The sequence below is a fragment of the Aegilops tauschii genome, chromosome 7 (assembly GCF_002575655.3).
Source record: "Aegilops tauschii subsp. strangulata cultivar AL8/78 chromosome 7, Aet v6.0, whole genome shotgun sequence".
Taxonomy (NCBI): domain Eukaryota; kingdom Viridiplantae; phylum Streptophyta; class Magnoliopsida; order Poales; family Poaceae; genus Aegilops; species Aegilops tauschii.
Window position 1 is genome coordinate 303,331,867 of NC_053041.3, and position 144,179 is coordinate 303,476,045.

Consider the following 144,179-nt stretch of genomic DNA (forward strand, 5'->3'; position numbering starts at 1 on the left):
GGCCCCACTGACTAATTAAACATAGATTAGTTTCTATTTAGTTTTAACTAATCACAGTGGCCCCACGCGTCAGCGTTGACCATGCTGACGTGGCCATTGACTGGGTCCACATGTCAGTGACCCTAACTAGCACCGTGACACCGACCAGTGGGACCCCACTGGTCAGGTTTGACCCTGGCCAGCCCGTTGACTCGCTGACGCAGTGATGACGTCAGGCTGACGCAGTATTACATTTTCTGGATTTATTTTTAATCAGGAAATTCCAGAAAATAGTATAAACTTCTAAAAATCATATAAAATCAACCGTAGCTCAGAATGAAATAATTTATATATGAAAAATGATCAGAAAAATGCAATCTATCCATCTGTATCATTTCCATGCATGTCAAACTAAGTTATACCTGCTGTATAGGTGAAAACATGATAATGCACTATTTGAATTCATAGTTTGAATTTGAATTTGAACCTTGAGTTCAAATCAACCCAAACCTTTCTGTTGCTAGTTACATTAGGCCAAATCACGTCATATTGCCATGTCATGATCATGCATCATATTGTGCATTGCATTGATTGTGTTCTTCTTTGTTTGCCGGTGATTGTCCCCTCTCGATAGCCGTGATTCCGACGATGAGTTCGATGACACCGATGAAGAACTATAATATCTTCAGAAGTGCCAGGCAAGCAAACCCCCTTGTTCATTCCGATACAATCCCATTCTCTCGCTCCTGCTCTCTTCTACTGCATTAGGACAACATCGATTCAACTGTTACATGTTGCGGTAGTTGAACCCCTTTTCCTCTGCATGACCTGTCATTGCCACAGTAAATAGATGAAACCCACTAGCATGAGTAGGAGTTGTTTGAGCCCTGATGTGCCTACTCATTCATGCTTGTTTGTCATGCCTGCTACTGCTTAGAGTTGAGTCGGGTCTGATTCATCGGGGATGAATTGGAATGGTGATGAACATGTCCTACTGTGTGTGAGCTAAGTGTGTGAACACGATTTGGTAAAGGTAGCGGTGAGAGGCCATGTAGGAGTACATGGTGGGTTGTCTCATTGAAGCCGTCCTCAGGAACTGAGTTCTGTGTTTGTGATCCATGATACAGTTACTACCACGCATTGGGCCCGAAACCAATGGACCCTCTCGGCTTCTTAATCACCCTTGTCCTCTGTCCAGGAGTTGCAAGTAGTTTCTGGTGTTTGTAGTATGCTGGAGGCCGTGGACAGCGCTGACCGAGGGGTGGGCTGTGATGCGGTAGGCACGTGGCACGGTGTACCGGGCGCCCGTTTGGTGTCTCGGGAACCCTGCACACATCGTTCGGGGCCGTATGTGGAAACCTCGGCCGGACTCCCTGCAGATGGAACCTGAATAGGCGATAAACCTGGACTAGAGACTTGAGTGTTTAGGTAGGCTGTGGCCGACTCCCTCGCCAGGCTTCCGCTTGATGGTTGCCGAGGTACACGACGTGTACATGGTGGTAAGTGGCGAGAGCGTGTGTGACGAAGTACACCCCTGCAGGGTTAATATGATCTATTCGAATAGCCGTGTCCGCGGAAATGGACTTCTGGGTTGCCTATAACAGTTCATAGACAAGTGAAAGTGGATACTTTAAAATGCGCAAGATAAGCGTGAGTGCTATGGATGGCGTTCTCGTAGGGAGACGGGAGCGGATCCATAGTGGAGTATTGATATGGTGAACATGTGGACTCGTGTGCGCCACCTCAAAAGAGTTACTTGCAGTCGTAGTCAGGATAGCCACCGAGTCAAAGCTGGCTTGCTGCAGTTAAACTCCACCACCCCCTTTGTTGATACCGATGCATATGTAGATAGTTCTGATGTAAGTCTTGCTGAGTACATTTGTACTCACGTTTGCTTATTTTATGTTTTGCAGAGAGACGTCAGTCTCGCTAGTAGTTCCGTGTGGACTTCGACGTTTAGCTTGATACCTCAGCTACGATCTTGTGCCCTCGGCAGGATCTAGTAAATAGTCAGGCTTCTCAGCCTTTTTCATTTGTAGATGTCTGTACTCAGACATGTTAAGCTTCCGCATGTGCTCTGACTTGTATGCTCTGAATGTTGGGTCATGAGACCCATGTTTGTAATATCTGGCTCTTCGGAGCCTAATGAATAAATACTCTGAGTCGTAGAGTCTTGTTGTGATGCCATGTTGTATTTGCACATATCGAGCATATTGTGTGTATGATTGAAATGCTTGGTATGTGTGGGATTCGAAAACCTAGTTGTTTATCCTTGGTAGCCTCTCTTATGGGGAAATGTAGTCTAGTGCCTCCTCGAGCCATAGTAGTCCGCTACAGCCCGGTTCACCGGAGTCCTGCTAGCCCAGCACTACTGCTCCGGAACACTTGACTGGCCGGCATGTGATTCACTTCGTTCCTGTGTCTGTCCCTTCGGGGAAATGTCACGCGGTGACATCCGGAGTCCTGCCTAGCCTGCTACAGCCCGGGTTCCCGGAGTCCTGTTAGCCAGTGCTACAGCCCGGATTCGCACGCTGCTGACCGACATGTTCGATGTTGATTCATGTATGCCTGTCCCCATACGTTAGTGCCGCTCTGGGTTCACGACTAGCCATGTCGGCCCGGGTTCTCTGTCATATGGATGCTAGCGACATTATCATATACGTGAGCCAAAAGGCGCAAACGGTCCCGGCCATGGTAAGGCGACACCCGTGGGGATACCATGCGTGAGGCCGCAAAGTGATATGAGGTGTTACAGGCTAGATCGGTGTGACCTAGAATCGGGGTCCCGACAGAGGGCCCTTTGATTGATCTGGATCTAGTGATGAGGCGGCCGCCGGCTCTGACAGCGAGTCGTCCACCGATGAGTCAAAGTTGTTGTATCAACTTCAAGATGGCAGGCTCATGGGTTGTTCCAATGGTGACAGTATTCCGGACCCGTTTGAGCCGCCAAGTCAGGTTGGAGTCTTTATGGCCGGTGCACAGCCTGTTCAGAACCCTGCTGCTGGAGCAGGAAACCCGGTGCCCTCGCTGGCTCAGGTCTTAATGGATCTCACGGACAAGATGACGGCCCTGTTAACCGCCACGGTTGACCCGGCGGATCAAGCTCAGCATGATGCGGAGGTGGCGCAGTTAAAGTTGGATCTAGTGAAAGCTAAGGAGGATCTGGCAGCAGAAGGGATCAGGATGGCTGCGGAAAGGGCGGCTCTCGACGCCCAAACCCAGTTGATTCAAGCGCAGTCCTTCCGGCTCACGATGGATCAAAACGCGTCCAATGAGGTCCTGAGAAGGAGGCATCAAAAGGCCCAATCTCGACTCCCTCCGGTTTACGATCCACGAAACCTCTTCAACACGCCAGGGGCAGGGTCTAGTAACCCGCCAGAGGTCGTAGTGCCCGGGTCGGGGACCCCTATTCAGCCACAAGTGATGGGGCCTCCCCAGATGCCCCCTGCCCCGCCTTAGTACGTGCCAATACCACCGGGTCATTATGCCAATCCGCTGGAGAACATGGTCGCCGCAGCAGCACGGCTGGCGGCTCTCCCAATTGATGGCGATACTCCGACGGCTATTGAAACTCGCCGGGTCAGGGAACTCCTTCAGACGGCACTGGTGCAGCAAGAGGCGTACTCCTACAGCAGGGACAGGATCCACTCGACCCCTCGTCCAGGCTGGAGCCCGAGTTACATTTGACACATGATCTCAGCGACCGGCTCAAGTAACGTCTGACGCCATGACCCGCCCCCTAGCCATGGCCCGGCTCATAACGGAGCCTTTCACGCAGCAGGCCAAGACAGAGCGCGGCAAGAGGCAGAACAGGTGCCTCAGTTGACGGCTTACCAGACTCCCCCGGCTTATCCGACGACTTCCGTCGACGTGGGTATCCCTACAAGGACTGGGGGTGTCCCTTGTTTAGTGCCAGCTATCCACAATGAACGTCTACCCAAGGACTTCAAAGGCCCTAGGAAGGTGCCTAATTACACGACAGACTTACAACCCGTGGCCTTGATCGAGAGTTATGAGATGGCTATGGAACTGCTGGAGGTCAGTGAAGCGGCCATTGCTAAGTACTTCACCATGATGTTAGATGGGACTACCCGCACTTGGTTGCAAGGGCTGCCACCGAATTCCATTGGGTCTTGGGCTGAGCTGAAGGCCCGGTTCATCCAAAACTTCAAGGATACCTATAGGCAGTCTATGTCAATTGTGGATTTGACTAATTGCAAGCAGCAGGAGGGTGAGTCTACGACACATTGGGTTCGCCGGGTTAAGGAGATAATACATTCCTCGGATAAGATGGATGCCGGCTTTGCAGTCTTAATGTTCGAGCAGAAATGTCGTTTTGTGCCCCTGAAGATGAAACTCGGGCGGCTTAAGCGCGACTGCAATGATATGGGTACATTGATGGCGGCTCTTGTCAAGTACGCCGATTCTGATGGTACCAAGGACCCCGCTTCAGATGATGAAAGGACAGGGAAGGGAAAGAAGAACGGCAATGGAAAGGGTCCTCAGCATAACCCGGGAAACCAAGGAGGAGGCAAGCGCAAGGCCGATGGCAGCCTGGAGTTTGTAGCCAACGCCAGCTCACAAGGTAATAACCAGCGACGCAAGGGGAGGCCCCCTCCCCGAGGCGGCGGGTCAGGCCCGACGCTGGAGCAACTGTTGAATGAGCCTTGTCCAAGGCATGGCTCTAGAGAGAAGCCAGCAACTCATCTATGGAAGGATTGTGCAATCATGAAGGCCTTTAAGAATTACAATGGCCCAGGCGGCGGCTCAGGCGCCGGCGGCTTTCATGGCCCGTGCGGCGGCTCAAATTCTAACCCTCAGAACGGTCAAGGGGGCTTTAATCAGCAGTCTGGCCAGGGTCATCAACAGCAGCAGGGAGGTTATCAGACCAATCCAAAGCAGCTTAGCGGTGGACAGTATCATGTGTTTACCACCAGTCTGTGTAAGAGAGATCAGAAGCTTCATAAGAGGGATGTGAACGCTGTTGAGCCGGCGGTTCCACGCTACTTGCGGTGGTCTGAGCAGCCTATAGTGTGGAGTAGAGAGGATCACCCTCCCCGGGTGGATAATCCGGGTCACTGGGCCTTGTTGGTGGCTCCTCAGGTGGGAGGATATAAGTTCACTAAGGTGCTCATGGATGGAGGCAAGAGCATCAACATCCTCTATTATGAGATGTTCCGTCGTATGGGGTTGATTGATAAGAACCTCAGCCAGTCAAACACTATCTTCCATGGTGTGGTACCTGGTAAGTCGGCTTATCCAGTCGGCAAGATCGAGTTGGAAGTGGCCTTTGGAGATGAGAACAACTACATGGTGGAAAAATTGACCTTTGAGGTGGTCAAGATAAGAAGTCCGTACCATGCCATATTCGGCTGGCCGGCTTACGCCAAGTTCATGGCACGGCCGTGTTATGTATATTTACAGCTCAAGATGCCGGGTCATAATGGGACCATTACGGTTCACGGCAGCCGGAAGGTGGCCTTGGAATGTGAGGAAGGCGATGCAGCTTATGCAGAATCTGTTTGTGCAACAGAGGAGTTGAAGTTTTACAAAGACAACGTTGACCCAACAGATATGACCTCTCTGAAAAAGCCGACTACGGAGCATGAGCCGGCAATGAAATTTAAGTCGGCTGATGAGACTAAACTTGTTGATTTCGTTCCAGGAGATTCATCTCAGCAGTTTAGCATCAGTGCCAATCTGGATCCAAAATAGGAAAGCGCGCTCATCGAGTTCATCCGTGAGAATAGGGACATCTTCGCATGGAAACCTTCTGACATGCCAGGTGTACCTAGAGAACTCGCTGAGCACACTCTCAATGTTGATCCGAAATTTAAGCCGGTCAGGCAGTTCCTTCGGCGGTTCAGTGAGGAGAGGCGGAAAGCTATTGGTGAAGAGGTGGCCCGGCTCTTGGCGGCCGGGTTTATTGTTGAAGTCTTTCACCCAGAGTGGTTAGCTAACTCGGTGCTCGTGCTCAAGAAGAACGGCACTTGGCGGATGTGTGTGGACTACACGGACTTAAACAAGGCGTGTCCGGCTGATCCTTTTGCCCTTCCCCGTATTGATCAAATTATTGATGCTACGGCGGCTTGTGCGCGCTTAAGTTTCTTCGATGCTTATTCCGGATATCATCAGATTAAAATGGCAGTTAAGGACCAGGAGAAGACGGCGTTCATCACTCCCTTTGGAGCCTTCTGCTATGTATCTATGCCCTTTGGACTCAAGTGTGCACAGGCGACTTATCAGCGTTGCGTGCAGAACTGTCTTCATAACCAGATTGGGCGCAATGTTCATGCATATGTGGACGATATTGTGGTTAAATCTATAAAGGAGGAAACCCTAATAGATGATTTGAGGGAAACCTTTGATAATCTCCGGGTTTACAAGATGATGCTTAACCCGGCCAAGTGCGTTTTTCGTGTTCCTGCAGGCAAACTCTTGGGTTTCTTTGTTTCTGACAGAGGCATTGAAGCTAACCCGGAGAAGATCAAGGCCATCACCTCCCTGGCTAAGCCGGCGTGTATAAATGATGTTCAGCGCTTGGCGGGTCGCATCACTGCGTTAAGCCCGTTTATAAGCCGTTTGGGTGAGAAGGCCATGCCATTATATCAGTTAATGAAGAAACCTGATAACTTTGTCTGGAATGATGCAGCTAATACTGCCTTTGAGGATTTGAAGAAGCAGCTGGCAGAGCCCCCAGTCCTTGCTGCTCCGGTTGATAAAGAACCCTTATTACTATATGTGGCGGCGAACACACGAGCTATCAGTGTGGCTGTGGTGGTGGAGCGCAAGGAAGAGGGTAAGGAGCATCCGGTTCAGCGGCCGGTTTATTATATCAGCGAAGTGCTCATTGAGTCCAAACAACGGTATCCGCATTGGCAGAAGCTTGTTTATGGTGTGTTCATGGCGAGCCGGAAGCTTAAGCATTATTTCCAGGGTCATCCCATCACCGTGGCCAGTTCTGCCCCTCTTGGTGATATCATTCAAAACAGAGAGGCCACAGGGAGGGTGGCTAAGCGGGCTATAGAGCTCGGACCCCATGGTCTGAAATATGTGCCACGCACTGCTGTTAAATCTCAGGCCTTGGTGGATTTCATCAATGATTGGACAGAGTCACAAGTGCCCGAGCAAAAGCCGGATAACACATATTGGACTATTCACTTTGATGGGTCTAGGCAGTTGGAGGGCTCGGGGGCTGGAGTCGTATTGGCTTCCCCTAAGGGTGATAAGTTCCATTATGTGCTACAATTGATGTTTCCTTGTACTAACAATGCGGCTGAGTACGAGGCCTTGCTCCACGGTCTTCGGATGGCTAAGGAGATGAGCTTGAGCCGGGTAAGGTGTTTCGGTGACTCAGACTTGGTGGCTCAACAAGTATCAGGCAAGTGGGACTCTAATGACCCTCTCATGGCGGCTTATCGCCGCGAGGTTGATGCCATAGCTGGGCACTTTCAGGGCTACCAAGTAGAGCACATTGATCGCAGGAAGAACGAGGCGGCTGATGCCCTAAGCCGGCTGGGCTCTCAGCGAAAGCCGGTGCCGCCTAATACTTTCTTGGATGTCCTGTATAACCCTTCTGTTAAATTACCTACAGAGGAAGACTTGGCTGTCCCTGACCCGGAGGCACGATTGGTGGCGGCTCTCCACATCATACCGGACTGGATAGTACCTTATCTGGCTTACATGACCCGGGGAGAGTTGCCTGAGGATGAAACTTTGGCCAGACAAATAACCCGGCGGGCTAAGTCAATGATTGTTATCAATGGCGAGTTGCATCACCGCAGTGTTACGAGAGCGTTTCAGCGTTGTGTTTCCCCTGAGGAAGGTCAAGAGATCTTGCGTGAGATTCATGAAGGGGATTGTGGCCATCACGCCAGCTCAAAGTCTCTTGTGGCCAAGGCTTTTCGTCATGGTTTTTATTGGTTGACGGCTCATGCTGATGCAGAGAACTTGGTCAGTAAGTGTGATGGTTGCCAAAGGTTCTCACGATGGGCTCGTGTGCCGGCTCAAGAGCTGAGGATGATCCCAATTACTTGGCCCTTTGCGGTCTGGGGGCTTGATATGGTTGGGCCTTTTAAAAGGTCCAAGGATAAGAAAACCCACCTTTTGGTGGCAGTTGATAAATTTACCAAGTGGGTTGAAGCGGAGCCAGTTAGCAAGTGTGATGCAGCCACGACGGTTCAGTTTATGAAAATGGTGATCTTTCGCTTTGGTTTTCCACACAACATTATAACTGACAATGGCACCAATTTATCCAAAGGCGCCATGGAGGAGTTTTGTCAACGAGAGCATATCCGACTTGATGTTTCCTCGGTGGCTCATCCTCAATCCAATGGTCAAGCTGAGAGAGCTAATCAGGAGATTCTGAAGGGCATCAAGCCCCGGCTTTTGGTCCCTTTGCAACGGACGCCGGGTTGTTGGGTGGAGTTACCCTCCGTGTTATGGAGCATCAATACTACTCCTAACAGGTCTACTGGTTTCACCCCTTTCTTCATGGTTTATGGAGCAGAAGCAGTCCTCCCCAGTGACATCCGTCATGACTCGCCTCGAGTGGCGGCTTATGTTGAAGCGGATAATGAACAGGCGCGCCAAGATGCTCTTGACTTGTTGGACGAACAGCGTGATGTGGCAGCAACTCGATCAGCGATTTACCAACAAGACCTGCGTCGTTATCACAGTCGCCGGGTTAAGTCCCGGGTCTTCCAGGAAGGCGATCTGGTGCTCCGGCTCATCCAAGATCAAACAGATGCGCACAAGCTATCCCCGCCTTGGGAAGGACCCTTTGTGGTCATCAAGAATTTGCACAACGGGTCATATTACCTCATTGACATTCGGGAGGACAAAGATTCACGTAAGTCGGAGGAAGAGACCCGTCGGCCGTGGAACATAGCTCAGCTTCGGCCTTACTACACTTGACCCACCGGCTCTCCTAATGTACATATTTCTCTAAGCCATATGCATATTATCATAAGCAATAAAGCAGGACCTCTGTCCTTTTTTTTCTCCTCCAAATGTGCACGTGTTGTTTTCATTGCAAGATTACATGATAACTTGAAGGAGGATCCGGCTTATGATCGTATTCGAATCTAGCCGTAAGTAATAAGGTCACTTGGGGGCTTCCTGTTCAAACATGGGTCATATTCGAACCAAATAGAACATAGCTGTCGATACCCATTTGATTGGCAAAGTGCCGAGCTCATTGGGGAGTTTTCTTTGATCATATTTAAATCATAGTTTAAACCCCTTTGAGAACCGACGTGGATCGTATTCGAATCAGCGTCGTTAAACAATTCTTAAGGTCATTTGGGGGCTTCCTGTTCAAACATGGGTCGTATTCGAACCAAAGAGAACATAGCTGTCGGTACCCTCTTGATTGGCATCGCCACACCCACTGGGGGCTATATGATCGCATTCGAATCTTAGCATAACCCCTTTGGGCCGGGTCTCTGGTCGTATTCGAACCGGAAGCCCCTAAGTTCTTCGGCTTTATCGTAAGTTTCTTCTGATTATTTCAAAGTGTGTACAGCCGGGTCTCACTTTGCCGGCTTAACATTCATTTATAGTGTTAACTATTAAGACAGGTAAATCGGAATTAAGGTACCAACCTTATTACCCGGGTTATCTAAACCGGAAGTATGCTTGCAGACCGCTAAGTGTGTTATTACGGCTGTATTAGGGATATAATTGAGGACCTATCTTTTTTGATTCATATTCCGGGTTATATATCTAAAACATATGATTCTCAGTGCGGTAAGCCGCCTAGAGACTTGTGATTTGTCCTTGTATGCAGGATAGTCGAAAGCAACTATTTTGAGCTTAAGGAAACTAAATGATTGATTACGACCCGGAGGAATATAAGGAAGACAACTTCAATAGACTTCAGCATTCAATGCGTGCACGATGGCACGGCACAGTTAAAGTGTTGACCCTATTCTATTACAAGACTCGTTGAGTCCAAAAGGGTGAGGCATTGTTTTATAAGCCGCCTGCAAAGTTAAGACGCTTGCTGGGTGGAAGTCTCCGGCTCGTCCCTCTCTTCTCCTCCGGCTGTTCCCAAGGCCTGGAAAGTCGATGACTTCCAGTCGATGCCGCTCAGAGCTTCGAATTGAGCCTCCTCGTCAATTAACCCCGCCGGGTCAATCTCCGGGGCGAAGGTGTGCTGACGAGCCGGTGGGATTAAGCTGAGGGCTTCATAGCGCGGGGTCGGGATCCTCTGATTTTCCGCATTGTAACCCGGCTGGTACTTGGTCAGATTTGTGTCGTTTCCAATGAGGGTGGCCACCGGGCGCACGATCTTCACGCAGGCGGCAAAGTCCCTTTGATCGAAGGCTGAGCCGTCTTCCTTCAAACTTGGATATCCGAGGGCGATGTCTGCCGGGTCTAACTCTGGAAGGAACGCCTTGGCCCGGCTCAGCGCGGCGATCGCTCCGGCTCTTGCAGAGGCCCGTCGCAGCTCTTGGATACATTGAGGCAGAACGGCGAGCCGGCGAAGAACTTCCGCCAGGTGAGTCGGCACCTCGTTGGATAGGGCCACCACAGCCAAGCCACGCTGTGACCCGGTGTAGAGCTGCTCCACCAGGGTGTACACGGCCTTCAGCTTGGTTACCACACTCTGGTTGAGGTTGGCACTTCTGGGACCTGTTTAACAGAATCAGATAAGCCGCCGACGAGGATGACTTATGAGATATAAAGATTCTAAACTTGATGAAAGCCGGTGAGATGACTTACCGAAGATTGCGGCAACCATTTGGGACACCTGGCGCTTTAAGCCGGAGAGTTCGACGGTCTTCTCTGAGAGAGCCTTCTCCGCCGGTTCGGCCCGGTTCACCAGAGTGGCCTTCTCTTCGGCCCAGGCTCTCCGTTCAGCATCAAAGTTTGTCTTCAGCTGTTCTTGTGCAGCAATACTGGACACAAATTTAGCATTTGCTTTCCGGGTCTCCATTTCTTGTGTCTTCAGCCGGCTCTTCAGATCGGAGATGTCAGCTTCAAACTTTTTACAAGCAGCCTGCATAATTTCCGGGTTATGGGATGAACAGTTATTGTGCATTTTTAAAGTCCCAAGCACTTTCCAAGCAAAGACACTTGGCACTTGGGGGCTAATGCATATCGAACGTTTCTATCTACAACTTGCCGGTTCAAGTGAGTAAGCCGGAACTTAAAGTCTACAACATACTCAATCATAAGTCGTCGACTTGGGGGCTAGCATGGTAAAGGTAACTATGCAGTAAGTAAGAGGACAGAAGAATAATACATCAGATTTCTGCTGGATCTGGTTCACCATGGCAATCTCTGCGTCCCGGCTCTTGTGCACTTGGCTGACGAAGCCGGAGACGATCTCTCCAATGTTCAAATTGGCGTAGTCGGTGAGGTCCAGGTTAACCCGGCGGGACTCTAGCAGCTCCCCTTTGGCGGATCACTTGGCCAGCGCAGTAGGTCTCCCCAGCTCAACAAACTCCATCCGGGTGATTACCACGTCCGGGTCATCTGCTGGTTGAGCCGAGCTGGAGGCCTCCGAGTTAACAGAAGCTTCTGTTACGGGCTTGTTGGTTGGAGCAGCGGCCTTAGGAGCAGAGGCAGCTGGCGGTTCTTGAGCGGCTGCCTCTGGCTCAGGCAAATCCGGCTCATCGACCGGCTTGTGCTTCTTCGTCCTTTTGCTGAGTTTTGCTTGAGCACTGAAAAGACAAAAAAGATTAAGCACAAAAGTGTAAGTAAAGACAAGTATATCATGAGATGATTATCATTACCCGGGCACGGTCTTGAAAGCCGGAAGATTCGACTGCATAGAGTCGCCAGAAGAGGGGGAAGTTTCCTGATAATTTGAGTCAGAAGAGTTGAGTGGTTGACGTATAACACCTGCCAAAGGATGAAAAGGGTACAACTTTGAGATCACCTCGGTCCGGCGTTTCCTCGATGCGTCAGGTAACCCGGCGGAAAGGTCAGTGTCTTTGTTGGTCCGGGTGTGCCGCCGGCTTTCATGAACCTGTCGCTTCAAAATAAATTGAGGATCTTGATAAGCTAAAGGATTGGAAAAGCTTACTTTCCGGGTTACCCTTCGGACTTTTAGCCTTGGCAAGGGCTCCGAGTCAGAGGAAAGTGACATTACCTCTTCAACCACCGGGTTACTGGCTCCGGTGTCATCCTGTTGATGAACAAGTGTTGGTAAGGCGGACAGAAATAAACAATAAACATAACAAAGAGTTTACAGGTTCAGGGGTTACCTCTGACTCGGAGCTGTCGCTTAGTTGCATCAGCTCCGAAGCAGTAGGCCTACTTCCCTTCTTACGGGGAGCGGCTTTCTTGGCGGCTTTCTTCGCCTTTCTGGCCTTCTTGGCCGCTTCATGGTCATATTTAACCCGCCAGAACTTGTCATCAGCCTGAAAAATACAATGATGATTTCTTAAAAGATTCAGATGAAAGTTATATACAGAAGAAGATAAGATGTTCAGATCAGCGGCTTACCGCTAGGGCTGGGTTGGTCTTGCAGAAGGGGGCTAACCCGGTCCTCCCGCAGTCTGTCAGGCTCTCGTTCAAAAGAGCCTTGGTCATATCCTCTAGAACATCTTCAGGAAGATCGTTGCGGCTGTGTCTCTGGGGGTCATCCTTTCGGCCCGTGTACTCGCACATTAAGCCGGGGCGGCGACTCAATGGGATCACCCGCCAGGAGATCCAGACCCGGACCAGATCGATTCCGTTGAGACCATTGCCCAGGAGAGCCTTGATCTTGTTTATGGTGGGGAGCAGAGGTTGGCGCTCCGCTTGAGTCAGCTTGTCTGACAGTGGGTGTGTTGGCTCCAGACGCGAGGGGCGAAAGCCGGGCAACGGACTCTCATCAGCCGGCGACGTGTCTTGGCAGTAGAACCACGTCAGATTCCAGTCTTTGGGGTGGATTGGCGGCTTTGCGTAAGGGAAAAGGCAGTCCCTCCGCCGCTGAATGGAGATGCCACCTAGCTCCAAACTTGGCCCATTGGCGCACTCATTCTGACGGTTCAAGTAGAAGAGCTCTCTGAAGAGCATCAGGCTGGGCTCCTCTCCAAGATAGACCTCGCAGAACACTTGGAAGTTGCAGATGTTGGATACCGAGTTGGGTCCTATATCTTGTGGCCGCAGGTCAAAGAAGTTCAGCACGTCTCTAAAAAACTTTGAGCCGGGCGGTGCGAAGCCCCGGCTCATGTGATCCGCAAAAATGACCACCTCCCCGTCCTTTGGCTGTGGTCTCTCCTCTGACGGGTCAGGGGCACGGTAGGACATGACATCCTTCTTGGGCAGGTAGCCTGACTTGACAAAATCCGCTATGGTCTCATTGGTGACATTGGACCTCATCCAATTGCAAGTGATAGAGGCTTTAGGAGCTTTGGGAGGCATGGTGAAAGTCGGCAGCCTATGATAAAAGGAAACGTCCGATTTAAGTATAAGCCGGAGGGAAGTTATAGTTCAATGTTAAAGTGGCGGCTTACAAAGGGGACTAATGACATATATCTAAGTGCACCAGGTTATTTAAGCCGCCCAAGGTATTGAGAGTAATTCGATTGTCTACGGCCTTATCACAGATGAGCCGGAAATTTCTATGGCGCATGGTCTCCTTTGAGTCGGAAGGTTCTACGGCGCGTGGTTTCTTTAAGCCGGAAATATAAACCGCCATGACTCAATGACTGTAGTTTTTTACTAAGTGTGGTGAAAACAGGTTTCACACATTGCGGTGAATATTTTGGATCAAAATGGTCGGGCAAAAGGAAAATTTCTAGACCTAAAAACAGACGCAGGGGAGTTCTTGAGCTCGAACGAGGCCTTTATGCAGTGAAAAGAGGTCTACTTGCGTGGGAAATGGGTGCTAAAACATCTACCGCAGTGGATCTATACAGGGCTAAGATCAGAAAAGGGCAGTAAAAATGAAAACTACTGGAGCGTGTGGGCGACAGCGAAGAGCACGAAGAACGCGGACGAACCCTACGGCAGATCTGTTCTACAGGGCAAGCAGGACTTACAGGGGCTGGTGAGTCGCGGAGGTCGTCGCGTTTCTCTGGTCAAATCAGGGTGATGCAGCGGCCTGGGTTGGTGACGACGAGAAGACCCACGGCGGCGGCAGCAGCAGAGCTCGAGCAGGGGAGCAGTGGCGCGAGGAAGAAGACGAAGAAGAGAGGAATGGCTGAAGGCCCGTCGGGCCGGCCTATTTATAAGGGCGAGCTCATAAGTGGGCGCGAGAAATGAGGAGACCACGGCGTGGTTATCTCCCCACGAAACGCCTCGATTTTCGGGATGGCAGTAAAGATAAGATCCGTTGCAGATCTGGTGGAGTAAAAAACGGGCTTAATGGAAGATGACGTCACGGCGGATTACCCGGAGTTCAGAGAATGACGTCACGCCGGGTTATGGCCTTCACACAAATAGTAAGCCGGAGATTTTTTCTGTCGAAAGAATTGAAGATTGACATGAGCCGGCTCAAATCAATCTGGGGCCTAATGTTGAGGATATAGACCTTAGAGTCACCCGCCAGGAGGGGCCGGGTTACTCATATGGTCATTGCCAGAAGCCTGGCGCCAAGCTTGAAGACGGTGGGCCAAAGATGGGCTTAAGACCCGGATATGGTTTAAGGCCCGTAGTTACTATCATTATCAGGGTAGAACTTGTAGTGCAAGGCAAGAATAGTTGAGAGTCCGACCCGGACACTCTTATGAGCCGGCCGGGACTCTGAGAGCTGCTGGGCGTCAGCCTCCCTATATAAAGGGACGACCAGGCAGCGGTTTAGGGACAAGAAAGATCACATCGAGAGCCAGGCATAGCAGTTTAGCTCCCTGGTCATCGAAACCCTAATCAATACCACCTCAACTGGACGTAGGCTTTTACCTTCACTGTAAGGGTCCGAACCAGTATAAACCCTCGTGTTCCTTGTCCCGCTTAACCCCTTCAAGCTTCCTAGCTGCGATGGCTCCACGACTAAGTCCTAGCTCAAGGACATCTGCCGTGACAATTCCACGACAATAAGCGTGATCCATGGACATAGCACTATAGGTGGAATATAATGGTGGTTGTGGTGAAGACAAAAAGGAGAAGATAGTCTCACATCAACTAGGCGTATCAACGGGCTATGGAGATGCTCATCAATAGATATCAATCTAAGTGAGTAGGGATTGCCATGCAACGGATGCACTAGAGCTATAAAGTGTATGAAAGCTCAAGAAAAGAAACTAAGTGGGTGTGCATCCAACTTGCTTGCTCACGAAGACCTAGGGCAATTTGAGGAAGCCCATCATTGGAATATGCAAGCCAAGTTCTATAATGAAAGATTCCCACTAGTATAAAGTAACAACATAGGAGACTCTCTATCATGAAGATCATGGTGCTACTTTGAAGCACAAGTGTGGTAAAAGGATAGTAGCATTGCCCCTTCTCTCTTTTTCTCTCATTATTTTATTATTTTATTTTCTCTTTTTTTGGCCTTTTTCTTTTTTATGGCCTCTTTTCCTTTTTTTATTTTTCGTCCGGAGTCTCATCCCGACATGTGGGGGAATCATAGTCTCCATCATCCTTTCCTCACTGGGACAATGCTCTAATAATGATGATCATCACACTTTTATTTACTTACAACTCATGAATTACAACTCGATACTTAGAAAAAAAATGAGACTATATGAATGCCTCCAGCGGTGTACCGGAATGTGCAATGAATCAAGAGTGACATGTATGAAAGAATTATGAATGGTGGCTTTGCCACAAATACGACATCAACTACATGATCATGCAGAGCAATATGACAATGATGAAGCATGTCATAATAAACGAAACGGTGGAAAGTTGCATGGCAATATATCTCGGAATGGCTATGGAAATGCCATAATAGGTAGGTATGGTGGCTGTTTTGAGGAAGGTATATGGTGGGTGTATGATACCGGCGAAAGGTGCGCGGTATTAGAGAGGCTAGCAATGGTGGAAGGGTGAGAGTGTGTATAATCCATGGACTCAACATTAGTCATAAAGAACTCACATACTTATTGCGAAAATCTATTAGTTATCGAAACAAAGTACTACGCGCATGCTGCTAGGGGGATTGATTGGTAGGAAAAGACAATCGCTCGTCCCCGACCGCCACTCATAAGGAAGACAATCAATAAATAAATCATGCTCCGACTTCATCACATAACGGTTCACCATACGTGCATGCTACGGGAATCACAAACTTTAACACAAGTATCTCTCAAATTCACAGCTACTCAACTAGCATGACTCTAATATCACCATCTTCATATCTCAAAACAATCATAAGGAATCAAACTTCTCATAGTATTCAATGCACTTTATATGAAAGTTTTTATTATATCCCTCTTGGATGCCTATCATATTAGGACTAGTTTCATAACCAAAGCAAATTACCATGTTGTTTAGGACTCTCAAAATAATATAATTGAAGCATGAGAGTTCATCTATTTCTTCAAAATAAAACCACTGTCGTGCTCTAAAAGGATATAAGTGAAACACTAGAGCAAATGACAAACTACTCCGAAAGATATAAGTGGAGATCAATGAGTAGTCGAATAATTATGCAACTATGTGAAGACTCTCTAACATTTAAGAATTTCAGATCTTGGTATTTTATTCAAACAGCAAGCAAAACAATAGAAAATAAAATGACGCTCCAAGCAAAACACATATCATGTGGTGAATAAAAATATAGCTTCAAGTAAAGTTACCGATGAACGAAGACGAAAGAGGGGATGCCTTCCGGGGCATCCCCAAGCTTTGGATTTTTGGTGTCCTTATTTACCTTGGGGTGCCTTGGGCATCCCCAAGCTTAAGCTCTTGCCACTCCTTGTTCCATAATCCATCAAATCCTTACCCAAAACTTGAAAACTTCACAACACAAAACTTAACAGAAAATCTCATGAGCTCCGTTAGTATAAGAAAATAAATCACCACTTAGGTACTGTTGTGAACTCATTCTAAATTCATATTGGTGTAATATCTACTGTATTCCAACTTAGCTATGTTCATACCCTCCGATACTACTCATAGATTCATCAAAATAAGCAAACAACAGATAGAAAACAGAATCTGTCAAAAACAGAATAGTCTGTAGTAATCTGTATCAAACGTATACTTCTGGAACTCAGAAAAATCTGCCAAAATAGGACGACCAAGATAATTTGATTATTGATCTACTGCAATTGGAATAAGTATTTTATCACTTTCTGGTGATTTTAAACAATTGTTTTCGTGAGCAGAAAGTTTCTGTCCTTTTCAGCAAGATCAAATAATTATCATCCAAGAAGGTCCTATAGGTCTTACTTGGCACAAACACTAATTAAAACATAAAACCACATCTAACCAGAGGCTAGATGATTTATTTATTACTAAACAGGAAAAAATAAAATTGGGTTGCCTCCCAACAAGCGCTATCGCTTAACGCCCCTAGCTAGGCATGATGATTTCAATGATGCTCACATAAAAGATAAGAATTGAAACATAAAGAGAGCATCATGAAGAATATGACTAGCACATTTAAGTCTAACCCACTTCCTATGCATAGGGATTTTGTGATCAAACAACTTATGGGAACAATAATCAACTAACATAGGAAGGCAAAACAAGCATAACTTCAAAACTTTAAGCACATAGAGAGGAAACTTGATATTATTGCAATTCCTACAAGCATATGTTCCTCCCTCATAATAATTTTCAGTAGCATCATGAATGAATTCAACAATATAACCATCACATAAAGCATTATTCTCATGATGCACAAGCATAAAAAATTTATTACTCTCCACATAAGCAAATTTCTTCTCATGAATAATAGTGGGAGCAAACTCAACAAAATAATTATCATGTGAGGCATAATCCAATTGAAAACTAAAATCATGATGACAAGTTTTATGGTTATCATTATTCTTTATAGCATACGTGTCATCACAATAATCATCATAAATAGGAGGCATGCTTTCATCGTAATAAATTTGCACATCAAAACTTGGGGGACTAAACAAATCATCTTCATCAAACATAGCATCCCCAAGCTTGTGGCTTTGCATATCATTAGCATCATGGGTATTCAATCATGCTCATCATTCACATATTTTATGCCAAGCATTCTATGTAATTCTTCTTCTAGTACCTGAGCACAATTTTCCTTTCCAGCATTTTCACGAAAGATATTAAAAGATGAAGCATATGAGGCACCCTTAATTCCATTTTTTTGTAGTTTTCTTTTATAAACTAAACTAGTGATAAAACAAGAAACTAAAAGATTCGATTGCAAGAACTAAATATATACCTTCAAGCACTCACCTCCCCGGCAATGGCGCCAGAAAAGAGCTTGATGACTACTACGCAACCTTCTTCTTGTAGACGTTGTTGGGCCTCCAAGTGCAGAGGTTTGTAGAACAGTAGCAAATTTCCCTCAAGTGGATGACCTAAGGATTATCAATCCGTGGGAGGCGTAGGTTGAAGATGGTCTCTCTCAAACAACCCTGTAACCAAATAACAAAGAGTCTCTTGTGTCCCCAACACACCCAATACAATGGTAAATTGTATAGGTGCACTAGTTCGGCAAAGAGATGGTGATACAAGTGCAATATGGATGGTAGATATAGGTTTTTGTAATCTGAAAATATAAAAACAGCAAGGTAACTAATGATAAAAGTGAGCAGAAACGGTATTGCAATGCTAGGAAACAAGGCCTAGGGTTCATACTTTCACTAGTGCAAGTTCTCTCAACAATAATAACATAATTGGATCATATAAATATCCCTCAACATGCAACAAAGAGTCACTCCAAAGTCACTAATAGTGGAGAACAAACGAAGAGATTATGGTAGGCTACGACCACCTCAAAGTTATCCTTTCTGATCGATCTATTCAAGAATCCATAGTAAAATAACACGAAGCTATTCTTTCCGTTCGATCTATCATAGAGTTAGTACTAGAATAACACCTTAAGACACAAATCAACCAAAACCCTAATGTCACCTAGATACTCCAATGTCACCTCAAGTATCCGTGGGTATGATTATACGATATGCATCACACAATCTCAGGTTCATCTATTCAACCAACACAAAGAACTTCAAAGAGTGCCCCAAAGTTTCTACCGAAGAGTGAAGACAAAAACATGTGCCAACCCCTATGCATAAGTTCACCAGGTCACGGAACCCGCAAGTTGATCACCAAAACATACATCAAGTGAATCACGTGATATCCCATTGTCAACACAGATAAGCACATGCAAGACATACATAAAGTGTTCTCAAATCCTTAAAGACTCAATCTGATAAGATCACTTCAAAGGGAAAACTCAATCCATTACAAGAGTGTAGAGGGGGAGAAACATCATAAGATCCAACTATAATAGCAAAGCTCGCGATACATCAAGATCGTGCCAAATCAAGAACACGAGAGAGAGAGATCAAACACATTGCTACTCGTACATACCCTCAGCCCCGAGGGTGAACTACTCCCTCCTCGTCATGGAGAGCGTCGGGATGATGAAGATGGCCACCGGTGAGGGATCCCCCCTCCGGCAGAGTGCTAGAACAGGGTCCCGATTGGTTTTTGGTGGCTACAGAGGCTTGCGGCGGTGGAACTCCCGATCTGTTCTGCTCCCCGATGTTTTTAGGGTATATGGATATATATAGGCGAAAGAAGTCGGTCAGGGGAGCCATGAGGGGCCCACGAGGGTGGGGCGCGCGCCCAGGAGGTAGGGCGCGCCTCCCTGCCTCATGGCTTCCTCGAAGCTTCCCTGACGTCTACTCCAAGTCTCCTGGATTGCTTCCGTTCCAAAAATAACTCTCCCGAAGGTTTCATTCCATTTGGACTCCGTTTGATATTCCTTTTCTTCGAAACACTGAAATAGGCAAGAAAACAACATTTTGGGCTGGGCCTCCGGTTAATAGGTTAGTCCCAAAAATAATATAGAAGTGTATAATAAAGCTCATTAAACATCCAAAAGAGATAATATAATAGCATGGAACAATCAAAAATTATAGATACATTGGAGACGTATCACAGGGCTGGCTGGGGCTGATGGTACATTTACAAACAGTGCCACCCTCGATGACAAATAGGAAAGCGCACTCGTTGCCTTCCCGCAGATGAATGTCGATGTGTTTGCTTGGCAACCATCTGACATCCCCGGTGTTCCCAGGGAGGTAATCGAGCACCACCTTGCTGTCTGCCCACATGCCCGACCCGTGAAGCAGAAGGTCCGGAAGCAAGCTTTGGAGCGGCAGCAGTTCATTGCCGAGGAGATCAAGAAACTTGAGGCAGCTGGTTTGGTCAGATGGGTATTGCATCAAGCATGGTTAGAAAATCCACTGGTGGTACGAAAGGCTAATGGGAAAATGGAGGCTTTGCATAGATTTCACGGATCTAAACAAAGCATGCCCGAAGGACCCGTTCCCCTTGCCGCGCATCAACCAGATTGTGAATTCCACCTCCAAGTGTGACCTGCTTTCCTTCCTGGATGCCTACTCTAGATACCACCAGATCTTCATGTCCAAAGAAGACGAAGAGAAGACCGCATTCATAACCCCATGCGGCACGTACTACATTGTACGGATGCCCTTTGTGTTGAAGAGTGCCAGATCCACTTTTGCAAGAGCAGTACAGATTGGCTTTGAGTCCCAGCTGCAATGATATATTGAAGCTTACATGGATGATATACTGGTCAAGACCAAGGACAGATTGACTCTCATTCAGGACTTGGAAGAGACCTTTACAAATCTGCGCAAGATCAACTTGAAGCTGAACCCGCAGAAGTGTGTGTTTGGCGTTCCTTCCCGCAAGCTGCTTGGCTTGTTTGTCTCCCACCTGATGATAGAGGCCAACCCCGACAAGATCAAAGCTATCGAGCAGATTCAAGCACCCAAGACAGTTAAAGACATGAGACGTTTGACTGGATGTGTTGTCGCGCTGATTAGGTTCACTTCCAAGTCTGCCAAGCGTGCCTTGCCATTCTTCAAAATCTTGAAGAAGCCAGGACCCATTGAGTGGACCCCGGAGGCAGACGTTGCGCTACAATATTTGAAGACCTACCTTTCCTCTGTTCCCACCTTAGTCGCTCCTAAACCACAAGAGCCGTTGCTGCTATATTTAGCAGTGACCAATCAAGTGGTTAGCACAGCACTGGTGGCACAGCGGGAGGTAGATGAAGCAATAGCCGACACCGCCGTCCCCTCTAGAGAGGAAAGTGAACCCGTCCCGGCAAGGTCAGATGCAGATCAAGACAAGGAAGTGCAGGGTAGCGGAGGCAATTCCAAGATCGCGGCAAGGAAGAAGGTGGTGCAGCGCCCAGTTTACTTCGTCAGCTCCCTGCTGCAGGGGGCTTGGTTGAGGTACTCTGGCATGCAAAAGTTGATTTTTGGCCTCATCATGGCCTCAAGGAAATTGCGCCACTACTTCCAAGCCCAGGAGATCACGGTTGTCACCCGCTTCCCCTTACAACGCATACTCCGAAACCCCGAGGCCACTGGCAGAATTGTTGAATGGGCTTTGGAGTTATCCGGCTTTGGTTTGAAGTTTGAAAGCACGTCAACTATTCAGAGCAGAGCACTAGCATAGTTCATTGCGGAGTGGACGCCTACCCCTGATGAAGAAGTGCTGGAGACAGTCATCCCCGGCAAGGAAGCGCCCTGGATCATGTACTTTGATGGTTCCTTCTCCCTACAAGGTGCAGGAGTTGGCGTGCTTCTCATTGCTCGCACTGGGGAGCACCTCAAGTACGTCGTTCAAATGCATTTTCCTTGGGAGAAGGCTACCAACAACACTACAGAGTACGAAGGGCTCCTTGCAGGGCTCAGAATTGCAACAGAACTGGGAATCAAGAAGCTGATCATCCGTGGAGATTCACAACTTGTGGTGAGACAAGTGAACAAGGATTACCAAAGCCCATTGATGGAGGCATACATCGAGGAAGTGACAAAGTTGGAGGAGCGCTTTGACGGATTGCAAACAGAGCACGTGCCACATGCAAAAAATAGCATTGCTAATCATCTGTCAAAGTGCGCTGCGCAAAAACTCCCTTTGGAACCAGGGACTTTTGTTATCCATCTAACTCAACCCTTCGTATCCCCGGCAACAATGGCCATAAAAGAGGAGGAAACTCGACTCCAGCAAGCCTCTCCCGGCAGGGCTTCCTGAAGCCCCTGGCGGAGAGCTTGGTCAGAACAACTCCCCTTCAATCGGTAAGCTGCACCCTCCCGCCCAACCACCAACGGTTGAGGCGTGCGCTCCCGTGAATGAGGAGGTGCACTGGTCCTCGTTGTCGAGCCTCGGGCTCCAACTTGGGCACGACACATTGTCCGTTTCCCCCAAACAGGAGAACTTCTCGAAGAGCAAAAATAAGCTGAAAGAGTAGCTCGGAGGGCCAGTATGTATCAGTTCATCGACAACACGCTATACAGAAGAAGGCATGATGGTGTGAAATTGAAGTGCATTTGCAAGGAAGAAGGAAAGGAATTGCTGGCAGAGATACACAAGGGTATGTGCGGCTCCCACATCGGATCAAGGCCTTGGTTGGGAAAGCTTTTCGGCAAGGTTTCTACTGGCCCATAGCCCTCCAAGCCGTAATCGAGCTAGTCACCAAGTGTGAAGCCTGCCAGTTCCACTCCAAGAATATCCATCAGCCTGCACAAGCTCTCCAACGATCCCTTTGTCATGGCCATTTTCGGTCGGGGGGCTTGACATCTTGGGCCCCTTCCACCGTGCTACCGGGGGCTTTGAATTCTTGTTCGTTGCAATCGAAAAGTTTACAAAGTGGCCGGAAGTGGAGCCTGTGAGGAAGGTAACCGCACAGTCAGCTATCAAGTTCTTGAAGGATTGGTGTGCCGCTTCGGGGTCCCTGCCTGAATCATCACCGACAATGGCACCCAATTCACAAGCCGCGCCTTCATGCAATACGTTCATGCCCTCGGAATCAAGATCTCATTTGCCTCTATTGCCCATCCAAGGAGCAATGGACAAGCTGAGAGGGCGAACACTGAAGTGCTGCGAGGACTCAAGACAAGAACATTTGATCAGTTGCAGAAGTGTGGCCGGCTATGGATCGATGAGCTGCCGGTGGTTCTTTGGTCCCTCCGTATGACACCAAATCGAGCTACCGGGCAGACTCCCTTCTCCCTAGTCTATGGGCCAGAAGCAGTTATCCCCACGGAACTCATATACGGATCACCTTAGATACTTGCCTATGATGAAGTAGCACAAGAATAGCACCGGCATGACGACGCTTTGCTACTTGAGGAGAACCGTCTCTGGGCTGCTACGCGTGCTGCACTACCAGCAAGCCCTGCATCGCTATCACAGCCGCAGGGTTCATGCCCAGAGTTTTGAGGAGGTGACCTTGTCCTTAGGTGCGTTTAGTCTGCCAAGGGTACAAACAAGTTGACACCGAAGAGGGAAGGCCCTTACCAAGTAGTACGAGTCATCAGACCCGGCGCAGTCCGTCTAGAGACCGGAGATGGCATCCAGTTGCAAAACTCATGGAACATTGAGCATCTCCGTAAGTTCTACCCGTAAGGCGCGCCTGTCAGGCCCTGCCCGATAGCCACCCTTTTGTACAAGCTTTGCCGAAGTTGCATGTAACCCTTTGTACAAAGACAGGCGCAGACCCTGAGCAACAGAGAAACAAACGAAGCGCTGGGGGCCCCAAAGAAGATTGCATGCATGCATAAGCATATCATGAGCATAGCATGATCATGTAGATAAGATCGCATGTGGCATCATTTTCATCTGCACTAAGCTGCAGGGTTCTTACTGTGGACTTGGTCCCGAAGAAAAGAAGAGAAGACAAGCCTACATTGCGATCCCCAGCAAGCCAAACAGATAAGTTCTTTCTTATCCATACGTGTTCTGTAAGTGAAATTTGTGCATATGAAAACCTCGCCACCTCGAAACATAGGTGCTCCCATCCTTTGACTCGAATGTTGCTTCGGTCAGGATGGTCACAGTGGCCTTTGACGGAAAAGGCTTGGCGGGGGGCTGGTCCCTCTTTTTGGTTTTGTGCCCGGCAGGCCTAGCCCAGCGGCAACAAACTGAGGGTACCGGCAGGATAGCCTGCCAGGGAAAACTTGTTTACTTGAATGTATAGAGGCATTTCACCTCTGCATGGATATCATACATGCACAAGCGCCCAGCAGAGCTTGTCTTTTTCATTAATATGCAGATAAGAAAGTACAGATCTTACAAAACACAAACATGGGTAAAGAAGATTACATAATTTAGACTAAAGTTTGGCAAGTGCCTACATATTTTAGATTGAAAAAAGATAAGTGCCACGTAATCCCCTTTCTTGTCCCTCTCCTCCTGGGCACTGCGGTGGGAGGTGAAGAGGGCAAAAGGAGTGCCTGAGTAGATGCCCGACCTGATCCTGTCAGGACCTGCCAGGCGCAGCCTGACAAGATCGGGAGTGGCGAGGCTGCGAAGTACGAGGATGGAGGGAGCAGCTCGGCGATGCCCTGGCCAGCACCCCCAAGGCCAGCAAGAATCCCCAGCACTAGCACCAATGGGAAGGGCCACCGGAGCTCAGCTGGAAGACTACTGGAGTAGGCGAAGGCACCAAGAGAGCGACCCCCTCCCCAGCGACCGCCTCGGAGAGGCCGGTGATGATGGTGCCGGGGAAGTAGGGGAAGAGCGGAAAGACGAGGCAGCGGGCCGGCAATACGAGACGAAGGTGTCGGTGCCATCGTACTCTGACCTGACGCCGTGCCACCCGCCTTCTCTGTCTTCCCTCGCTTTTTCTCCATCATCACCGCTCCAAGGAGACGCCGGACGCTCGGCCCGTCACATTCCCCGGAGAAGCAGCTGACGACCACGACGTCCAAGGCGCGCATGGAGCACTGCTCCCCACCTTGGCGGGCAGGAAGGCGCCACCGTCTTCAGCATCAACCCCGGCTCCGCTGGAAGCAGCAGTGCTGGAATTGCCAATGATACCGAGCACTGCATCCCAGACGGGCACCGGAAGCCCCGAGAGCCTCGTCGTCAGGACAACGAGCCTCGGCGGCTCGCAGCAAGGAGTAGCACTCCCCGCCTGATAGCCGGCTCGAATAGGGGAGACGAGCGTTTCTCCATTCCGGAGAAGCGTGACACCTCCCACACTGCGGATGGCTCGGCGCCCACATCTCCAACCACCACATCCCCTTAGGCCCCGGACCAGACTCACTCCCCAGGCATCAACACGAGCATTCGGCATCATCGACCCTAAACTAGAGCACGGGGCCTGGCCCCAGTTTCTTCCTCTCAACATAACAAGAAGAAGGCAGGGAATGGGGGAGGAGAAGTGTGTGGATGACCACTTCTGCTCCTCCCACCCCCTCTTTTATAGGCGGACTTGGGCTGGGGGTTGATCCCTCGGTGGGTAACCACCATCCCTGTTCACCAACCCAAGAAGACCGGGTCCCTGCCATGGCGCTCTCTCCGCACCACGTGCCCCCATTACCTACCCCACTCAATGCATGCAACATACGTGGCAAAGGATAAGGGCGTGGTGGTAAGAGTGAATTGGCAATTACTCCCCCGTGTGCTAAAGTCATTCACAGGACATTATAGAGATGGCCCCACTACAATTGGCCTTACACGACGCATGGGAAAACTGGAAACTGATCCAAGCTCAGTTTAATGAAGAAGCAAAGAAGATCTCAAAGGACAAGCTACCACCGCCCTCTTGCCTGTGTACTAGATAGGGCCTACCCCGACGACGCCTGACAGCGTGTTCAGGTTAGGACCGGGGGCTCCTGTCAGTGCAACAAACCCCAGGTGTGTTGCCCAGACTGTACATAGGCTTAAGAGCAAGGTTGCAACGTCCAAGAGTAGACCAAGTAGAAGAGATCAGCGGATCAAGAAGACCAAGTCAAGCTAAAGGAGCAAGATACCACTATGGAAAAACCTCCCTTGCCGGGCAGGCGAGCCTGGCGAGGTCGAGGTTGCCCCGAATACAAGTCTCAAGACTTCCCCGGCAGGCCTGCCGAGCAAGATGAGGGCGGACTACCACGCCAAGACTCCGCCGCTCCACCTCACAGTAATGCAAGTCATCGATCGGTGCGGTGTCGAGCCCCCAAGTGACTAAGTGGCTATTATTTGGCACGTGGTAGCCACTTCCTAAGGAAATCACCTCCAAATGACACATGTTCAGAGACTTGTCACGTAGGTAGGCGAGAAGGTGGCCGAACGGCCCAGCAAGGCTTGTCGGGCTGCTCTACGATGTGACACTAAGCGGCGCATTTAATGCGCCTTGTCCTGTCTGCAGAGTAAGGTATGATAGCACTGTTTGCTATCTAATCAGTGCACAATGACTGATTTGCCCTTGTGGTGACCCCTTGATCTATAAAAAGATTCGGACCCTTGTACACTCATACACGCGTAGCTGCTCTCGCCCCGAGGCAACCCTGCCGGGCTAGAGCGACATGTCTCCACCACGGTCCTCTCATCAATCCACCAAAGTGGGAGTAGGGTTTTATGCCTCGCGGCGGCCCGAACCTGGGTAAAAAATGCTCGTGTGATCTCTGTCGTGCTGCTCCGTGCCCTCCGCTCTTTGTGAAATGTGCTCTTCCCCCTGCTGAACCACAAGGGGCTGATGGCCCCATAGGTGGCTGTGCTTTCCCACGACAAATATGAAGATGGTAATATGTGGGAGGTACTAGTGAATGATTGTGGTTTAGTGAGAAAATTGGTGTTAAGGTTTGTGATTCCGAAGCATGCACATATAGCCTCTCGTTATGTTAAGAAGTTGGAGCATGATTTATTATTGATTGTCTTCCTTATGAGTGGCGGACGAGGACAAGCGATGGTCTTTTCCTACCAATCTATCCCCCTAGGGGCATGCATAGTAGTACTTTGCTTCGAGGGCTAATAAACTTTTGCAATAAGTATGTGAGTTCTTTATGACTAATGCGAGTCCCTGGATTATACGCACTGTCACCTTTCTGCAATTTGCTAGCCCCTTCGGTACCATGCATTTTCCTTTCTCACCTCGAGATGTGGTGCAAACTTCGTCGGTGCATCAAAACCCCATGATATGATATGCTCTATCACACATAAGCCTCCTTATATCTTCCTCAAAACAGCCATCATACCTACCTACTATGGCATTTCCATAGCCATTCCGAGATATATTGCCATGCAACTTGCATCGTTCCATTTTTATGACACACATCATCGTTGTCATATTGCTTTGCATGATCATATAGCTGACATAGTATTTGTGGCTCAGCCACTATTCTCATTTTGTATACATGTTGTGCTAGATCATTGGACATCCTGGTACACCGCCAGAGGCATTCATATAGAGTCATATTTTGTTCTAGTATGGAGTTGTAATTTCGAGTATTAAGTAAATAGAAGTGTGATGATCATCATTAGTCATTATTAGAGCATTGTCCCAAGTGAGGAAAGGATGATGGACACTATGATCCCCCCACAAGTCGGGATGAGGAATCAGACGAAATAAAAAAAGGCTAAAAACAGCCCAACAGGAAAAAAGAGAAAAAAAAGAAAAAAGAAAAGGAGAGAAGGGGAAATGTTACTATCCATTCCACACTTGTGCTTCAAAGTAGCACCATGTTTTTCATATAGAGAGTCTCCTATGCTTTCATTTTCATATAACTAGTGGAAAATTTTCATTATAGAACTTGTCTTGTATATTCCAATGATGGGCTTCCTCAAATGCCCGAGGTCTTTATGAGCAAGCAGGTTGGATGCACACCCACTTAGTTTTCTTTTTGAGCTTTCATACACTTGTAGCTCTTAGTGCATCCGTTGCATGGCAATTTCTACTGCTTGCATTGACATCAATTGATGGGCATCTCCATAGCCCGTTGATTAGCCTCGTCAATGTGAGACTTTCTCCTTTTTTGTCTTCTCCATATCAATCTCTACAACCGTACTCTATTCCACCCATAGTGCTATATCCATGGCTTGTGCTCATGTATGGCGTGGGGGTTGAAAAGGGTGAAGCACGTTAAAAAGTATGAACCAATTCCTCGGCTTGTCATAGAGGTTTTTCATGATAAATACTTTTTGTTAAGAAGATGAAGCATGACAAGGCTATATGATTTTGTAGGGATAACGTTCTTTAGCATTGGTATTTTGAAAGGCATGATTGTTTGGTTGTATGCCCGAGTATTGATGTTTTTATGTCAAATTATAGACTATTGCTTTTAATCATTCTGATCTTAATATTCATGCCACAAAAGAAAGATTACATGATGAACATGTTAGGTAGCATTCCACATCAAAAATTCTATCATTTACCTACTCGAGGACGAGCAAGAATTAAGCTTGGGGATGCTTGATACGTCTCCAACGTATCTATAATTTTTTTATTATTCCATGCTATTATAGTATCAATGTTGGATTTTTATATGCAATTATATATCATTTTTTGGGACTAACCTATTAACTTAGTGCCAAGGGTCAATTGTTGTTGTTTTTTGCTGGTTTTTGGTTTTCCAGGAAATTGGTACCAAACGAAATCCAAATGCCACGAAACTTTTCGACGATTTTTTTTGGACATAAGAGACAATATAAGCTTCGGGAGGAGGCCAGAAGATGGAGGACGTGGCCACAAGCCACATGGGAGTGGTGCTTTGTGATGGCTTCAATCTTGCGGTGCTCAATCCCAGTGATAGAAGGGGACATGACACGTATTCGTATTGTTGCCATTATGGATAAAATGATGGGGTTTATTCATATTGATTGGATTTACTTTTTCATCTTGCGTAAGGCATTACTCCGTTCTTTATCAACTTAATACTCTATATGCATGTTGGATAGCGGTCGATGTGTGGAGTATTAGTAGTGGATGCAGGAAGGAGTCGGTCTACTTGTGTCGGACGTGATGCCTATATACATGATCATTGCCTTGGATATCCTCATAGTTATTTTCTTTTCTATATTTTTCCCAACAGTTATTTGTTTACCCATTGTATGTTTTTGTTCGAGGGAGAAACCTCTAGTAAAAACTGCGGCCCTCGGGTCTATCTTTATCATATATTAAAATCCAAAAATAACTTGATGCAATTTATTTGCTTTTATTTTATTTTATTTTTTCTTTTTCTTTATCTATCTATCACTATGAGATTTTATCCTTGCAATTAACCGCCAAGGGATTGCAACCCCTTGTTTGCATTGGTGCAAGTATTTCTTCTTTTCTGTATAGGTGTTGTTCACGGGGTGTCACGTGGTTCTCCTACCAAATTGATAATCTTGGTTATTTTGTTTTTTGCGAGGGGATAACCTTGGTTCTTAACTGAGGGAAATACTTATCTCTATTGTACTAGATCATCCTCTCCTCTCTGGGGAAATCCCAACATAGCTCACAAGTAGTAGCACCCTCCGGAAGTTGACTTCCTATCTGCAATGTCCCGCCCCGTCCGACTTCGAATAACCCAAGAGATCAAAGTTTGCTCCTTTAGGATACCATAAGCCAAAGTTTGTGGTATGATCCTGATATGTCTCCAACGTGTCTATAATTTATGAAGTATTCATTCCATGTTCACAACAATTTTATATGGTTTTGGTATGATTTGAATGGAACTAACCCGGACTGACCCTATTTTTAGCAGAACTACCATGGTGTTGTTTTTTGTGCATAAATAAAAGTTCTCAGAATTGGAAGAAACTTTTTGGAGATTTTTTATAGAACAAATGAAGAATATTGGAGCAAAGAACCACTGAAGGGGGGCTCCTGCCCACTAGGCAACAGGGCGTGCCACCCCCCTCTGGCGTGCCCTGGTGGGTAGTGGGCCCCTCGAGGCCCATCTCAGCATGAGACCAACGCCAAAAAATCCTATAAATACACAAACCCCCAGAAATAACCTTAGATCAGAAGTCCCGCCACCAAAAGCCTCTGTAGCCACTAAACACCAAGTTGGACCCTGTTCCGGCACTCTACCCGGGGGGGGGGAATCATCACCGGGGGCCATCTTCATGATCCCGACGGCCACCATGACGAGGAGGGAGTAGTCCACCCTTGGGGTTGAGGGTTTGTACTAGTAGCTATGTGTTTAATCTCTCGCTCTCGTGGTCTTGATTTGGCACGATCTTGATGTCTCGCGTGCTTTGTTAATATAGTTGGATCATATGGTGTTTTCCCCTCTCTATCTTATTGTGATGAATTGAGTTTTCCCTTTGAGATTTCATTATTATCGGATTGAATACTTTTATGGAATTAAGAACACTTGATGTATGTCTTGCTATGAATACCTGTGGTGATAATGGGGTATCATATCGATTCACTTGATGTATGTTTTGGCACTCAACTCGCAGATTCCCTAGGTGACATTGGGGTAATCTATGCATACGGGTTGATGCACATTTTTGCCTTTGTTTTTCTGGTAGAAATCTTGGGGCACTCTTTGAGGTTCTTTGTGTTGGATTGAGTATTAATAATCTGAATTTGTTTTGGTTGTATTTTAGTACAAACTCTAGGGTTGTTTGTGAAGCGTATAGGAATAGCTCAATGGATTGTTCGGAAAGAACAACTTTGAGGTGGTTTCGTACCCTACAAATAATTTCGTGTTATGTTCTCCGCTAGATAAGAACTTCGGAGAGATTCTTTATCGCATGTTGAGGGATTGCCATATGATCCAATTATGTTAGTATTGTTGAGAGATTGCACTAGCGAAAGTATCAACCCTAGGCCTTGTTTTGAAGCATTGCAATACCGTTTGTGCTCACTTTTATTACTCGCTAACTTGCTATTTTTTTATTCTTCCTATTACAAAAATCAATATCTGCTATCATTACTACACTTGTATCACCATCTCTTCGCCAAACTAGTGCACCTATACAATTTAGCATTGTATTTGGTGTGTTGGGGACACAAGAGACTCTTTGTTATTTGGTTGCAGGGTTGTTTGAGAGAGACCATCTTCATTCTACGCCTCCCACGGATTGATAAACCTTAGGTCATCCACGTAAGCGAAAATTGCTACTGTCCTACAAAACTTTGCGCTTGAAGGCCCAACACGAGTCTACAAGTACAAAGTTGCTTAGTAGACACCAAACTATTTCCTCGTGCCGTTGCGGGGAGGTGAGTGCTTGAAGTTATATCTTTAGATCTTGCAATTGAATCTTTTAGTTTCTTGTTTTATCACTAGTTTGGTTTATAAAACAAAACTGCAAAAAATGGAATTGAGGTTGCCTCATATTATTCGTCTTTATCATGTGTTTCTTGAAATGATGGAAAGGAAAATTGTGCTCAATTGATAGAAGAAGAAGTTAATAAAATGTTTGGCATAAAAACTTTGAATGGTGAGCATGATTGCAATGTTGTTAGCATGAATTCTTTGAATACCCATGATGGTAATGATATGCAAAGCCATAAGCTTGGGGATGCTATGTTTGAAAAAGATGATATATTTAGTCCCTCGAGATTTGATGTGCAAATTTGTTATAATGATTGCATGCCTCCTATTTATGATGATTATAATGATGAATGTGGGTTTGGAAGAGTGACAACACTAGGTAATGACGATCCCACTATTTTGGCGGGTGTTGAATCCTATTCTAACAATTATGAAAGTGGATTTGGAGAGGTCATGACTTTATTTAATGATCAATCCACTATTTTTGAAGAGGTTTCAATTGATTATGACAAAAAAGTTGATATCTATGATGATTATTGTGATGACATGTATGCTATAAAAAATAATTATATCCATGAAACTTGTCATCATAATTTTAATGCTCAAATTGATTATGCCAATCATGTATCACATGATAGTTATTTTGTTGAGTTTGCCCCTACTACTATTAATGAGAATAAATTTGCTTATGTGGGGAGTAATAACATTTTTATGCATGTGGATCATGAAAAGAATGCTTTATGTGATATTTATATTGTTGAATTCATTCATGATGCCACTGAAAATTACTACGAGGGAGGAACATATGCTTCTACATATATCAACAATATCAAGTTTCCTCTCTATGTGTTGAAAATCTTGAAGTTATGCTTGTTTTGCCTTCCTATGCTAGTTGATTCTTGTTCCCATAAGTTGTTTGCTCACAAAATCCCTATGCATAGGAAGTGGGCGAGACTTAAATGTGCTTGCCATGTGTTTCATGATGCTCTTATTGTGTTTCAATTCTTATCTTTCATGTGAGCATCATTGAAATCATCATGCCTAGTTAAAAAGGCATTAAAGAAAAGCACTTGTTGGAAGACAACCCAACATTTACCCCTACTATTTTTATGTGTTCCCATGATTAGGATACTTTAGTAATCATGTTTTATAGCTATTGTTTCAATAAAGTGCCAAGTAAAGCCTTTGGGATAGTGTGGATGATAGTTGACTTGATTTTGTGCAAAAACGGAAACTTTTGCTTCCAGTAATAGAATTGTTTAAATTCACTGGAACGTGATAAAATTCTAATTTTTTAACAGATGTTTTATATGCAAACTGCCTACGCTGTCCTAATTGTTCAGAAGTTTTGGAGTAACAAAAGTATGGTCATTGTTCAGATCATTACACACTATTCTATTTTTGACAGATTCTGTTTTCAATGCATAGTTTGCTTGTTTTAGTGTTTCCATAACTTATATTAAGTGATAAAAACTATGGAAATGATAAGAGCATTATGGACTAAAAGCAGCCATCAACCAGCATAATATCAATCTCTCCGGATTTCCTACTGGCACAGATTCTTTGTCTAAGAAAAATCATGTGAGATCTACCGTCCGATGTGAAGCTTGCATCCACTATGGGCACGCGGCACAATCCTGTCACCTGAAACGATGGAGGAACGTTGGCAGTGGATTCCTAAAAAACCAACCTACCAAAACTACCCCTCATGTTTCCGCTTCTGCTCAGTTTTCCCAATTGACACCACCCTGCTCCAGCAATTCGCCACCTCTGCCACCCTCGTCTTCTCAGTCGCCCTCCCTCCGCCTCACCACCATGGCGAACTACCCACTCAATCCTATGCCATTCCTGCCACCGGGCTTCACCGTTGAACCAGGGCTGGCCGATCGTATCGTCCGCAGTGAGATGGTGGTTGGGCCAATACCGCCGCTCAATCACGACTACCTAGCCATGCGGAGTCAAGCCATTATGTCCCTGTGCATCAGCGGGCCACCATCCGCACCGCCATACAAGGTTTGCTTCATGAGGCTCAACTCTTCACCACTGAAGCTAGTGACCATCCGTTCGGCATCGGGATTTTTGGTTTTGTGGATTCTTTCATCCGAGATACTACAGTAGTCGCTCCATTAGAACTAGAAGATGAAGATCTAATCATCGCCTTTGTTCCCCATCATGTGGCTGTCAATCGCCGTACCACCACCTTTGGCCCGGAGATTTGGATGATGTATTTTGGCTTTCCCTATGATTACCAGATAGATTATTACATTAACAATATCTTGGTGTCTTTGGAGCTCTGGTTTCTTGGTATAACCCTCGACAAGATCGCAACTTTATGCTGATCAAGGCGTGTGTACTCAATCTGCGCTTAGTGCCCAGAAGTTCCAATGTTTGGCAGCTCGGAGGTGCTAGGGATTGCTGGACAGTACAGATCACCATATTAAGGAGCAATGACTGTAATGGATTGCTCCCTGAGGTGCCGCCGGCACGTGAGGAACCCCTACCTCCTGACGGTAACCCGCATCCCCAGTTTGATCCAGACCTGACTACAGAGCAGCTATACCAACAGCAAGTTCATAACTGGCTTGTTCAGAATGCAGCACCACCCAATGGCGCACCGGAGGGCTAACCAGCTCAGCCTGGGTAGGCCAATGCGGGTTGGGGTGCATGGCCAAAACCACCAGCACCTCCTTTGCCTCTGTTTCTCATGAATTATCAAGCCTAGTTGGCCACCAAGGGACTGCAGGTTCAAGGCGGCTAGTGCCTGACAACAACATCATCGGTAGTGCATGTCACATCCCTAGTTCTGGCATGCTCTGAGCTAGCTAGTCTTGTGTTGCATCACGTCTAAAATTTCTGAAAGTTGAACTGAGGTTTGTTGAAACCCTCAGAATCAGTTAAAAGATAATCAACATTTAATTCTCATCAAATGAGTCCAAGGAAATGTTCCTGTTACTCTGTGAAAATATTGGTAAGAGGTAAAATTCAAACCAATACTTTGGAATCACAGAAATATTTATTTTGGGCCTTTGACTTAAATCAATGACATATTTGAGTTGAGTTTATTTCTATTATATAAGAAATAAAGTTCAAATATTTTTGTAAGTTGCCTGTGACCTTGGACTAGTTTCTGAGCTCACATAACAATTTACAGAAAGTTCAAAAAATGATTTGATGTTTTAAATCAAATCAAAACCAATTGCAGAAAATAGAAAACATTAATAAATAGAAAAACCAGAGAGAGAGAGGGTTTTACCTGGCGCTCACCTGGCCTGCCTAGCGTGGCCCAGCCCACTGGCTTGTGCCAGTCGTCGTCGTCCTCCCGCCAGTCGGACAGGGCGCGTACCCGACGCGCGCGTGCGCTCCACGCGCCATGCGAGCTCCCTGCCTGCATGCGTCCCCGCCGCCCTGGATACCTCCGCGCACGCCACGCAGCCTCCCCGACCACCCCTCACTCTCTCTCGAGCTCTTCCCCCTCCTCTGCTCTCTCTCCCTCCCATGCCCGAGAGCAGCCGTCGCCGCCGCTCGTCGTTGCCGCGACCACCGCCTCCCCCTCGCCCCTCTGACGTGCCCGAGAGCTCCGCCTTGACGTCCCCGTCTTCTGCACCGAGCCAAGCGACGCCGGAAGCTCTGGAATGCCACCATCGCCGTCTCCTTCAACCTCGGTCTGCCAAGATCGCCGGCGGCCGTGCACCCGCTCTGTTGCCTCCCCGAGCTCGCCGAGGCCACCGCTGCACCCGCTATGAGCTCCGCCATCTTTTCCCCCTTCTCCCCGAGCTCGTTCTGTCCTCTAGCCGCCTTCTCCTTCGGAGCCGAGATGCTCCGCTGCAGGAGCTCGTCGCCGACGCAGATACGGCGACCATTTGCTCGCGCCAGTGCGTCCAAACGCTTCGCAGCCACACGTAGAGCCTCGCGGTCGCTTCGGTTCATCCTTCTGCACGCCGTAGCGCCAAACCCAACCCCGCCCGAACTCCGGCCGCCGCGGTCGTCTCCGGCCACCCCAGCTCCCGCCGTCTGCTCCATCAGCTGCACGTGAGCAGCAGCTCTTCGTAGAGCCTCCCCACGCCCAAACCATCGCATGTGGGCGATTTCCGAAGCCCTCCGCCGTCTCTGTCGTCACCAGCGACGAGCCGTGGACCGGGTCCGGCGGGTTTGACCCCGCTTGACCAGGGTTTGACTTCCCCCTGACCCACTGACGTGTGGGCCGCCCCTGTTAATTATTAGCTAGGTTTAGTTTAGTGATAATTAACCTAGATTAGTGCTTAACCTAACACTAACTAACTCTGTTAGTTAGTTGTGTCACCGACCAGTGGGCCCCACTGGTCAGGCTTGAACCGGACCAGCCTTGTTGACTTGCTGACATCATCATGATGTCACGCTGATGCTGTAAATACTTTCTGTATTTTAAATAAATTAGAAATGATTTATTTATTTCAGAAAATGTCCTAAACTTCTAAAAATCATAGAAATTCAAGCGTAGCTCAGAATGAAATAAGTTATATATGAAAAATTATCAGAAAAATATGAAGAATCTGTTTACGGCATTCTCATGCATGTTTGAATAACTTACAGCCACTATATATGACAATTTGAATAAATGGCATTTGAAATGCCTTACATGGAGTTTGGATTTGTATCTTGTGTTCAAATCAGCTTCACACAAATTGTTACGAGTTGCATTTGTCCAAATCACAGCATATTGCCATGTCATGACCATGCATCATATTGCGCATTGCATTGATTATGTTTCCTTTCTGTTGCCGGTATTTGTCCCCTCTCAGTAGACGAGGTTCCGACGATGAGTTCGATGACACCGATGAAGAGCTATATTATCTTCAGAAGTGCCAGGCAAGCAAAACCCCCTTGTTCATTCCGATACAATCCCACTCTCTCGCTCCTTCTCTCTTTTACTGCATTAGGACAACAACAATTCAACTATTACATGCTGCGGTAGTTGAACCCCTTTTCCTCTGCATGACCTGTCATTGCCACAGTAAATAGATGAAACCCACTTGCATGAGTAGGAGTTGTTTGAGCCCTGATGTGCCTACTCATTCATGCTTGTTTGTCATGCCTACTACTGCTTAGAGTTGAGTCAGGTCTGATTCATCGGGGATGAATTGGAATGGTCATGAACATGTCCTACTGTGTGTGAGCTAAGTGTCTGAACATGATTTGGTAAAGATAGCGGTGAGAGGCCATGTAGGAGTACATGGTGGGTTGTCTCATTGAAACCGTCCTCAGGAACTGAGTTCTGTGTTTGTGATCCATGAACAGCTACTACCACACGTTGGGCCCTGAAATATGACCCCGGTCGACTTATTAACCGCCCTGTCCTCCGTCCAGGAGTTGCAACTAGTTTCTGGTGTTTGTAGGATATGTGTTGGAGGTCGTGCGTAGCGCTGACCCTAGGGGTGGGCTATGATGCAGTAGATACACCGTGGCCCGGTGTACCGAGCACCGGTTTGGTGTCTCAGGAACCCTGCACACATCGTTTGGGGCTGTGAGCGAAACCTCGGCTGGATCTCCTCGTGGATGGAACCCGAATAGGCGATAAACCTGGACTAGAGACTTGTGTGGTTAGTCAGGTCGTGGTCTACACCCACGCCGGTTTTCGCTTGAAGTCTGCCGAGCACATGTCGTGGGCAGACGCTAAGTGGTGGAAACATGTGTGAAGAAGTACACCCCTGCAGGGTTATAAATGATCTATTCGAATAGCCGCGTCCACGGTAAAGGACTTCTGGGTTGCCTATAATAGTTCATAGACAAGTGAAAGTGGATACTCTAAAACTCGCAAGATAAGCGTGAGTGCTATGGATGTCCTTCTCGTAGGGAGACGGAAGCGGATCCATAGTGGTGTATTGATATGGTGAATATGTGGACTCACGTGCGCCACCACAAAAGAGTTACTTGCAGTCATAGTCTAGGATAGCCACTGAGTCAAAGCTGGCTTGCTGCAGTCAAACTCCACCACCCCCTTTGTTGATACTGATGCATATGTAGCTAGTTCTGATGTAAGTCTTGCTGGGTACATTTGTACTCACGTTTGCCTATTTTATGTTTTTGCAGAAAGACCCCAGTCTCACTAGTAGTTCCGCGTGGACTTCGACGTTTAGCTTGTTACCTCAGCTACGATCTTGTACCCTTGGGAGGGTCTTGTAGATAGTCAGGCTTCTCAGCCTTTTCCATTTGTAGTTGTCTATACTTAGACATGTTTATGCTTCCGCTTGATGCTTGTATGCTTTGTATGTTGGGTCATGAGACCATGATTGTAATACTTGGCTCCTCGGAGCCTAATGAATAAATATTCGAGTCGTAGAGTTATGTTGTGATGCCATGTTGTATTTACACATATCGAGCATATTGTGTGTATGATTGAAATGCTTGGTATGTGTGGGATCCGACAACCTAGTTGTTTATCCTTGGTAGCCTCTGTTATGGGGAAATGTAGTCTTGTGCTTCCATGAGCCATAGTAGTCCGCTACAGCCCAGTTCACTGGAGTCCTGCTAGCCCAGCACTACTGCTTCGGAACACTTGACTGGCCGGCATGTGATTCACTTCGTTCCTGTGTCTGTCCCTTTAGGGAAATGTCACACGGTGACATCCGGAGTCCTGCCTAGCCTGCTACAGCCCGGTTCATCGGAGTCCTGTTAGCCCAGTGCTACAGCCCGAATTCGCACGCTGCTAACCGACATGCTAGATGTTGATTCATGTATGCCTGTCCCCGTAAGTTAGTGCCACTTTGGGTTCACGACTAGTCTTGTCGGCCCGGGTTCTTTGTCATATGGATTCTAGCGACACTATCATATACGTGAGCCAAATGGCGCAAACGGTCCGGGGCCATGGTAAGGCGACACCCGTGGGAATACCGTGTGTGAGGCCGCAAAGTGATATGAGGTGTTACCGGCTAGATCGATGTGACTTGGAATCAGGGTCCTGACAGCTTTGGTATCAGAGCCTGACTGCCTGTAGGATTACCAAGCCAAACTGGTCGAAGTTGAGTCTAGAAATGCTTTAGTTATATGTAGGGGAATTTATTGTGGGATGGAACGTAAGGCTCTTTTTACTCCTTTACCTTATGCCCTTCTGATCTGAGTCATCCTCTTCTCTTCTACGGGGATTAAGAACTAGGCTTCTCATCTTTCTATCAGGATCACGTGTTACTAATCCGTAGACTCGTAGGATTGCTGGTCTCAAGCCTCAGTTCAGTTTCTACTACTTCCATGTGTTGACAGTTGATCTCGGAACTTTGATATTGTGATGTGGAGTGGTCATGCCACAATTTTGCAGGATGTCTCAAATCTTTTTGAGCATTTACAGCCGTTATGCTGTCCGAGTCATCCCAGGTCTCTAAATAGTCTGATGCATTTGCAAATCCTTTTTCCCCGTTTCCGATGTCCTTCTGGGCCAGATTAAGCACACCAAACGGTCTGTTGAGGTACTTCGTTGCCTCGACGTATATGTTGAAGCCATGATTATGACCCCAGTCGTCTTAGAGAACCACTCGGTAATCTAGCAATGCTTTATATCCCCAGTGTGATGATGCTGGCCATTATTCTCGAAAGCATCTCGTGATGCTACTTAGTAGTAGGTATTCTACTCCTGGGTTTTGAGCCCAAAATTCACCCTACTCACTTCATGTTGATAGTGTTTTCTAGTTCCTTTAGGATATTAGTAACCTTTGCGATAGTCCTCAAGGTCGGTGGTAAATCCTTCTTGCAATACCATGAACTACTTATGGCAGAAGTTCCTTGTTGAACCAAAACATCACAATAAGAGTGCTCTTGAGAAGTTCTCCATTCATAATTGGGAATCTACCAGTCCTTCCTTTTCTGCATGGGTTATCCAGAAGAAACATGTTGAACTTGGTTCGACATGCTAATCCATGCATCCATAACTCAGAAAATCATATGTCCTTTGAGTTGTCCCTCATTAGCTGTTTTCTCACCTCTGTCTATCAATTTGTTGTCAGGAGTAGTCGTGCACTCGTGTTATCGATGCCTACTATTCTTGTGGTCCGTCAAGCCGTTCTAACTCAGAGTGACTAGGAGAAACAAACTCCAGTACCTCATCCATTTCTAGGATTGGGTCAAAGTAGTTGTATTCCGCATATCAAAATGCCAATCTAGCTTTTGCTCTGTTCTACCTTGGAGTGTTACCATCTTTATGTCAAGAGTGTCATGAGAATCGCACCACCTCTTATGAATTCTTGACGCAGTAATACTTCTTGCCATCATTGTTCATTCCTCGGTTGCGTGTTATTGTAACCGGAATGCCGACAAGTGTACTGTGATGTGCGAAATCAATACTCCTAGCAACTCCGTTGCTTGGTAGTTAATGGAAAATATTCTCATTCTTAGCGTGTTGTTATTAAATCATCATCCTAAGATTGATCGTGCTACCTAGTCCTTATTTCTGGTGCACTCTTGGATCAATGAGTTAGGATTGCGTCAATCCCTCACTCTTTTGATCTTATCATCTTGCCCTAAAAAGCAAGGTTGTTCTCGAGCTTAGTAACATATCGGTGGTTCGTGATTTTCCGAATATCTTCTCGGAAGTATTACCAGGTTGTCCCCTGACTGTTATGTTGAGCTCGTGATAAAGTTGGTTTTCCTCTAAACTAGCCATTCTCCAAGAATCTGTGTTGGATACCCCTGAGCTAGTTGGTTAAGCTAAACAACAACTTGGAGAGTTGGAAGATAAAATCTTTATCCGACTTAGTTCATTCCAAAGGGATAACTCTTTGTATGTGTGTTGAAGAAAGATGATATCTCCATCGATTGGTCCTCGTGATCAGTTGTTGGATCTATTGCCTTGTCAAAACTTTGACTTGAGTATGGGCTATCGTCAAGTCAAATTAGAACCAACGATGTTCGTAATGTTGTTTTACTCGTGGTTGATCCCTTGAGCATACACCATTACATCTTTTGGTCTGACCAATGCTATCACCATGTTCACATGATGGTGGAAGTCCAGTGATATGGAAATTCCGATGAGTTGCGGTTGAGCCCATCAACAACATTTTGTCTCCCCCATGATTCATGTTGAACATCCAGCTAGTGTTGGAAACTTGTGAGCAATGCTTTCGTGATCCGTTCATGAAGCATATGTTTGGATGAAGAAGTGATTTCCTCTAATACGTGTGCATTTGATGCGAGTTGCCGCCGTGAATTAGAGAAAGCTAGTTTTGCTTCCTATGGAATCATCCCAAGTCGGTCATGCATGTGCGAGGTACTCTATGGTTTGATAGGTTGGCCGCCTCCACTCCATATGTGTTTCCTAGCACACCAAGCCACTGATTGACTTGTTCAAGGAAAAGAAGTCTATGATTGGGATCTAATCCATGGACTTGTGTAAGACTTCAAAATCCTTAATGATGGATCCTAACCAGAATTCGATAGTGTTTTATTGTAAGACTACCACGTGGTCATGCTTGTCTGGGACAGCGTGTTCACATGTGTGTAGCAGAACCTGCTCATGTTCTGGAGCTTGCTATCGTAGTTCATCTCCCGAGAATCTCGCAGCGTCATCTCATCGGTTGTGTTGCAAACTTTCCTTTTCAGGCACGTGGATGTCTGAAATATCCCTTTACCAACCAGATCTGAATCTCAGGCAGATACGATGGTTGGAACATTCCCAGCATTTGCATTTTGTCCCCAGCTTGCACCGCCATTGTACCAAATTTCCATGGGCTGCACTTCTCAGTAATTGTTGTTCAGGATCATCTTCAAAAGTGGTCCTACCATAGGTCCCATCCACTTCTGATGATAAGCAAAAGTCATCCATTGCGTTGTCTTCAACAAGGTAGTCCACATCATCCACTCTAGTTTGAGTATGCCACTCTTTCGAACTCCATCAAATGATCGTTTGTAAATTGCCTTAGGCTGGTAAGAAGAGTTCCAATGATCTCCGTATCAAAAGTAATTCTTTTTGCCATTTAGGGGAATAACTCTATGAGTCACCTCCCTCAAGGTGCCCCGTTGTGGAATCATGGCAGTTAACTCCTCGCTACGTCATGATCGAGCGTGGATTTGTTGCCTACCTAGTGGATCCTCATCATCTGTTACACTCCATCCCTCTAGATGTATGTTTCGTGTCTTAGCTCAAGAGATGTTTTATATATCACCCCAAGAGTTGATCTTGAGTTGCCTGATCTTCGAGAAGATCGATTCCTGTAGAGTTCCTGTCCATCGTCATCGTGTTGGATGAAGATCTCGAAAGGAAGGACGCCAAGATCGATCTGAAGCAATGGATCATGAAGATCATGTTAGCTTGTATCCCCTCTGTCTTCTTACCTCACCTCTTGAATCTCGGGACGAGATTCCTGTTTAGTGGGGGTGAGTTGTCACATCCCTAGTTCTGGCATGCTCTGAGCTAGCTAGTCTTGTGTTGCATCATGTCTTAAATTTCTGAAAGTTGAACTGAGGTTCGTTGAAACCCTCAGAATCAGTTAAAAAATAATCAACATTTAATTCTCATCAAATGAGTCCAAGGAAATGTTCCTGTTACTCTGTGAAAATATTGGTAAGAGGTAAAATTCAAACCAATATTTTTGGAATCACAGAAATATTTATTTTGGGCCTTTGACTTAAATCAATGACATATTTGAGTTGAATTTATTTCTATTATATAAGAAATAAAGTTCAAATATTTTTGTAAGTTGCCTGTGACCTTGGACTAGTTTCTGAGCTCACATAACAATTTACAGAAAGTTCAAAAAATGATTTGATGTTTTAAATCAAATCAAAACCAATTGTAGAAAATAGAAAACATTAATAAATAGAAAAACCAGAGAGAGAGAGAGAGAGAGGGACAGAGAGGGTTTTACCTGGCGCTCACCTGGCCTAGCCCAGCATGGCCCAGCCCATTGGCCTTTGCCAGTCGTCCTCCCGCCAGTCGGACAGGGCACGTGCCCGATGCGCGCGTGCGCTCCGCGCGCCATGCGAGCTCCCTGCCTGCCTGCGTCCCCGCCGCCCTGGATGCCTCCACGAACTCCATGCAGCATCCCCGACCACCCCTCACTCTCTCTCAAGCTCTTCCCCCTCCTCTGCTCTCTCTCCCTCCCATGCTCGAGAGCAGCTGTCGCCGCCGCTCGTCCTTGCCGTGACCACCGCCTCCCCCTCGCCCCTCAGACGTGCCCGGAGCTCCGCCTTGACGTCCCCGTCTTCTGCACTGAGCCAAGCGACGCCGGAAGCTCTGGAATGCCGCCATTGCCGTGTCCTTCAACCTCGGTCCGCCGAGATCGCCGGCGACCGTGCACCACCACAAAATAGTTACTTGCAGTCATAGTCTAGGATAGCCACTGAGTCAAAGCTGGCTTGCTGCAGTCAAACTCCACCACCCCTTTTGTTGATACTGATGCATATGTAGCTAGTTCTAATGTAAGTCTTGCTGGGTACATTTGTACTCACGTTTGCCTATTTTATGTTTTTGCAGAGAGACCCCAGTCTCACTAGTAGTTCTGCGTGGACTTCGATGTTTAGCTTGTTACCTCAGCTACGATCTTGTACCCATGGGAGGGTCTTGTAGATAGTCAGGCTTCTCAGCCTTTTCCATTTGTAGTTGTCTGTACTCAGACATGTTTATGCTTCTGGTCGATGCTTGTATGCTCTGTATGTTGGGTCATGAGACCATGATTGTAATACTTGGCTCCTCGGAGCCTAATGAATAAATATTCGAGTCGTAGAGTTATGTTGTGATGCCATGTTGTATTTACACATATCGAGCATATTGTGTGTATGATTGAAATGCTTGGTATGTGTGGGATCCGACAACCTAGTTGTTTATCCTTGGTAGCCTCTCTTATGGGGAAATGTATTCTTGTGCTTCCATGAGCCATAGTAGTCCGCTACAGCCCGGTTCACCGGAGTCCTGCTAGCCCAGCACTACTGCTCCAGAACACTTGACTGGCCGGCATGTGATTCACTTCGTTCCTGTGTCTGTCCCTTCGGGGAAATGTCACGCGGTGACATCTGGAGTGCTGCCTAGCCTGCTACAGCCCGGTTCACTGGAGTCCTGTTAGCCCAGTGCTACAGCCCGGATTCGCACGCTGCTGACCGACATGCTCGATGTTGATTCATGTATGCCTGTCCCCGTAAGTTTGTGCCACTTTGGGTTCACGGCTAGTCATGTCGGCCTGGGTTCTCTGTCATATGGATGCTAGCGACACTATCATATACGTGAGCCAAAAGGCGCAAACGGTCCCGGGCCATGGTAAGGCGACACCCGTGGGAATACCGTGCGTGAGGCCGCAAAGTGATATGAGGTGTTACCGGCTAGATCGATGTGACTTGGAATCGGGGTCCTGACAGTGCAACACGCGCGTGGAATGATTCCATCACCATTTCTGACGCGTCTAAATCAGAACACTCTGTTTTTGTTATGATTGTTGTGCCAGAACATCATAACATTGAAGGTCAGGAAACTGAAGAATCACTCAGTGTCTCTGTTGAAGTTCACAACCAAGGAATTTGCTTCGGCCTCTCAGCTCAACGTGATCTGCTTATGTCTCTCCTACTGGAGAATCCAGTCCCACGCCAGCAGCTCAACACAGCTCTCTTTTCTGCTATGCACCCTCTGATGGCTTCGTTTGGACCATGGCACAATGGTTTTGGTATGAGATAGGATAGCATTTAGGTGACAACGCAGGTTAATCTGGTTGGTGGGGGTATTGAGTTCACCCAGGTAGCCTGTCAACAGACCTCTACAACTAGCTTGGTTGCATGCATTTTTGAACTCCCCACCATCCAGTCAGCAAATTCAGGCTTTGATACACCGTGGTGAAACCAACTGCTCCACCTCCAATGCTCCAGCCCATGGAAACACCTGCAGAGTTGGTTGCGGTCCCATATTCAGAGATGGTGGAACAATTTATCACCCCTACAGTCACTGAGTCTGCAGATACAATCTCAACTGACAACCTGATGACCATGAACTGTATGATGCCATTGGACATGGTTGGTTCGAGCTCTGTGTCATCTGCCATGCATACACAGAAGTAGTGTAAGGGAAAGATGCAGGCACCTGTGGATACTTCCACTCTTCGTCGCAGCAATAGGAATAACAAATATGATGGATTCCGTGTTACCCAGACAACTGATTCGCGCCCAGCCAAATCAAAGGTCAAGCCGTGCGTCATCCCATCTGCTGCAACTGCTACTTAAGATGCAATCACTATGGACTCTACCTCTAAAGATCAGCGTGTTGTGGCTCCTCCACCAACTCCTATTCCAGCAATGCAGACCATTGGAACGCACATGTGTGCGATCCCTATAGAGGAGCTAACCATCTCGGCTCTTTCTGAGGAGTAAAGTGTTCTTTCTTCACCGCGCTCGCTCTCTGAATTGGCTTTTATTTTCATGGTACTTTTGTAAAACTGAAATGTGCTCTGTTGGAACGTACGCGAGCTTAATTCCCCTGATAAAAATCTAGCACTCGGTAATGCGATCAATGTGAGTGGGTGTGCGGTTATTTGCTTGCAACAATCTAAGATGTTTATGTTTGATGTTACATCTTTAAAAGCTCTATGTCTGCGGCGCTTTGATCAGTTTGCTTTCATTCCATCTCAAGGGGTGTCTGGTGGCATTATTACTATCTGGAATAGCAGTATATTCTCGGGCATGGTATTTTTATCTGAACCATTTGCGTTAGGGTAGAATTCACCTGCAGCAATCTAGTCACCATTGGAATCTAGTCAACATTTATGGCCCTTGTCAAGGAGAACCACAGATCACATTTACCAATTGGTTGTTTAACTTGGATATTCCACCACCTGAAGACTGGCTTTTACTTGGTGATTTCAATTATATTCGCTCACCTGGTAACCGCAACAAACCTGGTGGTAGTGTGCATGGTATGTTTACTTTTAATGATTTCATTCGTGAACAAAACCTCACTGAACTCCCCATCAAAGGGCGAGCATACACATGGTCAAACATGCAACTACAACCACTGCTCGAGCAGCTCGATTGGTTCTTCACGATGCTTAACTGGACTTCATCGTTCCCCAATACAATAGTGAACCCGCTAGGGAAGCCGGTATCAGATCATACACCCTGCTCAGTTATTATCCAAACAACGATCCCAAAAAGTAAACTCTTCAGGTTTGAATCATACTATATTGCTCACCCAGGTTTTATGGATGTGGTAGCTCAAGCTTGGAACCAACCAACTAAGTTTAATTAACAAGAACTCGAAGGTTGCAGCCAGACTAGGCCAGAAGCTCAAAGCATTTCGATATGATCGTAAACAATGGAGTAAGAAAATTTCCCGCCTTAAGATTGCCATTGAGAACACAAACAAAGCCCTTCTAGAGCTGGATAATATAGAAGACTGCCGCATACTTACTACTCCTGAAAGGAATTTCCATAACATACTTAAAAATCATCTGATCAAACTATTGCAATACCAAAAGGAATACTGGCGGAAACGATGTATGATCAGATGGATTCTCTTTGGCGATGAGAATTCCAAGTTCTTTCAGACAGTAGCAATTGAAAGGTATAGGAAAAACTGCATCAACATCTTGAAAACAAATGACGGAGTGGAGGTGGACGATCATGCTGGAAAAGAGTCCATCCTCTTTGAGACCTTCAAGGACAGAATGGGACAAGCCAATCCTCAACCTATGAAATCTAACCTAGACAAACTACTGTGTGGGAATGTGGTCTTTGACAACCTCATTGCTCCTTTCACTCATAAAGAGATAGATAATGTTGTGAATGAAATGCCCCCCGATCGAGCACCAGGCCCCAATGGTTTTAATGGGTCTTCTTGAAGGCTTGCTGGCCAATCATCAAATAGGACTTTTACCTTCTCAGTAATGAATTCCACCAAGGAAACCTTAATCTGGAAAGCATCAATGCAGGGTATATCACTCTGATCCCGAAGGTCAACACGCCAGAAACTGTCAATGATTTTCTGCTAATAACCCTCCTCAACTACTGCCTAAAACTGATAACTAAGATACTAGTCAGCCATCTGCAAAAAATCATTCTCCAAGTCGTGTGCAGGAATCTATATGGCTTCCTTCGTGGGAGATCAATCCATGACTTCCTTGCCTGGGCCTTCGAATACATCCACCAATGCCAGACCTCTAAGAAAGAGATAGTCCTCCTAAAACTGGATTTTGCCAAAGCATTTGACACCATTGAACACTCGGACATGCTTTTGAATATGAAAAAATGGGGTTCCTGCCCAAATGGCTTGATTGGATGGAGAGTATATTTTCATCTGGAAAATCTTTAGTTCTCTTAAATGGAGTACCGGGCCGTCAATTCCACTATAAGTGTGGTGTGCGTCAAGGGGATCCAATGTCTCCTTTGATCTTTGTCCTGGCAGCCGATCTCCTTCAGACTGCTATCAATGAAGCGCTAGAGAAAAACCTGATCAAACACCCAATTCCTCCTAAAGGTGATGCAAAATATCTAGTGATTCAATATGCAAACGACACAATAATTGTTCTAGCTGCCTGCCTTGATAAAGCTGCTAAGATAAAACAAATTATTGAAGATTATGCCACCTCTATAGGTCTCAAGATCAACTTTCACAAATTTACTCTTGTGTCCATTAACACACCAGCAAGAAAATGCAATGACCTGGCCACTGTATTTGGTTGTACACAAGCAAGAATGCCTTTCACTTACCTAGGTTTGCCTCTTGGCACCACTCGGCCCTCTGTTCTTGACATGACACCCTTTGTGTGTAAAGCTGAAAGGAATATCACTACGGCCATGTCACTCATGTCTTATGCTGGAAAGCTAGCCCTACTCAATTCCCTCATTACCTCGCTTGCCATCTACCCCATGGGAACCCTGCGTCTCCTACCTAAAATACTTGCTCAATTGGACAAAATATGCAGACATTGTCTTTGGAATAAACTGACTTCAAATGGAGACAAAAACAATTCTTTAGCTGCCTGCGACATGGTCTGCAGACCCAAGAAGAGTGGAGTCCTTGGTGTCCTCAACTTGAGAGTACAAAATGACACCCTACTACTCAAATTCCTACATAAATTCTACAATCGAATGGAAATTCCGTGGGTACAACTCATTTGGGACACATATTATGTTAACTCTATCCCACATGTCATAGATGCTTGTGGCTCCTTTTAGTGGCGCGACCTAATCCACCTAATGCTAGTCTACCGTGGCATCCCCCAAGTGCAGGTTAAAAGTGGTGCTTCAGCGCTGTTCTGGAAAGATGATTGGAACCAGGCCATCTATGCTGAGAAATATCCATGTGCATACTCATACGTCAACGCTGAAGACTTGTTTGTCGGGGCTTTCTTGACTACCTCTACTCTCCACATAACCTTTCATCTCCCACTCTCTTTACAAGCCCATGAAGAACTCAAACTACTCCAAGCAGAAATGATCACAATGACTTTGGAAGAATAGAATGATATCTGGACCTACTATTTGGGCCTCGCATACTTTCAAGGCTGCTGCATATTATCAATTCTTCTTCCTAGACATTGTGGCCCATGTGGCTTTCCGATGGCTATGGAAATCTAAGTGTACACCCAAGATCAAGGTTTTTGGTTGGCTCCTACTTTTAGATCACCTAAACACAAGGAATATGCTGAAGAAAAAACACTACAACGTAGGTACCAACCAGGATTGCTTCCTATGTGGCCTACATGTTGAAGAAATTGTGGAACACCTCTTCTTCCATTGTAGCTTTAGTAAGGAATGTTGGCGGCTTTTGAACATTACATGGAATGCACAAGGCAATAGGCTGGAGCTTGTGGAACACATGAAGGCACAACAACAACGAAAAATGATCATGGATGTCTTCTTGACCGCAGCCTGGAGTCTTGGAAAGAGCGCAATAATAACTACTTCAAAAAGGTGTCACCTTCCATATCATCATGGTATAGTAAATTCAAGAGTGACTTTGGTAATGTACGATATAGGCTGCCGGATCACAAAAGACTTTTTGTATCTGCCATTTTGCAAGGCTTACCTTAGCCCCCCCCCCACGACCACTCCTTCACCTACTGTGGATAGTTAGGCATAACCCCCCTCCCCCCATGTAATCACTACCACTGTAACTGTGCCATGTTGATTTAATATAAATGCAGTAGGAGCCTTTTCTACTGTCCTAACCTTCAAAAAAAGGTACAGTAGGCATTGTGTGAGGACAATTATGAATCTTGTGTTTGACACAACCAAAGTGAATGATGTGCTTTATCATACTAACCTATCTCACGAAGTTTCGTTAAGTTTTGTGAGATTGAAGTTTTCAAGTTTTTGGTGAAATATCAAAATGAGGAGAATAAGGAGTGATAAGACCCTAAGCTTGGGGATGCTCAAGGTACCCCAGGGTAATATTCAAGAAAGATCCAATCAACTAAGCTTGGGGATGCCGTGGAAGGCATCCCCTCTTTTGTCTTCAACATTATCGGTAACCTCACTTGGAGCTACATTTTTATTCGGCACATGATATGAGTTTTGCTTGGAGCATCATTTTCTTTTATTTTGATTTGCTTGATGTAATTTAGAGTAATGTTTTGCATCTTTCATTTCAGTAAAAATGTCAAGTATAGCCTTTACCATGCTTATTTTGCAAGTCTATATGTTGCTGTTTGAAAACAGAAAGTTTTCTATCATTGTCTGAATTCTTCTGGAAAGTCAGAATGTGATAAAATCTTGAATTTTTTACACAATAAGATAAAAAATCTATAGTGTGGTAATTTTTCAGAATTTTTGGAGTTAGAGAAGTATGAATCTTCTTGCATTCTTTACAGACTATCCTGTTTAGACAGATTGCTGTTATGTTTGCATTGTTTGCACATGTTTGCTTGTTTAATGATTCTATTTGAGGATATGACTATTAACTATACAGAGGCAATTAGTATGCAACGTTAAGTTATAATTTTAGTGATTTGCTACAGTAGAGAATGATATGGTTATTGCATTGATTTATGCTAACTTATCTTACGAGTTCTTGTTGAGTTTGTGTGGATGAAGCTTCTGAGATTTAGGGAAACCGTGATATAAAAGGAATTAAGGAGACACAAAAGCTCAAACTTGGGGATGCGCAAGGCATCCCAAGATAATATTTCAATAAGTCTCAAGCATCTAAGCCATGGGATGCCCCGGTAGGCATCCCACCTTTCTTCATCAACAATTATTGGTTAGTATTGGTTGAGCCTAAGTTTTTGCTTCTTCACATGATGTGTGCTATTATTGGAATGTCATTTTATTTTGTTTTGCTTGATTTTTTAATAAAATACTTAAATCTGAAAGTTTTTAAATGAGAGAGTCCTCAGATAGCTACCCATTTACTTAACTACTCGCTTGATCTTCACTTGTATCTTTTTGGAGTAGTTTTTCATTTACTCTTCTGCTTCACTTATATCCTATGAGTAAATTGTTGAATGAATTGAATGTCATGAAGTTGAAATTATATGTTCATATCATGCCTAGTATTAGCTTCACATCAGGTTTAGAAAGTGAAATCTTTTGAAGCTTGACAATCACAATATTGGTCATACAAGCAATTCATGAATGATTATTACAAGGAAGGGAACTTTCACATACAAATATAGTATCTTGGACATCTTCTATGATTGTGAATACCCATTAATTATTTTCAAACTTCAGCAAGTTATTTTAAGTTGGACAAGGAAGATAACGTAATGAGTTATGGTTGTTTATATTTGCATAGAAGTTATATTGTTATGGATCCTCCAACATGTGGTGTTTGCTTAGGATCTTTTGCTAGCCAAAAATTCGTACTAAGTAGAGATACTACTCGTGCATCCAAAAACCCTTAAACCCATTTTCTTGCCATGAGTGTCCACTATACCTACCTATCGATTGAATAAGATCCTTCAAGTAAGTTGTCATCGGTGCATAAAGCAATAAAAATTGCTCCTAAATATGTTTGATCTTTTATTGTAAGGGAAAATAAGCGTTGTACAAAATTGTGATGGCAAAGTAATAAAAGCGACGAACTGCATAATAAAGGTTGCTATCATAAGGGGCAATATAACATGACGTTCCTTTGCATTAAGAGCTTGCGCATCCAAAAATAAAAAGCGCATGACAACCTCTGCTTCCATGTGCGAAGGGCCTATCTTTTTCTCTTCAGTATTTACTTTTATGCAAGAGTCAATAGTATGCATTCTCACTTCAATCTCACTTATTCTCTAGTTGGCAAGGATCATGTGGTGGGGAAAGATCTAGGCGCATATGACCAGTCAAATATATTTGATCATTAAATATTATTGTTGACAATTATCTCTATGATAAATGAGTTGGGAGGCAAAACATTAAGCCCCTATCTTTCTCTGTTTCGATGGATGCCATTTGTTCTAAAAATATGCTTTGAGTACTAGCTATCATAGACGACTATATGATGATTGAGTATGCGGAGATCTTACTTAAAGTTTGTTGAATAAGTTGAATTGCAATTGTTTGGTGACTGAGAACATAGATTGTCAAGTTTCAAGAGAACGCATTGTTTGAACCATAACATGTGAATTGTTTGCTACGTTATCATGATGATTTTTATGAGAAAGAGTTGCTATTACAATGCTAGGAAAAGTGATTGTAATTATCATTGATCAAACTTATGCACTATGCTAGCATTCACACTTTATAAATGATTTCTTTTATCATTTACCTACTCAGGGATGAGCAGGAATTAAGCCTGGGGATGATGATACGTCTCTCTATAATTTATTAAGTATTCATGCATGTTTACAACAATTTTATATGGTTTTGGTATGATTTGAATGGAACTAACCCGAACTGACGCTTTCTTCATCAGAACTACCGTGGTGTTGTTTTTTGTGCGGAAATAAAAGTTCTAGAAATTGGACCAAACTTTTTGGAAATTTTTTATGGAACAAATGAAGAATATTGGAGCAAAACCACTGGAGGGGGCTGCTACCCACTAGGCAACAGGGCGTGCCACCCCGTCTAGCGCACCATGGTGGGTAGTGGCCCCCTCGAGGCCCATCTTAGCGTGAAACCGACGCCAAAAAATCCTATAAATACAAAAACCCCTAGAAAGAACCCTATATCAGAAGTTTCGCCGCCGCAAGCCTCTATAGCCACGAAAACCCAATTTGGACCCTATTTCGGCACTCTATTGGAGGGGAAATCATCATCGGAGGCCATCTTCATCATCCCGGCAGCCACCATGATGAGGAGGGAGTAGTCCACCCTCGGGGCTGAGGGTTTGTACCAGTAGCTATGTGTTTAATCTCTCTCTCGTGTTCTTGATTTGGCATGATCTTGATGTATCGTGAGCTTTGTTAATATAGTTGGATCATATGGTGGTTTCCCCTCTCTATCTTGTTGTGATGCATTGAGTTTTCCCTTTGAGATTTGATTATTATCGGATTGAATACTTTTATGGATTTGAGAACACTTGATGTATGTATTGCTATGAATAGCCATGGTGACAATGGGGTATCATATTGATTCACTTGATGTATGTTTTGGCACTCAACTCATGGATTCCCAAGGTGACATTGGGGTAATCTATGCATAGGGGGCGTCTTTGTTTCTCCGGTAGAATTCTTGGTGCACTCTTTGAGGTTCTTTGTGTTGGATTGAGTATTATGAATCCAAATTTGTTTTGGTGTTATTTTGGTACAAACTCTAGGGCTGTTTGTGATGCTTATAGGAATAGGTCAATGGGTTGACCGGAAAGAATAGCTTTGAGGTGGTTTCGTACCCTACAAACAATTGTGTCTCATGTTCTCCGCTAGATAAGAACTATAGAGTGATTCTTTATCGCACGTTGAGGGATTGCCATATGATCCAATTATGTTAGCATTGTTGAGAGATTGCACTAGCGAAAGTATGAATCCTAGGCCTTGTTTTCAAGCATTGCAAAACCGTTTGTGCTCACTTTTGTTACTTGCTACCTTGCTGTTTTTTATTGTTCCTATTACAAAAATCAATATCTACTATCATTACTACACATTGGTAGAGGGACGTGCTAAACAAACGGTTTTTAACCCCTTTTCGCGACGGCATTTGGAACCGTCACCAAGTGAGTGTGGGCGATAGGGGGGTCCTTCTCACACGACCCAGAAATCGTCGGGGATAGGCCCTCCTGGGACCCAGGCTGGGGCCATGTGCGATCGAGCGAGGCATCGAAACCCAATCATTTCCGTAGGTATGTACATCCCACACGGTAATCCGAAAAAATCATTTCCGTAGGTATGTACATCCCACACGGTGAATCCCAGAAAATCATTTCCATAGATATGTACATCCCACATGGTGAATCCCAGAAAATCATTTCTGTAGGTATGTACATCCCACACGGTGAATCCTAGAAAAACATTTCCGTAGGTATGTATATCACACACAGTTCTATGTGTGGAAATGTTTGTGCAAGGTGGCCTAATGCAAACAGTTCGCTGCCGGAAGCCGTGTGTGATTGTTAGTTGATCGAACACACCTACTTTCTCGAAACCGTGCGGGTTGTTTGATTTCATTGCCCACGGTGTTGTTTGAGTAACCGTTTGCAATAGAAAACCCCAATAAGCAGGGTAATTAGCCTAGTATTGATAATCCATGTACTAATCAAAATGATATTTCTTATAAAACACACCAGATATTTCATATCCGTATAAAAGCAAACAGGATTTCATAATCGAATTACATCAGATAGCTTCGGCACTCAGTTATGTCATTACACAACAGCACCAAGTTTCACATGCAGCATCAAAAACCTTTGGAAAGTAGCATCATACACGGTAAATAGACAGATGAATCTCATCTGGGAAACTGCAGAAGCGGAAGGCAAATATTGAGCCTTCAGTGATGTTGAATGTCCTTGCAACTTTAGGCCAGTGTCTATGGATAATTGCCCGCCCAACCTTCGTCCTCTTCAGCAAGACTTCAATATTGTACCGTGGGTGTTGAATGGATACCTTCCTCGCCTCTTGACCATGCAGGTGGTTTGAGAGGTAATCCTCGGTGAACTGCTTTGAAAAGTACTGAAAACAAAGCTATGTATAAATCGCTGTTGTAAATTTTGAAATGGCGCAAGGTGTAAAAACAAGGTAAAAGAGTTTGTACCATCCTATAGTTGACTGATGTCTTCTTCATTGTGCAAACAAATATCTTGCTATTATTCGTCGCAAGTTTCTTCATCCTAACAATCTTTCTGAGTTTCTTGACTTGACTGATATTCATGGACATCTCATTTCCCCATATGCAAAATGGGTCGAACAGTGGGTCTAAGCCTTTGACAGCAGGACCTACATGTGCAAGACCAAATTGTAAGAAACCTAAATATTAGAATGATTCCTGCAACTACACAATAATGTGCTATTAGCCAAAGGACCCTGCTTGAACAAACCTCGATGGTAAACCGCAATGTCTCCCATTGTATCCCTGCAACACACATAAGGAAGATCTTGATCAGGTTAACTGAGAGTTGACATACTATCAGTAGAATATATATTGAGTACAACCAAATTCGATTGGTGTCACATGCATAACAATACAAAATTGTACCCACAACAAATGAAAATCAAATTGCAGAACTAAACCAAACAGTTAAATGGACAGCAGACCAAATGAACCAAAATAGTTAACTGAGCACGACATTGCAGAATAGAAACATGTATGAGAGGATAAGATAGTTAACGAAACAAAGAATGCTTGAGAACAGTACTACGAAATATAGAAATCGTTGGACCAAAGTGTTAACTGAAGATTACATTTCAGAGGACCAACCTATTAACTGAACATCAGATTGCATATTAACATTACAGAGGACAAATCACTAGAAGGCACTGGCGGTGGCCTCGAGAAAACATCACGAACTGTATTTTAAACTAGACAACCGCGTGGCGGTGTCGAGGGTGGCCTCGAAGACAAGGTTCTCCTCCAAGATCTGGTGGTCGACACGCATGGCAGCCATAGCGACCTCGTTCGCGCATTCGGCCGCATGCTACTGAGCTCGATGTTATACTGCGTGCAAAATGGTTGTGGGTGGCGCTTAATTGGAGTAGGGGGCAGTGATTTCGGTGGAAGGTGTCGCTCCATCGGTCGGGGCATGTGGGACGGGAAAGGAGGAGGATGGTGTGGGTGGGGTGTGGATGACCTGACCATATCGACGAGGCCGCGCAGCAAGAAGAAGGGTCGGCAGCGACGAGGCCGCGCAACAAGAAGAAGGGTCATCGGCGAGGAGGCGGCGGTGCAAGAAGAAGGGTCGCCAGTGAGGAGGCGGCGCTGCAAGAAGAAGGGTAGCCGGCAAGGAGGCGGCACTGCAAGAAGAAGGGTAGCCGGCGAGGAGGCGGCGCTGCAAGAAGAAGGGTCGCCAGCGAGGAGGTTGAGCTGCCAGTAAGCAGCAGTGAAGGTTTGAACTTGGAAAGCAAGGAGGAACAGTGGAAATGTGGCTTTTGGTAGAAGGGAGGGGCGGGGAGATAGATATTTTTTCGGTGGCAAAAAAATTTCGCTCGGTGCCGCGAGAAACTGGCGCGCAAGTGTGGTTCAAGTGGGGGCGGTGGACTGTAGATGACGAAGCTTCTTGTGTAAGCCAGACAAGACGGTGCGGCAAGATATTTTATATCGCATCCCACACGATTCTTTCTAGTAACTGTTTGTGGTATACCTGATTTTTTCATTATGTTTTGAAAGACAAAATGGTGTGACGGAGGGAAAAGATAGTGTTTGAATTGCTAGAACATTTACGTACAGTGAACATGCAATTAGTACATGAGTGTCATGTTTAAATTTGGAATTATTCTGGTTTCGTTTGGCATTTTTATGCATTAATTGAGTTTCTGGGCATTTAATGTGCATAATTCAAATTTGAACTACAAGCACATGCTCCAATGCAACAAAGTTTTTTGAAAAATCACATGTTTGTCTTCGGGTGAATTTATAGGTCCCATGCAAGAAATGGGAATGAAATTCAAACATCTGGGCGTCATGGCTCGGTTGGATTGATTGAGAAACTTGGCTTTCTAATTCCTGTAAATCCAAAACATGGCTGAAAATCATGAACTTGGCATGGTGTCATGACATGGCACCAACATGTTTGAGTAACTTTTTTGGCCGAATTGGGACAAGCTTTGGTGTAAGCTTCTTAAAAACCAGAGCTTCCCACAAGAAGGATCTTGGTTCCGAGTGGGAACGTGTCACCTCCGTGTGCGAAACGACATACGTACACTGCCTTCTCCCGCCTTAATTTTTTTACACTGGCAGATTAAACCAAATAGAAGCATCGTGCTAAATTGTGGAATTATTCCGGGTTCATTTGGCCTTTTTATACATGAATTGAGTTTTTGGGCATTTAATGTGCATAATTCAAATTTGAACTACAAGCACATGCTCTAGTGCACCAAAGTTGGTTGAAAAATCACATGTGTGTCTTTGGGTGAATTTATAGGTCCCATGCAAGAAATGGGAATGAAATTCAAACATCTGGGCATTGTGGCTCGACCGGAAAGATTGAGAAACTTGGTTTCCTAATTCCTGTAAATCCAAAACACGCGTGAAAATCATGAAACTTGGCATGGTGTCATGACATGGCACCAACATGTTGCGGTAAATTTTTTGGCTGAATTGGGACAAGCTTTGGTGTAAGCTTCTTGCAAACCGGAGCTTCCCTCAAGAAGGCTCGTGGTTTCGAGAGGGAACGTGCCACCTCCATGTGCGAAACGAGATACGTATACTGTCTTCTCCTGCCTTAATTTTTTTACACAGGCAAATTAGACCAAATAGAAGTATCGTGCTAAATTTGGGAATTATTCCTGGTTCGTTTGGCCTTTTTATACATTAGTTGAGTTTCTGCACATTTAATGTGCATAATTCAAATTTGAACTACAAGCACAGGCTCCATTGCACCAAAGTTGTTTGAAAAATCACATGTGTGTCCTTGGGTGAATTTATAGGTCCCATGCAAGAGATGGGAGTGAAATTCAAACATCTGGGCGTCGTGGCTCGCCCGGAAAGATTGAGAAACTTGGTTTTTTAATTCCTGCAAATCCAAAACACGCCTGAAAATCATGAAACTTGGCATGGTGTCATGACATGGCACCAACATGCTTCGGTAAATTTTTTGGCCGAATTGGGACAAGCTTTGGTGTAAGCTTGTTGCAAACCGGAGCTTCCCTCAGGAAGGCTCGTGGTTCCGAGAGGGAACGTGTCACCTCCGTGTGCGAAACGAGATACGTATACTGCCTTCTCCCGCCTTAATTTTTTTACATAGGCAGATTAGACCAAATAGAAGTATCATGCTAAATTTTGGAATTATTCCGGGTTCGTTTGGCCTTTTTATACATTAATTGAGTTTATGCGTATTTAATGTGCATAATTCAAATTTGAACTACAAGCACAGGCTGTAGTGCACCAAAGTTATTTGAAAAACCACATGTGTGTCCTTGGGTGACTTTCTAGGTCCCATGCAAGAGATGGGAGTGAAATTCAAACATCTAGGCGTCGTGGAACGGCCGGAAATATTGAGAAACTTGGTTTTTTAATTCCTGTAAATAAAAAACAAGCCTAAAAATCATGAAACTTGGCATGGTGTCATGACATGGCACCAACATGATGCGGTAATTTTTTTGGCTGAATTGGAACAAACTTTGGTGTAAGCTTCTTGCAAACCGGAGATTCCGTCAAGAAGGCTCGTGGTTCCGAGAGGGAACGTGCCACCTCCGTGTGCGAAAGGACATACGGACACTGCCTTCTCCCGCCTTAATTTTTTTACACAGGCGGATTAGACCAAATAGAAGTATCGTGCTAAATTTTGGAATTATTTCTGGTTCGTTTGGCCTTTTTTATACATTAATTGAGTTTCTGCACATTTAATGTGCATAATTCAAATTTGAACTACAAGCACAGGCTCCAGTGCACCAAAGTTGTTTGAAAAACCACATGTGTGTCCTTGGGTGAATTTCTAGGTCCTATGCAAGAGATGGGAATGAAATTCAAACATCTGGGCATCGTGGCTCGGCCGGAAAGATTGAGAAACTTGGTTTTTTAATTCCTGTAAATCCAAAACACGCGTGAAAATCATGAAACTTGGCATGGTGTCATGACATGGCACCAACATGTTGTGGTAATTTTTCTGTCCGATTTGCCCAGGCGCACACATTAACAATCAACAAAGTCATTTTGGAACAAGTGTTGTCACGTTACAAATCGGAAACACAAGTATTAGTGAAACCGTGGGCGTTTTACTTACCAATTACGTGCCGCCACGCGTCCCCTATTTTTATTGGCTAGGAGGTGCCGTGCGGAGTAGCTATTTGAGTACGAGAGGCGTGCAATCAGACCCCTGCGCGTGCTCATCGGGAGGAGAGCCCTTTGACTGCTACCCGCTGCCCACCTCCCTCCCAACGTCCCAATTAATGGCGCCCGAGCACCTATTCTACGGCGTGGCTATATGTCTCACTGGACTGAAATTTAAGAGAGAAAAATGAAAATATGAAAATAAAGTTTTGCACGGATCTTGATGTAAGATCCGACGGACCTATATAGCATCGACTATGACTTATAGCAAGCATGATGAATATAAGGAAGATGACTGTGGATAATAATTGTCTTACATATTTAGGAAACATAATTAAAAAAAGTCACATGCGGCAACGCCCGAAATACAGAAGGCAAAAGAAGAAGGAAGACAACGATCTGGCTCGCTGATCTCTACTTTGTTGATGCGTTGCTACAGGCCACAGGAACTAGTCTCCGCGGCGAGCGGCGATGAGCTCTTTCTTGTCCTCAAGATGCTGCTTAAGAGCATCCACGGATTCCTCCACCAGCCTTTTGCGCTCGATGTGCAGCATGGCATTCTCGTCCATATGTTTCTCGACGATGACGCCGGTCCTCTTCAACATGGCAGTGGTCTGCACCTGCTGCTCCGCACTTCCGATGATCTTCGCCCTCAGCAGGTCGCGCTCGGCCTGGAGCTTCGCATTGCTCTCATTTGGTTGCCGGATGACGCCGGTAGACTGTTCAAACGAGGCTTGCAGGTCATCCTGCAACCTCGCCCACCTGGAGATTTGATCCATCTGCCTAAGGATGAGGGCACGCATGCGCCTGTAAGAGTCCTCGCCTGCCCACGAGACATTTTCCCAGGCCGCCGTGCCACGGGAGGACATCTCTGCTGCATTCGCAACGCGGCGGGACATCTCTTCTGCTTCCGCAGTGCGGCGGACCAGTCTGCTGGATCGACGGCACGGCGGGACCTCCGTGATGCTTCGGCGGCGCGGCGGGACCTCTCTGCTGTTACGGCCGTGCGGCAGGACATGTTGGCTGCTTTTGCGGCAAGGAGGGACATCTCTCGTGCTTCCGCTTCCATGCTCGCCTCTCCCTGGTGGCAATCTCTTGACCCAGAACTCACGCTGGCCATGGCAGACGCAAGGGAACGATGATGAATGACTTGTTTGTTTTTGTGGATGAGGAGTTGAGGAGGAATGTGCAGTCATCTTGGAGTAGTAGTATTTATAACCAAGTAGTAATACGCTCCTAAGTGGGAAACCGTTTAGGTTTTGGTCGGTGTGAACAGGTTTGCAATTTGGAATGTGACGGGACGCGGCCTCCCTGTTCTTCTAAAAAAATTGTGATGGGATGCATGCTCAAAATTTGCTGACGGTTATAAATGCGGCACTATTCTCGTAAGGCGTAACGTGGGCACGTACGCCTTGTCGGCTGCGTACGTGGCATTTGCACCATAGGGCGCACCGCAATAGGAATGTCAGCACACGTCTTGTTCCAACAACCGTGCGCGCTCGTTATTACCATCGCGCACGCTTCTTTTAATTAGAATGTGTGTGCCCGTCTAGCGCACACACGTTGATCTATCTAACTGTTTTAGTTTGTTGTGGCTAATCGCAAACAGTTCATTCGTGTGAAGTGTATGCCATCAATAGCAGACACTTTGATCTGGCTAACCCGTTTCTGTTCTGTTGCCTAATCGCAAATAGTTAATCCTTCTGAAACGTATGCCCTCAATCACACACACCTTGATTTGGCTGACCGTTTCTTTTGTGTTTCCTAATCACAAACAGTTCATCCGAGTGAACCGTATGCTCTATATCGCACACGCCTTCATCAGGCTGCCTGTTTCTTTTCGTTCCGCCTCATCGCAAACAATTCATTGGACTGAACCGCATGCCTTGGATCGCACACGCAACTAAAATCTGAACCATGTTTGATGGCTCGGCCATCGCAAACGTTTTGCACCTTTTTTGACGGTTCTTTTACACCACCGTTTGCGATTATTGCATCGCACACAGTTTTGTCGAAGGGTCTCTGATCGTAGTGTCGTGTTAGCAGCATCGTGCAGTAGTGACACTTGTATCACCATCTCTTCACAGAAGTAGTGCACCTATACAATTTACCATTGTATTTGGTGTGTTGGGGACACAAGAGACTCTTTATTATTTGCTTGCAGGGTTGTTTGAGAGAGATCATCTTCATCCTACGCCTCCCACATATTGGTAAACCTTAGGTCATCCACTTGAGGGAAAATTTCTACTGTCCTACAAAACTCTGCGCTTGGAGGCCCAACATGAGTCAACAAGAATAAAGTTGCATAGTAGACATCAGAGCCAAATATCAAAAGATTCGCTCGACCGCCACATAGTGACTTTCCTTAGGTGCGGCTTGGAACCTTGCACACATTCCCACACCCAACATAACACTATTGCAGGATGCTACTAACGCGACACTACTCTCATAGACCCTTTGACGAAACTGTGTGCGGTGCATTAATCACAAACGGGGATGTAAAAAACCGTCAAAAAAGATGCAAAACGTTTGCGATGGCGGAGACATCAAACACAGTTCAGATTTTAGTTACGTGTGCGATGTGGGGCATACGGTTGATCCCGAAGAACTGTTTGCGATGAGTCAGAACAACAGAAACAGGCAGCCATATCAATGTGTGTGTGATATACAACATACAGTTCGCTCTGATGAATTGTGTGCTATTAGGGAATGCAAGATACACGGTCAGCCAAATCAAGGTGTGTGTGATATACGGCATACGGTTCACTCGGTCAAACTGTTTTCGATTAGGGAAGAGAACAGAAACGGATCAACTTAACAAGATGTGTGTGATATGCGGCATAAAGTTCACATAGATGAACTATTTGCGATGAGCCAAAAGAACACAAACGATTCGTGTAAACAAGATGTGTGTGATACGCAGCAAACAGCCCACTCGAATGAACTGTTCGCGATGAGAAGTTATAACACAGACGGTTACTATAGTTAGTTCGTGTGCGATTCAATTCGTACAAAAAACTTTGAAAAATGCAAATTAGTTGCTTGAGGTGGCTAGGAGTATCGCACACGATGCGTCTGCTGAAGGAAATATGCCCTAGAGGCAATAATAAAGTTGTTATTTATATTTCCTTATATCATGATAAATGTTTATTATTCATGCTAGAATTGTATTAATCGGAAACTTAGTGCATGTGTGAATACATAGACAAAACAGAGTGTCCCTAGTATGCCTCTACTTGACTAGCTCGTTAACCAAAGATGGTTATGTTTTCTAACCATAGACATGTGTTGTCATTTGATGAACGGGATCACATCATTAGAGAATGATGTGATGGACAAGACCCATCCATTAGCTTAGCATAATGATCATTAAGTTTTATTGCTATTGCTTTCTTCATGACTTATACATATTCCTCTGACTATGAGATTATGCAACTCCCGAATACCGGAGGAACACCTTGTGTGCTATCAAACGTCACAACATAACTAGGTGATTATAAAGATGCTCTATAGGTGTCTTCGAAGGTGTTTGTTGGTTTGGCATAGATCAAGATTAGGATTTGTCACTCCGAGTATCGGAGAGGTATCTCTGGGCCCCCTCGGTAATGCACATCACTATAAGCCTTGCAAGCAATGTGACTAATGAGTTAGTTGTGGGATGATGCATTACGGAATGAGTAAAGAGACTTGCCGGTAACGAGATTGAACTAGGTATGATGATACCGACGATCGAATCTCGGGTAAGTAACGTACCGATGACAAAGAGAATAACATATATTGTTATTACGGTTTGACCGATAAAGATCTTCGTAGAATATGTAGGAACCAATATGAGCATCCAGGTTCCGCTATTGGTTATTGACCGGAGATGTGTCTCGGCCATGTCTACATAGTTCTCGAACCCATAGGGCCGCACGCTTAATCTTTGATGACAATTTGTATTATGAGTTATGTGTTTTGGTGACCGAAGTTTGTTCAGAGTCCCGGATGAGATCATGGACGTGACAGCCTGGTTTTTTCCCTTTCTTATTTGCTTGAAATTTCATTTGAATGTTTTTGAAACTTGGAGTTTCTGAATCTTTTCATTTGGACTTAAACACTTGGGCATCCTTGGCTTTCACCCAAGTGTTCACTTCTCTCCCAAACCATCACTTCACTTCTGATCCACCACAAAATAACCTTTGGAATATTTTTCTTAAATGAAAAATATTCATTTTCTCTCAAAAACCCTAAGCCAGACCTGTTTGCTTCAAGGAAACCCTAATTTTTATGGCTCAGAAAATTCTAAGATAATTCACAAATATTCTAGGGACCCTAGGGCACCTCCCTGAGAAAAAATATTTCATCACTTTTTGGAATATTTTTGCTACAGAAAATCTTTTCTGTTCTGGACAGAAATGGTGGTTTCTACAGCAACTACCATTTTACTTGCTCCATTTGACCTGAACTTTCTTGTGCATCTTTACCTTAGTAACTTATTACTTGCCTCCAAAGCACAGCCCCAAACTCCCAGCCATTTGACCACAGTAACATCACAAAGTTACTGACCAGAAACTTACCTGGCTTGTAAAATCTTCTCTACTGCACCTGGATCAAAACCAAACCGTGGTGAACTTCAAAAATACCACACGCGACATGCCAGACATGATTTTTGGACGAAGGCTGGCTTGAGGAGAGAGTTCACGCGGTGACCACGCGTGTCCACGATGCCAGGCATGCGTGTCGACGCGCTCTGGGTGCCGCCGAACGCTCTGTTCGCACGTGCTTGCTTCCCCCCGCCTGCCCAACCATGCCAAACCTCGCCACCATCATCGTCTTGACGTCCTTAACTCCACCCTAGCACTCGCCGACGCTGGAGCTCGCTGCAGCGAGCACGGGCAAGGTCCGCCCAGCCCAATAGTGCAGGCGCACTGTGCTCATCCTCACCCCCCTTGATCCTGTGCTCGTCTCCGCTCGCCCACAGTGGCCGCGTGACCTCCGTTGCCTTCACCCCCTCTCACTGACGCCGCTCGTCGCCGGGGGCCGTGGACAGGTGTCCACCGGCGGAGCCCGAAGCACCCTCACCGCTCGCCTATAAATAGACCCATCCCCAGCCTCCTCGAGCACCATCCAGCACTCACACACACCCCACGATCGAGTAGGAAGCCGTAGCCCGGCCGGGCAGGCCTCGGGCTGCTGTCCCCGAGCTCGAGCACGCCGGCGATCCCCTCTGGTCGTCGCGGTAGCTCTAGCCCCTCCCAGGCCTGGGCGACCCCTCCAAGGCCTCCGCCTCTCTCCGGTGAGGCCATCTCGCCCGCTTGGAGCCTCTGGAGCGGCCTCTGCTCGCCGTCTTCCTCAACTACGACGACCTCCTCGTTCTGCCTCCGCTCGCGAGCTAGATTCCGACGCCGTCCGGCCACCCCTAGCCACGCTACGGGTACGGGCAGGTGCGCCTCGACCTCCTCTTGCCATCCCTCCCTGTCGTTTGGGCCAAGGAGCCCTCGTCGCCAGCGAGAGCTCCGGCGAAGCCACGGCCCTCTCTGTTTCTCTCTCCCTCTTCCCCCACCTGACTAGCGGGGCCCACTAGTCAGCCACTCAGTACACGCGTGAAGCGGTACGAGTGGTGGCGCCCCTGGGCTTTACGCCTTCGACGTCATCCCCCCAGCTGTTTCTTTTATTCTAATTCATTTATATTCCAGAGAGCTTCAAACAATTTTAACTTTTTAACCATAAGTCCAAATGAGATGATTCTTTTTGCATTGTGTTCTTTGAAAGGAAATCTAACAGCTCACCAAAGATGAGATTTTTTCTGAGCTGTTTAGAATTTCTGGTTTATTTCAGAAGTGTTCTTGATATTCTCTTTTTGTGATTAAAATTATTTTCAGAAGGTGAGGCTTGTCTAGAGGATCACTAGGAGGCTTGTGAACCTCATCTGTACTAAGGCAAGCCACAGCAACATTTTTATGATGCCATTTCAATATTTGTGGTTTTCTCACTTAAATGAAATGATTACCCCATGCATTTAAATAATTATTGAATTATTTGTATTCTGTTAAGTATTGGTTAGTTGTTATGCTTGATTTACAGAATAGTTGAAACTAGTTTAAGTGGGTAAAGCCAGTTAAAATTTATTTGAGGTGATGTTAGAAATAATTTTGTTATGCATGTTAGTAATTATGTAAAGCTTTGTGTTTGCATTCTTAAATTGATAGAAATTTGTTAGAAAATATTCTGTTGAATACTTGTTTAATCATATTATTTGTCTTACAGAATGTTTGAACCCAACTTAGTGATAAAGAAATTAAGAGTGGTGATATTGATATCTTTTGGTCAAGCATATGAAAGATTTATCGGCGTTACTTTCTTGCGTAGGAAATTAATAGAACTTGTTGCAAAAATATTTTGGTTAAGTTGTGAGTCATTTTGAGCAAGTAGAGTAATATGAGTTGTTGACGTTATGCTTGGTGTGCATATGGATGACGTCGGTCATTTTTATCAATATGTGATGCAGATGTTGTTTTGCATTTCATGGCATGCTATGACACCGGTCATTTTTAGTTTAAAGATTAATCCTGAATATAATTCAACTTGAATATACCGTTGACTGGGTCATGGTGCCGCTGAATCGAGTTTCCTTCCAGTGCAACCACATTTGCCTTGTGGGAGGCCTTGATTTGGTCCATTGACACGGCCTCTGGTCAGTGCCTCCATCTAGGGAACATTATGTCGTGCTTGCCCTGGCCCGGTAAGCACACATAATCTTGTGTGCTTGTTGATGAGATTATGGTACCGAGTCCCCGAGTGGGAGTGTTTTGACCACGACGGTTGTCGGGGTGTCTTTGGTAGACACGGGGCCACCCAGGACCAGCCCGTTGGGGATTTGGGTCGGAGTGGCCGGGAGAGTGCTGTGGCAATGGAGGGGTTTTGTCGGAATGCTATTGTCCACCCGAATGGGAATGCGAGGCCATGGGTTCCGTGGTGTGGGTAAAGTGTGCTACCTCTGCAGAGTGTATAATCTATCGATAGCCGAGTCCACGGTCACGGACACCTCGTACTAGGTCCCACCATGAGTCAACGTTTAATAAAAATTGCACACTAAGCTATGAACTTTGCATTGTCAATGGATGGCAGAAAGGCCATCGAGGTATTTGGGACCAAATGATGGTCGTGGTTGTGAACGCCGTAAGCATCACGAGTTGTTCTTGAGAAAGACCATTATGGTGGTGTGTTTGTGGTCCAGAGATGATCACAGTTGGTAAGCTGTCCTGAGGGACGTTCAGGCTTGATCACAGCATGTTGACATAAAATGTTGCATTATTAATAATTGGTTAAATATCATGATATTGTTTGTCATTATGATTATGCTTGTTGTGAGCTTGCAAGTACATTCAATGTACTGACCTGGCGTGTCATGCCAGATTTCAGGAAAGTCTCGTTGGAAAGGAGCGCTATTCGAGTCTAGATCGTGTCCACAGCAGTGTCCCTGTGATATGGAGCTTCCGCTGCGACGTTATTCCGCTGCCACGTAGTTGTTCGAGTCGAGGCCCTTTTATGTTCACTAAATAATGTACATATTGTTCCGCCGCACCGAGTGTGCCGCTTGGCCTCGACCACTGTTGTAATATGAACTCTGTTCCGCTAGCATCAATAAAGCGGTTGTTTTCTGTACCAATATGTTGTGTGTTGCCAGAAGACATGATCTCTGGGCTGGCAACGCAGGGTAAACCGGTCGCTCTGAGCTGGGGTGCCACAACGGTTGGTACCAGAGCCGCGCTGACTGTAGGCCACGCCACACTACGACGTGTTAATTGGACGCTAGACACAAGTAAATGTGAGTGTCGGTAGCAGTTATAGCTGGTTGTGCATTGTAGTCATTTGATTATTATTTTTATGCTAACCTGTTAATGGTTGTGAGTGTAGATGGCTCCGGTGCCATATCCGTGCCAGTTGCAGTTGATGCCGTACACGTCACCGCACCTTCTCCGCGACGTGTGGCGTCGGCTGTACCCTCACGGAGACGAACCAGTCTACCGTGTGTACCGGGAGCGTCTAGCAGACTTAGTGTATGAGTATCACGCAGTGGTTACTCTGCGCACCAGTTCCGATTCCGGCTCTTACACTCGCACTTCTCGGAGCGGTTACGCTCCACCGCTTCTCAGGCTGTCCAGTTTGCCGCATTTGAGATCCTTATCAAGCTTCGTTATAACGAGGTTCAAATGCAGCATCACCCAGGATTCTACTACTACCCATCTTTGCACGACAACGGTCGTGTCCGTTTTCCTCTTGTTAACCCGGAGTCTGATAGTGTTGCTAGCCATCTTGCTCGCTATATCACTGCTAGCTATCTGATGATCCACGAGCTGGCTCGAGAGCTGACTCGTACCTGTATTGCTTTAGCCGCTACCTTGGTCACTACTAGATCCACCATTACTCCATCCTCACTGGGATTTACACCTTATGTCCAGTTAGCTCTAGCTCCCCTATTTCGCCGGTTACTCCCCCGAGTAGGACAGGCGTTCCGGCCGTGAACCCCCTTAGTACTCCTGCCGAGTGGGTCTCACCTCTTGCTACTCCTGCAGTCCCGATGCTTCATCCTACCCCTGCCCCTGAGGGAGAGCCCTCGAGGCAGCGCCGTCGTGTTACCTTTAACCCGGAGGTTTCCGTTAACCACGTCAGTTCGGGATCTGAGACCGCTTCAGGGGAGGAGACCGCGGCACCAGCAGAGTAGTAGTGTCTTTGAGTATTCGCAGTCATTTAGCTGGTGTACAGATGTAGTTGTACGAGTCATGATGCTTCATGTATGAGAGTAGTGGAACTAGTCAGGATGTTAAAATTTTCATGTATGAGTCTATGTATAATTATGATGGGACTTTAATCGCCGTATTCTCTTCGCTCTTTTGTTTTTTTGGAGAATTGTTGCTGGCTTTACCCCAATTTTATTCTTGGATGTCCCTCATCTCGATTTCGTTCCCTTGGGAAAAATACTCAATAGGATGACGCGGGGAGGCGGCAGTAGCAATGTTCGTGAGGGAACTCCTGTTCGTCGTTCCGCACGACAGACAGGATATTCTCCCGAGCCGTACGTTCAGCCACCACCTCCTCCGTCTGATCCTCCCTCCACCAAGCAAGTTCTGCGTATGTTTGAAGAAAAAAGGAACAATGATTTGATTGAAATATTGAGAAGTGTGCAAGCTATAGTTGGACAAAATGGAAATCAGAATGGTCATCACTCAAAGCTGTCAGATTTTCAGAGGACCAATCCACCCAATTTCAGTCAGGTTGTTGACCCATTGGATGCAGAGGATTGGTTGCGCACCATGGAGAAAAAGCTTGAGATCGCCCGTACTGAAGGAAATGATAAAGTCCCATTTGCAATCCATTACCTTGAAGGCGCAACTGCCATATGGTGGGAAAATACAAAAGCCATGTGGCCGATTGATGAGGAAGTCACCTGGGAAAAATTCAAGGATAAGTTCCGCAAATATCACATCCCTACTGGAGTTATGAAGGCCAAGCAGCGTGAATTTCTCGCACTTGTCCAAGGAAATCAATCTGTGGCTGAGTATCTACAAAAATTCAATCATCTGGCCCGTTACTCTCTGTATGACGTAGCCACCGAAGAAAGGAAGATGGACAGATTTCTTGGAGGTTTAAATCCGCAACTTCGGTGTGCTCTCAGGATGTTTGATTTCACGGATTTCCAAACTCTGGTAGACAAGGCATTCATTGATGAACGGGAACACAAGCTTATATCAGATAATAGGCTTGTTAACGACAACAAGCGCAAGTTTGAGCCAAAGAAGGATGGGCAACCTATGCAAAAGGCTCGTACCTGGCAGCAGACTCAGGTGGAATACATGCCAAATTGGCAGCAGAATGTTAACAAGACCACCACTCAAGTCAAGAATGGTGTGGCCAATCCAATGCATGAGGAGCGGCAGTGCAATAATTCTTGTTTCACTTGCGGGCAGCCCGGACATTATGCCAAACAGTGCCCCAAGAACCACAGAGTGAATGCGCTGAGCAGGCCACAAGTCAACTTTATGGAGTCAGGGCCAACCCAGCAAAACTTCACTGGGCACGTGAATCATATCTCTGCTGATGAATCCCAAGAGAAGCCAGAAGTCGTCATTGGTATGTTTTCTGTTAATGACATACCTGCAGTAATTTTATTTGACTCTGGGGCTTCCCTTTCTTTTATTTCTCGGAGTTTTGCCACCCAAAACAATTTTCCTTGCACAATTTTGGGCAAAAATATGCTGGTACAAACCCCGGGATCTATAATCAAGAGCAATCTAGCCTGACGCGATCTGGAGATCAATATCAACGGGGTGCACTTTCCAACGTCTCTGATAATCATTGAGTCTGAACAGTTGGATAGTATATTGGGAATGAATTGGCTGATCAAATATCAAGTTTGTATAAACTGCGCAACCCGAGAAGTCAATTTAACTAGTCTGAATGGGCAGCTCACCAAATTCTATGCTCGCAAGCATATACCCAAGCCAGAACTAGTGTGCACTGCTGTGGTCAAATTGGAATTTATTCCTGTGGTCAGTGAGTACCCTGATGTGTTTCCAGAAGAACTGCCAGGCATGCCACCAGATCGGCAACTGGAATTTGCCATAGATCTTGTGCCCGGAACCGCACCATTATACAAGAAGTATTACCGGATGCCCTCATCAGAATTAGTGGAACTAAAGAAACAGCTTGACGAATTACTCCGGAAAGGTTATATTCGTCCCAGCTCTTCACCGTGGGGGTCACCTGCAATCTTCGTGAGTAAAAAGGATGGCCGTCTCCGTATGTGCATAGATTATCGCCAGCTGAATGAGGTCACCATCAAAAATAAATACCCACTGCCAAGGATTGATGATCTGTTCGATCAGCTCAATGGGGCTAAAGTATTCTCAAAAATCGATTTACGGACCGTGTATCATCAGCTCAAGATTAAAAGGGAAGATATTCCTAAGACCGCATTCACTACACGATACGGTCTTTACGAATATACTGTGATGTCCTTTGGTCTCACCAATGCCCCTGCATTCTTCATGCATATGATGAACAAGGTGTTCAAGGACTTCCTCGACAAATTTGTGGTAGTCTTTATCGATGACATCCTCATTTACTCCAAGAGTGAAGAAGAGCATAAGGATCACCTCCAGGCAGGGCTACAACGGCTCCGCAACCATCAGCTATACGCCAAGTTCAGTAAGTGCGAATTTTGGCTCAAGCAAGTTGGGTTTCTCGGGCATGTACTATACGCCGAAGGCATAGCCGTGGACCCGAGCAAAGTAAAGGATGTGCTCGATTGGGTACCGCCCACGACTGTTACACAGATCCGGAGTTTCCTTGGATTAGCTGGATACTATTGTTGTTTCATTGAAGGGTTTTCCAAAATTGCTAAACCTATGACGGAACTGCTCAAAAAGGATACAAAGTTTGAGTGGACCAAGGACTGTGAGAAGAGTTTTTATGAGCTAAAGGCGCGTCTGACAACCGCACCCGTATTGACTCTTCCAGACATTTATCGCAGCTTCAACGTGTATTGCGATGCCTCCAGACAAGGTATTGGTTGTGTATTGATGCAAGACGGCAAGGTAGTAGCCTATGCATCATGACAACTACGACCACATGAGGGAAATTATCCTACTCATGATTTGGAATTGGCTGCAGTGGTTCATGCATTAAAGATTTGGAGACACTATCTCATTGGAAAAAGGTGCCAAATTTTTACCGACCACAAAAGCCTCAAGTACATCTTCACTCAACCAGATTTAAATCTCCGTCAGCGAAGATGGTTAGAGTTGGTCAAGGATTATGACCTTGGAATAAATTACCATCCAGGCAAGGCCAACGTCGTTGCCGATGCACTCAGTCGAAAGCCCGTCAGCTTAAATGTCATGTTAAAATCATTGCCTACTGAACTTCAGGAGGAGATCGCTCAGCTCAGCTTGGTCATCGTGGATGCTGGCCTCACTAATATTTTGGGAGTTACCCCCACACTTGAGATGGAAATCTGCAAGGCACAGCCAGATGACGCCAAGCTACAAAAACATGCAAGGCAGCCCCCAGATTTCTTCAAGGACAACTTTGGTACCCTCCGATTCCGTGGACGAATTTGTGTACCAAATCAACCGGACATGGAGAGGAAAATATTGTCAGAAGCACACGAATCCTCGTATTCCATTCATCCGGGAAGTACGAAAATGTATGAAGATCTTAAACAAATGTTCTGGTGGAATGGGATGAAGAAAGACATTGCCTATTTTGTAGCCTGTTGCGACATATGCAACAAGGAGAAAGCAGAGCATCAGAAGCCAGCCGGACTTCTCCAACCCTGCCAGTTTCACAATGGAAATGGGATGATGTTTGCATGGACTTCATCACCGGATTGCCTAGGACATAGCGAGGCAAAGACGCAATCTGGGTTATAGTGGACACCCTAACCAAGGTTGCTCATTTCATCCCGGTCAGCACCAGATACAGAGCAAATGAACTAGCGCAACTATATGTATCCAGAATCGTCAGTCTGCATGGGGTACCCTGGACTATCACTTCCGACCGAGGTTCTTTGTTTACCTCCGCTTTCTGGTCCCACCTCCATCAAGCCTTGGGGACAGCACTAAAATATAGTACTGCTTATCACCCCCAGACGGACGGTCAGACAGAGCGAGTAAATCAAATACTCGAAGATATGTTGCGAGCCTGTGTGCTAGCCAACGCGGCGAACTAGGAAGATTGCTTGAAATATGCCGAGTTCTCGTATAACAATAGTTTCCAGACCAGTCTAAAGATGTCACCCAATGAAGCTCTATATGGTCGTAAGTGCCGCACTCCTCTAAATTTGTCTCAAGCTGGAGATAGCCATATCTTCGGAACCGATCTCATGATGGAAGCCGAGAAACAAGTCAAAGAAATCAGAGACCGACTGCAATTGGCCAAATCCCGTCAGAAGAGTTATTATGATGCAAAGCACCGGCAGGTCAGTTTTGAACCTGGAGAACATGTGTACCTCCGAGTCACTCCTATGAAAGGAGTTAAGCGATTTCAGACTCGTGGAAAGCTGGCACCCAGATTCATTGGTCCATTCCCAATTATGTCTCGAGTGGGTACGGTTGCGTACCAACTGGAACTACCCCCGAAGTTGTCAGAAATACACAATGTGTTCCATGTTTCGCAATTGAGACGATGCATATCCCCGCCTGAGAAAGGACTACAATGGCTGAGATAGAATTGGCAAAGGATTTAACTTATGAAGAAAGACCGTCCAAAATTTTGGATCAAGTGGAAAGGGTCACTCGCAGCAAAGTCAGAAATTTTTTCAAAGTTCAGTGGGAGAATCACACCGAGTCAGAAGCAACTTGGGAGCAGGAAGAGTTCCTTAAGAGTCGGTATCCAGAGTGGTTTTCTCAAGCAACCGAATCTCGAGGAAGAGATTCATTCTAAGTGGGGGAGGTTTGTGACAGCCTGGTTTTTGCCCTTTCTTATTTGCTTGAAATTTAATTTGAAAGTTTTTGAAACTTGGAGTTTCTGAATCTTTTCATTTGGACTTAAACACTTGGGCAGCCTTGGCTTTCACCCAAGTGTTCACTTCTCTCCCAAACCATCACTTCACTTCTGATCCACCACAAAATAACCTTTGGAATTTTTTTCTTAAATGAAAAATATTCATTTTCTCTCAAAAACCCTAAGCCAGATCTGTTTGCTTCAAGGCAACCCTAATTTTTATGGCTCAGAAAATTCTAAGATAATTCACAAATATTCTAGGGACCCTAGGGCACCTCCCTGAGCAAAAATATTTCATCACTTTTTGGAATATTTTTGCTACAGAAAATCTTTTCTGTTCTGGACAGAAATGGTGGTTTCTACAGCAACTACCATTTTACTTGCTCCATTTGACCTGAACTTTCTTGTGCATCTTTACCTTAATAACTTATTACTAGCCTCCAAAGCATAGCCCCAAACTCCCAGCCATTTGACCACAGTAACATCACAAAGTTACTGACCAGAAACTTACCTGGCTTGTAAAATCTTCTCTACTGCACCTGGATCCAAACCAAACCATGGTGAACTTCAAAACTACCACGAACAACATGCCAGACATGATTTTTGGACGAAGGCTGGCTTGAGGAGAGAGTTCGCGCGGTGACCACGCGTGTCCACGATGCCAGGCATGAGTGTCGACTCGCTCTGGGTGCCGCCGAATGCTCTGTTCGCGCGTGCTTGCTTCCCCCGCCTGCCCAACCATGCCAAACCTCGCCACCATCATCGTCTCGACGTCCTTAACTCCACCCTGGCACTCGCCGACACCGGAGCTCGCCGCAGCGAGCATGGGCAAGGTCCGGCCAGCCCAACAGTGCGGGCGCACTATGCTCGTCGTCACCCCCCTTGATCCTGTGCTCGTCTCCGCTCGCCCACAGTGGCCGCGTGACCTCCGTCGCCTTCTCCCCCTCTCACTGATGCCGCTCGTCGCCGGGTGCCGTGGACAGGTGTCCACCGGCGGAGCCCGAAGCACCCTCGCCGCTCGCCTATAAATAGAGCCACCCCCAGCCTCCTCGAGCACCATCCAGCACTCACACACACCCCACGATCGAGTAGGAAGCCGTAGCCCGGCCGGGCAGGCCTCGGGCCGCTGTCCCCGAGCTCGAGCACGCCGGCGATCCCCTCTGGTCGCCGCGGTAGCTCCAGCCCCTCCCAGGCCTGGGTGACCCCTCCAAGGCCTCCGCCTCTCTACGGTGAGGCTATCTCGCCCGCTTGGAGCCTCTGGAGCGGCCTCTGCTCGCCATCTTCCTCAACTCCGAGGACCTCCTTGTTCTGCCTCCGCTCGCGAGCTAGATTCCGACGCCGTCCGACCACCCCTAGCCACGCTACGGGTACGGGCAGGTGCGCCTCGACCTCCTCTTGCCATCCCTCCCTCTCGTTTGGGCCAAGGAGCCCTCGTCGCCGGCGAGAGCTCCGGCGAAGCCACGACCCTCTCTGTTTCTCTCTCCCTCTTCCCCCACCTGACTAGCAGGGCCCGCTAGTCAGCCACTCAGTACATGCGCGAAGCGGTACGAGTGGTGGCGCCCCTGGGCTTTACGCCTTCGACGTCATCCCCCCCAGCTGTTTCTTTTATTCTAATTCATTTATATCCTAGAGAGCTTCAAACAATTTTGACTTTTTAACCATAAGTCCAAATGAGATGATTCTTTTTGCATTGTGTTCTTTGAAAGGAAATCTAACAGCTCACCAAAGATGAGATTTTTCTGAGCTATTTAGAATTTCTGGTGAATTTCAGAAGTGTTCTTGATATTATCTTTTTGTGATTAAAATTATTTTCAGAAGGTGAGGCTTGTCTTGAGGATCACCAGGAGGCTTGTGAACCTCATCTGTACTAAGGCAAGCCACAACAACATTTTATGATGCCATTTCAATATTTGTGATTTTCTCACTTAAATGAAATGAGTACCCCATGCATTTAAAGAATTATTGAATTATTTGTATTCTGTTAAGTATTGGTCAGTTGTTATGCTTGATTTACAGAATAGTTGAAACTAGTTTAAGTGGGTAAAGCAAGTTAAAATTTATTTGAGGTGATGTTAGAAATAATTTTGTTATGCATGTTAGTAATTATGTAAAGCTTTGTGTTTGCATTCTTAAATTGATAAAAATTTGTTAGAAAATATTCTGTTAAATACTTGTTTAATCATATTATTTGTCTTACAGAATGTTTGAACCCAACTTAGTGATAAAAAAATTAAGAGTGGTGATATTGATATCTTTTGGTCAAGCATATGAAAGATTTATCAGAGTTACTTTCTTGCGTTGGAAATTAATATAACTTGTTGCAAAAATATTTTGGTTAAGTTGTGAGTCATTTTGAGCAAGTAGAGTAATATGAGTTGTTGATGTTTATGCTTGGTGTGCATATGGATGACGTCGGTCATTTTTATCAATATGTGATGCATGTGTTGTTTTGCATTTCATGGCATGCTATGACACCGGTCATTTTTAGTTTAAAGATTAATCCTGAATATAATTCAACTTGAATATACCGTTGACTGGGTCATGGTGCCGCTGAATCGAGTTTCTTTCCAGTGCAACCACATTTGCCTTGTGGGAGGCCTTGATTCGGTCCATTGACACGGCCTCTGGTCGGTGCCTCCATCTAGGGAAGATTATGTCGTGCTTGCCCTGGCCCGGTAAGCACACATAATCTTGTGTGCTCGTTGATGAGATTATGGTACCGAGTCCCAGAGTGGGAGTGTTTTAACCACGACGGTGGTAGGGGTGTCTTTGGTAGACACGGGGCCACCCAGGACCAGCCCGTTGGGGATTTGGGTCGGAGTGGCCGGGAGAGTGTTGTGGCAATGGAGGGGTTTTGTCGGAATGCCGTTGGTCCACCCGAATGGGAATGCGAGGCCATGGGTTCCGTGGTGTGGGTACAGTGTGCTACCTCTGCAGAGTGTATCATCTATCGATAGCCGAGTCCACGGTCACGGACACCTCGTACTAGGTCCCACCATGAGTCGACGTTTAATAAAAATTGCACACTAAGCTATGAACTTTGCATTGTCAATGGATGGCAGAAAGGCCATCGAGGTATTTGGGACCAAATGATGGTCGTGGTTGTGATCGCCGTAAGGATAACGAGTTGTTCTTGAGAAAGACCATTATGGTGGTGTGTTTGTGGTCCAGAGATGATCACAGTTGGTAAGCTGTCCTGAGGGACATTCGGGCTTGATCACAGCATGTTGACATAAAATGTTGAATTATTAATAATTGGTTAAATATCATGATATTGTGTGTCATTATGATTATGCTTGTTGTGATCTTGCAAGTACATTCAATGTACTGACCTGGCGTGTCATGCCAGATTTCAGGAAAGTCTCGTTGGAAAGGAGCGCTGTTCGAGTCTAGATCGTGTCCACAGCAGTGTCCCTGTGATATGGAGCTTCCGCTACGACGTTATTCCGCTGCCACGTAGTTGTTCGAGTCGAGGCCCTTTTATGTTCACTAAATAATCTACATATTGTTCCGCCGCACCGAGTGTGCCGCTTGGCCTCGACCACTGTTGTAATATGAACTCTGTTCCGCTAGCATCAATAAAGCGGTTGTTTTCTGTACCAATATGTTGTGTGTTGCCAGAAGACATGATCTCTGGGCTGGCAATGCAGGGTAAACTGGTCGCTCTGAGCCGGGTGCCACAACGGACATGATGAGGAGTCTCGAAATGGTCGAGAGGTAAAGATTCGTATATTAGAAGGTTATATTCGGACATCGGAATGGTTCCGAGTGATTCGGGTATTTTTCTGGAGTATCGAGGGATTACTTGAACCCCCCGGGGAAGTGTTGGGCCAACATGGGCCTAAGGGAGAGAGAGGGAAGCCCGCGGGGGGTGGCCGCGCGCCCCCTCCTAGGGAGTCCGAATAGGACTAGGAGGAGGGGGCAGTGCTCCCCTTCCCTTTCCCTCTCCCTCTCCTTCCTATTCCCTCCGGAGGAGAAAGGAAAAGGGGGGCGAATCTTACTTGGACTAGGAGTCCAAGTAGGACTACCCCCATGGCGCGCCCCTCCTGGCCGCCGGCCTCTCTCCTCCCCCCTTTATATACGTGGGCAGTGGGCACCCCGAAGGCACACCAATAGGTCTCTTAGCTGTGTGCGGTGCCCTCCTCCACAATTTACTCCTCCGGTCATAGCGTCGTAGTGCTTAGGCGAAGCCCTGCGCGGATCACATCACGAACACCCTCACCACGCCGTCGTGCTGACGGAACTCTCCCTTGACCCTCTGTTGGATCAAGAGTTCGAGGGACGTCATCAAGCTGAACGTGTGCTGAACTCGGAGGTGTCGTACGTTCGGTACTAGATCGGTTGGATCGTGAAGACGTTCGACTACATCAACCGCGTTAACCTAACGCTTCCGCTTTCGGTCTACGAGGGTATGTGAACACACTCTCCCCCTCTCGTTGCTATGCATCTCCTAGATAGATCATGCGTGAGCGTAGGAAATTTTTTGAAATTGCATGCTACGTTCCCCAACAGTGGCATCCGAGCCAGGTCTATGCGTAGATGATATGCACGAGTAGAACACAAATGAGTTGTGGGCGATAATAGTCATAATGCTTACCACCAACGTCTTACTTTTGATTCGGCGGTATTGTTGGATGAAGCGGCCTAGACCAACATTACATGACCACGTTCATGAGACCGGTTCTACCGACGTGCTTTTGCACACAGGTGGCTGGCGGGTGTCTGTTTCTTCTAACTTTAGTTGAATCGAATTTGACTATGGCCGGTCCTTGTTGAAGATTAAAACAACACACTTGACAGAAAATCGTTGTGGTTTTGATGCGTAGGTAAGAACGATTCTTGCTAGAAGCCCGTAGCAGCCACGTAAAACTTGCAACAACAAAGTAGAGGACGTCTAAATTGTTTTTGCACGGCATGTTGTGATGCGATATGGTCAAGACATGATATGATATAAGTTATTGTATGAGATGATCATGTTTTGTAAAAGTTATCGGCAACTGGCAGGAGCCTTATGGTTGTCGCTTTATTGTATGAAATGCAATCGCCATGTAATTGCTTTACTTTGTCACTATGCGGTAGCGATAGTTGTAGAAGCAATAGTTGGCGAGACGACAACGACGCTACGATGGAGATCAAGGTGTCAAGCCGGTGATGATGGAGATCATGATGGTGCTTTGGAGATGGACATCAAAGGCACAAGATGATGATGGCCATATCATGTCACATATTTTGATTGCATGTGATGTTTATCTTTTATGCATCTTATTTTGCTTGGTACGGTGGTAGAATTTAAGATGATCCCTCACTAAATTTCAAGGTATAATTGTTCTCCCTGAGTATGCACCGTTCCGACAATTCGTCGTGCCGAGACACCACGTGATGATCGGGTGTGATAAGCTCTATGTTCACATACAATAGGTGTAAGACAGTTTTGCACGTGCAGAATACTCGGGTTAAACTTGACGAGCCTAGCATATGCAAATATGGCCTCGGAACACTGAGACCGAAAGGTCGAACGTGAATCATATAGTAGATATGATCAACATAGAGATGTTCACCATTGAAAAACTACTCCATCTCACGTGATGATCGGACATGGTTTAGTTGATATGGATCACGTGATCATTTAGATGACTAGAGGGATGTCTATCTAAGTGGGAGTTCTTAAGTAATATGATTAATTGAACTTAATTTATCATGAACTTAGTGCTGATAGTATTTGCATATCTATGTTGTAGATCAATAGCTTGCGATGTAGCTCCCCGTTTATTTTTGATATGTTCCTAGAGAAAAATAAGTTGAAAGATGATAGTAGCAATGATGCGGACTGGGTCCGTGATCTGAGGATTATCCTCATTGCTGCACAGAAGAATTATGTCCTTGATGCACCACTAGGTGACGGACCTATTGCAGGAGCAGATGCAGACGTTATGAACATTTGGCAAGCTCGGTATGATGACTACTTGATAGTTTAGTGCGGCATGCTTTACGGCTTAGAACAGGGACTTCAAAAAACTTTTTGAACGCCACATAGCATATGAGATGTTCCAAGAGTTGAAATTGGTATTTCAGACTCATGCCCAAGTTAACATGTATGCGACCTTTGACAAGTACTTTGCCTACAAGATGGAGGAGAATGGCTCAGCCAGTGAGCATGTACGCGGAATGTCTGGGTAGTACAATCGCTTGAATCAAGTGGGAGCTAATCTTCCAAATAAGATAGTGATTGACGGAGTTCTCTAGTCACTATCACCAAGCTACACTACTAGAAAAAGGGCTATAGATGGGATTGACACTAATGGCGCACCAGACAAGCGGTGCGCCATTAGTATATACTAATGGCGCACCACCTTCTGATACGCCATTAGAGTTGAAACTACTAATGGCGCACCAGGCGCAGGGTGCGCCATTAGTATCAATTTTTTTTTAAATAGTGCGCCTGTCCAAACATACTAATGGCGCATCCAGACATAGTGCGCCATTACTAGTCGTAACTAGTAATGGCGCACCTGGCCCAGGGTGCGCCATTAGTATCAAAAAAATTTTTTAACTAGTGCGCCTGTCCAAACATACTAATGGCGCATCCAGACACAGTGCGCCATTACTAGTTGTAACTAGTAATGGCGCACCTGTCCCAGGCTGCGCCATTAGTATCCAAATTTTTTTTTAACTAGTGCGCCTGTCCAAACATACTAATGGCGCATCCAGACACAGTGCGCCATTACTAGTTGTAACTAGTAATGGCGCACCTGGCCAGGGTGCACCATTAGTATAAAAAGTTTTTTTTTAACTAGTGCGCCTGTCCAAACATACTAATGGCGCACCACCAGAAGGTGCGCCATTAGTAACCTGGATTACTAATGGCGCATCTAGAGTTGGTGCGCCATTAGTAAGTGGGCAGCAACAAGATATTTTGGACAGCCTCTCCTATCCACACTCACTTTCTCCCCACTTCATTCTCTCCACCTCCTCTTTGTCTCGGGTGCCTCCTCTTTTTCACCTCATTTCCACCATAGATTCATTCAATTTAAGTGGTTAAATTACCTTGTTTTGATAGGTAAGTAAGGGGGGAAGCCATATTTATGTTGTTCTCCCTACAACAATGTGCACATGCACTTTTTATGGCCTAGCTAGATCTATGTATGTTCATGGTGTTGCATATGTTTGTGGTGTTGCATATGTGTTTGTGTTTGTGTTTGGAGGTGTACCGGTATTTGAAATGCGATAGTTGCCAATATTTTGCCGGAATGTTGATTCATTTCCGTTTCGGTGAGAATTTTGGCATTAAGCATTCTTTTTGGTCCTATTTTTAGGGAAAGTCATGCCAAATTTTTTGTTGGTTCTAAAATATCGTTTTGCTCTACCCCGCAGGCGACCATGGTCCGCATGATGACCGAAGGCATCGTGAATAGGTTTTTGAGGTCCGCGAAGGCCGAGATGCTTCAAAAGAACGAGACGGAGATAAGATGTCCGTGTCGAAGATGCAAGCTGAAGAGCCTTATTGCGGACCCGGAATCCTGGCAGGTGCCGGACCACCTGCTCTTGCGTGGTTTCATGGATGGCTATCGGTGGCAAGGTGATGAAGATGACTACGAAGTCGTCCATGGGGGCCGGGCAAGAAATGAGGAAGGGCAGCAAGACAACCACCGCGGCTCGGGCGGGCGAGAAGACGAAGAATCCCCAGGAGATGATCACGACGGTGATGCTGTACACAGTCATCATGTAGAAGATGCAGGACATGATGATGAGGAAGATGCCGGAGCAGACGACGGGCATGATCATGAAGATGATGATGCTGGCGGAGCAGACGACGCTGGACCATCGATGGGCTGGGTGCAGGACCCTCATATTCAAGATCTGCTTCTCAAGCAGACGGATAACGCAAGAGCTGCCGCCCGAGAGAAAGCCAAGATGGATCAACTTGAGTTAGACGCGGTTACTCCATTGTATGAAGGATGCAGGCCCGAGGATACCCGCCTGAAAGTAACGCTCATGGCTCTGGAGATGAAGGTAAAACACAAAATGACCGACGCATGCTTCGACGAGAACATGTCATTCTGGCACGAACGTCTTCCCAAGGGGAACAAGTGCCCGACCAGTTTGGAGGAGGCGAAGAAAATCGTGTGTCCTCTGGATTTACCGCACGTGAAATACCATGTGTGCATGAACAATTGCATCATTTATCGGGACGAGCACGCGGAGTCTACCATATGTCTGGTGTGCGGGGTCACTCGATACAAGAAGAGGAAGAAAGCTCCTCGAAAAGTGGTGTTGTACTTTCCGATCACTCCTCGTCTGCAGCGGTATTTCGCGGACCCTAAGGTAGCAAAGCTCCTGCGTTGGCACGCGGATAGGGAGGAGAAGAAGCGAGAAGATGACGCAAATGATCCGGAGATAGATAAAAAAGACAAGATGCTGAGTCACCCTAAGGATGCGAGCCAGTGGCAAGCGTTGAACTTCGAAGACCTAGAATTTGGGAACGATCCAAGGAACATCGTGCTGGGCGCGAGCACTGATGGAGTCAATCCGTTTGGCAGCCAGAGAAGCACACATAGCACCTGGCCTGTGTTTGTGTGGATGTACAACCTTCCCCCATGGTTGTGCATGAAGAGGAAGTTCATTCACATGAGTATGCTAATTGAAGGACCGAAACAACCAGGGAACGACATCAATCTGTATCTGGGGCTGCTGAAAGAGGAGCTTGACACGCTGTGGAAAACGTCAGCCAATACGTGGGATGCCGCAGAGAAAGAATATTTCCCTGTGAGAGCCGCGCTGCTCACGACGGTGCACGACTATCTCGGTTACGGATATCTCGCGGGGCAGGTGGTCCACGGATTTTCTGGATGCGTCAGGTGCATGGATGACCCAACGTATCACCAGCTAGATAGAGATCCCGGGTCTTCGAAAACCGTGTTCATGGGACATCGAAGGTGGCTTCGCGACGATGACCTGTGGAGAAAACGCAAGGATCTATTCGATGGTGAAACCGAACCCCGAGGACGCCCGCGTACGAGGAGCGGCGAGGAAATAGATGAGCTGTTGAAAAATTGGAAAGACTGCCCAGAGCCGGGAAAGAAGCGAAAGGCGCCAGAGCCGCTGCTGAAGGTATGGAAAACGAGGTCTGTTTTCTGGGACTTGCCGTACTGGAAGATCCACCGTGTGCCTCACAGCCTTGCTGTCATGCATATCACGAAGAACGTGTGCGAGAGTCTGCTTGGTACCCTGCTCAACATGCCAGAGAGGACCAAACATGGGCCGAAAGCAAGGGCAGACTTGAAATCAATGGGCATCGGGCAGGAGCTTCACGCTATATATGATGATGATGATGATGATGATGATGATGATGATGATGATGATGATGATGATGGGGCGAAGCAGGACACGGAAAGTCGTCGCAAAGGCAAAAAGGCCAAGAAGACCGGAAATGACTACCCTCCCGCGTGCTTCACTCTAAGTCAGGAGGAGATCGGGCAGTTTTTCACCTGCCTCGTAGGAGTAAAACTTCCTTACGGTTACGCGGGGAAGATAAGCAGATACCTAGACCTAGCGAAGCTGAAGTTCAGCGGGATGAAGTCTCACGACTGTCACATGCTGATGACGCAGATACTTCCAGTTGCAATCCGTGGGATCATGGACGCGCACGTCCGTGAAACGCTATTTGGCCTATGCAACTTTTTCGAGGTCATCTCTCGGAAGTCTGCTGGCGTGAGGCAACTCAGAAGGCTACAGGAAGAGATCGTGGTGATACTATGCGAGCTTGAGATGTACTTCCCGCCCGCATTCTTCGACGTTATGGTGCATCTGCTGGTCCATATCGTGGACGATATCATCCAACTCGGGCCGACGTTCCTGCACAGCATGATGCCGTTCGAAAGGATGAATGGTGTCATCAAAGGATACGTTCGCAACATGTCACGTCCAGAGGGAAGCATAGCCAGGGGCTTTCTGACCGAAGAGTGCATCTCCTACTGCAGGAATTATCTAGGCATCGAGTACCCCGTTGGTCTGCCCGTCAACAGGCACCTCAGCAGGCTCGCTGGATGGGGTCACCGTGAGGGTCGCCGCGAAATGCATGTCGACTTCAAGGGTCGACTCGCCGAATTTGAAAGAGCAAACCTAGTCGCGCTACAACACATAGACGTGGTCGATCCTTGGGTGGTAGAGCACAAAACCCTTATTAAGAAGACGTACAATGACCGAGGCCAACAGAGGACGGACGGAGATATACTCAAAGAGCACAACTCATGTTTCACGCGTTGGTTCAAGCAGAAGCTTCTGTCGTACCCTTTACATGAGGATTCTTCCGCGGAAGAACAACTCATATTCGCCTTGTCACAGGGCGCCGAGCACAACCTGATGACCTATGAGGCGTACGATATCAACGGCTACACATTCTACACCGAGGCCAAGGACATGAAGAGCGATGGTTATCAGAACTCCGGGGTAACGATGGAATCCTACACCGGTAACGACAAGGACAGATACTACGGAAGGATCGAGGAGATCTGGGAGCTGAGCTACGCTGGAGAGAAGGTCCCGATGTTCCGTGTCAGATGGGCCAAGAGCGTCCTAAAAGAAGACCGGTATTTCACCACCATGGTTATACCCGAAGCCAAATCCAAGACCGCAGGCGCAAACGTCACCGCGAAAAATGAGCCATGGGTACTGGCTTCCCAAGTGGACCAATGCTTCTTCAGTACCGACCCGTCAAAGCCCAGTCGTGTTGTCGTGAGGAGAGGCAAAAGGAAGATCATCGGAATGGATGGAGTAGCCAATGAGCAAGACTTCGACAAGTACGGCGACCCGAGAATCGAACATGACGACGATGATGAAGTAGCAGCATACTCCACAAGAAGAAGCAGGACCACCCTACCTAAAGGACGTCCGTTCCACAGAAGAACTCCATTTGCGAAAAAGAAGGGCAAGAAGATTGTGAATAGATAGCTAGCTAAGATCGATTGTATTTAAATCGTAGCCTTCATTTCTCGATTGTATTTCATGGGCACTTTTTGAACTATCATGAATATTTTTAAATTTCATGGACACTCGATCTCGATCCCCCTCCATCTCGATCGCTAGCTATCCCACCTCGCCAGATCCGGTCCCCCTCGCCGCCGAGCACCCCCCGGTCCACCGGCCCCCCGCACCCCGCGCACCCTCCCCCGCTCCACCGGCATTACTGTTTGATGATATATTTTAAAAAATATTACTGTCTTATAAAAAATATTACTGTTATGATTTAAACAAGTTTGAACATATTTAAACACAAATAAATATCAAACAGCATTTTAAATGCATAAAAAAAATTGTGGAGCCTGGGAATCGAACCCAGGACCTCCTGGTGTGAGAACTGGCTGCTGACCAGTCGAGCTAGTAGAGGGAACTTGGTGTGGATCAGGTAAGGTGGAAGATAACCTGTTGGCTAGAGCAGAAATCAAAAAAAAATACTAATGGCGCACCAGGGTGAGGTGCGCCATTAGTATGGATGTACTTATGGCGCACCAGGGTGAGGTGCGCCATTAGTATGGATGTACCTGTTGGATAACCTATCCCCTCTCTCCCTCGCCCTCGCCCTCGATCCCCTTCCCCTCTCCTCTCCCGACGCCGCTGCCCCGCCGCCTCGACGCCGCCCCGTCGTCCTCGTCTCCGCCCCGACGCCCCGACGCCGCGACGCCGCTGCCCCGCCGCCTCGACGCCGCCCCGTCGTCCTCGTCTCCGCCCCGACGCCCCGACGCCGCGACGCCGCCCTCTCCTCTCCCGACGCCGCCGCCCCGCCGCCCCGTCGTCCTCGTCTCCTCCCGGACCTCGTCGCACCACCACCAACATCCACAGCGTCGACGTCTTCGTCCCCGACGACGCCCCCGTCTTCTACGCCCGCAGGTACCCCATCCAAATCACCCCCGCCTCCATTTCCCACCTCTCCCTCTCTGCTCCTAATACAACAATCTGTCCCTATGCGAGCAACCATGATTGATGAGGGGGGATTAATACATTAGAAAATCAAGAGGCCAGGGGTGATCCTCCTTTTTTTTAAAGAAAATCAAGAGGCCCACGAGAATCATCCATTGTAGGAAGAGGAGCCATCGCCATGATGGTTATTTGTTTCTCTATCTAGCACAAATTGTTTATCACCAGATAGTTTAGGCATTTCTATAGATTAATGAAAGAATGCAAAAGGATGAGACATATATAGGCTTCAGATATCTAATTCGTGACTCCCAGAAAAGTAGAGCAAAAATTTGGTGTGGCGAATGGTTAAATGCCTGTTAACCACCAAACTAAACTACTAGTGTGGCAACTAGAAATTAAGAGATGCAAAAAAATCGCTGGTGCACTTTGCCTGAATTTTGCCATGGCAACTACTACAGAATTTTGCCATGGCAATTACTCCAGAATTTGGCCATGTCAAAAACTCGTAGAGATTCTATCCATGGCAACTACTCATAGCAAAGTCTGCCATGGCAACTTTCATAAAAACATTCAGTTTGCCATGGTACTTGAAATAAGTTTGACATGTTGTGGAAATTTCAGACTTTGCCATGTTTTACATTTGCCGTGTTTTTAGCTAAGAGCAATCCTACATTTTCCATGTGACCATGGTCCCAAGATTTGCCATGGCAAAAGATTGTAGCTGTGTAAACAAAAAAAAGTGTGATAGCTCAAAAAATGAGATCTGAACCTACTACACAAAAATTCAGTTATGTATGAAGGTGGCAAAATGTTTGTTTGTTCTGTAAAATAGCATGGCAAATTTTTATCGAAGAGTTTGTTCTATTTGTATTTATCTAAAGATTAGCATGGCAATTTTCTACATGGCACAATCTTTTAGCATGGCAAAATATAGGATGATAGCATCCTAATTTTTTCATATGGCAAATATGAAGAAAAGCATCAACTTATACCTGAGGAAAAAATCTGAAGCTAGTGACCTGTGCAAAAAACAGAAAATTAAAAAATCAACGGCTAATATTAACTCAGTAGTGTCTTCAAATTTCTCAATTTTGTTTGCCAAAAAATAACCTCTGGGTGTAATGAGCAGATAATGAAGAACATATTTGTGTTTCCAAGTAAATACAGTACCTCCTGCTGTAACTGCGGAGTTCTGAGACAGCACTCTTTTCTTTTAATTTTCAGAACATTTACAGTCTTGCTCACTACTCTGATTCTTCTTTATCAGTGGATGCAAAGTCAAAAACAAGAGCTTTTAGGACTTCATGTTTTGAAACCAGTTAAATCATATAGTTTCTGTTATTTTTTCTCATGCTCCTGTTCTCTGAACATATTAGCTGGAAGCATCACATAGTTTGTTAGCTTTTTACAGACAAGTGTGCTTTGATTTTTGTTTAAGATTGCAGCTATCTTCATGTTGTTTGTTCCATAAATATTCTTATATACCATCAAAATAACTTCTGTTAATTATGTTCAGTACTGATGAATTTTTCATTGACTATTTTGAACACTGTCATTCTCAAGTTAAGTTTGTACTCTGTAACCTCATAACCTCATAAAGAGCAATATATTTGTTTGGCTGTCTTCTGTTAACAATATTTACCCCTCTTCTTTCATGTGCAATTAGTTTCATTACACTGAAAACTAAGTTTCTGATTTATTTTTTTATACAAGTGTATTTAGTTACTTACTTACTCCTGGTAGCTAATAAGTGGTTACTCTTTGGACTTTGGTGGTGTATGTATAAAAAAACAATAGCAAATAAAAAAAAGCAGTAGCAAATTAAAAAAACAGTAGCAAAAAATTAGGTATAAAAACAGTAGCAAATATAGCTAGGGCAATTTTGTTTAGGTATAAAAAACAGTAGCTACAATTTGTAAAAAGCATGAGCAACTGAAAAATCATCCTGAAATATAGCTAGGACAAACTTCAGTCTTTTTTTTGTTTGTAACATAAACTACAGTAGTAAATATTTTCAGTCATTACAAATATGATACTGCTTGGAGATGATACTGCTTGGTGTATTTTCCATGTTGTGATGGAGGCCTTTTTTGCCTTGTCCGCCCAAGAGGCCCTTGAGTTTGCCGGAATGTCGATTAACTTCCGTTCCGGCAAATTCGGGTACTCCATATGTCCTATTTTCAGCAAAGGTCATGCTGAAATTTTCCGTGAATTTTAGCATGACTTTGCTAAAAATAGGACAAATGGGGTACTTGTGACTAATGCATGGGCCGGGGTATCTTAGTAGGTAATTAAGTAGGATCAGGTGCCCCGGCGTACTTGTGACTAATGCATGGCTTTTAGGGTGCCTCGGTGTCGATAAAAACCGAAATGATGAAAGCTTAGGCTTTTAGGGTGCCTCGGCGTCGAAAAACACTCAATGATAAAAGCTTAGCTTTTAGGATGCCTCGGTGTCGACAAACCCTAAATGATGAGACCATGATCTTGTTCCTTGACAATAACCAACTTTTTGACCAAACTTTGTTCCTATTTAGAGAGAAACATGGCCAACAACGATGAGGCCGGGGGTTCGGGCGTCGACAAGCCATTCTGGAAGCTGTCCCAGGAGATGGAGGAACAACCTCACTTGTATGAGGACGCCGCCTTCCCCACCGATCCTGAGACCACTGATGGTACCGCCGAGGATGACCCCACTGATGCCACCACTGATGGTGCCGCCGAGGATGCCACCACTGATGATGGCGGCGCACGCACAGATGGCAGCCAACCGAAGAGGCAACGGGCGGACCGGCCCCCGACCGTGCTCCGCACCCTCAAGGAGGAAGTTACTTAAGTGGACTCCGACGGGAATCCAACGGCGCCTGAACGAATAGTCAAGGGGTACTCGCTTCAGCTCGGGTGCATTCTCCGGAGCACCATCTCGATCAACACCGAGAACCTGAGGCATCCTGACCGAGGGAATTTGCGCAACCTCCTCTTCACGAAGCTGCACGAACGATACAAGTTCCCTGCTGAATTTGAAAACACAAGCCTCAAAGGGAATAAAGTGAACAATGCTGCCCTCACGAAGATGAGCAAGGCCCTGTCTACTTGGAAAAGCAATGTGAAGAGAATGATCGAGAAAGGTGAGAGTTATGAGAAGATCAAGGAGAAAAATCCTTCGATCACCGAAGATGACTACAACAACTTCAAGATCAATTGCTCGAGCACCGCACACTCCGAATCAAGTAAGTGGGGGAAAGAAATGCGGGAGCTGAACTTAGGGGAACACACACTCGGTCCCGGCGGTTACAGAGTGGCGGAGCCTATATGGGACAAGGAGGAGGCGGACCGTGCCGAGCAAGGCCTACCGCCCCTCTTCGATAAATACGGTGACAAGCAGACCAGGAACTTTGTCAGGGCCCGGTACAAGAAGGACCCGAAAACAAAGGAGCTTACCACGGATCCGAAGACCAGGGCGCTTGAGCTTGTTCTGGTAAGGAATACACCCCCTCGTAATTAGCTCCATATGGTTGCATTCTAATTAATGAAGCCAAATTTCTAAATGGTTCACATTCCTTCCGCAGGCGACTGAAAGCAGTAGCGCGGGGTCGACTAAGAGCAACCCTTGGGACACCACTCTAAATAGGGCATTGAATGTAATGAAGAACAAGGATAAGCTCAGTAAGCCGACGTCAGCTGGTCGTGTGGCCGGCAAAGGCTTGTCGACAAAATGGTCGTCATACTATGACACTGCTGGGCGAAAGGAGAAAAAGACCAGCTCGAAAAGCTAGGCGCGCGAGGTTCAAGAACTCAGGGCACAGGTGGTGCGGATTCCGGAGATTGTCCAAGAGAAAGTGCAACAACAACTCGGAGCGACGATCACCGCCATTGTGCCTACCTTGATCCAGGGGATTAGTGCGTGGATTGCGGGCGGCCAAGAGGGGCCGCCCCCGATTCCTAGCTTCACGGCCAGCAACTCGCAGAACGCGATGGCGGGGCCATTGGTGTCTCCGGCGGAGCCGGCATTGGTGTCTCCGACGCCGGCACGGGAGCTTAATGCACCCGGGTGCACGCCGGCCAGCACCTCTGCAGCAAGCGGCCCCTCCGTCAACTGCACGCCCGCCGTTGGCGGTGCCTCGACATTAGCCGAGCTCGACGCCATCATCGCGGTAACTAATTAAGCCTCTCTCGGCCGAGGACTTCATCTCCTTGCCTTTGACTGGGCATCCCTAACGCCCTACATGTTTTCGCAGGGCGCCGCCGACGTTCCGTGCACTCTCCTGCACTTCGTGAACAACGAGTTGGTCGATGTCGCCAAGGGCAAAATCGTTCAACCGGGCAACCCCTTGTTCCACGGTACCCAGATGCCACCCAACTTGTTCAGGGTTCAACTGGTTCGGGTGCTGCCAGGCTGCGACGAGGTGTTACCTCCGATTCGACCCATGGGGGCCGACGATGATGACGTGATGAAGCTCAGCGCCTGCCTGAGCTGGCCCATGCTTTGGCCAAAGAGCCAGATTCGTTTGGGGGCGGGGGACACCACCCCAAAGACAACACCGCCAGTCGTGCCGGCGCCAAGTCAGCCCCATGGCAAGACCGCCGCAACGGTGCCGGACATCCCTATGCCACTGGATCCAAACATGCATATGGCACAGGATCAGAACGACGACGACGACGATACATTTGCCAACGTCGATCAGTACTTTGCCGATCATGGGGATGGTGGCGACTTCATGGGGCCTCCTTCTCAAGAACCCAACCCAACAAAAGACGTGTGCGATCTAGCTGGTACCGCGGAGAAGCCAAGTTGCAACAGGCGTCGTCTGCAGTTCAGCTCTCAGGAGACGCCTCCAGCTGCCGACTTCACCGAGCCTCAGATAGGCGAGGTGCCAAATATGATCAGCCCCAACACACTCAAGAAGGCGGTCTGTGAGCAAAACTCGGTCCCATTACAGGAGATCAAGAAGAAGGCACGCAAAAGAAAGACTAACAAGGGTGCGGGCCAGCCGGCACCGAGTACGATCCGTGCTCAGGACGGGCCACCTTCAACTGCGGATATCTCGAGGAGGGTGCATGTGGCGGGCAGGCCGATGCTATCGAGAAATATGCTCGATGCTGCAACCGGTGCTATGCGGAGTCTACATGACAGTGTTCTTTCTTTGGAGAAGCGGCGTCTCCGAGAGAAGGATGTGGCATACCCGGTTTTCGCGGCCAAGGTGCCAGAGGGCAAGGGCTTTGTGGATAACTCCATCGGGGGTACGATCGTCCTGCGGTTTGATGAAATCCACGCTATGTTGAACCTTCATCTGCTGCACTACACCTTCGTTCGGCTATTTTCGCTGAGTATGGAGATGCGGATCATTCGCGACAAGACCCCGGACATCGTGATAGTCGACCCCTTCTACATGCGTGCCAAGATCTTGGGCAGCGCTGGGGACCGGCAAGTCACGAGTTCTTACCTCGAAGGCGTCATTCTGGCAAACCAAGATAAGGACAACTTCCTCGTGCCTTACTTTCCCGAGTAAGTCCTCCCCTCAACCGCCCCCTAACATATGAATTCTTAGATTTCGATCGTTTTTCTTTTAACATTCTGTGTTTTCTGCAGTGACACACATTGCACGCTCATCCTCCTAAGCCCCAAATATTCCATGGCAACGTATTTCGACCCGGACCGTCAGTCGAACGTAGACTACACAAATGTCAAGAAGGTTCTTGATGATGTTCTCCCCGGCTACGTCAAATCTGGAGGCACCTTCACCAGGCCTATTCGTAAGTACGGCAAGCACGTGTTCTCCCACAACACGACGTTCTGCTGCGTCAAGTAGCCGCCTGGCGGTCAGAAGGGTGCCTACTACGCCATCCATCACATGCTGGCGATCGTACGGGACCATCATCAACTACTGCTACCGAGTAGACTCAAAGATTGGGCCGCGAGCGTGTTGGCAATCCAGGACGCGGACATCAGACAAGAATTCTTTCGCATCCAGTTGGAGTTTGCGGAAATCATCCATCAAGATGTCCTTCGTACCTCGGGGCAGTTCTACCTCAGAAATCAACCGTCCAACAATGGCATCGACACAATCCTACAAATGCAAGCTGACAACGCCCGTGGTTTCATGACTCCCACGATAGACGGCGGCTTCATCCACGCTCCGGTCCCTTGAGTCGAGTCGAAAGCAGTGATGCTGTGTCTAGTTCTGAAACATCGATTGGCTCATGTTGTAATTAAACTTTAATGAACTTGTAGTATGTCTCTTTGGTTTCGAGAGTCCTTCAACTTAGATGTAATCGATGCTATTAATGTCTTGCTTTTCTCTTCTGATCGTTCTGTTGCATACTTATATATTGCTTATGTATTGTCTATGAATTGGTACTAACGTTTCGTTTGGTTACTGCATAGCGATGCCGTGGTATGTCGTGTACAAGGGTAAGGTTCCCGGAGTCTACGACGACTGGGAGGAGTGTCGGAGACAGGTTCACCGATTCAGCGGTAACAGTTACAAAGGGTATGCCACTAGGGCCGAGGCCGAATCTAGATACGCCCGCTATCTAGCGGGAGAGGGGAGGGAGCGTTGGAGGAACCGGATGAAGACGAGTTTCATCGTGATGATGCTCATCATGATGACCGCAGCTCTCTTCTATGTGATGGTAGTTTAGATGATCGATATCGACTTGTAATGTGAAGACAAACTCGCGGTCTCGAGACTTGTAATATAATGATTCATACTTATACATTTTGTTCGGTCTTTTCAATTCGGAGACTAATATGATGAATTGTATTCGGAGACTAAAATGATGAATTGTATTCAGAGACTAATCTTCTATTGTATTCGATGAATCTGTTGTTGATGTGTGTTGTCTATATTTTGTCCAATTATACATTTCGTAACCTGTGCAAAAAACAGAAAATAAAAAAATAAAAAAAACCTAATATTCATACTAATGGCGCATCACATCATAGTGCGCCATTAGTATGCCAAAGGATACTAATGGCGCATCACTAAACAGTGCACCATTAGTATGCCGAAGTTACTAATGGCGCATCCTGCTGTAGTGCGCCATTAGTATGCCAAAGCACCTGGGTATACATGGCCCCCTAGGAGGCATACTAATGGCGCACTGTTGTATATACTAATGGCGCATCTGGGGTGCGCCATTAGTATACCAGATACTAATGGCGCACCAGTGGTGCGCCATTAGTAAAATATACTAATGGCGTGCTACTAATGGCGCACCACTAATGCGCCATTAATGGCCAGATTAGGCGCGCCATTAGTAGGCCTTTTTCTAGTAGTGCTACTACAACTTCGTGATGAACTATAATATGCAAGGGGATGACGAAAACGATTCCCAAGCTCTTCGCGATGCTAAAATTGGCGAAGGTAGAAATCAAGAAAGAGCATCAAGTGTTGATGGTTAACAAGACCACTAGTTTCAAGAAAAGAGGGCAAGGGAAAGATAGGCAAGTTCAAGAAGAATGGCAAGCAAGTTGCCACTCCCATGAAGAAGCCCAAAGCTAGACCTAAGCCTGAAACTGAGTGCTTCTACTGCAAAGGGAATGGTCACTGGAAACGGAACTACCCCAAATGCTTGGCGGATAAGAAGGATGGCAAAGTGAACAAAGTTATATTTGATATACATGTTATTGATGTGTAATTTACTAATGTTCATTGTAGGCCCTGGGTGTTTGATACCGGTTCAGTTGCTAAGATTAGTAACTCAAAACAGGAGTTACAAAATTAACAGATACTAGTTGAGGGCGAGGTGACAATGTGTGTTGGAAGTGATTCCAAGGTTAATAGGATCACCATCGCATACTCCCTCTACCTTCAGGATAAGTATTGGACCTAAATAAATGTTATTTGGTGTTTGCGTTGAGCATGAATATGATTGGATCATGTTTATTGCAATACGGTTATTCATTTAAGTCAGAGAATAATTGTTGTTCTGTTTACATGAATAAAACCTTCTATGGTCTTACATCCAATGTAAATTCTCTACTGAATCTCGATCACAGTGATACACATATTGATAATATTGATGCGAAAAGATGTAAAGTTAATAATGATAGTACAACATGTTTGTGGCACTGCCGTTTAGGTCATATTGGTGTAGAGTGGATGAAGAAACTTCATTCAGATGAACTTTTGGAATCACTTGATTATGAATCATTTGATGCTTCCGAACCATGCCTCATGGGAAAGATGACTAAAACTCCGTTCTCCGGAACAATGGAGCGAGCTACTGACTTATTGGAAATAATACTTATCGATGTATGCAGTCCGATGAGTATTGAGGCTCGCAACGGGTATCATTATTTTCTGACCGTCACAGATGATTTGAGCAAATATGGGTATATCTACTTAATGAAACACAAGTCTGAAACATTTGAAAAGTTCAAAGAATTTCAGAGTGAAGTGGAGAATCATCATAACAAGAAAATAAAGTTTCTATGATCTGATCGCGGAGGCAAATATTTGAGTTACGGGGTTTTGGCCTTCATTTAAAACAATGTGGAATAGTTTCACAACTCACGCAACCTGGAACACCACAGTGTAATGGTGTGTCCGAACGTCGTAACCATACTTTATTAGATATGGTGCGATCTATGATGTCTCTTACCGATTTACCACTATCGTTTTGGGGTTATGCATTAGAGACAGCTGCATTCACGTTAAATAGGGCACCATCTAAATCCGTTGAGACGACACCGTATGAACTATGGTTTGGCAAGAAACCTAAGCTATCGTTTCTTAAAGTTTGGGGTTGTGATGCTTATGTGAAAAAGCTTCAGCCTGATAACCTCAAACCCAGATCAGAGAAGTGTGTCTTCATAGGATACCCAAAAGAAACTATTGGGTACACCTTCTATCACAGATACGAAGGCAAGATCTTTGTTGCTAAGAATGGATCCTTCCTGAGAGATGGAGTTTCTCTCGAAGGAAGTGAGTGGGAGGAATGTAGAACTTGATGAGGTAAATGTACCTTCTCTCGAATTGGAAAGTAGTACATCACAGAAATCAGTTCCAGTGATGCCTACACCAATTAGTGAGGAAGTTAATGATGATGATCATTAAACTTCAGATCAAGCTACTACCAAACCTCGTAGGTCAACTAGAGTTCATTCCGCACCAGAGTGGTACGGTAATCCTATTCTGGAAGTCATGTTACTAGACCATGACAAACCTACGTATTATGAGGAAGCGATGATGAGCCCAGATTCCGCAAAATGGCTTGAGGCCATGAAATCTGAGATGGGATCCATGTATGAGAACAAAGTATGGACTTTGGTTGACTTCCCCGATGATCGGCAAGCCATAGAGAATAAATGGATCTTCAAGAGGAAGACAGACGCTCATAGTAGTGTTACTATCTACAAAGCTAGACTTGTCAAAAAAGGTTTTTGACAAGTTCAAGGTGTTGACTACGATGAGATTTTCTCACTCGTAGCGATGTTTAAGTCTGTCTGAATCATGTTAGCAATTGCCACATTTTTAAGAAATTTGGCAAATGGTTGTCAAAACTACATTCCTTAATGGATTTCTTAAAAGAGTTGTATATGATGCAACCAGAAAGTTTTGTCGATCCTAAAGGTGCTAACAAAGTGTGCAAGCTCCAGCGATCCATTTATGGACTGGTGCAAGCATCTCGGAGTTGGAATATACACTTTGATGAGGTGATCAAAGCATATAATTTTATACAGACTTATGCTGAAGCCTGTATTTACAAGAAAGTGAGTGGGAGCACTACAGCCTTTATGATAAGTATATGTGAATGACATATTGTTGATCAGCAATGATGTAGAATTTTCTGGAAAGCATAAAGGAGTGTTTGAAAGGACTTTTTCAAAGAAATACCTCAGTGAAGCTGCTTACATATTGGGCATCAAGATCTATAGAGATAGATCAAGACGCTTGATAAGACTTTCGATGAGTACATACCTTGATAAGATTTTGAAGGAGTTCAAAATGGATCAGTCAAAGAAGGAGTTCTTGCCTGAGTTGTAAGGTATGAAGTTGATTAAGACTCAAAACCCGACCACGGCAGAAGATAGAGAGAGAATGAAAGTCATTCCCTATGTCGGAGCCATAGGTTCTAGAAAGTATGCCATGCTTTGTAGCAAACCTATTGTGTACCTTGCCATGAGTTTGGCGAGGGGGTACGATAGTGATCCAGGAGTGGATCACTGGACAGCGGTCGAAGTTATCCTTAGTTACCTAAGAGGACTAAGGAAATATTTCTCGGTTATGAGGTGATAAAGAGTTCGTCGTAAAGAGTTATGTCAATGCAAGCTATTACACAGACCCGGATAACTCTGAGTCTCAATCTGGATACATATTGAAAATGGGAGAAATTAGCTAATGTAGCTCCATGCAGAGCATTGTAGACATAGAAAATTTGCAAAATACATACGGATCTGAATGTAGCAGACCCGTTGACTAAACTTCTCTCACAAGCAAAACATGATCACACCTTAGTACTCTTTGGGTGTTAATCACATGGCGATGTGAACTAGATTATTGACTCTAGTAAACCCTTTGGGTGTTGGTCACATGGCGATGTGAACTATGGTGTTAATCACATGGCGATGTGAACTATTGGTGTTTGAATCACTTGGCGATGTGAACTAGAATATTGACTCTAGTGCAAGTGGGAGACTGAAGGAAATATGCCCTAGAGGCAATAATAAAGTTGTTATTTATATTTCCTTATATCATGATAAATGTTTATTAGTCATGCTAGAATTGTATTAACCGGAAACTTAGTACATGTGTGAATACATAGACAAAACAGAGTGTCCCTAGTATGCCTCTACTTGACTAGCTCGTTAATCAAAGATGGTTATGTTTCCTAACCATAGACATGTGTTGTCATTTGATGAACGGGATCACATCATTAGAGAATGATTTGAAGGACAAGACCCATCCATTAGCTTAGCATAATGATCATTAAGTTTTATTGCTATTGCTTTCTTCATGACTTATACATATGCCTCTGACTATGAGATTATGCAACTCCCGAATACCGGAGGAACACCTTGTGTGCTATCAAACGTCACAACGTAACTAGGTGATTATAAAGATGCTCTACAGGTGTCTTCGAAGGTGTTTGTTGGTTTGGCATAGATCAAGATTAGGATTTGTCACTCCGAGTATCGGAGAGGTATCTCTGGGCCCCCTCGGTAATGCACATCACTATAAGCCTTGCAAGCAATGTGACTAATGAGTTAGTTGTGGGATGATGCATTACGGAACGAGTAAAGAGACTTGCCTGTAACGAGACTGAACTAGGTATGATGATACCGACGGTCGAATCTCGGGTAAGTAACATACCGATGACAAAGGGAATAACGTATATTGTTATTGCAGTTTGACTGATAAAGATCTTCGTAGATGTCGGAGATGCGGTTCCAGCAAAACCCTTAAGGTTCAAACTCTGGGGTGCGCGCGAAGTTCTTTCCCTCCTACCGATCCACGCCCTAGCTCACTAAGATCTCGTGGACGAACTCGACGAACTCGCAACACAGAAAGACACGAGATTTATACTGGTTCGGGCCACCGTTGTGGTGTAATACCCTACTCCAGTGTGTGGTGGTGGATTGCCTCTTGGGCTGATGAAGAACAGTACAAGGAGATGAACAGCCTCCTGAGGTTGAGGTATTCTTGTGCTCTGTGGACTTGTGGATGAGAACTCGATTTGTCCCCCCCCCCTCTACTGTGGTGGTTGCTCTACTTATATACGCCCTGGTCCTCTCCCCAAATATTGAGCGGGAAGGGAGCCAACAACGGCGGGCGAATTTGAAAGGGGACAGCTAGTACAAGCTCTCCTGACAAAAGCGGTCTTTGTCTGCAAAAGGCTCTGGTGGTGATGCCCGCTTGGGCTCCACGGTGACCTCCGTCTTGCCGTCCAGCTGGTCTTGGTCTTGTTGCACCGATATGGAAACCTTTGCCTGATGCCTCGGTACTACGCGCCTGCGCCTGCCTCCTTAGCACCAAAGAGGAAACAAGGACGCTGCGCATGCTGGCACCTGCCTGGTGTCGATCGTCATGGCTCACGTCACGAGAGCCTCGTGAGGTTTGCCCCGCCTTGATATCTCCGCTCCTCGCGAGGCAGCCTGGTGAGGCCGCTCCCGAGGAGGTCTTGCGCCGTCCGCCTCGCGAGGCTTGGCCCCTCGCGAGGGTCTTGAATGCTTTGTTGATGAAGATGGGCCGTACAGGCCTGCTAGAATAGCCACGCCGTGGGCCACAGGCAGGCAAGTCTGGGGACCCCCGTTCCCAAAACGCCGAAAGTAGCCCCGGGGCCCAAGGTGTACTCGGGCTTGGCTTCGCGGCGAAGCCAAGGGTCTAGTGCGGAGCGCCGCGGGCCCCAAAAGCCTGCGGCCTAGGCCGACGCGTGGCGGTTGATTGGACGTGGGCGTCTCCACTTCCCCATGCTGCCTTGGCAACTGCACGACTTGACAAGTCCCTGCGACATGCAAGGAAAACTATCATTACCTGTGATCGTGGGGGGCGCCGGTTGGCCTTCTTCCGCTATAAATGGGGAAGGGGGATGGCGGAGCCCCCGTCACCCATCTCTTCCTCGCTCGCTTGCTTCTTCCTCCTTGCTCCATTGCTAGCAGCACCACCAATGGCGCCACGAAGGAAGTTCTCTGCCCCCGAGAAGGGGAAGGCCCCTCGGAGGGACCCAGCTCCCCGGCACCCAAGCGCGGACGCGGCCGTCTGCGCAAGGACGTCGCGACCCCCGCCGCGGCTCACTGTCGTGGCGGCGCTGCGGCACGCGGAGGGGGTCGCCCAGCCATGGCGGTCTAGTTGACGAAGGGAGGCGTGCCATGGTGGCACGGCCTCCCCGTCCGCGCTTCCATTCGGTGGAAGTGTCGCCGGAGTTCGTCGTTTGGTCGGAGAACCCGGCCGGCAACTGGCTCCAACTTCTGCGCTTCTTCGTCGACGAACTGCCGGCCTCTGGTCCAGGCGCGCTCTGGTTGCAGCCATATGGTTGCTGCAGTAAGGCCTCTTGGGTCGCGGTCGAGACTTCCGTCGTGGGCAACATAGCCCTGGCCCGCGGCTGGCAGACTTTCGCCCGCGCGCGCGGCCTGGGCAGGCGGTGCACCCTCCACTTCAAGTACGATGGTGGATCAACCCTCTATGTGAGGGTGTTTTGGGAAGATGGTCACCGCGTTGGGTGCTGCCTCGAGGCGAACGACGGTGAGGAGGTGCTCGGCCTTGGTGACGGTCGCGACGAGGATGAGGGCGAGCCTGCCCTCGGCGGCGACCGTGTCTCGCCCAGCTAAGGCGGTTCTTCCTCCGGCGACAGCTCCAGCAGTGGTGGCTACGACCAGCCGCCGCGCCGCCGCGCCCGCTTTGAGGGCGGCAGCGGGTCATCTCGTCGCCGCGCCTCCGTGAAGCGCGAGGAAGGGTCTGGCTAGGCTCGGGGTGTCGCTAGGGGCCTGCCTCTGCGGATCGCTGCAACGCTGCTTTTGTTTTGCTCTTTTTCCTGCATCAAAAACGAAACTAGTATGGGCCCAGAGGGGCGTGTATAGAACTGTGGTTCCTTGGTTATTGCACTGTGCGTGTTGTTCCCGTGTCGTGTTGTTATTTTGCTCAAAGATAACTTAACCTGGTGCATTTGGGACGCCCTCTTCCTTACGAGGCGTTTGCTTCCTCGTGTCCATCTTGACCTGGTGGTCTGTGTTTGCTCAGGAACTGCAAAAATTTGTTAGGAGGTGCGCTAGAAGATTTGTCGTCCACCCAAGCCTTGACCTGGCGCTTTGTATCGCGGTACCCGACTGGCACGGACTAGGAGAGATGCGCCAGTTTTTGGGCTCGAACGAGGGTGGCTCATGAGAAGGCAGAGAGGAGAAAAATGCTCGCGAGGGCACCTGCCTAGCCCCCTCGCGAGGTATGCGAGAGAGAGAACACGAGCGAACCAGAGCCGGAAAATGCGGTAAGAGGCGAGGGAATCGAATCAGCAAGGAACACCAAAAGCAAACTTCGATTAAGGAAAAGCGATCCAACTACGGAAAGAAAATGAAAAGCCGCGTCCGGCACCTAGTCTAGTCTTCAAGTCTTCTCACCAGCGCGGAGCTAAGTGCTGCCACTAGGCGTGGGCGGGAGCCCCAGGGCCTGAGGCCGGCACTCCTGAGACTCCAGGGCGTGTACAGCCCCACTCATTATTACATGAGAGTGTCACGGGCGGCGATTCTTCACAGGCACCGAGCCTTCTTCACAGGCTCTGGGCCTTTCTTCACAGGCTCTGGGCCTTGCTTCATGGGTAGAACTTCCGGAGGTGCTGGATGTTCCAGGCATTCTGGATAGGTATCCCGTCCTGCGTCTCCAGGTGCGCGGCGCCAGGCCTGGAGACATGGATGACCCTGAACGGGCCCTCCCACATGGGTGAAAGCTTGTGCAGCCCTTCCCTGGAGAGGACCCGCCTCAGGACGAGGTCGCCTACCTCGAGTGTCCTGGAGCGGATGCTGCGGCAGTGGTATCGCCGCAGTGCTTGCTGGTACCTTGCCGCCCTCAGTGTGGCTTCGTGACGTCGTTCCTCCCCCAGCACGAGGTGCATCCCCCGCGTGGCGTCCTGCTGTGTTTCATCGAACGCCAGGACCCGTGCGGAGAGATGCTTGACCTCGTGAGGGAGGACCGCTTCAGCTCCGTAAACAAGGAAGAATGGGGTCTCGCCCGTTGGCTTGGTGGCGTTGGTGCGGATGGACCATAGCACGGACTGGAGCTCGTCGTCCTAGCCCCTGCCACAGGTCTCGAGCTTCTTCTTGAAGGTCCTGGTCTTGAGGCCCCTCAGGACCTCCGCGTTGGCGCGTTCGGCCTGACCATTGCTCCTGCGGTGCGCCACTGAAGCATAGCAGATCTGCGTTCCAAGGTTAGCACAGTAGGTTTTGAAGAGGTTACTAGTAAACTGCGAGCCGTTATCTGTGATGATGCGGTTGGGGACCCCGAAGCGGCTCACGAGGCCCTTGATGAGCTTGACAGCAGAGCCGGCTGGGATGGTGCGGACGGCTTCCACTTCCGTCCCCTTGGTGAACTTGTCGATGGCGACGTAGAGGTAATGGTAGCCCCCGGGCGCTCGAGGGAACGGGCCCAGGGTGTCCAGCCCCCAGACCGCGAACGGCCACGTGAGCGGAATGGTTTCGAGGCCCTGAGCCGGCTGATGAATTTGCTTGGCGTGGAACTGGCAGGCTTCGCAGGACTTCACCAGCTCAGCTGCGTCGTTGAGCGCAGTGGGCCAGTAGAACCCACTGCGGAATACTTTGCTAACGAGGGTCCGTGACGACGAGTGGTGCCCGCAGTCACCACCGTGTATGTCAATTAGCAGCTCCTTCCCTGGTCCCTGGAAATGCAGCGCAAGGAAACGTCATTTGGCCGCTTCCTGTACAGCTCGCCATCCCGGATGCAGTACGCCATGGCTTGCCGAACCACACGCTCTGCATCCTCCTCCTTCTCTGGCAGCGCCCCTTGCATCAGATACTCCTTGAATTCCTTGGTCCAGCATCCCTCCAGAGGTTCAAGCGCCAAGAGCAAGAGAGCTCCTGAGGTCGGGCCACAGGCTGGGGGTCCTGAGACAGGAGGCTGTGGAAGCTCCTCCCGAGGCTGAGCGGTTCTTGAAAGTGGTGGTGTCGCCCATGGCTTGAAGAGCCGTTCCTCAAAGACACCCGGCTCTTGCGGCTACTGCTTGGATGCTCTCCTGGCGATGTCGTCGGCTTCCTTGTTGGTGCCCCGGGGCACGTGCTGCAGCTCCAAGCCCGAGAACTGCTTCTCCATCTTGCGCACCTCCGTGAGGTATGCCTCCATATGCTCGTCCTTTGGTTCGTATACTTTGTTGGAGAAGTTGACGAGAAGCTACGAGTCGCCTCTAACGGCCAGCTATGAGGCCTTCGTATTCTGCGATGTTGTTGGGGACCTTTTCGCCATGCTGAAAGCAGAGTTGCACGGCGTAATAGAGCTTATCCTGAGTGGGCGAGATTAGTACTGCTCTAGCCCCTGCGCCTTGGTGCGCGAAGGCGCCATCGAAGTACATGACCCAACCGTCCGGTGCCTCACTTCTTGGCGAGGTGGATCGGTCTTTGCCTTTTTCAAGTGTCGGGGCATCCGTCCATCCTGCCACAAAATCAGCGAGCGTGGCCCCCTTGACGACCCTTGTAGTGCTGAACTCTAACTGGAATGCTTGCAGCTCGATGTTCCACTCGGCGACCCTTCCAGCTGAGTTGGGGCTCCTGATCACCCTCTCCAATGGGTAGGCTGAGACGACCTTGACGGGGTGGCCCTGGAAGTAGTGCCGCAGCTTGCGTGAGACCACCAAGAGCGCGAGCAAGAGCTTATGAGGCATGGGGTATCGTGCCCTTGCGTCCCGCAACACCGTGCTGACAAAATACACCGGGTGCTCGACAAGGGCTGACGCGTTGGCGAGGCTCGGGTCTTGCGGAGATTGGGGCGTCTCCTGAGGTGGAGGGGCTTCTGAGGCCCGACTGCTTTCGGGAATTTCGGCGACGTTGTCTTGCCGAGCTTGGTCTTCTGGTGCTGAGGCTTTTGCGGCGCCTTCCTGACCCTGCATTACTTCAGCTATAGCTTGGCGCGGCGCGCCCTTGGCTTGGTGCTCCTCCCGAACCGCCACCAGCGCTGCGCTGGCGAAGTACGGGGTGGCGGCAAGGTAGAGCACTAAGGGCTTGAGAGGTCGTCGTGCCACCATCACCGGAGGGCTTGTCAGGTACTTCTTGAGGTCTTCGAAGGCTCGGTCGGCCTCCGGTGTCCACTCAAACGGGCCCTTCTTCTTCATGAGCTTGAAGAAGGGTAAGGTGCGCTCTCCCAGATTGGAGATGAAACGCCCCAACGCAGTCACTCGTCCCAGCAGCTTCTGCATCTCTCTGAGGGTCTGCGGCGGGCTCATGTCCTCGATGGCCTTGATCTTCTCCGGGTTCGCCTCGATCCCTCTGTGTGATATGAGGAATCCCAGCAGCTTGCCGGAAGGGACACCGAACACACACTTCTCCAGGTTAAGCCGCAAGTCCACCCGGCGCAGGCTCTCGAAGGTCTCTTCCAAGTCTTGAATCATGGTTCTCGCATCCCGAGACTTCACCACTATGTCATCGACATAGGCCTCTATGTTTCTCCCGAGCTGCCGCCCCAAGGCGATGTGCATCAGCCGCTGAAAGGTCGCACCCGCGTTGCGCAGCCCAAAGGGCATGCAGGTGTAGCAGTACACCCACACCGGGTCAGAAGGTTGTCTTCTGTACATCTTCCACCGCCATCTTGATCTGGTGATACCCTGAGAATGCATCCAGGAAGCTCAGCAGGTCGCACTCGGCGGTGGAGTCGACGATCTGATCGATGCGGGGGAGCGAGAACGGATCTTGTGGGTAGGCCTTATTAAGGTTGGTGAAATCGACGCACATCCATTCCTTCCCGCCTTTCTTCGGCACTACGACGGGGTTTGCCAGCCATGTGGGGTACCGAACCTCGCGAATGGCACCCGCTGCCTCCAGCTTGTGGGTCTCCTGGACAATGAAGGCTTGCTTCTCCGTGGATTGCCGCCTCGCTCGTTGCTTGACAGGGCGCATGTTGGGACACACCTTTAAGTGATGCTGAATCACCTCTCTTGGAACCCCCACCAGTTGATTGGGCTCCCATGCGAATATGCCCTTGTTTGCGCGCAAGAGCCTCACCAGCGCCTCTTTTTGTACTGAATCGAGGCCGGCACCTATGGTAAAGGTGGCTCCTGAGGGTTTGTCCTCATTGACTGGCACCTGCTTGGTTTCCGCCATGACTTGGGTGAACAGCTGCTTCTTCTTGGTAGGTGCGGCCTCCTTGGCTTCATGGTACCGGCGCCGGCGGGCTGCGCCGCCGCTGCGGTCTTGAAGACAAGCTTGAGTGCCGTTACGGCCTCCTTGGTGTCCCCCTTGATGGTGAAGACACCCTTGCTCCCAGGCATCTTCATGAGGTTGTAGGTCGGGTGAGTCGCCGCCATGAACTGGGCGAGAGCTGGGTACCCGAGGATGGCGTTGTACGGGAGGCCGATGCGGGCGATGTCGAAGTCGACCAGCTCAGTGCAGTAGTTGTCGCGCGTGCCGAAGGTGACTGGGAGATGGATCTGTCCCAGAGAGTGGGCAGCGCCGCCACCAACTCTTGACAAGGGCTTGCTGAGACTGAGCCGCTCGAGCGGCACGTGAAGAAGGCTGAAGGCCTCCATGGAGAGCAAGTTGAGGCTGGCACCGCCATCGATGAGGGTCTTGGTAACATCCACGTTGCAGATGGTGGGCGTGCAGAGCATTGGGAGCATGCCTGAGCCGACGGTGGCGTCGGGATGGTCTTCTGAGCCGAAGGTGAGGCCGGCCTCTGCTGCAGCCCAACCTGGTGGAGCCCCCGGGCGCTTGGAAGCGGCCACAATCTGATGTAGGAATGGCTTGACGTGGTGATCTGAAGGCGGTGCTTGAGAGCCGCCCAGCAGGGCTGCGACTGCGTGGTGCGCCGGCACCATGTAGCGAGTAGTGAAGAGGTCGCGGAGTTCCCCCCAGGATGCCACCGTGGATCCATGGAGGTTGAGCAGCCAGGCGCGTGGCTCGCCGGCGAGGGCCATGGGGAACCAGTTGGCCATGACCTTGTCATCGCCCCCGGCCTCGAAGACGGCCTCCTCGTACGCCAGTAGGAACGGCGACGGGTCCGCCGTGCCATCGTAGTGCTGTGGCATCTCCGGCCTGAACTTGGGTGGCCATTGCACCCGTCGCAGGGCGGGGGCCAGGGCTCAGAGCCCCCTGGCCCCGTCGTCCACACCGGCCGCGGGAGCGGATGGTGGGGCACCCACCATGGGGGCGAAGCGCGGCGGCGCGGGGCGTAGGCCGGGGGAGAGAAACTAGGCGCAACCCTACCTGGTGCGCCAAATGTCGGAGATGGGGTTCCGACAAAACCCTTAAGGTTCGAACTCTGGGGTGCGCGCGAAGCTCTTTCCCTCCTACCGATCCACGCCCTAGTCACTAAGATCTCGCGGACGAACTTGACAAACTCGCAACACAGAAAGACACGAGATTTATACTGGTTCGGGCCACCGTTGTGGTGTAATACCCTACTCCAGTGTGTGGTGGTGGATTGCCTCTTGGGCTGATGAAGAACAATACAAGGGGAAGAACAGCCTCCTGAGGTTGAGGTATTCTTGTGGTCTGTGGACTTGTGGATGAGAACTCGATTTGTCCCCCCCTCTACTGTGGTGGCTAGCTCTACTTATATAGGGCCTGGTCCTCTCCCCAAATATTGAGCGGGAAGGGAGCCAACAATGGCGGGCAAATTTGAAAGTGGACGGCTAGTACAAGCTATCCTGACAAAAGCGGTCTTCGTCTGCAAAAGGCTCTGGTGGTGACGCCGTCTTGGGCTCCACGGTGACCTCCATCTTGCCGTCCTGCTGGTCTTGGTCTTGTTGCATCGATATGGAAACCTTTGCCTGATGCCTCGGTACTCTGTGCATGCGCCTGCCTCCTTAGCACCAAAGAGGAAACAAGGACGTTGCGCGTGCTGGCGCCCGCCTGGTGTCGATCGTCATGGCTCATGTCACGAGAGCCTCGTGAGGTTTGCCCCGCCTTGATATCTCTGCTCCTCGCGAGGCAGCCTGGTGAGGCCGCTCCTGAGGAGGTCTTGCGCCGTCCGCCTCGCGAGGCTTGGCCCCTCGCGAGGGTCTTGAATGCTTTGTTGATGAAGATGGGCCATACAGGCCTGCTAGCATAGCCACGCCGTGGGCTGCAGGCAGGCAAGTCTGGGGACCCCCGTTCCCAGAACGCCGACAGTAGAATATGTAGGAACCAATATGAGCATCCAGGTTCCGCTATTGGTTATTGACTGGAGATGTGTCTCGGTCATGTCTACATAGTTCTCGAACCCGTAGGGTCCGCAGGCTTAACGTTCAATGACGATTTGTATTATGAGTTATGTGTTTTGGTGACCGAAGTTTTTTCGGAGTCCTGGATGAGATCACAGACATGATGAGGAGTCTCGAAATGGTCGAGAGGTAAAGATTCATATATTAGAATGTTATATTCGGACATCGGAATGGTTCCGAGTGATTTGGGTATTTTTCAGGAGTACCGAGGGGTTACTGGAACCCCGCGGGAACTGTTGGGCCAACATGGGCCTAATGGAGAGAGAGGGAAGCCCGCGGGGGTGGCCGCGTGCCCCCTCCTTGGGAGTCCGAATAGGACAAGGAGGAGGGGGCGGCGCCCCCCTTCCCTTTCCCTCTCCATTTCCTTCCTATTCCCTCTGGTGGAGAAAGGAAAAGGAGGGGGGGCAAATCCTACTTGGACTAGGAGTCCAAGTAGGACTCCCCCCATGGCGCGCCCCTCCTGGCCGCCGGCCTCTCTCCTCCGCCCCTTTATATACGTGGGTAGGGGGCACCCCAAAGGCACATCAATAGTTCTCTTAGCCGTGTGTGGTGTCCCCCTCCACAGTTTACTCCTACGATCATAGCGTCGTAGTGCTTAGGTGAAGCCCTGCGCATATCACATCACCAACACCGTCACCACGCCATCGTGCTGACAGAACTCTCCATTGACCCTCTGCTAGATCAAGAGTTGGAGGGACGTCATCGAGCTGAACGTGTGCTGAACTCGGAGGTGTCGTGCGTTTGGTACTAGATCGGTTGGATCGTGAAGACGTCCGACTACATCAACCGTGTTAACCTAATGCTCCCGCTTTCTGTCTACGAGGGTACGTGGACACACTCTCCCCTCTCGTTGCTATGCATCTCCTAGATAGATCTTGCATGAGCATAGGAAATGCTTTGAAATTGCATCCTACGTTCCCCAACATCTGCGTGTGCGATGATTAGTAAGTTACACATATGTTTCCTTATGTAAACGCGTGTGAGATAAATAACACGTGGCACCGCATACGGTATTCGGGTTGTGTGTGTGCTCCACTTAGTCTTCCCGTGCTCCACATGGTTGAATTGTAAAATCCACGTCTCTTCCCTCATCGGTTTCCCGCTACCAGCTAATGGCTTGGTGCATATTACCCAGGTGGCAACGCACCGTCGCGACACTCTGCGCAGATCTAGTCCTCAACCATCTACCATTAGTTATTCCAAGTATGCCAGGCAACGACAAAAGCTTCGACGTCGACCACTACCTGTGTTACATCTTCGTCGAGGAGAACGAGCCGGAGTAGGTCGGGGAGCAAGAGCTTCATCGGCCGGTGCAGGCACAATGGCCCATCGGCAGCGATATCGGCGTGACAGTCCTTGGGCGCACAATTGACATAAGGAGGTGTGATGAGCAGTTTGCCATCCACCATGCAAAAGATCCAGAGCTGCTCGGCCGCATGATCGATGACCCACCCGAAGAGCCGCCGTCACCAGTGCTCATCGAGAACCTGATGCCCCGTAAGGAATGGGCAAAGGACCTCTGCGATTCAGTCAAGACACAGGCAGCCAGCGGCTTCATCATTGCCCGCGACGGCCGTGTCAACCTCGATCCCGACGATGTGGTGGCCAGGCTCGAGCGCATCCTTGGCGGAGTTGACGTCCCCGATGAAGTAGAACATCGCCACCGTGATATCTTGAGGATGCAGGTGATGGACGAAATTTGCTACCAGGCCAGAGACATGGAAATGGAGCGGTTCCACGGAGATATCATGCGCGCGATTGCACGCTATCAAGCTCTTATGGAAGAGGCCCAGCAGCCCCAAGAGCCTCCCAGCGCGAGCAGCTCCGTAGGCGGAGGCAGGTCGGGACACTTGGAGTGAACGGCCACAATGGTGCTATGGTGATCATGGAGTCCGACAAGACCATCATCGGAAGGCCGCCAGCTCAGCCTTTAGTCTATATTTTATTATAATTGTATGCATATGTAGGTTGTGAGTGTTCTGGGCCTTGTCGCATGTGGCATTTTAAATTATCCTAAATATGTAAGACAATTATTAACCGTTGCCATTGTAAATTTGTCTCAACGGTGAGCAGAGCATGCGCAGGGATGCTAGAGCGGAGGGCGCCGCGGCTGCCTCAATGGCGAGCAAAACGCGCGGACGGATGCGAGCAGAGCGCGCCGCGGCCGCCTCAATAGCGAGCAACCACGTGGTCAACCTTCTGGCGCCCCGTGGGAGGCGCGACAATGCATCCATAGGACACGATGGTGATATCTTGACCGTGTGTGATAGTGGGCAGACACGTACATCCGAGAACGCGGGCCCACTTTTCAGGCTTCCGATGCATGGCATACGGTTGATCCAAAAGAACTGTTTGCAATGAGCCAGAACAACAGAGCAGTGCTTTGTAGGCCCAGAACCATCAATAAATTTTGACCTTGTTTCTCGTCACATTGCCACTACTTCAGGATGCTGCTAACGCGACACTACGATCAGAGACCCTTTGACGAAACTGTGTGTGATGCATTAATCGCAAACGGTGCTGTAAAAAACCCATCAAAAAGGTGCAAAATGTTTGCGATGACGGATGCATCAAACACGGTTCTGATTTTAGTTGCATGTGCGATGCAGGGCAAACGGTTCAGTTCAATGAATTGTTTGCAATGTCGAAGAAGAACAGAAACGGGCAGCCAGATGAAGGTGTGTGCGATTGAGGGCATACGCTTCAGAAGGATTAACCGTTTGCGATTAGGCAATAGAATAGAAACGGACAGCCAGATCAAAGTGTCTGCGATTGATGGCATACACTTCACACGGATGAACTGTTTGCGATTAGCCACAACAAACAGAAACAGTTAGACAGATCATCATGTGTGCGCTAGACGGGCACACATTCTAATTAAAAGAAGCGTGTGCGATGGTAATAATGAGCGTGCATGGTTGTTGGAACAAGACGTGTGCTAACATTGCCTATTGCGGTGCACCCTATGGTGCAAACGCCACATAGGCGGCCGAGAAAGTGTGCCCACGTTACGCCGTCCGAGAATAGTGCCGCACTTAGAAATTATAGAACCGTCAATAAATTTTGAGCCTGCGTCCCATCACATTCCAAATTACTACCACGCTATATTTAATTGCAAACCTGTTCTAACTGATCAAAACCTAAACGGTTTCCCACTTAGGAGCGTATTAGTACTCGGTTATAAGTACTACTACTCCAAGATGACTGCACATTCCGCCTCAACTCCTCATCCACAAAAACAAACAAGTCATTCATCATCGTTCCCTTGCATCTGCCATGGCCGGCGTGAGTTCTGGGTCAAGAGACTACCACCAGGGAGAGGCGAGCATGGAAGCGGAAGCACGAGAGATGTCCCTCCTTGCCGCGAAAGTAGCCAATATGTCCTGCCGCATGGCCGTAGCAACACAGAGGTCCCGCGGCGCCGCCAAAGCAGCACGGAGGTCCCACCACACAGTCGATGCAGCAGACTGGTCCGGCCGTGCTGCGGAAGAAGCAGAGATGTCCTGCCACATCGTGAATACAGCAGAGATTCCCTCCCGCATCGCGGCGGCCTGGGAAAATGTCTCACGGGCAGGCGAGGACTCTTATAGGCGCATGCATGCAATCGTCCATAGCCAGATGGATCAGATCTCTGGCTGGGCGAGGTTGCAGGACGACATGAAAGCCTCGTTTGAACAGGCTACCAGCGTCATCCGACAACTAAGGGAGAGCAATGCGAAGCTCCGGGCCGAGCGTGACCTGCTGAGGGCAAAGATCGTGGAAGTGCGAAGCAGCAGGAGGAGACCACTGCCTTGTTGAAGAGGACCAGTGTCATCGTCGAGAAACTCATGGACGAGAATGCCATGTTGCGCATAAAGCGCAGAAGGCTGGTGGAGGAATCCGTGGATGCTCTCAAGCAGCATCTTGAGGACAAGAAAGAACTCATCGCCGCTCGCCGTGGAGACTAGTTCTCGTGGCCTGCAGCAACGCATCAAGAAAGTAGAGATCAGCGAGCCAGATCGTTGTCTTCCTTCTTCTTTTGCCCTTGTGTATTTCGGGCGTTGCCGCACGTGGCTTTTTTAATTATGTTCCTAAATATGTAAGACAATTATTATCCACTGTCATCGTCCTTATATTCATCAGTCTTGCTATAAGTCGCAGTCGATGCTATATAGGTCCGTCGGATCTTACATCAAGATCTGTGCAAAACTTTCTTTTCAGATTTTCTTTTTTCTCTCTTAAATCTCAGTCCAGTGAGACATAGCCACGCGGTGAAACAGGGGCTCGGGCGCCATTAATGGAGACGTTGGGAGGGAGGTGAGCGGTGGATAGAGGTCAAAGGGCTCTCCTCCCGATGAGCACGCGCAGGGGTCTGATCGCATGCCTCACGTACTCAAATAGCTACCCCGCACGACAGCTCCTAGCCAATAAAAAAAGGGGACGTGTGGCGGCACGTAATTGGTAAGTAGAACGCCCATGGTTTCAATAATACTTGTGTTTCCGATTTGTAACGTGACAACACTTGTTCCAAAATGACTTTGTTGATTGTTAATGTGTGCGCCTTCGCAAATCGGACAGAAAAAATACCACAGCATGTTTGTGCCATGTCAAGACACCATGCCAAGTTTCATGATTTTCAGGCGAGTTTTGGATTTATGCGAATTTTAAAACCAAGTTTCTCGATGTTTCCGGCGAGCCAAGATGCCTAGATGTTTGAATTCCATTCCCACTTCTTCCATGGGACCTAGAAATTCACCCAAGGACACACATGTGATTTTTCAACCAACTTTGGTGCACTGGAGCATGTGCTTGTAGTTAAAATTTGAGTTATGCACATTAAATGCCCAAAAACTCAATTAATGTATAAAAAAGTCCAAACGAACCCAGAATAATTCCAAAAGTTAGCACGATACTTCTATTTGGTCTAATCTGCATATGTAAAAAAATAAAGCGGGAGAAGGCATTGTACCTATGTCGTTTCGCACACGGAGGTGACATGTTCCCTCTCGAAACCACGAGCCTTCTTGAGAGAAGCTCCGGTTTGCAAGAGGCTTGTACCAAAGCTTGTCCCAATTCGGCCAAAAAATTTACCACAACATGTTGGTGCCATGTCATGACACCATGCCAAGTTTCATGATTTTCAGGCGTGTTTTGGATTTACATGAATTAAAAAACAAAGTTTCTAAATCTTTCCGGCCGAGCCACGACGCCCAGATGTTTGAATTTCATTCCCATTTCTTGCATGGGACCTAGAAATTCACCGAAGGACACACATATGATTTTTAACCAACTTTGGTGCACTGGAGCATGTGCTTGTAGTTCAAATTTGAATCATGCATATTAAATGCCCAAAAAATCAATTAATGTATAAAAAAGGCCAAACGAACCCAGAATAATTCCAAAATTTAGCACGATACTTCTATTTGGTCTAATCTACCTGTGTAAAAAAATTAACGCGGGACAAGGCAGTGTATGTCGTTTCGCACACGGAGGTGACACGTTCCTCTCGGAACCACGAGCCTTCTTGAGAGAAGCTCTAGTTTGCAAGAAGCTTATACCAAAGCTTGTCCCAATTCGGCCAAAAAATTACCATAGCATGTGGTGCCATGTCATGACACCATGCCAAGTTTCATGATTTTCAGGCGTGTTTTGGATTTACAGGAATTAAAAAACCAAGTTTCTCAATCTTTTCGGCCGAGCCACGACGCCCAGATGTTTGAATTTCATTCCCATTTCTTGCATGGGACCTAGAAATTCACCCAAGGACACACATGTGATTTTTCAACCAACTTTGGTGCACCGGAGCATGTGCTTGTAGTTCAAATTTGAATTATGCACATTAATTGCCCAGAAATTCAATTAATGTATGAAAAAGGCCAAACGAACCCGGAATAATTCCAAAGTTTATCATGGTACTTCTATTTTTTCTAATATGCATGTGTAAAATATTAAGGCGGGAGAAGGTAGTGTGCGTATGTCGTTTCGCACACGGAGGTGACATGTTCCCTCTCAGAACCAGGAGCCTTCTCGAGAGAAGCTCCAGTTTGCAAGAAGCTTTTACCAAAGCTTGTCCCAATTCGGCCAAAAAATTACCATAGCATGTTTGTGCCATGTCATGACACCATGCCAAGTTTCATGATTTTCAGGCATGTTTTGGATTTACATGAATTAAAAAACAGGTTTCTCAATCTTTCTGTCCGAGCCATGACGCCCAGATGTTTGAATTTCATTCCCATTTCTTGCATGGGGCCTAGAAATTCACCCAAGGACACACATGTGATTTTTCAACCAACTTTGATGCACTGGAGCATGTGCTTGTAGTTCAAATTTGAATTATGCACATTAAATGACCAAAAATTCAATTACTGTATAAGAAAGTCCAAATTAACCCAGAATAATTCCAAATTTTAACACGGCACTCATATAGTTCTATGTTTCCTCTGTAAAAAATCAAGGGGGGGAGGCAGCGTATATCATTTTGCACACAAAGGTGACACGTTCCCCCTCGGGAACCACGAGTCTTCTTGAGAGAAGCTTTGGTTTGCAAGAAGCCTATACCAAAAACTTGTCCAAATGTGGCCAATTTTTTTACCACGGCATGTTGGTGCCATGAAATGACACCATTCCAAGTTTCATGATGTTCAGGCGACTTTTGAATTTCCAGGAACTTAAAAAACAAGTTACTCAACATTCCCGGCCGAGCCACAATGCCCAGATGTTTGAATTTCATTCCCATTTCTTGCATGGGAACTATAAATTCACCCAAAGACACACATGTGATTTTTCAACAAAATTTTGTGCACAGGAGCATGTGCTTGTAGTTCAAATTTGAATTATGCACATTAAATGCCTAGAAACTCAATTAATGCATAAAAATGCCAAACGAACCCGGAATAATTCCAAATTTAAACACGACACTCATGTAGTTGCATGTTCACTATACATAAATGTTCTAGCAATTCAAACACCATCCTTTCCCTCCGTAACACCATTCTGTCTTGCTAAACATAATGAAAAAATCAGGTATACCACAAACAATTTACTGGAAAGAATCGCGTGGGATGCGATATAAAATATCTTGGCGCACTGTCTTGTCTGGCTTATGTAGGAAGCTTCGTCGTCTATAGTCCACCGCCCCCGCTTGAACCACACTTGCACGCCAGTTTCTCGCGGCACCGAGCGAAATTTTTCTGCCGCCACGGAAATATCTATCTCCCCGCCCCCTCCCTCCCACCAAAAGCCACATTTCCACTGTTCCTCCTTACTTTCCAAGTTCAAACCTTCACTGCTGCTTACTGGCAGCTCAGCCTCCTCGTCGGTGACCCTTATTCTTCCAGCACCGCCTCCTCGCCGGCTACCCTTCTTCTTGCAGCGCCGCCTCCTCGCCGACGACCCGTCTTGTTGCTGTGCGGCCTCCTCGCCGCCAACCCTTCTTCTTGCCGCACGGCCTCGTCGATATGGTCAGGTAATCCACACCCCACCCACACCATCATCCTCCTTCCCCGTCCCACATGCCCCGACCGATGGCGCGACACCTTAAGCCGAAATCACTGTCCCCCTCCTCCAATTAAGCGTTGCGCACAGCCATTTTGCACACAGTATAACGTGGAGCTCAGTAGCATCTGGCATCGGAGAGGCAAATCGCGGCCGCACGCGCGCACGAGGTCGCTATGGCTGTCATGCGTGCCGACCGCCAGATCTTGGAGGAGCACCTCGTCTTCGAGGCCAACGTCAACACCGCCACGTGGTTGTCTACTTTAAAATACAGTTTGTGTTATTTTCTCGAGGCCACCGCCAGTGCCTTCTAGTGATTTGTCCTTTGTAATGTTAATGTGCAATCTGATGTTCAGTTAATAGTTTGGTCCTCTGAAATGTAATGTTCAGTTAATAGTTTGGTCCTCTGAAATGTAATGTTCAGTTAACATTTTGGTCCAACCATTGCTACATTTCGTAGTACTATTCTCAAGCATTCTTTGTTTTGTTAATTGTCTTATCTTCTAGTACATGTTTCTATTCTGCTATGTCGTGCTCAGTTAACTATTTTGATTCATTTGGTCTGCCGTCCATTTAACTGTTCGGTTCAATTCTGCAATTTGATTTTCATTTGTTGTGGGTACAATTTTGTATTGTCATGCATGTGAAATAAATCGAATTTGGCTGTACTTAATACATATTCTACTGATAGTATGGCAACTCTCAGTTAACCTGATGAAGATCTTCCTTATGTGTGTTGCAGGGAAACAATGGGAGACACTGCGGTTTACCATCGAGGTTTGCTCATGCATGATCCTTTCGCTAATAGCACATTATTGTGCAGTTGCGGGAATCATTCTAATATTTAGGTTTCTTATAATTTGGTCTTGCACAGGTAGGTCCTGCTGTCAGAGGCTTAGACCCACTGTTCAACCCATTTTGCATATGGGGAAATGCGATGTCCATGAATATCAATCAAGTCAAGAAACTCGGAAAGATTGTTAGGATGAAGAAACTTGCGACGAATAATAGCAAGATCTTTGTTTGCACAATGAAGAAGACATCAGGCAACTATAGGATGGTACTAACTCTTTTACCTTGTTTTTACCCCTTGCGCCATTTCAAAATTTAGAACAGCGATTTATGCATATCTTTGTTTTAAGTACTTTAGGTACAATATTGAAGTCTTCCTGAAGAGAACAAAATTTAGAACAGCGACATTAGGCAACTTGGAAAGCAGTTCACCAATGATTACCTCTCAAACCACCTGCATGGTCAAGAGGTGAGGCAGGTATTCATTCAACACCCACGGTACAATATTGAAGTCTTCCTGAAGTGGACGAAGGTTGGGCGGGCAATTATCCATAGCCACTGGCCTGAAGTTGCAAGGACATTCAACATCACTAAAGGCTCAATATTTGCCTTCCGCTTCTGCAGTTTCCCAGATGAGATCCATCTGTCTATTTACCATGTATGATGCTACTTTCCAAAGGTTTTCGATGTTGCATGCGAAACTTGGTGCTGTTGTGTAATGGCGTAAATGAGTGCCAAAGCTATCTGATGTAATTCGATTATGAAATCCTGGTTGCAGTTATACGGATATGAAATATCTGGTGTGTTTTATAAGAAATATCAATTTGATTAGTACATGGATTATCAATAATAGGCTAATTACCCTGCTTATTGGGGTTTTCTATTGCAGACGGTTACTCAGACAGCACCGTGGGCGATGAACTCAAACAACCCACACGGTTTCTAGAAAGTAGGCGTGTTCGATCAACTAATAGTCACACACGGCTTCCAGCAGGGAACGGTTTGCCTTAGGCCACCTTGCACAAACATTTCCACAAAAAAACAGTGTGTGATATACATACGAACGGAAGTGTTTTTCTGGGATTCGCCATGTGGGATTGTAACACCCCGAGACCGATTCTCCAGTTGCCTTCCATTTATTTTGTTGTTGCCATGTATGGGTTGCCATGATTTTCATAATAAATTGTTGCATCATCATGCTTGTGTTATCTTTTCTTCTCACTTTGTGCATTCCATCTTCATGTATGTTGCCATGTGCATTTGCATCCATCATGTTCATGTTGCCTTGTTTCCATTTGTGTGCTTGGGTGTGTTCTTCCTCTTGCCTTCCCTTTTCTTGTCATCGAGCTCCAACTTGGTTCCACCAAGTTTCATCAAAACCAAGTCAACGCTTCCAATTCTATCCTTTCTCCCAATTATTGCAAGTGGCATTTTTCTACTCCAAAGAAATGTTCACTATCTTTCTAAATTCCGTAATCCATACCTACCCCATATGTGCCAATTTTCAGCTAATTTTAAGATGTTTTGGTTGGGTTCAAAAATGGCTCAAGTTTGAATTTAATTCAAACCTGAATTATTTTTCTATCTCTAAAAATTGCCAAACCATTTTATTCTATTTGTGCATGATTCCAGCGCTCCAAGGATATCTTCTTTTCTGAAATATTCTACCTCTAAGCCCTCTTTCTTTTCTCAACACATTTCTGCCTGAGGGAAATAAGAAAACAATGAAAATGCTAAGAGATAAGGAGTCTAGCAGCAGCCCATTCGACCCAGCCCAACTCCTCTCTTCCCTAGTAATTTTTCCCACATGCACCGGGCCGGCCCCACCTGTCATCCTCTTCCCCTCACCTTTTTCTTCCACCTCCCTTGCTCGCTCTCTCTCACGGTAAAACCCACAGGGGCGCCCGCACATGGCCACGGTGGCAAGCCAGCCGCGCCCGCGCCCCCTATAAGACCTCCCCGCTCCCTCTCCTAGGGTTTCCCTCTTCCACCCTTGCCGCCGCCAGCCTCTCCCTTCCCCTGTTTCTTCTTCTTCCTCAGAACAGAGCACCGAGAGGAGAGAAAGAGACCGTCGATGTCCATCGTCTTCCCCGCGGCCGGCATAGCTCAAGTTCCTCTCCGGCATGTTCTCCGTCGCCCTGTCGAATTCCTCTACTGATCCACGCCCATAGATGGACGGGATCCTCTCCACGGCGACCCCGTTCGCACATCGATCCAAGGCCGGAGACGCCAAGTTCCTCGGCGTCCTCTTCCTCTCCTTCGACTCCTTCATGGACGGGGCACCGTCTCCTCCGATCGGCGCCTCCGCCCTCACCTCTGCTTCCCCGATGAGTCCGTCTTCACCAGCAAGCCCACGGTGACGCCCTGCTCCTCCTCATGCCTTTATCCTTGTCGTACGCTTCCCTAGGTGCCGATCTCCGTGAGCACAACTCCGGTCACCATGGCCACGCACGCGAGCACCCACACTCAGCGCCTCCACGCACACACGCAGCACCACCCATGCACCTGCGCACACTCCTCGCTGCACACACGCGCACACTGCCATGCGTGCCCAGCTGGCCAGCCACGGCGCAATCAGCCTCTGTTGGTTATTCTTCAGGTTGGTTCCGTTAAGCTTGACTTGATGGATGATCTAGCGCTGAACCCGCCGCAGCACGCGCACGAGTCCCGCACACCTCTATTCCAGCCGGCAGCCATGGCTGTAGCCATGGCCAAGCCAGGCTCGGCCTCGCGCAAGCTCCAGTTCACGCGCACGCCCACGCCCGCAGCATGCCTCGCTTCTCGCACCATGGCCGCCAAGCTGCCGCTGCCATCTGCCTCGCTGTGCCATGCTCGAGCCTCTGTACGCATGTGTCACACAGCGCATCTACCTCCCCTGCAAATCCCGCACCCACGCCGGTGCTCTTCTGCTGCAGAAGCCGCCGACTTCGCTGGCTGTCGTCGCCGGAGTTTTGCCATCCGTGCCTGAAGCCATGACTTGCTGTTCGGATCAGCTATTAGTTATTGCACCCCAACTGAGCACAATCCCTTCGCTAGCCTGCTGGTCATCGTCGCGCATGCTAATCTGAGGGATCTGGGGTTCAAATCCCAGGCGTCCCTATTTCCCCTTTTTGCTCTTGATTCTTCAGTCCAGATCAGTTCGACCAGCCGTGTATTCCAGAGCCGAACCCCTTCCAATCCATAATTACATCTCAGCCCAGCTGGTCATCGTGCTGCACCTTCACGTAGGAGGTCAATGGATCAACTCCCAGACGGCCCCATTTTTCCCCTGTTTTCCTGTTATTTTGCACACTCAACCGCCGGGCCAAATCTCCTCCTGGGCCGCTGCACTGTGTTGCAATCCGGCCCACGTATGTTTTTTTCCTTCTCTGGTTTTAGTATTTTTCCATTGCATGCATAATTACAGAAATGCCATTATTCTTGCATTGTTCACATCTAATAAACCGTGCATCATTTGTAAATAACTTATATATGTAAAATGATTCGAATTTTGTCTAGTTTCACAATTTCCAACTTTCATGCATGTTTAAACTGCTGTTTGCATTAATTTGCTAAAATGCCATGCTAAAATGATTTATTTCATAACTAAATAACCGTAGCTCCATTTTAAATAAACTTTATATATAAATGGGCTAAAAAAATGTCTAGTTTGACATGGTGGATTTACCTTGCATGTTTAACAACTCTAAAATATGGTTTAGGGTAGAACAGTACCAAATCAAAAATATGCACATGAGGATTTTCCGGAATTGTTGTTTCTTATTTCCGGCCTCATTTAAGCTTGCCTAAATAGTTAGTTTAATTATGCTTCACCTCTTGCCATGTTTAACAACATTTAATATTGTTGGGTACATAAACGAGAGTGAACTAAATGTTTGAAATGTGGTGTTTCGTCAATATGCAACTCGTTGCATATTGTGTTCCACTTAACTTGTAGTATTCTTTGTGCACTTTGACATGCCATGCCTTTTTAAACTGGACATGCATCATACTTGATTGTGCATCATGCCATGCTTATGTGTTGGTTGTTTACCATGTTGTTTGCTTCTTTCTGGTTTACTTCTCTCGTTAGCTTCGGTTTCGTTCCAGAGTTGTGAGGATTCGCTCGACTACGTCAGTTTGTCTTCTTCATGGACTCGTTCTTCTTCCTTGCGGGATCTCAGGCAAGATGACCATACCCTCGATATCACTTATATTTTTGCTTGCTAGTTGTTCGCTCTATTGCTATGCCGCGCTATCTACCACTTGCTATATCATGCCTCCCATATTGCCATGTCAAGCCTCTAACCCACCTTTACTAGCAAACCGTTGTTTGGCTATGTTACCGCTTTTGCTCAGCCCCTCTTATAGTGTTGCTAGTTGCAGGCGAAGATGAAGATTGTTCCATGTTGGAACATGGATATGTTGGGATATCACAATATCTCTTATCTTAATTAATGCATCTATATACTTGGTAAAGGGTGGAAGGCTCGGCCTTATGCCTGGTGTTTTGTTCCACTCTTGCCGCCCTAGTTTCTGTCATACCGATGTTATGTTCCTTGATTTTGTGTTCCTTACCCGGTTGGGTGTTATGGGAACCCCTTGACAGTTTGCTTTGAATAAAACTCCTCCAGCAAGGCCCAACCTTGGTTTTTAACATTTGCCACCTAAGCCTTTTTCCGTTGGGTTCTGCAGACAGAAGGGTCATCTTTATTTTAACCCCCTAGGCCAGCGTTCCTCTGAGTGCTGGTCCAAACCGGGCAATGTCCGGTGCCCCCTGGGCAACCAGGGTCTATGCCAACCCGACGTCTTGCCCATCCGGTGTGCCCTAAGAACGAGATACGTGCGACTCCTATCGGGATTTGTCGGCACATCGGGCGGCTTTGCTGGTCTTGTTTTACCATTGTCGAAAAGTCTTGTAACCGGGATTCCGAGACTGATCGGGTCTTCCCGGGAGAAGGAATATCCTTCGTTGACCGTGAGAGCTTGTGATGGGCTAAGTTGGGACACCCCTGCAGGGTTTGAACTTTCGAAAGCTGTGCTCGCGGTTATGTGGCATATGGGAATTTGTTAATGTCCGGTTGTAGATAACTTGACACTTGACTTAATTAAAATGCATCACCCGCGTGTGTAGCCGTGATGGTCTCTTTTCGGCGGAGTCCGGGAAGTGAACGCGGTTCTTGTGTCATGCTTGAACGTAAGTAGTTTCAGGATCACTTCTTGATCACTTCTAGTTCACGACCGCTGCGTTGCTTCTCTTCTCACTCTTATTTGCGTATGTTAGCCATCATATATTCTTAGTGCTTGCTGCAGCTCCACGTCATTACCCTATCCTACCCATAAGCTTAAATAGTCTTGATCTTGCGGGTGTGAAATTACTGAGTCCTCGTGACTCATAGATTCTACCAAAACAGTTGCAGGTGCCGACGATACCAGTGCAGGCGATGCTACCGAACTCAAGTGGGAGTTCGACGAGGACCTTGGTCGTTACTATGTTTCATTTCCTGTTGATCAGTAGTGGAGCCCAGTTGGGACGATCGGGGACCTAGCATTCGGGGTTATCTTCTTTTTATTTGGATTTGACCGTAGTCGGTGTATGTGTGTATCTTGAATGATGTATGAATTTATTTATGTATTGTGTGAAGTGGCGATTGTAAGCCAACTCTTTATCCCATTCTTGTTCATTACATGGGATTGTGTGAAGATGACCCTTCTTGCGACAAAACCTATAATGCAGTTATGCCTCTAAGTCGTGCCTCGACACGTGAGAGATATAGCCGCATCGTGGGCGTTACAAGTTGGTATCAGAGCCATCCCCGACTTAGGAGCCCCTTGTTGATCAAATCGCTGACGTTGTTGTGTCTAGAAGAAAAATGTTTTGAGTCTTAGGATTATATATATCGGAGAGTAGGATTCTTTTTACTCCTCAGTCCCTTCGTCGCTCTGGTGAGGTCTCCTGACGTAGATGTTTTGACTTTCCTCTCCTTAAATTTCACTAATTTTTTTTAGGATCACGCGGGTATCTTGGAATCGTTCCGATGGTTTTGTGACGAGAACATTGTTCTTGGTGCCTCCTGACATTTAGGGGTTGTGGCAGTGTCCCGGGGAGTTGAGCTTCGTGGTGTTGTCGTCACAATTTTATCGTTGCAGTTCTGGAATACCTGAGTCTCGCCGACATCGAAAATTTCTTTTATGCAGTTGTTGGTGAGATCACCTCGACGCCACCCAGTACTGGGGCGGGAGTTCAGGAGTATTGCCATAACTCATATAACGGATGCTTTTCGAAGGTTGAGGTACACGATTTCCGAAGGTTTCTTGGTTATGTGTTGAAGGATGGATACAGCTGGATCTAGGTATTGTTAGTTTGGGTGATATATATTGCGTCCCCTGTATCCCCAACACCTGATTGCATAACCAGAAAGTTTAAGGAGTTTATAGGTGGGAATTAAAGTAGCTCCTAGAATATCTTTTCGACAAATGTATGATTTGAGATTGGGGTCCAACGTCTAGTGGTTCGCTTTTGACGGTCGATTACAGTGGTCGCGAGGTGTCTTAAAGAATCCTTGGCTATGCCGATTCGGGGACGTCTTGTTTGTCATTCGTGACGTCCGCTGTACATCGTGCCCGTCGGGCCTCATCACGAACACTTTGGGCGAAATCTCTATCATATGTTTGTTCCGGCTTATTCTGCAAGCCAATCCTTTGTTTTGTTTTGAGTTGTGGTATTCGAGTTGCTTCGAAGTCAAATGTTGATTCCATACCTTATTCTAAGCGGTGTTCTCATATTTCTATGGGGATACTAATCCTTCTTGATCATCGAGGTTGTCATCTGTCACGACCGGATTTTTGGGATATAAATTCCCAGAAAAACGGCCTGTGCGCTCATCAGCCCCAGGATTACTGTTAGCTGATGAGGTACCAACTTGATACAAGAATTCCAAGCAAGTACAAAAAAATATGTAGTACAAGACCATTTAGGCTTAAGAGTACAACACTTGGTTACTAGTGGTTGAGGGCGGAAGCGGTTGGATACATCTGCGTCTATGGGACTCCATTTCCCACAAGAACAGCTGACCAGGATAACTCCTATCTTCGCGAGGCTGCAAACGTCAACGCGTAAGTTCCGAGGTTGTCACCGCGATGCTCATCTCCAAGCAAGGAATCTGGCCAAGACAATAGCCAAGGACAAGCCAGTGAGTACGTTTGAATGTACTCGCAAACATTAAGAATACGGGTATAATATATCAAACATGCTCCGGGTTAATTAGATGATCACACGTCTGCCACGAAATATACGAAAGACCAAGATGCACACATATGGTTAAAAATATACCAAAACAAAATACTGGGTGCCAAACGAGTGTCTGAATGACTCCTCGAGCGGAAAATGCAGAATAGTAATACTGGTGCCAAACGAGTGTCTGAATGACTCCTCGAGCGGAAAATGCAGAAATAATAATGCCGCAGTCGGGCGTCGGGGCGACACCACATAAAGGGCTTATTAGAGAATAATCACAGTGAATATCCAGGAGGTAGAACCATCCCAGGGATACTCAATAATATACGTAATATAAATGGTTAGTCCAAAAATAAATAAGGATCAAAATCCACATGTGCCACAATCATAAACAATATATAGTACAGTTGTTTCTCCATCCAAAAAAACCGACAATTTAGTCAAGCCGTATCTCCATCCTAACACCGTGACTACGTTCCAGTTAAATCGTTCTCCATCCGAATACCGTTACTGAGTTCTAGTTAAATCGTTCTCCATCCGAATAACGTTACTGAGACTCAACTCAGACTGTGGTTTTTACTCAAGGACATGACTATCCAACAGGATATATCCTCTGCAGAGGGAGTACCATTTTCCACGAGTAACGGGATTACTCAGTCCCTTGGGACTAATTCCGTCTCCGGTCTTTTGATTGAAAACACGCCTGACCTGCACACACCAGCTTAACTCACCAGTGTCTGGAATCACCCACGACACCTGCCAAGCAAAACTCTAAGTGGGGAGGCTACAACCTCGACGTAGCATGGGATCACAAAATTTATACCGCGCGCAAACTGGGGAGCTACCCCTTCGGCTACAACCGAAACACCCATGCCCCCGGACCGGATGACTGGCTTTAATCCATGGCCATGGGACCCTCATCACGGCCTCTCTGTACGGTGTGTGCTTTGGAAAGGGGTTGACAACCTACTGAACCATGCCCTGTCCCCTGCAGGGACAAGTGGTGGTACCGACAAAGAAGGAAGCTATTGATCAAGACTCGGTCTACAACCGACTCAGGTGGTCCAAGTATCCACCAACAATATTACCACTAGTGAAATAAATCACCACTCCTCGAGCCTCACCATGCTATGCCGGGCATACTCGTCTCGACGAGGGATTAGGGACAAGCTCGTGTCTACCCAAGACCACGACTTTCCCGGCTTCCTACCGGTGTGCAAGAGAAGCTCACGAGGATGACCCAAATCACTAGTGTATCCATTGCTGACCACAAAACAACTCCAAAGTGCACTCCTGCACGAGACCATATTGATACATAAAGCTATCACATACTCCAAGTCAAAAGGTGTTGTGATCGCATCCAAACACCACAACAAAATATTATGCCAGAGTTCAGAAATGCTTGCCTTCAAGAGTATGCATAGGATGCACTTTTTGGAAGCTTCCCTTTTCCTCCAAAATCCTATTTTGCAAATATACAAATAACAAATATTTCAAACACAGTACCAAAAGTTGTCTCAAATATTTTTGAAATAAATCTTAAAATAAACTAGATGAAAATTGAGAGAGGTAGGAAAAAGAATCAACTCATTTGGAGTTTTATTTTAAAAGTTATAGCCAGTCAAAGTTTGGTCAAATCTCTGTTTTTAAATAAAACCAGAAAAGAAAACGATTCAGAAGAAAATATGCTTTCGCAGTAGAGGAGACGCACTCGGGAGTTTGCGCCTTCACTTAGACAGAGGGAGCGGTCGCGCGGGTCACTGACAGTGGGTCCAGAGGGCCCACTGGTCAGGTTTGACCGTTTCTTCCCTCCTTCTCCTCTCTTCTGCCCGACGGGAGCGGGGCTCCGGCGATCGCCGTCGATGAACGGCAGCGCCTCACGGGCATCCAAGGGCGGGGATGGAACGGCTAGACCGAGGCGGTCCTTTGGGTGGTTGATGGGTCGTCGGAGGTGGAAGGAATCGCCGGCGGTGAGCTCCGCGGCGGAGAAAAGCTAAGGTGGTGAAGTGACTTTGGTGCTCCGGTGGTCTCCGATCGAAGTTGAGTAGCTGGGCAGCTCCGCAAGGACCAGAGGGAGCGACTGGTGGTGTTGGATTGGTGGGGGAGGGCTTGGCTGCGACGAACGGCACTGGATTGCGGCGGCGACCGAACTTGCCGGAGTTGAGGAAGATGGCCACTACGGGTCGATCTACTGCGTGGGAAGCTCTACGGGGAGTGTCTGATGTCGCCTGAAGCCTTGAACGAGCTCGGGGTTCCCTTTTATAACGTGACGAGGCTGGCTCAGCGGCGGCAGAAGATAAGATCGCCGGTGACCACTTTCCTGTAGTTGCAGGGTATCGTGGCGGCGACGAACGCGTTCCGACGAGCGGGAGGATAAGCACGGCCTGTGCTCCGGGGCAGCTGGCGTGCGCTGGTGGTTTGGGCGGCGCCGCCCGCGGCGGAATCCGCTGCCGTCGCCGGCGTGCTGCCAAGGCGGCGTTGCAGAGTGCTAGGGGGAGCTTGGAGGGTACTGGAGAGAGGGCGAGTGCCTGGCGGGGTTCAGCAGGCGAGCAGGGGTCAGAGATGGGACGCGACGAGGGCGGCAGTGCGGCGTGTCGGCGTAGTGCGCGCGCGTGTAAAACGTGCGCTCTGGGCGCGCCCAGAGCACGCACGGCACCCGCTCGACGAAATGCCAGCGCGCTCTAGAGCTCGAGGGTGGAGCTGGCACTGCACAGGATGGAGGTAGGGGTAACAAGGCACTCAGTGGACAAGGTGGGTAGGTCAGGGGTTCAAGTCCACAATGCAAACCCGAGAGCTTGCCAAAAATGACTATGCACACCAGGTGTTCGACAGAATGTCATATGCACTTCAGCAACTCTTGGAGTGGCCAAAATCTCCAGATCAGTGTCTCTTTAGATGCAGGAGATGGTGGTAAGATTAGTTTGGTAAAAACGGAAAGTTGATAGTGCAAGAATTTTAGAAAACCAGTTTTGGGCAGAAACTAAAGGCTGACATTGCATGCACCAAAAATATGCCAAGGGTCCAATCTCCTGGACTTAAGAGTTTGGTAGGGAGGACTATAGGTAGGAAAAAGCTCAAAGGTATTAGAGCAAAATAAAAAATGGGTTGCCGTACAAATCACCAAACTGGACCAGAATGGAAATGAAGATGATTCACTTAAATTTTTGAAAGAACATTACTGGGTTTTTGCTTGAAGATGAATTGTATGCATCCATTGACATCTTCAAACCCTTGGAAGAAATTTTAAAGAAATATTTAAATGGGTTGTAGTGTAAAATACCTACTGGACCAGATTTGAAAAAATTGATGTGGAGCTCAAAATCTCCAATGACCAAAAAAATGTTTTTGCATAAAAGTGATGGGGAAAACTCACATGACATCCCCAAATTTTGGTGAAATTTTTAGAAGCATTTATCAAATGGTTGCAGTGCAAAAAGGAGCTCCAAATTAATGAAAGATCATTTTAAAAGAATTAAAACTCATGAAAAATAATTATGCAAATAAATCCACTGATAAAGGGTTGATTTTATAAAGAGGGCACACAAGTCCAAAAATACTCTTTGAAGGTTTTTTCCCACTTGAAGCAAAAATCCAAAAATCATAAAAGGTAAAACTGGACAAATGGAAAAGTTTTATTTCCTGGCAACATTTTAATAAATAAATAAAACAAGGCCAAAATTTTGGGTGTCACATCATCTCAATTTCTTCTTAACCGGTGTGCTTCTCTTCTAGTGGATCCGATCATTTCCAACATTCGCAAGTTCATATCATAGTTTTCCCAATGTTGTTCGTTTCATCCGTCCCCAAGTTGCCTTTGTTTTCCCGCCCTCCCTCCCTTATTTCTTCAAGGACCCAGATCTCTTAATCAAGTATCCTTTTTGTTGATGGGAAGTCTCTCCATTCTTTTCCGTCAATGTTCTTATCTGGTGATTCTCAGGATGATACTAACGGAGCTTCAAGTTTATCAATTCTTCGTCACATTTTCATCTCTAGTGGATTCAATGCAAACTTTGTCGATCATATCCTTTCCTCGTTTCAAATGTTTTCTCAGGCCGGTGCACCTCTTAATCATCCACTTCTCGCCATTAATTTGTTCTGAAGTACTGAAGATAGATCAGGAGATTCGTGTTTTCATTCCTAATCCATTCAAGATATCTCGAGGTTGTTATCCCTTTTTGAGCCATTTAATTCTACCGGTGCAATCTCTCTTCAGATCAGTTCAATGGTGTATCTTTGAGTGGGCCTTAACCCACAGGTCTTTTCCCAGGATCTTACCTGACTCTTCTAATTTTCCCGGAGCTATTCCCAAAATTCTTTTCGAAGTTTGACGTAAGAATGAATTACCATCAGTCAAATGTCTTTCTCCAAGATCTTTCAAATTCTTTTATCGTTGGTAAACCCTTTATATTCTTCATTCCAGAGTGCCTCAACAATTCATGGTGGTTCCCATCATCATTCTCAACATTTGAAGACCGAGGAAGAATTTCTCCTAAATCTTAGTCCGTTCTCTTGAAGATTCATAGTTCTAGCTTCATGCCATCCTCATAATTGTTTTCGACTGTGAGAATTCTTTTCAACCATCCGACGCATTTCAGGAGTTGCTTCCTTTCTCGATCATCCGAAGGCCATCATTTCTGAATATTACTCATTCTCAGCCTGCAACTCTTGTTTTCCAAATCTTACCGGTGGATCGTTCAAATATCCTCTAATCAGTTCATGATCTCTTGTTCTCATGTGTCTAAATTCTGTCAAGTATCTTTATTCATTTTCTAATTTTTCCCGGTGAATTGTGCCTTTGCTACTTTCATTCTCAATTCTTACGGTGGTTCATTCAAGAATTCTCTTCCTTGGTTATCATATTAATATATTCGTTGTTTCAATCCTACCGGTGGTTTGTTGAAGACCTTCCCAAGTTGAGCAATATCTCTTTCCAATCCTTTCTACGAGAATAAGTAGTATGCCAAATCCGTTGCTTGTCATCAATTTATATTGGTGAAGGATATGCATAACATAATTCTTGTTCTTGTTTCATCCAAGTGATTAATTCCTTCTTCTGGAGTTCGTAATGGTATCAATTTCTCAGTTCTATGTTGTTCATATTTCTTTCTGGAGTTCCAAGTTTTTCCACATTATCTCGTCGCGAAGCTCCATCTAAATCATTGCAAGGCTTCACCTTGTGTTTTCAACTTCTCTCTCTTTCTATCATCCTTGTTTTACCGGAGTTCTTCATGGAAGGTTCACATGGTGGTTCGTCAAGGATTCTTTTCATTCTTCAATTGTTCTTCAAGATTTCTCTCGAAGTTATGATCCGTCAAGCCATACTTCAAAATAAACATGGTCCTCAACACATGTTTTGTTTTGAGGAGTTCAAGTATTCTTCATCTTGCATTCCAAAGTGCAATTCTTTCTACAATTTTTTTTGAGGTGGTGTTATGTCATTTTGACAGTTTCATTCATGTTTCATGATTCACATGTTGTCAACAATGAGATATTTAAACCCATCGTTTCTTCATTGGAGTTATCTTGGGTTATATTTCACCTAAAGCCTTCCATTGGGAATGTTGCTATTTGTGGTGCTTATCAATGATCCAAGTTTTTCTACTATTCTCTCGCCGAATCAAGTTTTCACCTCCGTGTTGCTCTCAAGCAATCAATTGTTTTCTGTAGTGGCATGTATTCAGCTCTAAATTTTGAGTTGTTTTCCATAAGCCCACAACAAGCTTATTCTTTTCCCTGTTGAGTTTTCCAACAACTCCGTTCTATCCTTCTTTTAAGGATGCTCTCTCAAATTCACTTGAGGGACAACATGTTGTTTTCTTCTCCGTTCTTTTCATTGCATTCTTTCATTTCTACCGGAGGCATTGTTGTATTGCTCTCTTTGACACATCATCTCGTTCTGTCAAGATCATGTTCCTTTCCGTGCTTATCCATTTAATATGAGCATTGTTCTATTCAAGTTCTTTCCATCTTGTCAAGTTATTGTTCTATTCATTCCATGTTCAACGGGAGTGCTGTCAAATTATGTCATTCTTGTTCCTTGGCTATCTCGTTATACCAGTCTGGTTTCATATTCTTTTGGTTCGTTAAGCCCTTGTTTCATGTCTTTCAACCCACAAGGTTCTCAGAATGTTCCTTGTTCCTCTTTTATAACAGAGCTTTTCAATCTCGTTCATCTTTGTTGTATTCTTTCTTTCAGGTTGTCCAACCTATCAAGGTTCGTGGTTTCACTCGTTTGTCAAGAAGCAACTTAGTTTTACCTCTTCCTCTTCCGTTTCTCTGCGGTGCCATCCTTAGATCTCGGGATGAGATCCTCTTGTAGTGGTGGCGTGTTGTTACGCCCCGAGACCGATGCTCCAGTTGCCTTCCATTTATTCTGTTGTTGCCATGTATGGGTTGCCATGATTGGCATAATAAATTGTTGCATCATCATGCTTGTGTTATCTTTTCTTCTCACTTTGTGCATTCCATCTTCATGTATGTTGCCATGTGCATTTGCATCCATCATGTTCATGTTGCCTTGTTTCCATTTGTGTGGTTGGGTGTGTTCTTCCTCTTGCCTTCCCTTTTCTTGTCCTCAAGCTCCAACTTGGTTCCACCAAGTTTCATCAAAACCAAGTCAGCGCGTCCAATTCTTTCTGTTCTCCCAATTATTGCAAGTGGCATTTTTCTTCTCCAAAGAAATGTTCACTATCTTTCTAAATTCCGTAATCCATACCTACACCATATCTGCCAATTTTTAGCTAAGTTTAAGATGTTTTGGTTGGGTTCAAAAATGGCTCAAGTTTGAATTTAATTCAAACCTGAATTATTTTTCTATCCCTAAAAATTACCAAACCATTTTATTCTATTTGTGCATGATTCCAGCGCTCCAAGGGTATCTTGTTTTCTGAAATATTCTACCTCTAAGCCCTCTTTCTTTTCTCAACATATTTCTGCATGAGGGAAATAAGAAAAGAATGAAAAGGCTAAGAGATAAGTAGTCCAGCAGCAGCCTAGTCGACCCAGCCCAACTCCTCTCTTCCCTAGTAATTTTTCCCACATGCACCGGGCCGGCCCCACCTGTCATCCTCTTCCCCTCACCTTTTTATTCCACCTCCCTTGCTCGCTCTCTCTCACGGTAAAACCCACAGGGGCGCCCGCACATGGCCACGGTGGCAAGCCAGCCGCGCCCCCGCCCCCTATAAGACCTCCCCGCTCCCTCTCCTAGGGTTTCCCTCTTCCACCCTTGCCGCCGCCAACCTCTCCCTTCCCCTGTTTCTTCTTCTTCCTTAGAACAGAGCACCGAGAGGAGAGAAAGAGACCGTCGACGTCCATCATCGTCCCCGTGGCCGGCATAGCTCAAGTTCCTCTCTGGCATGTTCTCCGTCGCCCTATCGAATTCCTCTACCGATCCGCGCCCATAGATGGACGGGATCCTCTCCACGGCGACCCCGTTCCCACGGCGATCCAAGCCCGAAGACGCCAAGTTCCTCGACGTCCTCTTCCTCTCCTTCGACTCCTTTATGGACGGGCCACCGTCTCCTCCGATCGGCGCCTCCGCCCTCACCTCTGCTTCCCCGACGAGTCCGTCTTCACCAGCAAGCCCACGGTGACGCCCTGCTCCTCCTCATGCCTTTCTCCTCGTTGTACGCTTCCCTAGGTGCCGATCTCCGCGAGCACAACTCCGGTCACCATAGCCACGCACATGAGCACCCACACTCACTGCCTCCATGCACACACGCAGCACCACCCATGCACCTGCGCACACTCCTCGCTGCACACACGCGCACACTGCCGTGCGTGCCCAGCTGCCCAGCCACGGCGCAATCAGCCTCTGTTGGTTGTTCTTCAGGTTGGTTCTGTTAAGCTCGACTTGATGGATGATCTAGCGCCAAACCCGCTGCAGCACGCGCACGAGTCCCGCACACCTCCATTCCAGCTGGCCGCCATGGCTGTAGCCATGGCCAAGCCAGGCTCGGCCTCGCGCAAGCTCCTGTTCACGCGCACACCCACGCCCGCAGCATGCCTCGCTTCTCGCCCCATGGCCGCCAAGCTGCCACTTCCATCCGCCTCGCCGTGCCATGCTCGAGCCTCTGTACGCATGTGTCGCACAGCGCATCTACCTCCCCTGCAAATCCCGCACCCACGCCGGTGCTCTTCTGCTGCAGAAGCCGCCGACTTCGCTGGCTGTCGTCGCCGGAGTTTTGCCGTCTGTGCCTGAAGCCATGACTTGCTGTTCGGATCAGCTATTAGTTCTTGCACCCCAACTGAGCACAATCCCTTCGCTAGCCTGGTGGTCATCGTCGCGCATGCTAATCTGAGGTATCTGGGGTTCAAATCCCAGGCGTCCCTATTTCCCCTTTTTGCTCTTTATTCTTCAGTCCAGACCAGTTCGACCAGCCGTGTATTCTAGAGCCGAACCCCTTCCAATCCATAATTACATCTCAGCCCAGCTAGTCATCGCGCTGCACCTTCACGCAGGAGGTCGTGGGACCAAGTCCCAGACGGCCCCATTTTTGCTCTGTTTTCCTGTTATTTTGCACACTCAACCGCCGGGCCAAATCTCCTCCTGGGCCGCTGCACTGTGTTGCAATCCGGCCCACGTATGTTTTTTTTCCTTCTCTGGTTTTAGTATTTTACCATTGCATCCATAATTACAGAAATGCCATTATTCTTGCATTGTTCACATCTAATAAACCATGCATCATTTGTAAATAACTTATATATGTAAAATGCTTAGAATTTTGTCTAGTTTCACAATTTCAAACTTTCATGCATGTTTAAACTGCTGTTTGCATTAATTTGCTTAAATGCCATGCTAAAATGATTTATTTCATAACTAAATAACCGTAGCTCCATTTTAAATAAATTTTATATATAAATGGGGTAGAAAAATGTCTAGTTTGACATGGTGGCATTACCTTGCATGTTTAACAACTCTAAAATATGGTTTAGGGCAGAACAGTACCAGATCAAAAATATGCACATGAGGATTTTCCGGAATTGTTGTTTATTATTTCCGGCCTCATTTAAACTTGCCTAAATAGTTAGTTTAATTATGCTTCACCTCTTGCCATGTTTAACAACATTTAATATTGTTGGGTACATAAACGAGAGTGAACTAAATGTTTGAAATGTGGTGTTTCGTCAATATGCAACTCGTTGCATATTGTGTTCCACTTAACTTGTAGTATTCTTTGTGCACTTTGCCATGCCATGCCTTTTTAAACCGGACATGCATCATACTTGATTGTGCATCATGCCATACTTATGTGTTGGTTGTTTACCTTGTTGTTTGCTTCTTTCCAGTTTACTTATCTCGTTAGCTTCGGTTTCGTTCCGGAGTTGTGAGGATTCGCTCGACTACGTCAGTTTGTCTTCTTCATGGACTCGTTCTTCTTCCTTGCGGGATCTCAGGCAAGATGACCATACCCTCGATATCACTTCTATTTTTGCTTGCTAGTTGTTCGCTCTATTGCTATGCCATGCTACCTACCACTTGCTATATCATGCCTCCCATATTGCCATGTCAAGCCTCTAACCCACCTTTCCTAGCAAACCGTTGTTTGGCTATGTTACCGCTTTTGCTCAGCCCCTCTTATAGTGTTGCTAGTTGCAGGCGAACATGAAGATTGTTCCATGTTGGAACATGGATATGTTGGGATATCACAATATCTCTTATCTTAATTAATGCATCTAGATACTTGGTAAAGGGTGGAAGGCTCGGCCTTATGCCTGGTGTTTTGTTCCACTCTTGCCGCCCTAATTTCCGTCATACCGGTGTTACATTCCTTGATTTTGCGTTCCTTACGCGGTTGGGTGTTATGGGAACCCCTTGATAGTTCGCTTTGAATAAAACTTCTCCAGCAAGGCCCAACCTTGGTTTTTAACATTTCCCACCTAAGCCTTTTCCGTTGGGTTCTACAGACTCAAGGGTCATCTTTATTTTAACCCCCCGGGCCAGTGTTCCTCTAAGTGCTGGTCCAAACCGGGCGATGTCCGGCGCCCCCTCAGCAACCAGGGTCTATGCCAACCCGACGTCTTGCCCATCCGGTGTGCCCTGAGAACGAGATACGTGTCACTCCTATCGGGATTTGTCGGCACATCAGGCGGCTTTGCTGGTCTTGTTTTACCATTGTTGAAAAGTCTTGTAACCGGGATTCCGAGACTGATCGGGTCTTCCCGGGAGAAGGAATATCCTTCGTTGACCGTGAGAGCTTGTGATGGGCTAAGTTGGGACACCCCTGCAGGGTTTGAACTTTCGAAAGCCGTGCCTACGGTTATGTGGCAGATGGGATTTTGTTAATTTCTGGTTGTAGATAATTTGACACTTGACTTAATTAAAATGCATCAACCGCCTATGTAGACGTGATGTTCTCTTTTCGGGGGAGTCCGGGAAGTGAACACGGTTCTTGTGTTATGCTTGAACGTAAGTAGTTTCAGGATCACTTCTTGATCACTTCTAGTTCACGACCACTGTGTTGCTTCTCTTCTCGCTCTTATTTGCGTATGTTAGCCACCATATATGCTTAGTGCTTGCTGCAGCTCCACCTCATTGCCCTATCCTACCCATAAGCTTAAATAGTCTTGATATCACGGGTGTGAGATTGCTGAGTCCTCGTGACTCACAGATTCTACCAAAACAGTTTGAGGTGCCGACGATACCAGTGCAGGCGATGCTACCAAACACAAGTGGGAGTTCGACGATGACCTTGGTCGTTACTATGTTTCATTTCCTGTTGATTAGTACTGGAGCCCAGTTGGGACGATCGGGGACCTAGCATTTGGGGTTATCTTCTTTTTATTTGGATTTGACCATAGTCGGTCTATGTGTGTATCTTGAATGATGTATGAATTTATTTATGTATTGTGTGAAGTGGTGATTGTAAGCCAACTCTTTATCCCATTCTTGTTCATTACATGGGATTGTGTGAAGATGACCCTTCTTGCGACAAAACCTACAATGCGGTTATGCCTCTAAGTTGTGCCTCGACACGTGAGGGATATAGCCGCATCGTGGACGTTACAAGTTGCTATCAGAGCCATCCCCGACTTAGGAGCCCCCTGCTTGATCGAATCGCTGACGTTGCTGAGTCTAGAACAAAAATGTTTTGAGTCTTAGGATTATATATATTGGAGAGTAGGATTCTTTTTACTCCTCAGTCCCTTCGTCGCTCTGGTGAGGTCTCCTGACGTAGATGTTTTGACTTTCCTCTCCTTAAATTTCACTAATTTTTTTAGGATCAAGCGGGTATCTTGGAATCGTTCCGATGGTTTTGTGACGAGAACATTATTCTTGGTGCCTCCTGACATTTAGGGGTTGTGGCAGTGTCCCGGGGAGTTGAGCTCCGAGGTGTTGTCGTCACAATTTTATCGTTGCAGTTCTGGAATACCTGAGTCTCGCCGACATCAAAAATCTCTTTTATGCAGTTGTTGGTGAGATCACCTCGATGCCACCCAGTACTGGGGCGGGAGTTCGGGAGTATTGCCATAACTCGTATAACAGATGCTTTTCGAAGGTTGAGGTACACGATTTCTGAAGGTTTCTTGGTTATGTGTTGAAGGGTGAATACAGCTGGATCTAGGTATTGTTAGTTTGGGTGAGATATATTGCGTCCCCTGTATCCCCAACACCTGATTGCATAACCAGAAAGTTTCGGGAGTTTATAGGTGGGAATTCAAGTAGCTCCTAGAATATCTTTTCGACAGATGTATGATTTGAGATTGGGGTCCAACGTCTAGTGGTTCGCTTTTCATGGTCGATTTATAGTGGTCGCGAGGCGTCTTAAATAATCCTTGGCTATGCCGATTCGGGGACGTCTTGTTTGTCATTCGTGACGTCCGCTGTACGTCGTGCCCCTGGGGCCTCATCACGAACACTTTGGGCGAAATCTCTATCATATGTTTGTTCCGGCTTATTCTGCAAGCCAATCCTTTGTTTTGTTTTGAGTTGTGGTATTCGAGTTGCTTCGAAGTCAAATGTTGGTTCCATACCTTATTCTAAGCGGTGTTCTCATATTTCCATGGAGATACTAATCCTTCTTGATCATCGAGGTTGTCATCTCAATTTCTTCTTAACTGGTGTGCTTCTCTTGAAGTGGATCCAATCATTTCCAACATTCGCAAGTTCATATCATAGTTTTCCCAATGTTGTTCGTTTCATCCGTCCCCAAGTTGCCTTTGTTTTCCCGCCCTCCCACCCTTATTTCTTCAAGGACCCAGATCTCTTAATCAAGTATCCTTTTTATTGATGGGAAGTCTCTCCATTCTTTCCATCAATGTTCTTATCCGGTGATTCTCAGGATGATACTAACGGAGCTTCAAGTTTATCAATTCTTCGTCACATTTTCTTCTCCAGTGGATTCAATGCAAACTTTGTCGATCATATCCTTTCCTCGTTTCAAATGTTTTCTCAGGCCGGTGCACCTCTTAATCATCCACTTCTCGCCATTCATTTGTTCTGAAGTACTGAAGATAGATCAGGAGATTCGTGTTTTCATTCCTATTCCATTCAAGATATCTCAAGGTTGTTATCCCTTTTTGAGCCATTTAATTCTACCGGTGCAATCTCTCTTCAAATCAGTTCAATGGTGTATCTTTGAGTGGGCCTTAACCCACAGGTCTTTTCCCAGGATCTTACCTGACTCTTCTAATTTTCCTGGAGCTATTCCCAAAATTCTTTTCGAAGTTTGACGGAAGATTGATTTACCATCAGTCAAATGTCTTTCTCCAAGATCTTTCAAATTCTGTTCATCGTTAGTTCAACCTTTATATTCTTCATTCCGGAGTGCCTCAACAATTCATGGTGGTTCCCATCATCATTCTCAACATTTGAAAACCGAGGAAGAATTTCTCCTAAATCTTGGTCCGTTCTCTTGAAGATTCATAGTTCTAGCTTCATGCCATCCTCATAATTGTTTTTGACTCTGAGAATTCTTTTCAACCATCCGACGCATTTCAGGAGTTGCTTCCTTTCTCGATCATCCGAAGGCCATCATTTTTGAATATTACTCATTCTCAGCCTGCAGCTCTTGTTTTCCAAATCTTACCGGTGGATCGTTCAAATATCCTCTAATCAGTTCATGATCTCTTGTTCTCATGTATCTAAATTCTGTCAAGTATCTTTGTTTGTTTTCTAATTTTTGCCAGTGAATTGTGCCTTTAATACTTTCATTCTCAATTCTTACGGTGGTTCATTCAAGAATTCTCTTCCTTGGTTATCATATTAATGTATTTGTTGTTTCAATCCTACCGGTGGTTTGTTGAAGACCTTCCCAAGTTGAGCAATATCTCTTTCCAATCCTTTCTACGAGAATAAGTAGTATGCCAAATCCGTTCCTTGTCATCAATTTATATTGGTGAAGGATACGCATAACATAATTCTTGTTCTTGTTTCATCCAAGTGATCAATTCCTTCTTCCGGAGTTCCTAATGGTATCAATTTCTTAGTTCTATGTTGTTCATATTTCTTTCTGGAATTCCATGTTTTTCCACATTATCTCGTCGCGAAGCTCCAACTAAATCATTGCAAGGCTTCACCTTGTGTTTTCAACTTCTCTCTCTTTCTATCATCCTTGTTTTACCGGAGTTCTTCATGGAAGGTTCACATGGTGGTTCATCAAGGATTATTTTCATTCTCCAATTATTCTTCAAGATTTCTCTCGAATTTATGATCCGTCAAGACATACTTCAAAATAAACATGGTGCTCAACGCATGTTTTGTTTTGAGGAGTTCAAGTATTCTTCATCTTGCATTCCAAAGTGCAATTCTTTCTACAATATCTTTTGAGGTGGTGTTATGTCATTTTGACAGTTTCATTCATGTTTCATGATTCACTTGTTGTCAAGAATGATATATTTAAACCCATCATTTCTTCATTGGAGTTATCTTGGGTTATATTTCACCTAAAGCCTTCCATTGGGAATATTGCTATTCGTGGTGCTTATCAATGATCCAAGTTTTTCTACTATTCTCTCGCCGAATCAAGTTTTCATCTCCGTGTTGCTCTCAAGCAATCAATTGTTTTCCGTAGTGGCATGTATTCACCTCTAAGTTTTGAGTTGTTTTCCATAAGCCCACAACAAGCTTATTCTTTTCGCTATTGAGTTTTCCAACAACTCCGTTCTATCCTTCTTTTAAGGATGCTCTCTCAAATTCACTTGAGGTACAACATGTTGTTTTCTTCTCCGTTCTTTTCATTTTATTCTTTCATTTCTACCGGAGGCATTGTTGTATTGCTTTCTTTGACACATCGTCTCGTTCTGTCAAGATCATGTTCTTTTTCGTCCTTATCCATCTATATACTTGGTAAAGGGTGGAAGGCTCGGCCTTATGCCTGGTGTTTTGTTCCAGTCTTGCCGCCCTAGTTTCCGTCATACCGGTGTTATGTTCCTTGATTTTGCGTTCCTTACGCGGTTGGGTGTTATGGGAACCCCTTGACAGTTCGCTTTGAATAAAACTCCTCCAGCAAGGCCAAACCTTTGCTTTTAACATTTGCCACCTATGCCTTTTTCCCTTGGGTTCTGCAGACTCAAGGGTCATCTTTATTTTAACCCCCCGGGCCAGTGTTCCTCTGAGTGCTGGTCCAAACCGGGCGATGTCCGGCGCCCCCTGGGCAACTAGGGTCTATGCCAACCCGACGTCTTGCCCATCCGGTGTGGCCTGAGAACGAGATACGTGCGACTCCTATCGGGATTTGTCGGCACATCGGGCGGCTTTGCTGGTCTTGTTTTACCATTGTCGAAAAGTCTTGTAACCGGGATTCCGAGACTGATCGGGTCTTCCCGGGAGAAGGAATATCCTTCGTTGACCGTGAGAGCTTGTGATGGGCTAAGTTGGGACACCCCTGCAGGGTTTGAACATTCGAAAGCCGTGCCCGCGGTTATGTGGCAGATGGGAATTTGTTAATGTCCGGTTGTAGATAACTTGACACTTGACTTAATTAAAATGCATCAACCGCGTGTGTAGCTGTGATGGTCTCTTTTCGGCGGAGTCCGGGAAGTGAACACGGTTCTTGTGTTATGCTTGAACGTAAGTAGTTTCAGGATCACTTCTTGATCACTTCTAGTTCACGACCGCTGCGTTGCTTCTCTTCTCGCTCTTATTTGCGTATGTTAGCCACCATATATGCTTAGTGCTTGCTGCAGCTCCACCTCATTACCCTATCCTACCCATAAGCTTAAATAGTCTTGATCTCGCGGGTGTGAGTTTGATGAGTCCTCGTGACTCACAGATTCTACCAAAACAGTTGCAGGTGCCGACGATACCAGTGCCGGCGATGCTACCGAACTCAAGTGGGAGTTCGACGAGGACCTTAGTCGTTACTATGTTTCGTTTCCTGTTGATCAGTAGTGGAGGCCAGTTGGGACGATCGGGGACCTAGCATTTGGGGTTATCTTCTTTTTATTTGGATTTGACCGTAGTCGGTCTATGTGTGTATCTTGAATGATGTATGAATTTATTTATGTATTGTGTGAAGTGGCGATTGTAAGCCAACTCTTTATCCCATTCTTGTTCATTACATGGGATTGTGTTAAGATGACCCTTCTTGCGACAAAACCTACAATGCGGTTATGCCTCTAAGTCGTGCCTCGACACGTGAGAGATATAGCCGCATCGTGGGCACTACAGGGATGTACATACGAGCGGAAACGATTGGGTTTTGATGCCTCACCAAATCGCACACGAGCTCATTTTGTGTGCCAGGAGGGCCTATCCTCGATGGTTCCTGGGTCGTGTGGGAAGGACCCCCTATCGCCCACACTCACTTGGCGACGGTTCCAAACGCCGTCGCGGAAAGGGGTTAAAAACAGTTTGTATAGCAGGTCTCTGCACCAGTGTGCAGATTACAATGTAATACGTAATTGCAAATCTGTTCACACCTATCAAACTAATATGTGTTCACACTTAGCAATGGGCTATAAATCTACCCGCTTGAAAATTAATCTCACAATTCCTCTCCTCATCACCCACAAAACCCGTCTTTCTTGTCAACTCGTTCCGCCATGACCGGTAGGAGGAGTTTCGGGTGGACATATAACCAGGCAGCAAAGACCAAGGCCACGGAAGCACTAGAGAGGTCCCGCCGCGAAGCGGCAGCCGTAGCAGAGATGTCCCGGCGCGCCACGGAGCCCTTGAACTAGCTCTCACGGGCACGCGAGGGCTCTCACAAGCGCACTTGCCACGTCATCCATCGCGATGAGTTGGCATTCCTGAAGTCCTTGGCCGGCAACAACGACATTCTCACTGGCCTCATTAAGCAGCAGGAGCTAGTCGACGGCTTGATGAAGCTGGTTGAGATCAGCGATGCCTCGGTTGACAAGGTGACCGGCCTCGTCGAGCAATGCATGGGTGAAAATGCGAAGCTCCTCAAGGCGCTCGCCAAGAAGGAGGAGGAGGCCGCCGGCTGGAAGATGCTGCATGAGCAAAGTAGTGCCTCGGGGATGACGCTGACAGTGGTTGTCGAGGAACTGATGGCTGACTTGAGGAAGCTCTGGATTGAGCGCGAGTAGGAGGTGGAGGAATCCGTGGCTGCTTTCAAGCAAAGTTGTGAGTTATTGAAGAAGGAGCAGGAGGATGTCGTCGCCCGGCTATCCATCGACGAGTAGAGACGGTAGAGACCCAGATCGTTGTCTGTGATTTCCTTCTTCTCTTGCCCTCGTGTCTTCCGGGCTTTGCCGCATGTGGCATTTTAAATTATCCAGAATATGTAAGACAATTATTATCTGCGCCATTGTAAATTTGTCGTCGTATTATCCGTTGCCATTTTATTTGTTGTCGTATTATCCATTGCCCTATGTGGCAATTTAAATTAGGCCGGAATACGAGTTGGAAACTCGAACAAAGCAAATGCTGCCGTGCGATCACAAGCAAACACCCTCCGTCCAGGTGCTTTAATTAACGCATTAATGGAGAAGTTGTGAGCGAGGCGGACGGCAGCTGGTGCAAGGAGGTCAAAGAGTTCGCTTCTCGGTGAGCATGGGAGGCCTTGCTGCTCGGACGTGTCCCGTCGAGCCTGCGAGGTGGACAGGATGCATCCGTCCCGTCGAGCCTGCGCGACGGATTGCTCGCACGCGTCCTGTCGAGCCTGCACGGTGGACTTCTCGCACTCATCCCGTCTAATCAAACAATTGCATGCACGCCACTGAGTATGGTTAAATTTTGACACGGTTCATATAATACAACCGTTTGCGATATTAACGTGTCAGCTATTTGATTCAAAAAGGACTTCGTTGGCTATTAATGTGTGCGCCTTGTCTCAAACTGGACGATTTTTTTACCACGGCATATATGTGCCATGTCACGAAACCATGCCAAGTTTCATATTTTTTGGTTGAGTTTTAGATTTACTGGGATTTAAAAACCGAGATTCTCAATGTTTCAGGACGATGAGAAGTTTGTATTTCATTCCCAGTCCTTAAATCAGACCTAAACATGCACCCAATGACACATCTATGATTTCCCACCCATTTTGCTTCATTGGAGCATGTGCTTGTAGTTCAAATTTGAATTATGGACTACATTAAATGCCTAGAAAACTTAATTAATATATACAATGGCCAAACGAACCCTGAACAGTTTCAAATTTCAGCACGACACTCCTTATTCTATGTTGCCTGTAGAAAACAAAGTTCAAGGCAAGAAGAGGCAGCGATTATCGTTTCGCCCACAAGAGGGGCATGTTTCCCTACCGGAACCACGAGGGTTGCGAGAAGCTTTGGTTTGTAAGAGGCTTGTAATATATTGTAACGCCCCGAGACCGACGCTCTAGAAGACTTCCAGATGCTCTGTGTTTTGTCGTGTGATTTGTTTGTTTGTTGCATCTCTTGCATTGCATCATGTCATCATGCAACCCTATTTAAAAACTCAACTAAATAAATTGCACGGATCTTCAATCCATTTAAATCGAGGGAAATGCACATGGTGATTTCTCTTTACAACATATAAAAATCTCCCAATATTATTAGGGAGCTATATTAAAATATTCCATTAACTTTGGAATTAACCATAACACACTTGCAAAATAATTCCGTGCCTTTTCTGCTTCAAGTTTGGTATCCAAACTTTGCCCTAAATTATTTCTTCACTTTCCGGAGCTCCACCAAAAATCTCAACATTTTGGCCACTCCTAAACCTTGTCCTAGTTCAAATCATTTGTATTTAAATCAAATGAGTTTGAATTTAAATCTTTCAACCATGGCCTTCTCTATTTTCTCGGAACAAGCACATTTTTGTGAGTCCGGGAAAATTACCCGCATGCGCAAATTCTTTCCCTAACCCTATCTTTCTTTTTCTTCTCTCTAATACTTTTCTGCTAAGAGGAAATAAGAGAGAGAGAAGAGAAGCCCAGCTGGCCACTTGGTCCTCCCAGCAGGCCGACCCATTTGCTCCTAGAGGCCAAGCCCCCGCTGCTAACCCTAGCCCGATGCCCTCACCCGATCTCCTCCTCTCACTCTCGTCCTCCCACACTGCCGCCACTCACACACGCAGCGTCCGAACCCGTCGCTCGCTAGCTACTCACCCTCCTCTCGATCTCTCCCTCTCGCTTCCCCGCAGCACCGCCATCTCTCTCTGACCCCACGCTCTTACCCTCTTGTGCCCCTCCCGTGCCGCTAAGAAGAGAGAACGAGCGCTCGCGCCCGATCGCCCCCGTGCTCATCCCCTGTTGCCGCTTCTGCAGCGCCTCGGTTGATCTCCACCCTCGCGCAAGCCGCTCCAGCGCTGCCACCATCGTCGGAGATGGGCTCCCGCCGCCCAGATATGCGTCTCGTCCTCGTCCACGCGGTTCCCCTCGCCGCACCTCCCCGAGCAGGAGCTCCGCCTCCCCTGCTTCGTGCCAAGGCCGACGCCGGACACTTCGTCCTTCGCCGCCCCATGGAGGCCTAAGCCGCCGACCTCGTCGGGCCTCCACCTCCGTCCCGCGCCCGCATCCATGCTCTGGATCGAGAGGAGCTCGATCCCGAGCGCCTTCTGCCCGTCCATGCCGCCCATGAGCCCCGGCGCCCCCTTTTCTCTGTTGCACGCCCATGCCATTCCCACCGCTCAAGCTTTGCCTCGCACCCTGCTGCCTTCCGTCGCTATTGGTTTGTTTGGCCATCATGGACATGTTGATGCGGACGCCAAGTATGACTACACCACAGTGATACGTGAACGACTACACGGCTACGACAAGTGTACCTCTACATCCTGGAATCGCTAAGTACCGCACCGAAACGCAAGTACAACAAGGAACCTGACTACTTCCACCACGGCCGTGTACCACTACTTCCACTACCATCGCGAGAACGACTACTTCCAGTACTGTCGCGACGTGAACAACTACTTCCCACGACGACCCGTGCACGACTACTTCCTCTACATCGTACCGAACTTGATCCGTTCCGAAATGCACGCTTCGAAGGTATAACCCCGAGACGACGCCCGTGAACGAATGCATGCATGTTGTATGAGATGCTCGCGTTTGCACCGTGTTCGAATTTGTCTCTTGCACGGTCCTCCTCGGTTGCCATGCATCGACCCGTGGGATCCCGGTAATCGAGATCAACCCACCATCTTTTGCATGTTCTGCACATCCACACTTTCGTTCGCACCGACATCTCGATGAGTTGTCGGATCATCGGGATGTTGCCGTGGATCCGTTTCTGTTTCGCCGCCGTGGCACCCTTTCCCTTCCGCCATGGCGATAAATGTCTCATATCATGCTCATGTCAACATTTTCATAAAAATGCTTAAAATTTGCATATGTCATTCGCATCATGATAACAACATTTGAATGTTTAAAATTGTGTTTGCATTTAAATTGCTATATGCACATGGGGATTTTCCGGACTTGTTGTTTGTTATTTCCGGCCTCATTTAAACTTGCCTAGATAGGTAGTTTTCTTATGCTTCACCCCTTGCCATGTTGATTAACATTTAATATCGTTGGGTACATAACCGAGAGTTTACTAAATAATTAAATGTGGTGTTTCTTAAATATGCAACTCGTTGCATATTGAGCTCCACTTAACTTGTAGTATTGTTTGTTGCACTTTGCCATGCTATGCATATTTAAACCGGACATGCATCATACTTGGTTGTGCATCATGCCATGTTTATGTGATGGTTGTTTACCATGATGTTTCCTTCTTTCCGGTTGTGCATCATGCCATATTCAAGATTTTTGTGGTGCTTATCAATGATCCAATTTTCTCCTTCTTATCTCGGTGAAGAAGTTTTTCATCTCTTTGGTGCTCTCAATCAAATCAATGGTTTCCATTAGTGGCCGGTTGTCACCTCATAGTCTTGAGATGTTTTCCATAAGTCCACTACAAGCTTACTCGTTTCGTTGTTGGTTTTCCATCAACTCTGTTATAACCTTCTTGGAAGGGTGCTTTCCAAGCTTAGTTGTGGCGGAAGTTGGCATTTTCTTCTCCATTCTGTTATTCCAATGATCTATCTTCTATTCTTTTTTCCGGAGGCATTGTGATGTTGCTCTCTTCACTCATCTTCTCGAATTGTGGATCTTGTTCTTTTCATGCTTATCCATTTAACCGGAGTGTCGTGTCCTCTTTTCAAGTTCTTCCCGTTTTGCCAAGTTTTGTTTCTCTTTTCTACTGGAGTGCTGCCTGCATTCTTTCGTTCGCATTCCTTGTTTATCTTGTTTCAACCAGAGTGGTTCCAATTCCTTCTTGTCCATTGTACTCGTCATTCATAGCTTTGCAACCACCAAGGATCACATGGTGTTCCTTGTTTCTATTTTCTACCGCAGTGCTCACAATTGTGTTCAACTCCGTTGTGTTCTTTCTTTCAACTTTTTAACCTCTCAAGGATCTTAGGTTTCACTCATTTGTCGAAGAAGCAACTTAGTTTTACCTCTTCTCTTCCTCTTCCGTTTCTCTCCGGTGCCATCGTAGATCTCGGGACGAGATCCTCTTGTAGTGGAGTGTTGTAACGCCTCGAGACCGACGCTCCAGAAGACTTCCAGATGCTCTGAGTTTCGTCGTGTGATTTGTTTTGTTTGTTGCATCTCTTGCATTGCATCATGTCATCATGCAACCCTTTTTAAAAACTCAACTAAATAAATTGCATGGATCTTCGATCCATTTAAATCGAGGGAAATGCACATGGTGATTTCTCTTTACAACATATAAAAATCTCCCAATATTATTAGGGAGCTATATTCAAATATTCCATTAACTTTGGAATTAACCATAACACACTTGCAAAATAATTCCGTGCCTTTTCTGCCTCAAGTTTGGTCTAAAAACTTTGCCCTAAATTCTTTCTTCACTTTCCGGAGCTCCACCAAAAATCTCAACATTTTGGCCACTCCTAAACCTTGTCCTAGTTCAAATCATTTGTATTTAAATCAAATGAGTTTGAATTTAAATCTTTCAACCATGGCCTTTTCTATTTTCTCGGAACAAGGACATTTTTGTGAGTCCGGGAAAATTACCCGCATGCGCAAATTCTTTCCCTAACCCTATCTTTCTTTTTCTTCTCTCTAATACTTTTCTGCTAAAAGGAAATAAAAGAGAGAGAAGAGAAGCCCAGCTGGCCACTTTGTCCTCCCAGCAGGCCGACCCATTTGCTCCTAGAGGCCAGGCCCCCGCTGCTAACCCTAGCCCGATGCCCGCACCCGATCTCCTCCTCTCCCTCTCGTCCTCCCACACCGCCGCCACTCACACACGCAGCGCTCGAACCCGTCGCTCGCTAGCCACTCTCCCTCCTATCGATCTCTCCCTCTCGCTTCCCCGCTGCACCGCCATCTCTCTCTGACCCCTCGCTCTCACCCTCTCGTGCCCTCCCGTGCCGCCAATAAGACAGAAGGAGGCTCGCGCCCGATCGCCGTTGTGCTCGTCCCCTGGCGCCGCTTCTACAGCGCCTCGGTTGATCCCCGCCCTCACACAAGCCGCTCCAGCGCCGCCACCATCGTCGGAGATGGGCTCCCGCCGCCCAGATTTGTGTCTCGTCCTCGTCCACACGGTTCCCCTCGCCGCACCTCCCCGAGCAGGAGCTCCGCCTCCCCTGCTCTGTGCCAAGGCCGACGCCGGCCACTTCGCCCTTCGCCGCCCCATGGAGGCCTAAGCCGCCGACCTCGTCGGGCCTCCACCTCTGTCCCGCGCCTGCATCCATGCTCTGGATCGAGAGGAGCTCGATCCCGAGCGCCTTCTGCCCGTCCATGCCGCCCATGAGCCCCGACGCCCCCTTTGCTCTGTTGCATGCCCATGCCATTCCCACCGCTCAAGCTTTACCTCGCACCCTGCGGCCTTCGGTCGCTATTGGTTTGTTTGGCCATCATGGACATGTTGATGCGGACGCGAAGTACGACTACACCACGGTGATACGTGAACAACTACACGGCTACGACTAGTGTACCTCTACATCCTGGACTCGCTAAGTACCACACCGAAACGCAAGTACAACAAGGAACCCAACTACTTCCACCACGGCCGTGTACCACTACTTCCACTACCATCGCAAGCACGACTACTTCCAATACCGTCGCGACGTGAACAACTACTTCCCACGATGACCCGTGAACGACTACTTCCTCTACATCGTACCGAACTTGATCCGTTCCGAAATGCACGCTTCGAAGGTATAACCCCGAGACGACGCCCGTGAACGAATGCATGTATGTTGTATGAGATGCTCGCGTTTGCACCGTGTTTGAATTTGTTGCTTGCACGGTCCTCCTCGGTTGCCATGCGTCGACCCGTGGGAAACCGGTAATCGGGATCACCCCACCATATTTTGCATGTTCTGCACATCCACACTTTTGTTCGCACCGACATGTCGATGAGTTGTGGGATCATCGGGATGTTGCCGTGGATCCATTTCCGTTTCACCGCCATGGCACCCTTTCCCTTCCGCCATGGCGACAAATGTCTCATATCATGCTCATGTCAACATTTTCATAAAATTGCTTAAAACTTGCATATGTCATTCGCATCATGATAACAACATTTAAATATTTAAAATTGTGTTTGCATTTAAATTGCTATATGCACATGGGGATTTTCCGGACTTGTTGTTTGTTATGCTTCATTTAAACTTGCCTAAATAGGTAGTTTTCTTATGCTTCACCCCTCCCCATGTTGATTAACATTTAATATCGTTGGGTACATAACCGAGAGTTAACTAAATAATTAAATGTGGTGTTTCTTCAATATGCAACTCGTTGCATATTGAGCTCCACTTAACTTGTATTATTGTTTGTTGCACTTTGCCATGCTATGCATATTTAAACCGGACATGCATCATACTTGGTTGTGCATCATGCAATGTTTATGTGATGGTTGTTTACCATGATGTTTCCTTCTTTCCGGTTGCGCTTCTCCATGATAGTTTCGGTTACGTTGTGATTGTGAGGATTTGTTCGACTACGTCCGTTTGTCTTCTTCATGGACTCGTTCTTCTTCCTTGCGGGATCTCAGGCAAGATGACCATTACCCTCGATATCACTTCTATCATTGCTTGGTAGTTGCTTCGTTCTATCGCTACGCTGCACTACCTATCACTTGTTTACCATGCCTCCCAAATTTGCCATGTCAGCCTCTAACCTTTTCACCCTTCCTAGCAAACCGTTGTTTGGCTATGTTACCACTTTTGCTCAGCCCCTCTTATAGCGTTGCTAGTTGCAGGTGAAGATGAAGTTTTCTTCATGTTGGATCATGTTTATGTTGGGATATCACAATATCTCTTATTTAATTAATGCATCTATATACTTGGTAAAGGGTGGAAGGCTCGGCCTTATGCCTGGTGTTTTGTTCCACTCTTTTCGCCCTAGTTTCCGTCATACCGGTGTTATGTTCCTTGATTTTGCGTTCCTTACGCGGTTGGGTGATTTATGGGACCCCCTTGTGTCAGGACCGGATTTTCGGGATATCAATTTCCCAGAAAATGGCCCTTGCGCTAACCAGCCCCAGGATTACTGTTAGCTGATGAGGCACCAACTTGATGCAGAAACTCCAAGCAAAATACATAATATGTAGTACAAGACCATTCTGGCCTATGAGTACAACAACTGGATTCTAGTGGTTGATGGCGGAAGCGGTTTGTGGTTCATCAGTGGCCATGGGACTCCATTTCCCATAGGAACAGCTGACCAGGTTAACTCCCATCTTCGCGAGGCTGTTGTCACCATTGCGTGGGTTCCGGGGCTGACATGGCAACGCTCCTCTCCAAGCAAGAAATCTGGCCAAGACAATAGCCAGGGACAAGCCAGTGAGTACTTTGAATGTACTCGCAAACATTATGAACACGGGTATAATATAACAAACGATAATCATGCTCTGAAATATTCTATTATCACAACGTCAGTCATGAAACCAAAACCCATGCTGCACGCAAGCAGGTTGTTCATATAAAACATGAATATGCAATCCGAGAATAGAAATAAAAATGCACCGATCGGGTGTCTGAAGCGACGCCTCGAAAGGACGACAACAGAAAGCATGCCTGAGTCGGGCGTCTGAGAGACACCACATAAAGGGCTTATAAGGTAAACAAATAACAAGCATGCCACAGTCGGGCGTCTGAGGGACACCACATAAAGGGCTTATAAAGTAAACAAATAACAAGCATGCCACAGTCGGGCATCTGAGCGACACCACATAAAGGGCTTATAAAGTAAACAAATAACGAGCATGCCACAGTCGGGCGTCTGAGGGACACCACATAAAGGGCTTATAAAGTAAACAAATAACAAGCATGCCATAGTCGGGCGTCTGAGCGACACCACATAAAGGGCTTATAAAGTAAACAAATAACAAGCATGCCACAGTCGGGCGTCTAAGCGACACCACATAAAGGGCTTATAAAGTAAACAAATAACAAGCATGCCACAGTCGGGCGTCTAAGCGACACCACATAAAGGGCTCATAAAGTAAACAAATAACAAGCATGCCACAGTCGGGCGTCTGAGCGACACCACATAAAGGGCTTATAAAGTAAACAAGTAACAAGCATGCCATAGTCGGGCGTCTGAGGGACACCACATAAAGGTCTTATAAAGTAAACAAATAACAAGCATGCCACAGTCGTTCGTCTGAGCGACACCACATAAAGGGCTTATAAAGTAAACAAATAACAAGCATGCCACAGTCGGGCGTCTGAGCGACACCACATAAAGGGCTTATAAAGTAAACAAATAACAAGCATGCCACAGTCGGGCGTCTGAGCGACACCACATAAAGGGCTTATAAAGTAAACAAATAACAAGCATGCCACAGTCGGGCGTCTGAGCGACACCACATAAAGGGCTTATAAAGTAAAAAAGTAACAAGCATGCCACAGTCGGGCGTCTAAGCGACACCACATAAAGGGCTTATAAGAAAATAATCACAATGAATATCCAGGAGGTAGAACCGTCCCAGGGATACTCAATAAATCAAGTAATAAAAAGGGTTAGTCCAATATAATAATAACCATAATCATCATAAGTCACAAGTCATGATTCATGTTCCGGTTTAGTAGTTTCTCCTCCGAAGAAAGACACTAAGACCGACACCTGACCCATCTCAGACTGTAGTCCTTACCCATGGACACGGCTACTCGAATAGATTTAACCTCTGTAGAGGGTGTACTCTTTACCCACGAGTAAAGGATTCCTTTAGTCCATCGGGACTAATTCCGTCCACGGTCTTTCAATTGAAAACACACCTGACCGCACACACCAGCCTAACTTACCAGTGTCTGGAATCACCCACGACACCTGTTAAGCAAAACTCTGAGTGGGGAGGCTACAACCTCGCGGAGCATGGGATCAAATTTATATCGTGTGCTCTAAGGGGTGCCCCCTCTCGGTCCCTACCGGAAACACCCATGCCCCCGGACCAGGTGGCATGCCTACCGGGTGCAGCCGGTATCTTCCACCATGGCCTCTTTGTACGGTGTGTGCTAGGAAAGGGGTCGACTCAGGAGGTTTTGGTATTCCCTGCATGATTAGCATAACAGATATATTTCAACCAACGGACAGAATCACCACTCACCATACCTCATCATGCCATACCGGACACAACCGTCTCGACGGAGGACTAGAGACAAGCTCGTGTCTACCCAAGACAGAGGCTTTCCCGGATTCCTTCCGGTATGCATGAAAGGGATACGATGGTGATTACTATCACAACGTATTAAATTCCAATAGCACGGAATCATCAATATGCACTTATGAGTATGTTCATATCATCACATAAAATAACGGAAACTCCGAGACGAG